Raw genomic sequence first — 144,179 nt, 5'->3', positions numbered from 1 at the left:
TCACATACTTAAAAAAAAAAACATACGTATTATATCATATAATGGCAGTTATTTATTACAAGAATTTGCATTTAAAAAATTGCAGAAAATAATATTTATAAAACAATATTATTATTGTTTTTATAAAATGTTGCATCGGGAAGGGCTATATTCCAATACTAAAAGGGTAGAGTACAAAAGAGAAATGGGATTGGGCCTTACAGATTTGTGTTCATAAAAAACATCTCCTTGTGGAAATCTAGTATTATTTCTAGTTTTCATCATACCAATTTACATTTATTTTAGTAAAATAATGCTTAATCATTTAAAATAATGTATATGTAATGTGTATGCTAATCTGCATCCGTTCTAATGTGATGTGGAGTTTTACATTAAAAATGAAATCTTCACACTGTATTCATATGAAATGCATATCATATGCATGCAATGTCCGTATGATTTGTTAGATGTTTGTAAATTTGTTGTACAAAAAGCTGAAGAAAAAAAAAAATTATATATATATTTATATATGTGTGTTGTTGGAGCTAAACTATGGAATGACGCTAGCATGGATTTACAAATTTACACATTTGATTTTCTAAAAATGGTATGTCGGGCCCTTTTTTTTTTAAAAGGTTGCACGTGTTAATTTTTTTCTTTTTATACTGTAAGGATGCTAAAAGGTAGGACAGATAGGATTATTAGCATTATGTTTCTGCCTGCGACATTAATATGCCACTGGAAACTGAAATCCCAAAAATATCAAACACCTTCACGTGCAGCTTTTGTAACCAGTCAGAAAACAGTTTACAGTATAAACTACGTTAAGCTACTCTAGCTCGCTAACTTTGAGGAATTTTACTATAATAAAACTGTTATGTGACAGTGATTTATATATAAAGGTGCACTGTGGCAGTGTGTATGTGGTGTGTGCACGTATGTGAGAGCTGACCCTCTGTTCGCTGTTTCCTGCCAGCTCGTCCTGCAGGTCTTTGGCTTTGAGCTCCAGTTTAGTCCTCTGTTTGATCTGCTCCTGCCGCTCCGCACTCAGCTGCTCCTTCTCCTCCTTCATCGCGGAGATACGAGCTTTCAGCTCCCGCACCACGCGCTCCGTCTCCTGCAGAGAACCAGAGGGAGAGATTACATAACCCGTCCATACTCTCACACGTAAACTACTACAGACCGATCTCTCATAATGTTCTTCAGAGCTCCTGATTTTCCTTACCTCCACTTTGTCTCTCGCGTCTTGCTGAGCGTCTCGTAGCTGCCTGGATTTGTCTCCGCACGTCTCTCTCTTAGAGGACAGCTAGAAGAGACAATTCAGCAATTAAAGACAGTAAAATTACACTGCTGTGGATTTATTATAATGATCCTTAAGATGCATTTCACCTGCAAAAACTACACACAGTATGCAGATATATTAGCATAGTCAGAAAAAGTAAACTTTTTTGGGGGGGATATTACTGTAATTGTAAGCTGCAATAAACAGGGCAATTCTAATTAATTGTCCGTCCAGCATTGGTACCCTTCTGTCTCCATATTGAAGAATTTAGATTCAGATCGAAAAAATATATTATCTGGTGGTGTTGACTGCAAACAATAATGAGAAATACATTTTTGTCCCATTTTTAAAGGCACAGAAGAGAAACAAATGAATATCAGAAATTTAAATCAACTTCTAACACTCATGGCAATAATCTAAATAGATAGATAGATAGATAGATAGATAGATAGATAGATAGATAGATAGATAGATAGATAAATAAATAAATAAATAATGCACACAAAATAAGACACTACTATCCTAACATAAAATGTATATAAAAATAAATACATATTTCTTTTTTCTAAACTTGATTAAAAGTGTTCTAAATTAGAGAATTAATACTTTGCCTCATTTATTCTGTGGTGCTGACCTGCCCTAATGTCTGGGTTGCTGATTTGCTTTCTCCAGTGGGGCGGAGCTACGCTACTGTTTCACTGACTGGTTTATAATATTTTCAAATATTACAAACATTTGAAAACAGAAACTACTACATGATGTCTATTGTAAATGAGGCAGGGTCTGATAGGGTTAAATTAAAGCATTAAAATGATTAAGCATGTTAACGTGTGTGTGTGTGTGTGTGTGTTTACCTCGTCGAGTTTGGCGCGGGTCTCGTTGAGCTCCTGATTGTAGATGGTATACTCCAGGGCTCTCCTCATCTTATCCCATTTCTGATACTGAGCCAGCTCCTCCTTCTCATCCTCCAGCGTGTGCAGACGCTCCTCTATGTACTTCAGCAGCTCATTAATCTTCTCTCTCTTCCCCTCTGCAAACAAAGTCAATAAATATAGAAAATATAATTAAAATTAATACTACATATCATTTCCTCATATCCATATTGCAAGCAAATAACACAAAAAGGTATAAAGATATACTGCTGTGAATTTGACATATGAGTCAGGGGTTTAACCAGCTGAGAACATGTGAGAGAAGAGCTCAAATCTACATCAAGACATGAAACTATACTCTGTAAATTGCTTAAATTATTTTTCTGATGTAGGGTTAGTGATTTACTAGTGATTACGGTACCTAAATATTACCCCAGTGTTTAAATAATTCCTACTTACAACAATTCTCTGTTCAGGTTTTAATAAATATGAATCTCCTGAGAGTCTGATTCACTGATTTTTGAATATTAAATGTCTTTTCATGAATAAATAAATAAAAACATGTTAAATAACAACAATTCTGTGTGAGAGAGATTATCACAAGAATGATAATATTAATAATCATAATAATAGTAATAGTAATAAAATAAAAAAATAAAATTAGTTGGTAGAATGGAGGAAGCACACTCACAATGCTTTATTTTAAAGTGTATTAATATCAGTCTTTGTCGCTGGGATTTGAATCATAGTAGTAATAGTAATACCACCACCCACCAATAATTATTTAGATTTGTTATGTAGTATAAAAACACAGTGTCTATGTTCTGAGTGTAGTTCTGACCTGTTTCCTTCATTAGGGAGATGCTCTCCTCCTTACGCTCATCATACACTCTGGTGCCCGCCACCTCCCTCAGGAGCTTCAGGCGCTGTGAGTCAGGAGCCGTGGCCATCTGGTTAATCTGCACACAAAAACAAAACACACAAATACATCTAAATCAAAACAGGACTACAGTGTTACTAGTAACTTATTAGAAACAGGGGAGAGTCCAGGATCAGCGGTTTAGCACCAAACGAATGAATGAATGAATGAACTGGGTCACATCAGAAGAAATAGAATCATTTAGACTCAATTATATACAAGAGGCAGGTGTGTTACTTTCATTTTAAACATCTATTTTCAGCAGATAAGGAAAATAGCTAACAATACCACTCATCAAAAGTACTGATCTGGAGGTTCCTAAAATAAGAAAGCTGGTTGGCAAAAAAGCTGCAGTGTAATTTTAACCAGGAAAAACAAAAAACACAAACAGTCATAAAATATTCACTTACCTTTCCCTGCTTTACGATGTAGTACGGGTTACTGCGGGAGAAACCTGCGCTCTCCAGCAAGTTCATCACATCGTTTTTACTGTAAGACACAAACACACGCAGTTCAAGCACCAACATTTCCCATTACTTACTAACCAGATAGCTGCATTAAACTGTCATATATCTGTCACTGTTAACACTGTATATTCCCATGACGGACATCTGTCACTTTTTACAACACATTATAATATATTATAAATTAATACATGCAATTAATGTAGTTAAAACCACATTAATGTGGTTAAAAGTATAGTAATTGGAACATGTTTGGTAAGGCATATTTGTTGAGGTTTATGGTATTGAAATTATCCCAATTTATAAAGAATAATAAACGTAGTTATAATGCGATGTGTTATATACTTTAATACACATTTTTAGCAATGTTTGTAATGCCCTACTGTTATGACTATGATTTAACTATGTAATTAATAAAAATTAATTAAATAATACTTACGTCACCATTTTCTTGTCCAGGAAGTACTGATCCTTTTTCGCTCCAATCACACGCCGCAGCGACACCTCCTCTTTGTCAATCTGATGAGGGGCAACACAAATACACTATTATTTACCTTCATTTCTTCTATTTACAAATTTGCAAATATGCATTTCATGAGGCAGTAAATGCATACTGAGAACACATCACTGGCTTTTACACGTCATACAATCAACATTACTGTTCAGGGTTTTTTACCGGCAGCCTGTTGTCAGAGTTGTCGAATATGATTTCCACAAAAGCGGAAATGACTCGAGGTCCAGTGCCTTCCTGTAGATACAAAAGAGACCCATTACATCAAACTACACTCATTAAATACAGACCAAATATATTCATTTTCTTATTCATTTTAAAACAGTTCTATAAACACTACAAACAAACCTAAAATACACAGAAAGTGTTCAAAGTATTCCTCAAATGTTTTATTGCAGTAAGACACAAGTTTAATGTCAATTTACAATAAAGTTTTGCTTGAAGCCAATTAAACCCATTTTATGTAAATGCCACATCTTCTTCTCTAAATGATCTAAATGATTGTACTCACGTGCAGCAAGGCAAGGCGCTGCTCGGGGCGTAAATGGCTGAACTCATCACTGAGCACAAACTGAATAGCTGCAAAAAACAAAACACAGTAAATCATAACAATTCATTCATAATAATTCATAAGCTCTATTATTGCAAGTGACATGATTTGGCACACACATAGTAAAGACACTGAGTCATACCGGTTGCAGTACATACCGTAAAAGAAGTTACTCTTTCCAGATCCATTTCGACCAACTAGGGAAAATGAAACAAAGCATGAAAAGCTGTGGCCACTATTCCAAAATATCCAAATCACATACACTCATCACAATAAGGCAGAATGGGTTTTAAAATAATGAATTATTTGTCATCACATTCAAGTCAATCATCTCCCTCTGCAAATGACAGGAAGAATCAACGAACTGTAAACTACAGAAATACTCTCTCAACATAACTAATATAACTACAATGTAAAAAAAGTAAAGTGTCTGCTACATGCTGCAGAGAAATACAGCCCAACAAAATGAGAATAACTTACCGATGACATTGTGTTTGGAGCTGAAGGGGTCAACCACAGTCTGGTCTCTGTAACTGCGGAAGCCCTGGATAATAACCTGGGGATACATATGATAATAAATATACTTACTTCTGTTCACTTAATAACTAAAGTTAAACTGAATTTTATCATGCATCTTTTTATCATGCACTAGTGTTGGGCAAGACAATAAGATTACACCACTGTCCACTTTTCCAATTACATCATAGATCAGTAGTAAAACACATTTGCACGTCAACTAAAATTATAAGGTATTGCGACAATTTCTTATCCCACTGTGATTTTGTTATTGTGACACACAACCTATTTTTCTAAATCTATCATGGATATCACCAGTGCTTAAAGAGCACTGAAACAACTGAACATTTCATTACAAAGATGTAACTACCCCTGTTTAATTGGAGGAATGCAGAAATTCGTATATGTAAAATTACTGTATTATGTATGGGAGAATATCCGAATAGGGGTTTATCTGCTAATTTAACAAGAGATTATACAAAAGGCAGAATATTCATACTGTTCATTACAATATGTAAAGGAGCATTGCTATTTGAACATTAAATTGGTTTAGTAGATTATGCAACAAGTGGATATAGTTATCATTATTATTCACTGAAAGTTTGTTATTTTTGAGCAATCTTTCTGAACATACTGTGAATACTGTTGGGGCAAACAAATTGTGATCACTTACATTAGCTATTACCAGTGTAATTAAACATGTCCTTATTAGCTGGGAGTACAGATTATTTTAAAAATTAATACATATGAGCTCTACGTTTTCTGAGTACACTTTAAATTGCTGTTTTAAAGCTTAGTGAATTTGGCTGTGTCAAAACATAATCTTGTATTTTATCCTAATTTCCCCCCCATATCTCACATCAGTAGTGTATGTAGTTTAAGGATTCAAGAAGACTGTGTTGTCATTCACATCACACGTGGTACATGAGGTGGAGCAAAATTGTAATCTCACTGTCCAGTTTACACCCATAAAGCATTTGTTAAAATAAAATAAACAAGTTCTGCTATAGCAGCATAGTTTGAAGAAAGAGCAGTAACGTGATAAAGTGTCTCAGTGAGGGTAAAGTGACAGTGTTGTTTAAAAAACGTATAATTTAGTAACGTTAGTTATCACCCTTCACGACTTTATATATGACAGAGTTAAGATCTGAAACAGTTTGTAGCAACACTCTACAGTTCTGCATACGATGCAACTGTGCATACTAGGGGTGGACAATATGGCCCTAAAATAATTTTTTTTCATGATAATATTCAAACGACATTTTTGCGATATTATTGCTTACTAGTGGCATGCTATACATGTATTTTTTTTGTAACAGATGTAACCTATATACAACGTATACAAATGAGCACAGCGTGAAGGAAAAGCAGCTACTCTTGTTCAACCTCCAGAAAATCCTTTAAGACGCTGAGAAAATCTAAAGCATTTTGTTTACTAAATGATTCTACATGTGTACTTGTATAGCTTAAACATAGTCTTCGATATTAAAATTACAATATAAAAAAATAACACAAAAGGAAAGAAAAAACACATTAAACGAGAAGAGGTGTACAAACTTTTAACTGGTACTAATATGAAAACCATAAGATAAAATAATAGAGAGGTAACGTTCGCTAGTTAACATAATCTAGGTTATATGTGGACATTTTGAAAATGTTTGAGGAAAAACGTTACACAAATAAATGTTACACAAATTATTGCTTAATATCAGCACACAGTTAGATAACTTTATCTTTCTGTAATAAGACTGAAAAGTTAGTGTTAGCCAGGTTAGCGTTAGCTGTGTCAGAGCAGCGCAAGTTTGTCAGATAGTTGGCTAAGCTAGGTTAGCTTCAAAAGCTAAAGTTACGGGTCTAGTTACCCAAATAAAACCAAATGCACGGTATTATAGATTTTAATTAGGTAAATTAAACATCTTTTTGTTTATTGGTACAGTAAGTTGACATTAGTTAAGTACAACAGTAGCTAATTTAACGTTATAGTCTGACCCCCCAGATCCCGATAACTAGGTTATATTTTGGTGAGAAGATTAGCTCGAGCTTGCTAAGCTAGTTGGCTAACGTTACCTCAGCCTCAAACATATAGCTAGCTAACGTAGCTGGCTAGTTAGTTAACCTAACTATTTTAGCTAACGTTAACGTTACTTGTATGAAAAATTGAGCAAACAAATAAAAATGTCCCATAAATATGTATTAACTGAAGTTTGCTTGTATATGGCTACATAAACTACAGTAGCTATGCTAACTAGCTAACCTGCAGCGCTACTCTAAACTGTAGCCTAGCCTAGCCTAACTATGCGGTTCAGCTCAGTTTAGCTTAGCATAGTTTAGCTTCTCTTAGCCTTAGCCTTGGTAAAGCTGCCTCCCATTCACTCACCTGTTTAATGTACATGTCTGCGCTCTGCAGGAATAAACCCCGCTGCAAAGACGCTTCCCGCGCCCTCCTCCTCCTCCTCTGCAGATAGAAGAAGGTCCGGATAAGAATTAAAACCCCGCAGCTCGAGATTTAATCCGGTTTCTGAGCTTAAAAACACAAAATCTTCCTCACAGAAATGAAATAACATGGAAAATGGCGCCGCGAGCGGAGCGGACGAGCTTACCTCGCTGAATTAGGGGGAGTCTGGTTTCTAGCACTGTCTTTATCGCTTTATTAAACCCACAACTACTATTATAATCACCTATTATGATTATAATATCCCTTCAAATAAATTATTCCTCATATTTGTGTGAAATACTGTATAGGACTCATTACATTATGGCATAGGTAGTCTAATAAACCCCCATTTTGAGATCTTGGTGTAGCCCTCACTGAGACAGCTTTGGGCGCCAATGTGAGAAGCGGCTGTTTGGAGACAGTTTTACTGTAAAATCCCACATTTCTCTATTTCTCCCCCTCTGTTCTGCGTTATTTCTGTTTTATAAATTATGTTAATGCGACACGCGAATCTCTATATATATAGGTCTGTAAAAAAAAAAAAAAGAGACCACTTAAAATGATGAACTGCTTGAATTTTTGCACCAAGAGTGGCATTAACTTTTCCAAAAGCAGTGTGTAAGACTGATGAGTGAAAACTGTGATTAAAAACCAGGGTTATTCCACCAAATATTGATTTTTGAACTCTTAAAACTGTATGAATATGAACTTGTTTTCCTTGCATTATTTGAGGTCTGAAAGCTCTGCATCTTTTTTGTTATTTCAGTCATTTCTCATTTTTTGCAAATAAATGCTCTAAATGATAATATTTTTATTTGAAATTCAGGAGAAATGTTGTCTGTAGTTTATAGGACAAAATAATAATGTTCATTTTACACAAATATAAACCTATAAATAGCAATATTGTTGTTTTATTCTACAAACTATGGACAATATTTCTCCCAAATTCCAAATAAAAATATAGTCATTAAGAGCATTTATTTGTGCATATACATATAGATTGAACTGACTTGTTTGTTTGTGAAAAAAGCCAAAATCATAGTTTGAGCAAATATATAGTTTTTTCTTCTCCTACTGCAGAATTCCACACTGTGTGTATGGAGTCACAGTTATTGATTAGCACAATTTAGACCTTTTGCTATCTGGGTAGTGACAGTTTGCTTTTGTTTGTCTTAAAATGTGTTTTTTACTTTCACATCTATAATATTTTGTATTGCTGTATTTCTGTTTAACTTAATTTTGATATTTTATATTAAATTCACAACCTTTCATAATTAACACTTTTTACACAAATATATTACATTAGTTTGGAAAGTTTTAATTGGAGAAATATTATTTTTTAATCAGGAACACTTGAATAGTAAAACAATGATTTATATGTAAGTACTTTATAAGCATGTTCACCTAATTTCAGGGTCACAACAGGGGTCACTGTTGCATCTCTCTTGGCTGTTTCTTGGCTGGTTGTTCACTGGTTGTCTGCTGTATACGGTTGGTGCCTGTCCTTTTTCTGTATATTATTAAAATCTAATCCGAATTAATCCACTGAGACCAAATGTACAAATATGTCTTAAGAAAGAAATGCTTCTCAGATGTTTTTTATTATTTAAGAAAAAAATTATGATACAATTCTACAAAAAGCTTTGTTGATTGTAACAAGATTTTCTTAAATTTTCTCTTTGGAGAAACTACTGTTTTTTATTAAATGATCAGTTTTAACAGTTGGAATAAAGAATGAATGTCTAGTTTACCAAAATTAGATAGTTCTAAGATAAGCTTGTGCTATCTCTTGTTTACTTCATATCTTTTTTTGTTTGCCTTTTTTGTGCACTTGAAAGTTTAATGTGATTATGTATCTCACATTTTAAACAGTGTTAATCCTGATTTAAACAGCTCCTGGTGTTTTTTTTAAGAGTTCTTTGGAGATCTTCAGTCTTTCTCTGATGTTTTCTCCTTCCACACGTCCCATGAAGATCAGACCAGTTTGTTTCTTACTGCTGGTAGATTATGTAAATTATGATTAATTGTAAAGACAAAAACTACCTGTAGATTCTGTGATGATATTCTAGAATAGTTAAGAAATTTATCTTATTTACTCCAGTGGTTTTCTCTTCAGCATTGTTAGCACTGTAAGTCTGACCTGGTAATGTTTGCAGTTGTTCCATATTTACATGATTTATTTCTAAGATCTTTTTGAGGTTCTTTCCAGACTCTTCTGCATCTACAGCTACGTCTGGAGGCCTCAGAGAGCTCTTTAAATCTGATCATGGTGATCTACTCAAACTAATATAATGTCTGAGGCCTTTTCACATCAGCACTATTCAATACAGTTAAAACAGACTCTGGTTGGTATGTACTCTTAGTGCGGTTTTTGTTTGAGCAGGTGTGTAAACAGTAATCACACGCGGGTTCAGATCAAAACAACTGGACCGAGACCTGCTAGAGGAGGTGATCTCTGTCCCAAACGATCTCTGGAGCGTTTTGTTCTCTTGTGGTGTGATCGTGATCAGGTCTCAATCCAACCCAGATATTAAAAATACTTTTTTTATTTGAGCTAAAATGCTGATAAGGCGCAGTTTAATTTGATATATTTGCCAGATAACACTAATTACCACAGCTATGATCAAACACTGTCTTTGCTGCTCCATGCTGTTTACACACTAAGCACGGTCTGTGCTGCGTTCACTGCTTGCAGCCGTGCAACTCTGTTTGCTACGTGTACACCTGCACTGCAGTATTCTGTATTAAAGCAGCTTCACACTCCACAGATATACAGATATATGCCCTGGAACACAGAATCTTCTCACTATATTTACTTTCTTGTTCACACACCAGACAGCTCTAACCAGTCAGAGGAGACGATGTGCTTGTGTGGTTTATTGGTGTGTATTTTGTTGCGTTTAGGTTTATGCCTGTGTGAAAACAAACCGAATAGAGGGAGAAACGGTCCAAATAAACAAACTCATCACCTGATCTAGACCATAGAAAGCAATTACAGGTGTGAAAATGCCCAAAAACTGTTCAAATGATTTTACACAGTATAATCAATAATTGGTTTGTTAAAGAACACATGAGAACAGCTTACTTTTCTGTAAATACATTTATTAACAGATCTTTATACTTCATAAAAAAGAAAACATAAAAAAAAATCAATAATTTAATGTGAAACGCCGCTCTGGGCAGCATCAGTAGGCAGAGATCACATGATTAAACTAAGGCTTGTATTGCAGACTCTTTCAAAGGCAAACAACAGAGAAGAAATCAACACTTGCTCCCGGATCCGGACTCAAACACTGTCTTTATAAATAACACAGAGTCTCTTTCTCCTCCATTCTGTTGCTTGTTATTCTGTCATCTTTCAAGTAGTCAGAGGGGGCGGGGCTTGGGGAGGTCCCGCTAAGGCAGGGCAGTGATTGGGCTGAGTTTGAACGGTGAAGGAAGGAAGGAGGTAGGAAAGGTGAACATGGAGGACTCGAAGGTTCCCTCGAAGGAGAACTTGCTGTCGGTTTTAGCGTCGCCGGCGGCGCTGCTGTTGAAGAAGGAGGCGGCTTCCTGCTGGCAGGGCGCGGTGGCGGGAGGAGCGGACGGCGGAGTGGAGGACAACACCTCCGCCTCAAACTGCAGGAGCTGACCCATGAAGCTGAAGTTGGGAGAGATGATGGTACGGCGCTGCCGGACCACCTCGAAAGCCTCCTCCAGCCGCAGACGCTGCTTCTTCATCAGGTAGGCCATGCAGATGGTGGGCGAGCGGGAGATCCCGGCCTCACAGTGAACCAGCACTTTACCCCCCTCCTGCTTCACCTCGTCTAAACAGACAGAGAGAGAGGAGGATCAGAAACCGTTCATAAAGTAACTCTAATTTATTATTACTGACATTCTGCTGAATTTAAGCTTCACTGTAAAATTTATAACTCGATAATTCATCACATGGTCTTACTATGACATATATATATATAATATAATACATTATCATTTAATAAATTAATTATAATCTCATACAAATGTCATTTAAATGTAATTACACAATTACAATCAGTAGTGAAACAAGATTTACATTACATCTATATTCTATAGTTTTTGCAAATCAAATATGCCAAAGACAATTTGTACTATATTATATTACAAACACTGGTGAAAGTTAAGAATCTGCACTTTCTGACTCAGTTTATCAGATTGTTTTATAGAGCTCTGACTGAGAATATAATTTAATATAATGCCACCCTTTACAGTGTGGTTGTTAGGCGCTACAAGTTTATTACAACCAAATAAACAAGAAATAATCTTAGACAAAAACAGCAACCTAAACGACGTGAAAACATAAAAAGGTGCTGGGACAAAGGGACTATTTATACACATATAAGGCAGAAAAGGGAACAGGGAACACCTGGAGGCGGTAACGAGGGGGGAGGAGCTACAAATGAACACAGGTGGAAGCACTGAAGACAAGGGCAGAGACATGAAGGTACAAACAGGACCACGTGGGGAATGACACAGTAAAGGCTTTTATGGTTTTGATTATTAGTCACTTCTGTTCCTTGTTATTAACCGAAGGTTTTATATCTGGTGTATTTTTTAGTGTGGCATATTTTACTGCACAACAGTAAAATACGACAACACGTCGATACCTAGAAAGCATATCAAAGTGCACTGGAAAAACTACGGCTTTAGTTGACAAACAACTTGTCTAATCTTTTACTCTAAAAAACACGAGATCCATCAGTCCTTCACTAAACGTCCAGCATCAGATTCCTCCGCTCTGTTCTCCATCCACTCCTCCTGCTGTGGTTCAGACGCTTAAATGTCAGATATTTTTACTTTACCTCTCCTCTGGAGGAGCTTACGCCTGCTCTGACTCATTAGATCATGGCCAGTGTGTCAGCCCCACTCAGGTAACAACACACTCACACACTCACACACACACACTCTTACACTAACACACACACACTAACACGCACATATATACAATCACACATCCGTCATTTACAGGTCATAGACTCAGCAGGCTGTAGACTCAAATACACCATCTCTCTCTCTCCTTCTCTCTTTCTCTCTCTCTCCTTCTATCTTTCTCTCTCTCTTTCTCACACACACACACACACAAATCCAGAGGCTCAGTAGGCTGTAGACTCTAATATATCATCCTCTCTCTCTCTCTCTCTCTCTCTCTCTCTCTCTCTCTATCTATCTCTCTCTCTCTCAGTCCATCTCATCCAAACAAAACCTGTTGGAGTGATTCATCCTAAAGCCCATCAGGCCATCTGCAGTGGAGGAGGCTGTATGAGTGTGTGTGTAAGTGTGTGTGTGTGTCACGATGACCATCACTGATAACACACACTATTGCTCCTAAATATTATCACACTCTTCCCACCCTGTTCTGCCAGAAGGCCCTTTTGTTTGGGATCTGCTTCTATTTCCGGACTTTTTGTACTGAAGAACCTTTATAAGCGAGGCAGAGGCGGAGGGGGCGGGGCTTAACTCTAATCGCCTAAAATCTGAGCAAACACTTCACCTGAAACTCTGGGCCGGCAGGTCAGCGGAGGATTCTGGTATTTGTAATGCCTCAAGGAGAGAAATAGTGGGGGAAATTTATTTAGAGCTTATTTAAACAGTGCTGCGAAATGACTCATTCAGCTAACACCTGTATTTAATCAACAACATCCAATTAGTCTCCATAACACACCTTCTGCCACACTCAACACAAACGCATACACAGGTATGTATTTATACATATATAATACATTACATATTATTTTACAAGCTTTCCCCCAAAAAAATGATCCTGTAAAATTTCTTGCTCTGGAAAATCGTATTAAAATGACAAATATATACCGTTTATACTTAAATATACTGAAATGTGTGAATTGTATGAAATATCTGTTTTTAACAGCTGTTCACTGTCAATTTCAACTAAACTACATATTGATACATATTGATATTTTACATATATCACATATACAAGAAACTGAATGTAGAAATATACTGCCTTAGAAGTACTGTTTTGTTGACAGACATTTTCTGTTATGCTATATTTGGGGGTTTTAGTTACTTTTATACATGAACAAATGTAATTATCTTTTATTTATATATGATAGAAATATAATATATGGTCATAGGCCTAGACATCCCAATGTCCTATCATTATTATCATCCCCAATTAATCAAAAAAGAAATAGATTTGGTCTTAGATACGACCCTGTTTTATAATCTGACAATGCCAGGTTCATACAATAAACAAAACCACACACACACACACACACACACACACACCTACCCCAACTGCCTGTCCCTGCCATTCAAGCGCTACTCATCCTCTGACGCACTGGCCACGCCCGCTGTAATCAGGTTACTGTGTGCACAGGCTGTGTGACTCAAGACTACGTGTATTTTTTCCTTCCTTTATTTAATCACTGGAGCTTTAAACAGAAGGAGCTGCTGGATTCTTTAGAGTAGCTCACTGTGAGAGGGGGGCAGGAGGTGAGGAGAGAGAGACGGGGGAAATAGAAGCTGATTTATACAGTGAGGATTGATCCAGGAAAGAGAGTTAGGCTTATTTTAGTGCTGGCGTGAGTGAGCGAAGGTCAGAGCAGGATGTCTTAATGTGAAAAGCTTTTAAACAGCCACAGATCCATCTATAGATTTCCCTGCTTTCCACGAAAAGCTTCTGTAAATCACAAGGGTTTATGTAAGTGAATGGGTGCTAATTTGTGCAGCGTTGGATTTCTCACCCAGATCTCACTGAAACAAACAGAGAAAGTGCAGATTCCAGTCTTTCCATTCAGTGCTTATAATAAGCAGAAGAGGAGATACTGTATTTTAACATTTTGAGTTGCTTTGAAATTAAACTGAATCTAATTAAACTTAGCATACGTATGTAAACTAAAAATACAACATAAAATAAGGTGCTGTAAAAGGTTTAAATAAAGATCATTACAGCAGAATGAGAACAGGAGGAGTTTCTCTGAGCGGAAGGTAAGCACTAACGTTGTGTCGTTACTCACCGATGAAATCTATGGCCTCCTGAAAGTGTGAGCTGATGTCGGCCGTGTGACTGTCCTCCACCGGGATCCACTTGTAGCGGTGCTGGCCTTTCGCGGGGCGCGAGTCTCTGCGCGAGACATTCAGCAGCGCTGTGATCCGCAGGTCACTCAGGTAGTCATTTCTGCAGGCATGATGAGCGCTACCCAGGTACAGAAACGGCAGCAGCTCCACCGGCTTTCCCTACAAATAAACACACAATAATATCAATCAGCGATACTCTACATATAATACACATTTATGCTATTTTCTATTAATTAATTGGCTGTTCTGACTCGTGCAGTTGGTAATTTTTTTATAGTAGGTGTTAGTGTTAGAGTGTAAACAGTACAGTGAGAAGAGGTCTAGTCATTCACAAGCAGATATGTAGAAATCAACATTTTCACACAGAAAAACCTCCTCCTGTAAAGTTTCCATTTTTTTTTAATATGCCAGGCCATGATTAATAGAAGCTGAAGAATATGGCCAAATTTTGTATCACAACATATTTAACTAATTTTGGTGCATACTATATAATTCTAATATCTGAAAGCAATATAAACAGAAAAAAGCCAGAGAAAACACTATGAATGTATATTTATACATATTTATGAATGAAATATTGAAAGATCACATATATGGTAAAGTCCTGTCTTTGAAATAACACTATTACACCAGACTGATCAACACACACAAAAGGATGCTTTACATCAATTACACCTTTTTTGGTGTATATTTACTCTATATCTGTTCATTTTCCAACAAAACAAGATCTCAGTTTCTACACACTCTTTTTTTATCCATTTTATTCCTCTTCAGATCTTTAGATAAAGATCATTCTATTAGAATTACAGGTGTTTCAGGAACAATAGGAAACCACGAGCAGACGAAGTGTCTGTTGCACTGTGTGAGATTATTATTATTATTAACACCTGCTTTAGTCTCTCTCTCTCTTTTCACATGGTGAAATTCCTGTTAATCACAGAGAAAAACCACAGAGATTCCGCAGACAGAAGGGGGAGAGGTGCAGGGGGAAGCAGGCAGAATGAGGAAGTGGGGCAGTGTGTTTGTTAGGTGGAAGTGAGCAGCAGGGCTTTATCTCTTCCTGTACCTGATGGTAATCGTGTTTCTGTTGTCCGCTCAGCCTCTCGCAGTGACCGGCGCCGCGCTCCGTCTCGCACGACTCTGTCGCTTTCGCTTCTGTGCAAAGTTCTGGGTAGTGCGAGTGGAAGCTCTCGAAACCTCCTGAGAAAGATAAGAAGATAAAACATGTTGTTTTAAATAGAACTTGTGTTTGCTGAGTCTGGAACAGCAGAGCTGTTGTGCTCTGAATCAGGGACACTGGAGTCGTGTTTTGGAGAAGTGGTGAAAGTTTACACCACTGAACCACTTTACTGCGTGAGAAAATCCATCCCTAGGCCTGTCACAATTATTACATTATCGATAAATCGTACAATACATGGACATGACCTCAATACTTTAACTTATCAGGGAGAGTCCATTAATGTGAATCTGTATGTCAGCTAAGTTTTAAAATGCATTATTTATCCTATTTGATTTTAGTTTTATAAGATTTAGGCTGCATGTCATAATAATTACATAAAGGACATATCATACAATATATGGAGAAATGTTTGCTGAATATGCAAGTACAGCAAAATAAAATTATAAATAATAAAAGAACGAGAAATACTTTATCTACAATACAACAGGCTCACAGATATAGACATACATGAGATAAAAGACAATAGTGTAATAGTGATGGAGGGAGTGAATAAAGATGGAAAAACAGTATAAACAGAACCCGTAAAAACATTAGTGCAAATATAGTGGTATAAAAGCTTAATGCTGGTAAAGTGAACGAGTGTGTAAAGTTCTTTAAATCTCACAGTTATAGAGGGAATTAAAGGGAAATTAAAGCTCCTGTCTTAACAAAGTACGATTCTATAATTTAGCACATCTCAGACATTACAGACGGGCTCAGACTGGGTTTCTATCTGTTTAACAGATCAGAAAGTTCAGAAATCAGACAAATCCCTAGATCTTTTAATAGCAGTTATTAAGTGTTATGACAACTTAATGATTTAGATATCTAAAACCCTCACAGATATAAAACACAGACTACCTCATCCAGGTAATCTAAACCTAGACCATTTAAAGGCTGGAGGAGGGATTAACAGACAGCTATAATAATAATAATAATAAATACAGGTTCAGATCACCTGAAACAGGCCAATTATGACCACAGCTTCACCTGTCATGTTGAAGGAGTCCATATATAGTCATCTACACCCATAATCCTCCACTCTTACAGCAGTTCAGTCTGAATAAACTGCTGTCTAACAGGAAGACTAATAATCTGCGCTCATCCTGAAGCCTCTGACTCATCTGGGCTTTGACGCACACTCAATCTTTTTTCCAAGAGCTGAAAAAATTAGCTTCTTCTGAGGATCTGGCTGCACTGTACCAATAACACGATCTGGAGAACCACAGTCTGACTGAACAACATTAATATCTTCAAGCTTTAAAACTATAGCTCACAAAATAGTATAACAGTACCCAGCTAATGATAATCCTGATGTGTAATAGAGGTTAGACAGAGCTAGTAGCTAACTGATGTAGCGCGTTAATATACTGGCCTTACATACAACCAAGTACATTAACAAGGCCAGAATATTAAACAACCTAGTCCAGCTCTAATAAAAAGAACATTAGGTTAGTTTCTATATTAACTACTACTAAGATGATTTAAACTGTTCTCTTAAATAGATTAACCAGCTGTGTTCCACTCAAACCAAGATCATGAGAGTCAAAAAACTAACAAGAACAGTATTTAAACGGTAAATGTTAGATAATATTAAAAACTCTTTAGGGTGAACAGTCTTGTTGATAAGTCATTTACATTTACATTAACAAGTTTAGTAAATAAACACCGCTGAACCACTTTACTGGTCAAGTACAGTACTAATACTGTAATTAGATAGTGTATTATTAATAGTGTAGATATATTAGATAGCCTAGCTAGGTTAAATTATAATGTTTTACTATTTATTTTCTAAACTATTACCAAATAGCTTATTAATTAGGTTATATTTCACTCAAAGACCATATACACCCTAAATTCTGAAGAAGACAACAGTGTCAAAACATGCACAAGAACAGGATTTAAACGTGTCTATTAAATCTATCTAATATAAAGTCTACAGTAATGTAATGTACTGTATTGTACTTTGGTGTAGCGTTACTGTAATCTCACCCTTGGGGAAGCAAATGTTTGGAGCTGTAATGTAATGTACTGTATTGTAATGTAATGTACTGTACTGTACTGTAATGTACTGTACTGGTTTGTAATGTAGTGCAATGTAGTGTAGTGTAGTGTAATGTAATGTAGTGTATTGCAATTTAATTTAATGTGAAGTTACAGTAATCTCACCCTTGAGGTAGCAGATGTTGGTGCAGGAGGGGAGCTGTAATGTAATGTACTGTGGTGTAGTATAATGTAATGTAGTGTAGTGTAGAGTAATGTAATTTAATGTATTGTAGTGTAATGTAATGGTAGTATAATCTCACCCTTGAGGAAGCAGATGTTGGTGCAGGAAGGGAGCTGGGCCAGGCTGTGAATTACTATCTGCGCGGTGCTGTCCTTCTTCAGCTTCTGGAAATGAGGAGTCCGGTCATCCAGAGCCACCACCGCGGACACGCTGCCCTGCCGCAGCCGAAACAGGGCTTTCTCATCCGGTATAACGAAGCGCAGCGGCACGGGGCCGCCCCGGCTCCGCCGCACCACCACCGAGTTGAGGTTGGCGTTGACGGAGCCGCGGATGCTGGAGCCGGAGAAGGAGAAGTACGGGCGGCAGTCCACCACCAGCACCTCCCCGCGGCCCCGCCGCAGGATCCTCCGCAGCCGCCGGCAGTCTATACTCGAGACCTTCATTCTCACAGCGGGAGAAACCGGGTTTACTATTATTAAAAACAATAAAAACAGAGAATAAAACGGTGTTTTCGGATCAGTCTGTCATCTCCTCTGAGGAGATCCCGCTCCATTCGGTTTTATACTCCGCACTGTTTTCTTCCCGCCCGTTTTCCCACCTAAAGCCCGCCTCCTAATGCGCGACCATTGGCTACACCCTCCGCCCTCTCGTGCTCCTATTGGATACAGCCTCGCGAGTGCGAAGCGCAAGCCAATCACAGCACAGCGAATAACTGCCAGCCTGAAAGCGGGTGGAAAGTAGCGGAACCTCCGGAGAGCGACGTCAAGGACCATATTTGGACAGCGCCGCCGAGGCCACGCCCACCCGAAACCCCGCTTAACACTGAGTGGGCTGAGAAATTACTCACTTCTTCTGAAAACCTGGATATTTTACATTTTTCTCTTCCATTTCGAAGAAGTTCTGCTCTGCGGGGATTTTTACTTCATCCAGATGTTATTTTTTGCACTTAAACATAAACAAAATATATTATCTATATAATCTATCTATCTATCTATCTATCTATCTATCTATCTATCTATCTATCTATCTATCTATCTATCTGTTTAATTAATTTAATTTTTTATGTATTTATTTATTTATATAAATATTTTTAAGATGCTTTGTAGGCTGACTCATGCTGCTCCTCTGGGACAGGTCTCACCACCTCCACCTGTTCCATATCTGTCTGTCACAATCCCTTAATAAGATCTAATGTGATTAAACGTCACTCAGGGCCTTCACTGGGCCATTCATTACCTGTAGACAAAAGCATCAATCAGCCCCTGAATAAAGCCGGGAGCACTTTACTCTACTGTGCTCTACTGTACTCTACTGTACTCTACTGTACTCTACTGTACTCTGCTGTACTCTACTGTACTCTGCTGTACTCTACTGTACTCTACTCTGCTGTACTCTACTCTACTCTACTCTGCTGTACTCTGCTGTACTCTACTCTACTCTACCCTACTCTACTCAGGTACTGCAGGAGAGACTTTAGACCTGCTGACCTCTGAAGAAGAACCAGAAACTGAATGCAGTGGTACGACACACAGTGACTGACCTACTTACATTCATACTTAATGAATTCATACAAAAGATTATGTGTGTGTGTGTGTGTGTGTGTGTGTGTGCAGAGAAGTGTGACATGCATACGCAGTTTTAGTGTGAATGTGTGTGCTTTGTGTGCGTTTTTGCATATGCGGTGTGAATGAGTGTGAATGCACCATGCATGTTTGTGAGCGTTAATGTGTGTGTGTGTGTTTGTGTGTGACAGGAAGAGCAGGTTGTTATTGGATTAGAGCAGCAGGCAGTCAGCCATATGGCATCAGAGTAATCTCTCTGCTGATGACATCACAGGGGCAGTGGGGTAACACTGGCTCACTCTCGCGCAAACCGAACACACACCAAACCATCTCAACCTGCTGAAAGCTGCTTCAGCTGTGTGTGTTTATATATTCAGTGTGTTCATATATGCAGTGTGTGTTTATATATGTGAAGAAGTGAGGAAAACATCAGTAGGCCAAACCTGCATGGGCCATTCTGACCACTGTAGTACATTTAATTTTATTAAAGAGGCTTATTTTACTCTCATTCCTCTCAGTACGAGTACTTAGTGCAATGAAATTACATTCCTCAACACATTGCAACTGCGCAACAAACTGTGCAACATAGAGATATAACACTAAAATAAATACAATAAATATAGCAGACATACAACAGTTTAACAGACAGGACAGTGCAATACAGACACAAACAGTTTAAATATGCATGGTGAGAATATGTTGCAAAGATAAAGCTCTGCAAAAAAATAAGAGCGCATTTAAAAATAATGAGTTTCTTTGATTTTACCAAATTGAAAACCTCTGGAATATAATCAAGAGGAAGATGGATGATCACAAGCCATCAAACCAAGCTGAACTGCTTGAATTTTTGCACCAAGAGTAAAGGCATAAAGCTATGCTAAAGCAGTGTGTAAGACTGGTGAAGGAGAACATGATGCCAAGATGCATGAAAACTGTGATTAAAAAACAGAGTTATTGCACTAAATATTGATTTCTGAACTCTTAAAACTTTATGAATATGAACTTGTTTGTTTTCTTTGCATTATTTGAGGTCTGAAAGCCCTACATCTTTTTTGTTATTTCAGCCATTTCTCATTTTCTGTAAATAAATGCTCTAAATGACAATATTTATATTTGGAATTTGGGAGAAATTTTGTCTGTAGTTTATAGAATAAAACAACAATGTTCATTTTACTCAAACATGAACCTATAAATAGCAAAATCAGAGAAACTAATTCAGAAACTGAAGTGCTCTCTTCATTTTTTCCAGAGCTGTATGAAATATACTGTAACATATAGAACATGATCACACATAGATACATTTTTCACAGATGGTGATGCAGACGATAAGTTGAATCGGATGGGTAAGAGGCCGGAACAGTGTGTGTGTGTGCGAGTGTGTGTGTGGGTGGGTGACTGAGAGGTATCAATTAACAGGCTCCATTCATATGTTAAGAGGTTCAGGAAGTGTGCATTTACTGTGGGCACATTACAAGTGTCTAATGCAGTTCTGTCACCTGACTCTCACTGCAATTCACTCTCACATCAATACTGCACTGTTCACTGTTCACTCTGTTCACACCGTTCACAAGCCATTAACACACACTAGACATTTCCAGTTGCTTTGAGAAATTGGTGTGATCGGGTCTGATCACCAAAAAACAACCTGTTCAACAGTATAAATAATTAAATAAAATTCCCTCAAATAAATAATTTGTTTCTTTAATGAAAAAAGACTTCCCCTTCATTTTTTACACCGAGAGAATTTACACTGTAAAAATGAACATATTAAAAAGCACAAACAGATTTAAAGCTATTATTATTTTAAGCCGTGTATCTCCAGTAATAAAAAAGAAACAGATTTTAGACTCCATATGTTTGTCTTTACTGACTGATATAAAATCATGTAAACAAAACTTGAAACATTATGGTTTGTTTTTTGTTTTTTAAATAAAGTTTTTGTGAAAAGAAATGAAGAGCCGAGATGGTTGCTGACACTGTTCTCAGTCATTAAACACAGCATGGTTTCAATTATATTTTGAAATATTTTTTTCAAGATGTGTTAAACTAGTTAAACATTTTTACAGTTAAACAGTTTTAACACAGAACAGCCACTAGGACAGTACGCTGCATAAATCACCAGTTTGAATCCTGGTCATGAGCGCAGCACTGTTGGCTGTTGTATCAGAGCTGAAGATCTGATGCTTTCCTCTGAATGTGTTGGCGATCTTGCACTACATTGGTGAACGTGCAAAAAAAGCACTGGCTGATTTCAAATGTATACGTATTGTGGATTAACTGGCTCTGTTAAATTAAACAATAAATAAATAATAATATGAAAAGCACATCTACATTAACTAGACTATAGAAAATCTGATTCTCGCCTGGATTTTCCCGTCCTATCATCACCCTGCGTGTTTTCTGAGGTGTTTTGTCCTGGTGTGTGTGTGTGTGTGTATATGTGTGTGAGTGTGTATGTGAGAGACTTCCTGAGGTGAATGTAAAAGCGTTAAATAAAGAAATTCACACAATGGGAGCAGATGAGCTGCGAGCTGGAGACGCACTCACAGGTGTTTCCTGGAATCTCAACAAATTCCACACACTGACAAAACACACACACACACACACACACACATATATAACAGGGTGATGAACAGGATTGCTAAATTACATCTGAGCATTTATTTTACATACATATTATTAATGCATCAAAAAACAACACACATAAAGTGGCTAAAGCACCTGTGGGTTGCCATGTTGAGGACATGAAAGCTATATAAATGACTGTAAGAAAGACAACTATAAAAAACATTTTAACCCATAACAAAAATTCCAGTAACATACAGAATAAAGCACTGCTGTTCAAGATGCTAGAGATTAAACTTGTTTTAATATTATCTGATTATTATCTGATAATAATAATAATAACTCATCCTGATCATTTTATGAGATACTACACTAATATAATGCATACCGTCTGCAGACAAATAACAGTTTCAAAGTCACAAGAATTAAAAATTGTAGATTTAACGCTGATTCAGGGTTCAGAGTTCACACCTGCACTTATGATTCCTGTGAAACCTCCTGTGGTTCATTTTCAATTCTTACTTCATGTTTTTAAAACTGTACAGAAATATACTGTATACATGCACAAGCCCAGAACAGAGGATCTTTTCCTTTATCTACTTTCTAACTCCTTCTCCAGAGAGGCCTGACCAATCGGCACAGAGAACACTCAAATGCACTTGAGGATACTTTCAAATTTCTTCAGATTCTTATTTTCAGATTGACTGATCTTAAAAGTCGCTTTTTTCTTTATTTAGTTGAGTAGTTTTTGCTTCTCATAATCTGGATTAGAACATTACTCAAATATTCACTATTCACTGTATACCTGTAACTCTACCTCTTCACTACTTTACTTTAACTGATGCTCTCTAACACTTTATTAAGAGACAAGAAATTCAAGTAATTAACTCTTGATGAGTTCAGCACAGCTGTTAACTGAAAGCCTGAATTCCAGGTGACTCTGCCTCATAAAGCTGACTGAGAAAATCCAGCACAGATGATCAAAACTGAAATAATTCCATCAGTTTTCCATCAGTTTAGTATTAATCTACAATACAGAACATTTTAAAATGATGAAAAAACACTGAATTTAAAGTATGTGCAAACTTTTTACTGGTACTGTATTTAAACCATATTTAATCACACATTAACACTACATGTGAACTCTCCAGTAACAATGATGTGCTTGTCTCACTAAATAAAACCACTATGTCTCCAGGTTAAAGAATGCACGCATTTAAATTTACATTTAAAACATATATCAAAACACATTTTCGATAAACATACACTGTACACCCCCCCCCCCCCCCCCCCAACCATTTATATTACATACAGTATGTTTGGCCAAGGGCTAATAAACATTGCTTCATTTGTAAATTTGAAACTAAACAAATTTTCTACTCATATCTTGCGTTTAATTCATTTTCTTTTACATTTTATTAAAAAACTAATAAAAAAAGAGTAGCACTTTTTGAAAGAAATGTAACATAAGAAAGGTAAAGGGCAAATATTAACCATGTAAGCTGTTTATATTGCTTGCAATTTAGGTGAAGCGAGCATATGTAAAGCATTTTAATGTAGAATTGCTTAATTTTGCTGAATTAAATACAAGTAACAAAGTAAACGAGTAACAAAAATATAAACACCACACAAGGGTTAAAAGGTTCACATTGACAGTAGTAATTTATTTATATTATCTCTTTCAAACATCCTTCAAAATTGTCCGAATGAAGATTAAATCTCCAAATGTTCAAATTTGTTTAAAAATAACACATTTGTTCTGTATGAGTTCTCCTTATTTGTTCACATAACTGAACACACTCACCACGGCTGTAACAGCCTAATTCAGTTTCCTGCTCTGTAACAGAGATCGTCATCAGGTGACGCTGAACACGGTTAGTGTGAATAACCGTATTAAACATCTCTGAGCTGTAAAACACGCAAACACTGAGATGATGATGATGATGATGAAGAGCAGCTGAGTGCTGGGAATGCAGAGGATGACAGCATTACAGAGCTGCTAAATGACACCATTAGATCCAGTTAATTAATAACACACACACTCACACACACAAACACACACACACTGCACATGCTCACTGCTGCTGACAGAGAGAGGAGGCATGAGAAGACTCTGAAACATCTGTGTGACGTTACAGTTATGAGCTGCTGTTCTAATAAAGTCTGATAAATGTTTAGATATAGAAAAGCCTGATCATTTATGGGTTTATACAGACGCACACGAGATGTACGACCCTGACAGCAGGCCGAGACACACACACACACACACACACACACACACACACACACACACACACACACACACACACACACACACACACTCCTCAGAAAGCTTTGACTCACACCACCCATTCCAATGACTCTGTTTACTGATCATGCCTGTGTCACACTTCTGCTGCCACCCTCACACACACACACACATTCACACACCACACACACACACACACACACACACACCCACACACACACTACACACACACACCTCAGAAAAAAGCAAGAAATGTATGTCTTAAGCAGCCCTTCAAAACACATTATACTACATGTAATGGTCTTTTCAACACACTACCTTTTAAACGAACACACACACACACACACACACACACACTCCAACACATCCTTAAGGAGCATTTTTAAAACCCTCTGAGTCACACAGCATATCTTAAGCTTCAGAGGATTACACATTATAACATCACACAGTGAGGCATTTGCTTATAATGCTGTGTGTGTGTGTGTGTGTGTGTGTGTGTGTGTGTGTGTGTGTGTGTGTGTTAGAAGGTCACCTTCCACAACATCCAATTATATGTTGTTTTTGGAGTGTAGCGAAATTCTCAATATTAATTTATTTAGAAATTTATTCTGGATATTAAAGATATTAGAATTGAATGGCTGTGTATCAACATGGACACTGTGGTGTTTCTCCTTTTTCCTCTATTTTATTTAAATTAAGACCAAACTGTCGGCCATGTTGTTAATTTTAACCAGAGTGTTTACATTAGAGAACACAATACAATAAGTACCGAGTAACAGTAAGCGTGTAACCTGGCAACCGCAGTCCCATCTCAGAACACTGGAGAGCATTATCTGTCTCACCCTCCCATTCACAGATACAACTCTCAGTGCGGGTTGCCAGGTCATGGACAACAGACCTACATGATCAAATGCAAGAGGAGAGTCAGGGCTGTAGCTAAACCAGCTTTAGTAGTTATTAAATGCTTTGCTAATGGAGCTTTTTAGAAGGATGCTAAAGCTTTTTAGGTTTGGTATCATCTAATATCTGCTGCAGGTTCTGTTCCATTTTATTCTCTCTCCTCTTTGGCTATTGTGTTCCACACCTGGCAACCCGGGGTGTGGAAACAGGACTGGGGGGGATCCCACTGCTTAAACTCTGCATGTTTTCTTACTGATAGCACTTCCTGATGTTTATACTGAAAATATAATACATATTGATCCTATAATTGTTATTAAGCACCAGATTCATATTGATATTGTAGTTGATTAGTTGTGTTCTGCATGCAGGTCAACAACCTGATCTGAGCTGTTCAGTAACGTTGTTTACTCGCGGAGCGGGCGAGCGGTTGCGTAAGGAGTTAGGAATAGCCGCTACTTCCCTTCAGCTCCAGCCGTCTTTGGCATAATCCCTCAGTCTTGGCAGGAAGTGAATCTCGAGCCAGCGAGTCTTGGCATCGTCTGCAGCCTGGCCGAGTTTATTCAGCAAGATGGAGTAATATAATTTAACAAATAAACCACAAGGAGGACTTCCTGCTGCATGATGAGCTTAAAGATAGTTATTCAGGTACAGCAGTGAAGGTCTTATATTCCCCGAGTCTTACACTTACAGATTCCTATATATCCCATGGCCCTAGGGTATAAACTATAGCCCTATCTGAATGAGATAAGTTTCTCAGGGGGTTCTGGGGTAAGTTTTTTTCCCCCCATAAAATGTTTTGTCTCTCAGCATTTAATAAAATAGCTATTTGTCCACTGCCGCGCACCGTAGTTACACTTTGGGTGCGCCACGGTTTCCACGGAGATCCACGTTAAAAACACAACAGTGAGTGGAAATGGAGGAGCTACTGAACGCTGTGATGTCATGTGACAGAGAAAAAAGCCTCCAGTTTCCTCCAGTTTTTCAATTGCAGTCCGGATGCAGGAGTTTTATCACTGAGTAGAAGTGTGAAATATTTTACACAGACGCCCCCCTGAGAAAATCCTGTTCAGATAGAGTTTATGAGAACCCTTATACGACCGAAGGCTCAGATTATTCCCAGTCTTCTTTTCCTCTCCCAGTATTTTGAGGGGTTTGTGTTTTTGAGCACAGCTATATGCTTTCAGTACCCTACAGTCCCAGTGCCCTACCTTTCAAGGGACCTATTTATTAGAGCCTTATACTGCAGGACTCTCTAATCCTGTGGTTCTATAATAACAGGTCCCTGAATTAACATGCTGCTATGTTTCCACAGCTCTAAACTCATACGTTATTAGGGCCCTATTTTCTGAGGTATCTAATCTACCAGATCATTATGTTTCTGAGTCACTATAATCCCAGTGCCCAATAGCTGGTGTCCTCTATTCCACAGACGCTACATTCCTAGTGCCCTATATTCTCAGGATCATATGTGAACTCTGAACTATATTGTCAGAGCCTCTATGTTGACATTTTCTGGTCTATTTTCTGGTCTGAGCTGGAGGCTCTCTGTGTTTCTGTGCTAATCTCTGTGTGAATGACCTCTGGACGCATTAGTGCTGTTGGTGTTATCTGTTTCTCAGTTCCTGGTGTTGGTGAGAAAGCGAGCGGTTGATTGGTTGGTTGGTTGGAGGTGGGTTCCAGGTTCTGGTTCTGGTTGTGTGGAGGTGTGAGAGAGTTCTGTTCTGACTGGTGAACTCGGGCGTTCCTGTATCTCCTCTCTGCTGTTTAGAGAAACGCTTTCTTTTTTACAGGCACGAGTTTGTGTTTAGAGAAGTGAGCGGCTCTTAAATGCAAAATGTAATTGATCTTTCTTATTCCAGCATATTTTCTATATGTAAAACCAACAGCAACCTAAAAAGAAGAAATAGAATTCCCTTTTATTATTATTGTTAAACCCCTCTCATCAGGAGCAGCTGTGAGCAGTGTAATCCTGTACAGGTGATTTCAGGTCAGTTTCAGGAGTGTTTTGTTCGTGTCTGAATGTAAAGAATTACATCAGGACAATGTGTTAAAGACATTTAGCTGGAATTTCAAGGTTTCGGGGATTCCCCCCATCCCGCACCCCTCCCCCCATCCCGCAGTCCTCCCCCCATCCCGGTTCCTGAAGTCTCTCTGTTTACAAACAGCCCGTATTGTTCTTTCAGCTCTGCTGATATAAGCAGCTATAATTACTGCAGACATCAGCATCTTCATCCTCCTCTTCCTCAGACGTGCTGCTGCTGCTGTGTTAAATAATTTTTGTTTTTTGTTTTACTGTTTTTACAGTTTTTGTTATGATTAAGGTGTGAAATTTGCATGTTAACAACTGACGTCACAAAGCAACTTTACAGGAATCAGACAAAATAGTAAAACATAAAAAATCCCTCAGAACTGGAAGAAGAACCTTGTGAGGTCATCATAACATCTAATCAGACTTCTGCTATGATCAGGTGGTATAGTGATATATATTTAGAGCAGTGATGGTAAAATATATGGGCTGTTGATGGTAAATGATGATAATAATCACTGGAAAGTGTATTTCCTGATTACACGGCCGAAGTGGTTGCTGTGGTATCCCAGATGTTTACTATGGTTTTTGTAAGTGGTTGCTGTATGGGTACAATGGTTCGTGCTGGTAGTAGGAGATTGCTATTATGTTGCTATATGGTTACTAGCTGGTTGCTATGGAGTTGCTTGGTATTTGCTATGGTATCCAGGGTGGTTGCTAAGGTATTTTCTAGGTGGTTGCTATGGTATCCAAGGTGGTTCCAAAGGTGTTGCTAGGTGGATTCTAAGATGTTGCTATAGTATAGCTATTGACTACTACTATACTGTTACAATGATAATGTTTTGGTTGCTATGGTGTTGCGACTACACATCATTTTATTGTAATGGTTTAGATATATATTTTTTGTTTAATTCTTAATGTTTTGCCTATATCATATGTCATATTATCTTAGCATAGTGTCTGTGTATTATTGTCAGTGGGTCACAGGATTGATGCCGTTTTTGTGGAAAACAAAGAATTTGCAGCTAAATATGAAACCTTATTCACTTTAATCTTATTATTTTTTTCTGTTCCAATAATAATAACATTAATATTTAGAATGAAGGTCTACTAATACAATTATTACATTTATATCATGATAAATTCTGGGCTCATTCAGGGCTTGTTGTTCACATCACACTGTAGTGTTGAGATGAGCTGAACTGGTGGAAAGAGAGAGAGAGAGAGAGTGAGAGAGATAGTGTATATAGTGATGCTCACTCTGCCGTTTTCCAGTAATCTTTCAGCTCAGATATTTTCAGGAAACCCAGCCTGTGTTTCCCCTCCTGCTTCTGACGTCATGCACACACCTTTCCAGCATCTGATCCACCTGAGACCTGGAGGGGAGGGGGGGGGGTCTACATCTTATCCTCAGGTTTTATAAAGGTGGGAGGAGGAAGTGACTTCCCTCCATATGTGTGATTCCCCTGTGGAGGAGAGAGTGAGACAGAAAGAAGGAGAGAGAGAGAAAGAGAGAGGGACAAAGAGAGAGAGAGAGAGAGAGAGAGAGACAGATGACCTATGCTCAGGTGTGATTGTGCACCCCCCAACACCACCACCCACCTCCAGTTCAGAGAAAAGCTATATTTAGCCCACTAACCCACTGCCTTCATTACAGGACCTGCCACACACACACACACACACACAACCCTCTGGATCTCTGGCCAACACATGTGTTTGGTATGACTCATAGTGGGATATGAGCATGGGGGTGGAATCAATTCTGTGTGTGTGTGTGTGTGTGTGTGTGTGTGTGTATGAAAAAGTAGGGTGAGATTGGTATAAAGCTCTATAAGCACAGTGCATATAAAAACTCTTTACCCCTTGCAAGTTTTCCCCTTAATATATAAATATAAAAGTTTTTTTTTACAAGAATTTAAATAATAAAAGGTCCTAAATTTGACAAAAAATTATCTTCAGCAAATTATAAAGCCCCTCCCCCTCTGTGTGTGTTGTTCTGTGCTGTCTGTTTTCATATCTGGTCCTGTAAACATTTTTTGTTAGTAGGTCAGCTCTACAGTCTAGCTTATGCGTATGTCATGTCCTGCCGTAGACCACCTCAGAAAGGTAACCGTGTCACGGCAACGCAGAACACAGCAACTGCAATTGGTCTGCTAAACCTCGCTTTCCCACGTTCACATTTTGCAACATCTTAGGATCTTAGGTGCTGTGAAGCCTGGTGGTGGCTGCATCATGTGCCGATGCTTCTCGGCAGCAGTCCCTGGAATGACTGCTGTATGAACTCCAGACGTCCCAAGTCTCCCGGAAGTTGCGGGAGTCTGCATATCAAAACCGGCTCCCTGATGCCCACAAGTCCCAAGAGTGAACACAAACGTGAACACAAACGTGCACTCAGGTGGTGGAGATTTTTTCCCCCCAATCGCGTTTGTGTGAAAGATGCTCCCCTTGTGTGCATATTCATGAAGCACATGCAAAACAGCGTTGGCAGGGTGACCGACGCCGCAGTGCTAACAGTTTCAGCAGGGCTGGGATGGTTTAGCTGCACTGCTAATAGCTGGGCTTGGCAGGGTTTAGAGCTATGATGCTAAAGGGCACATCAGCTGGTTTTAGCAGGTTTAAAGCGGTTTATTTTCTCTGCACGCTTTGGGTCATGGACTTGCTTTAAAATAAATCTTCTCCCAAGTCATCGTTCTTCTGCAGATTAAATCTGATTGTCCTCCAGGATTTCCTGATGTTTCACTGCAAGCGTTTCAGAGCCTGCTGCCTAGATACATGCCCACAACATGATGCCTCCACCACCATGCTTCACAGTGGATATGATGTGTTTGTGGTGAAGTTACATGTTAAGTGCTCGCCAAACATTGTGCTTAGTCTAATGTCCAATAAGATGCATTTCAGTTTCTTTAGACCAAAGAACCTTTTTCAATGTATTATTTAAATTGGAGTTTACCCCATGCTTTTGCATGAACTATAGTAAAGATCTAATTTTCTGACTTTTTTATTTGTTTTTTTGACACACTGTTGTCTATAAACTCAAGTACAGATTGATTGAAGGCTTAAAACATGAGGATTGGTGATAACGCACATTAGCCTCAGTGCACAAACTTCCCAAAAGTGGCCTAAAAAGTAATATATGACTTACCCAGCCTTTATCTATACTCTAAATATACACAGGTCTCTCCACAGTGTGGCCTCCGGATTCATATAATCAGAGTTTAGCTTTAGTGATTCCCAAACAGCCCACAGATTCTGTTTCTGGACGCCGTGGCTCCGTGGAGGCCGAGGCCGAGAGATCTGGATCTAAAACCCTGTGGATTATTAAATATATGAAAAATGATGAGAATAAGGTGACTCAAGCTCCCATAAGTAAATACCAAACCTGACTCATAGCGGCTATATGACTAACAGTTCAACTCAACCAACACCACCGGAAATCCAGCGGCCGCGTCCCGCTCACGAAGCACCAATAAAACCCGGCCACGGATACGGATATCACACCTTTAGCTTTTATAAGAGAATAGAAAATAAGATCTTTATATTTTATTGTTTAATAATTAGTGTTAATTGTCCACCTGAATGACTAATTTATAATCTACCTGATGGGTCAAACATTTCTTCTCCAACTCCTCTACTGTTAAACATCTTTGGTCAGTTCTTTATTAGAGATATTTACTCAATTAACTCTGATCTCAGATTAGCTGATTTCACTCTCTTAGTACGAAAATGTGCAAAACGATTAAAAACGTATTGAAACCTGTTTTAGGACAGTTACAGACAAACCAAGTCTCCCTGAAGCTGCAGGAGTCTCCCGCATTTCGGTAGCGGCTCCCTGATGCCCGCGAGTCACATATAATCTCCCGGAATTCATAACAAGTACCCCAAACGCGCACACAGGCGACAGACTTTTTTTTCTCTAATCGAGAGAAAAAACAGAGAGGGTTCTGATTGGCCTGTTCTCTGCAAAGAGTCTGTGAGACAGCCAATCCGTTTTTAGTGTGGGCGGGCAGTGTTTTTCCCCCCTCCCGGACGGGATTTGTTCAGTGAGTGAGAGAAAGCAGATCATGGCGGAGGCAATATTAATAATTATTGTAATATGATATGAAATGTTTTTGATGTTGTGCAATTTTTTGTGATATTGTAACTGTCAATTTTTGTCAAATAAAGGCTTTTTTCCGAAAAAAAAAAAAAAAAAGGAAAGCAGAGGCAGGGCCTACCAAAAAGAAAAAAAGATAAAACTCATTTCACCTCTGAATACACTAAATTTAATAAAAAAAAAAATTAAAATGAATTGATATAAAAGTAAAGTTTTGTTATCCTTTGGTGTGTGTGCAAGCTTTTTTTTTTTTTTTTTTTGGCAGGAAGGGGGGGGGGGGGGTGGTAACCTCCCTGAAATCATCTTTTACAACTTGGGATGTCTGCAGTTACAGAACTTCTTCTGTTTTGAAACAAACTTCAAAACAATGTATTGAAACACTGTGATTCACTATTGATTCAATTCAAATCCAAGATTCGAATTTAACATCACTATAAAACACAGTCTGCCGAGTATTTGATTGGTTCCGTCCAGCTCACACACATACTGCAAAAAGCTAAATATATTATAAAGCATTGTGTAAGTGTAGGATTATTTTGCTTATTTTAGGAATAATTATATTAATCAGTCTCACTTAGAACTCCTTATTTTAGGTAATCCGAACTCAGAATTAGTACAGAAAGTCACCAGTCAAGTTATTCTGATTCTTGTGTCCAAATTTAAAACAAAAATCTGTCTCTTAAGTTTAATTTAATTCATTTTGAGACTATGCAATTGCTTATTTTAATAAATCTTACTAAAATAATTGGTTTACCACAACGGCAGATAGTTTTTCTTATTATACACATTTATATCTCAATTTACATAGGTTTTGTATAGTTTTTTTATCAATGGATTTTTAGCAGTGCAGGTTTATAGATTCTCAACTCTCAATCCCCTGAGGTAACACTTTATGATCAATACACACAGTGTTGTCCCATGACTTTTGGCATGTAATGGACGACCTCCCTCTACACACACACTCACACACACACACTCACTTACTATCAGCAGTTGTCAGGAAGTCAGTAGTGCTGACCCTGGATGTGTCGTCCGCTGTAGTTTATTATTTCTTCTTTTTTTTTTTTTTTTCTTCTGAAACCTAAAACTCAGCTGAGCTTTCAGAATTCTCAGCTGAAATCCCCCACCACCCCCACCCACCCGCACCACCCCCTCCCACCCGCACCACACACACACACACACACACACACACCTATCGTTCTGTTTCTACACACTTACAGTAAATCAGTGAGGGGACAGAACCACTCCTGAAAGTAAAACATATCATATTCATCCTGGCAGTGATGCAGTGACCCGTATACCTGTAAACCGACCAATCCAGTACCAGCATGTTAAGCCCTGAACGTGGGACTGTGGTTGTGATACTCTTCCCAAAAACAACCAAAAAATGGAAGCTTCAAATAAATTTTATTTATTTTTATGAATGACCATTTACCAACATTTCTAACGTGGAACTTGCAGGAGTTTGAGAGGGGTTATATCGTATATTACCAAATTACCACAGCATACTGTTGACATCTGGCATTTTGCACAGATACACCCAGGTGTGTTTCACTTTAATTCTGTATGTGTGGTGAAATTAAATTTTATTTATATTTGTCCCTGACAGTCTTCATCTTTCTCCTGAAAAGCATTGCACTTTGTAAGAAGATCTCATTTGAGAAACATGGTGGTGGTATTATCATGGTTTTCAAATGGTCCAATGAATTCCTTATTAAAACAGCTAATTCTGTGCACAAGTCATAATCTCACAAGACTTTTACAGTTTTACAGTGTGATAAAGAAATTTCTGAGGGTTAAATGATCAGAAGTCCTTCATTAAGACCCTTTACAACTGTGTGTGTTTACAATGTACTTTTCCATGCGTGTTTGAATTTATGGTGGTGTGTGTGTGGGTGTGTGTGCCTGCAGGGGAATAACTGTTGCTGTGTGTGATCAGTGTGACGGAGGCTGCAGGTGTTTTACTTCCCTTTCAGGAGAAACGACACGCTATGGTTTCAGTAACTCCACCTCTAGTTCCACTTTAAAATCTGCTCTAAATAATGTTGTTGAATATTTAAACCACCTGTATTATATGTTAATATTATACAGATTCCTGCTGTTCCATTTAAACATTAAAACTGCTGGATTCCAGAAGAGCTCTGAGGGTGCTCTGGGTAAGTGGCATCAGGACTAAAGTGGGCAGCTGGTCTTTAAAGTCCTGGTGTGAGGTGAGATTATATGAGCATTAATGAGGTTTGGGTGTCTATAATATCCCTCTCACTGATTCACTGGCTGTCCTTCTATAAAGCACTGAATATATATATTTGGAGATGTCTGATCCAATTGTCTAGTCTTTCTATCAAAAGCTATTTGGATCTTGCAAACATGATGCACAAAAAAAACACATATCACTCCAAAAGGCACAAGCCATGTAATTCAGTTTTGCTTGGTTGCTGCGGTGTTGGTAGGTGGTTGCTGTGGTGCTGGTAAATGGTTGTTGTGGTGTTTGCTTTGGTGTTGGTAGACGGTTGCTGGGGTATTGTTAGGTGGTTGCTGTGGGGAGGGGGATTTACCACTCTCCAGGGGAAAATAACCCCTCCACCCAAAAAAGTGGCCCTAAAACCTACTAAAAATGTCAGCTTTACGAAAACCGCACCACGTATTACTCCAAAAAAAACAAGCAGCGTAATTCAGTTCGTAAGATTCTGAAGAATTCTGTTTTTAAGCACCTTAGTGTCGCTGCAGGGCTGAGATCGGTGTAGAAATAAGGAGACAGGATTGATTTTAACTACATCATCAGTGATATTGATCAGTAAGTGATTTTATAATCAGGGTGATCAGAAGTAGTCAGCATGTCTCCGGTCTCTGAATGCGTACTCGTGTGGAGTGCAGTGTGAGAGAGTTGTACAGGAGGAGGAACGCTTTGTACAGTATTTTAGAGAGGACGTAACCTCTGCACTGGAGTTGTTTCCTCCGGCCTGCTTCCCTTTCCTGCTTTCTCCTACTGACAAAGCCCCGCGGGGCCTGGCACTTCCTGTCCAGCAGGAAATGGGAGCAGCTCTCAGCCGAGCTGAGCGACAGCGTCCGCCGAATCAGCCCACATCCCACATCCTCACACAGAAACCCCCGTCTGAAGACCCCCAGACGCCAAACAGTCTCTGCTGTGTGTTTACCTTTCCTCAAAACTCAGGAATCCACTCCTACAACACCATTCCTCAACATCACCAGCCAAATAATAATAATAATAATAATAATAATAATAATAATAATAATAAATAATGAACAGGTGAAAATAAGGAGGAGAATAATAAAGTATCCAGAGAAACACAAACACAACTCCAGTCTGTTATTATTATACTGATACAGAGTGAAATATATGATCAGTGGAGCAGATACGATGGACAGGGAGTATTAAATATATATTAGTAATACATTTAATAAGGTGTGTAATAAAGTGAGTGTGTGAAATGGCTACAGGGGTCTAATTTTCCATACACTAGAGAGAGAGAGCTTTCTGCCCCAGACGTGAATCTCATGCAGGTTGCTTTAGATTTACACAAAGTGTAATCTAATCTAAAAAAATTAACTTCTCACCTATGGTCAGCAACCTCACTAAAGCTCAGTGATTACCTGTTCAGCAGAAAAATAGCCAGCTCACACATTTCCATGGCTGCAGCACACAGCACACTGTTGTGTGCTGCTGTGTTCTATACTTGGCAAACCTGGGTGTGGAAATGGGACTGTGGGAATAAATGGCGGTGGGCAGATCCAGAGGCTAAAACTCACACTCAGATTACTGTGACGTCCTGCAAATAAGAACATACTGAAGCTAAAGCTCTGCTAACCAAATGTTATGAGTTACTATAGAAAATATGATCATTGATGCTCCTTTAATAGTGGTATTTGACCTGGGCTGTGTGTTACTGAGCTTTTATCTCCCATTCAGCTGGATAATAAAGTCTGGTTGTCTGATGCTTCAGTCTGTGGTGATGTTGGTGGAGATCAGGTCTATTTCTGTCTCTTATCAGAGTTTTTGCTAGGCTGTAGGTTCTCTGTTCTGCGTTGGAGAGTGAGAGAGAATTGCGGTGAGGCTGAGAGTGAAACCTCCTCTCAGCTCAGTGACGGGTGACGGGTACGGGAGTGGCAGGGGTGTGTTAGTGAGTGTTTTAATAAGAAACACGTCAGTTCAGCTGAATGTGCCGCCAGCGTGCTGGTACTTGTTTTATAAGGAATGAAACAGATGAAGGTTTTACAGTCGAATCCTGAACTTCAGTCCAGCTGCTGATGAACATCAACATCCTCCTGATCTCCATACACTGACCTTTAACCCTGTTTAGATTATCCACCATAGATCTACAACTACAACCTCCAAATAACACATCACTGATCAAGAGAGGTGGATAACCCATGTTCAGAAAGTAAAACCCATCCCAGGGTTTTGTACCAACTGCTTGGGTGGCTGAGCCTGGGTCATTCGCCTCTACTGATCACTGAACAGTACATTATACACAAATATGTCCAACACAATCATACATATCATCTTTTTCACCACTGATTCTTCAGCATTGCAATTTTTTGCATTTTTGCATGGCCTCAATCTATTTTACATGAAATGTGGGTCTATGAGATTTGCAAGTAATTGCATTCTGTGTTTTTTTTTTTATAATTTATTTATAATTTTTATCCCATTTTCTCACCAATTTACACGGCCAATTATCCAACCCAACCCAACCCAACCCTATCACTAGTGATCTCCCAACACCAGGACGGTGAAGAAGACTAGCACACGCCTCCTCTGAAACATGTGGTCAGACTCCGCCTCTTTTTAAACTTTTTGCCGAGTAGCATCACAGCGCTAAAGCTCGGAGGAAAGCGCAGCGACTCGGTTCTGATACATCAGCTCACAGACGCAGTCTTGTGCTGATCCACATCACCCTAGGAGTGATGAGGGGAAAGAGAGAGAGCCATCTACTGTACTGTACCCACACAGAGAGAGCAAGACCAACTGTGCTCTCTCAGGTCTCCAGCAGCTGATGGCAAGCTGCATGACTGGGATTCGAACCAGCAATCTCCTGATCATAGTGGCTGTGGATGATGAGGTGGGGTGGTCAGTAACACTCTGCTGAATACAGTTAAACCATCAGTAAAGAGAAAAAGAGGGGCGTCTGATTCTCCAGCAGCAGCAGCAGCATCCATACACACATACCATCAAAACCAGTACCACTGCTTCATAACTCTAACACACAGACACACACACCTACACACACACACACACACAAACACACATATAGCGGTTGGTGAGTCACTATAACACTTGTGTATTGAACAAAGCTGTAGTACTGCGTGTGTGTGAGTGTGTTGACTCAAGCACAGATATCTAGGCTTTGTTATCTGTATGTGAGGAAAAAAGGAAAGAGGCAGAGAGGATGGAGAGAGAGAGAGGGAGGGATGAGGATGAATAGAGAAATGAGATGATGGTAAGAAGAATCACATGATTAGTTTATATCATCAAAAAACTGATGACGCATTCACTATCACACCTCCTGAAGAGAAGTGTGTGTGTAAGAGCATATGTGTTTGTGTGTTTGCGTGTGTGTGTGTGTGTGTGTGTGTGTGTTGTCAGTGAGTGAAACAGTGTTGTGACACGGCGTCATTCTGACTGAATAAACAGATCAGAAACACAGAGGAAAGTCTTAATTCCCAAGTTTGATTGTTGGCAAGTCTGAGTCTTGTAGTCAGGAGTCAGGTCTCGAGTCTCTGTGCTGCAAGTGCACCTTGATTCTTTAGTCTCTGTGGTACGAGTCTTAAGCTGTCTTTAGTGTATTTGAGTCTCTGCAGTACGAGTACGAGATTAGAGTGTCTGGGATGTGAGTGCTAGTCGAGTCTTGGGTTCCTGGTTTGCATGTCTGGACGAATCGTCTTCATCGGAACTTCATAGGAACTTCATAGGAACTTGGTAGAGTCTCTGGGGTGAGGGTTCTAGTCCAGTCTTTGGGATTTGAGTCGAGTCTTGAGTCTCTGGGGTACAGACTGAGTCTCACAACACGATATTACACACACACACACACACACATGGACATAAACAGATAGCATGTTCTGTGCATCAGTTCCCGGTGCTCTTCTATTAATTGTATTCTAATTAAATGTATCTGCTTTTCATTTACGTTCAAAAACACTATAGAGCAGGAAGTGGAACATCAGCGTCAGGAGCACAAACACCAGCTGAGTCACTCTGCATTTCCTGTTGGTCAGAGAAAGAGAGAGAGAGGTGTAAGAAAACATTCATACACACAGTGAAAGAGAAGTGTGTGTAAACATTTTATATACATATATACATATATACATACATCTCAATAACATATAACATTCGGAATATAGTGCATCACCAGTGTATTTCAAGTATACACTGTATTTCAAGCCCCCGCCCCCCTCTCTCTCACGCTCTCTCTCTCTCTTTCTTTCTCTCTCTCTCTCTCTCTCTCTCTCTCTCTCACATACACACACACAGTATCCTACAGCTAGCAGAACTAATGAGAAATTAGTTTACGTCAGTCAGAGTCAGGCAGCATCATCAGTGTGTAACGCTGCTCCTGACTCTGCTGATTTTCTTTGTGTTTCTCTCACTTGTGTGTGTGTGCTTGTTTGTGTGTGTGTGTTGTGTGAGAAAGACAGCGTGTGACAGTGTGTGTTCACACATTAGGCATTAACGATGCTGACGTCTTCATATTGCTCGCTTTTACAGAATTGAAGGGTAATGTGTGTGTGTGTGTGTTGTGTGAGTGTGTGATTTGTCATAGTCATCTGTCCATCTGTCAGACCAGTGAATACCAGAAGACCATTTTCATCAGGAAACCAGAGATCAGTGCATTGGATCTCTTCGGTTTGGAAAACAGATTTTACACTTTACCAAACACACCAAACCCGTTAAAACCACTGCTCACTCCAAACACGGTAGAACCAGTTACAGTCAGGAGAAGATCTCAACCACTCTGTTATATGAGTCTGTTCTAAAGTGAAGAGCGTGTTGGAAAAAGCTGATAAAAGCAGCTGAGAGTTTGAGGGATGTGGAGAATGAAGCTGTCGCTGTTGTTGGTGATTCATTGTCGTGTCGTTTACATGAACTCGAGATTTAGGGATCAGGCTTTTGATCTGAGATAAACGTACTTTACTGCAGTAAGAAATGGAATAAAATCACAGCTACTCTCTGCTGTTCTTCATTAACATATATTTAAATAAAAGCGCTGTATCTGAAGCTCCGCTCCTGCATTGTGTTTCTGAAAGTGTTTCTCAGTGGAGATGGAGACCCGGGTCGCCTGTACGGATCTGATATAAATCTCAGATCTCACCTGATGACTCATAAACACTTAGAGGCTCCAGGGGCCAAACGCCACCCTGAGAGCCGTCAATCATCCCACAGCTATCGGTTCTGACTCACATAGAAACACAGAGCCACAAAACTATCAGAAACTCAAACACTGAACTACTGATCTATTTTCAGATTTAACATCATCTCACCTACAATCATCCACTTTAACATGAGACTAAACGCGTGGATCTGAGGAGAATTATGACGTATAAAAGCTCCAGTCGTCTTTTACAGAAACGCGTTCAGGAAAACCTTTGTCTAATTTAACATATTTAATCACACAGACATATGAGTCGCATTTAAACATTTGAATTGAGAGATGAAGATTATATAATGCAACAATAAAAACTGAGGAAATTATTTTTAAAAAATAAGTTGCGTAAAGGTAATGGAAAAAAATGTAAATGTCTTGTGAGGGAAAAGTTACAAAACACTCGTTCCTTAATTCCTGGCATTTCCCTCTTCCCTCTATGGCAAAATAACCTTATTAGACAAGTAGATAGTTTCCTAAAACCTTTTTATTAGTTTCTGACCTTGACTTTTTCCCACTCCTCCATGCAACATTCTTTCAGCTGTGTGATGCTTCATCTTCAGTGTTTGTAAAAATGGTCTCAAAAAGTCCTCAAGCCTCCTCTGCTACAACATTTAATTAAGATCAAACCAACCTGATTTTTGAGGTTTAAAGGTACAATATGTGATATTTTTCTACATGCCAGTTTTTTAGGCAACCTTTTATTGACATGCAGCAGATCTTACAGCGTACAAACTGTTACCGTGCCACAATATAAGATTCCGTGACTCCCAATTCATTTTGGTAAACATTCTTCATACGGGTGTTTCTAAAAAAAATACTTATTGCACCTTTAAATAAGACAGGCTCCTCCAAACGTCTTGTAGCTTCAGATCAGATCAACAACAGTAGCTTGTAGAGAGACTCATGGAATGGAAGGAATTTATATGACCGAGCAGCTCAAATACATCCGAACCTCACATCTCCAAACACAACAATACAGACCAGCACAGGATACTTTTGGTAGTATAATTAACATGTCAGATTTTTTCACATGTTGATGGGAAAACACTGATAAATATGAGCTGCAGCTGCTGTGAAATCAGTGTTTTTATTGACACGCCCCCCCCCCCCCCCTCAAGTTCTGACTAAAGTTTAAAAAGTCAAGAGTAGGGAATAGATCAACATAACTGATCTTTTGCATCTCCAAAAAATAATTAATCATCTCAATAATCATTACTATCTCAGAACAATGACTACCTATCTCAGGATGTTTCCCTTCTACCTTAAATATGATGCCTTACTATAAGGAAACAATGAGTTATTTTCAAGGAATCTTGACTCATAAAGACAAAGACTTGTTAAAACTGAGTCTCAGGTAACGTCTGAGTTCTGAGTAAAAAAATAAAAAAATCTACTCCCCATTAGAACCAATTTGAAGGAATGTTTCCACAGATCATTCATAGTCTAAAGTGGTGAGAGTGCGCATTTTTACCGCAGAAAACGGGCCGAAGAGTCTAAAAGCAGTGAGACTGCGCATTTTAACGCAGACAACAGGCCAAAGAGTCTAAATGCAGCGAGAGTGCGCATTTTTAGCACGGAAAACGGGCCAAAGAGTCTAAAAGCGGCGAGACTGCGCATTTTTAGTGCAGAAAACGGGCCAAAGAGTCTTAAAGCTGCGAAACTGCGCATTTTTAGCACAGAAAACGGGCCAAAGAGTCTAAAGCGGTGAGAGTGCGCATTTTAGCGCGGAAAACGGGCCAAAGAGTCTAAAGCGGCGAGAGTGCACATTTTTAGTGCAGAAAACGGGCCAAAGAGTCTAAAAGCTGCGAAACTGTGCATTTTTAGCGCAGAAAACGGGCCAAAGAGTCTAAAAGCAGCGAGAGTGCGCATTTTAAGTGCAGAAAACGGGCCAAAGTGTCTGAAAACTGTGAGAGTTTTTTTGCGCAGAAAACGATTCAAAGAGCTAAACACAGAACCAGCACTAGTCCAGAAGACAGGATCCTCTGTCTGAAGCATCACTACCCATTCTAAAAAAATCCATTCTATTCTTAAAAATTAAGCCGATAGTGCCACCTAGTGGTGAGTTTGTTTTAGTTCTCAGTAACTCCTGGATCTGGGTCAGTTCAGTTGAACATTATTAAAGAAGTTTTTTACTACCAAGAACATGAAGAATAGATGTATTGTATATGCTAATCAGCCTATTCGACTGGCTATACACTATCAGTCAAAAGTTTTGGAATACTCATATTTTTCTCTTTACTCTTTTGCTATTTAAGCTCTTACAAAATCCAGTGTTCACAATTAGGCTGTAAACTATCAGGGATGTTACAGAAAACTAACTTTTTTATTGGAGGAAAAAACAGCTTACAAGTTTTAGAAATGGATTTTTTGTAAAAATTGAATTTCTAAACTCTTAGTCTGTAGTAAATCACACAGCACTGCAGCTACTGAACTACTAAACAATAGGGGTGTTAAATCTTATACAGTTAGAGCGTCTGTTCATTTCTCTTTCAAATCGATTTTTGAGGATCATGTATTTGTGAGATGAGCTGCAGAGCTCAGTACGTGGATTAAACCCATGAAAAAAATCACAGCCTCTCTCTGCATCCAGCTTTCCCTCATCAAACCGGCTCTATCCCGATCAGCCAATCGGGGCATGATGCCGATTCTTGAAGCAGAAAACCCTGATCGCGGTTCTGCAGCACCTGGAGGAACCATAACCTCAGAACAAGAGTCCATTTTTAATGGGTTTAATCTCAGCAAATACTCAGCTCTGCTGCTCCTCCCACAAATTCATATCCCTCACAAATGTTTCTCCATTTAAAAGAGAAATAATCTACTGGACACACATTTCATTCCTTTTTCTAATGATGTTCATATTAGATAATAATAATTTTAAAGTTTATTATGAATAAAATCTAAAGTCTGATCATATCACAGTATTAAAAATCACTGTTTCAAATAAATTAAACTCAGAAATTCCTGATATTGTAGTTTTAGTAAATCACCAATAGATGTCGCTGATGTTGCGCCGCGTGCAGAGACCCGGATAAAGCCTGTTTAATACAGAGAGACTGACCACGCCCCCCGAGAATTACCGCCCACCGCCAGAGGGCGCCCGCGAGAGAGTTCCACTTTAAATTCCACCTTAACCCTCCTGTTTTGTTCTGGGTCAAATTGACCCGTTTTAAAGTTTAAAGTTCAGGAAAATAGTTGAAATTAAGTCTTCTGTTTGCCTGAATTATTTTAATCAATATATAATATGACAATGGTTCATCTCACATATTTGCAAAAACTAAAACTAAACTGCAAATGCAAATGTTCCATTCGTTAATCTTTTAAAAGTAGTGAAACATTTTTTTAAAGTATTTTTAATGAAAAACAAGGGAATTATCCTAATTAAACCATTATCTGTTAGAGGTAAGGAACACCACAGGACTAAATATTGATAGAATAATTAGTAATTAAGTTAGTAATTAAATATTCACACTGTTTGTTAGGATCTGTTTTGTTTTCATTGCTGGTTCTGATAATTAAAAACAGAACAGGATGGATAAATATGAGCTCGACCAGCAGATCCAGAAAAAACTGTTAGTTTTACTCAAACTAACATTAAAAACAAGTTTTATTTTCTATTTCTCTCACTCTGTGTTACTGAAGCTGCTACAGAAGTTAAAGAAGACGGGTCTCATTTCTAGTTAATTTATTTCTCGCTCACATTTAGCGAGTTTTCTGTTCCACCTTAAATGCAGCTGCAGTTACAATAATTACACTCAGAGTAAAAAAAAACAACAATCCAAACTGTTATTAATAAAACATTTAATATAAATTAAATATATATAAACATTAGTGTGTGTCGCTTATCTTTTGCTGGTTTATATTTCTTTTTATGTTTTTTTGTTATGTTCAGAACAGCGCTGGTGTAGTTTTACAAAATGAAACAACAAAATAAAATGTATTAAGTACTTAATTAATGTTATACAATATAAATTATATGATACAATATGGCACAGGTCTAGTACAGATACTGTAAAATTTATTACAGCACTTTATTATATGAGTTACTGTAGATTTTACAGTGGATTGTAAGATATGAGCAGGGCTCCTACACTGTAAAATACATTTCATCTTTAAAATTCTTCTTAAAAACTAATCACCTCAACTAACTTTAGTTTCTTGTTTAAAGCTGGTCAATTTACAAGCAAACTACTCTGCTCTACTGCACATGCTCAGTGTGAATCAGCATCAGTTAAACAGGGTCTACTGAGCAATTCTGCAGGGGTTTCACCTGCTGTTGTGATGTTGGTCACACTATTTGCATATTGGGCGTGTCCTCCCACCTCTCACTCACCATCAGTGTGTAGTCACTCCCCACAGGCAGTTTATAATCTGTATGTGTTCTGTAACAGTAGTTAATTACTATATTCTGGTCTCAGTGTTGTAGGCTGTAAGAGTGAGTTACTGTGTTGCTGAGTGTTTATAGACTAAACGCTGCCTGAGTTCAGCTGATAACATCTGTGTAACTGAGAGTTTATACGACTGATAATAAGGCAGATATGTAATCAAACATTTTTATATATTTAAAAGCAGTAGATCTGAATGGAAATGAAGAACGGAGACGGTATATTTTGGTCTTCAGATTTGAGAATCTTGGTGTTTATTGTAAGTATTGCAGTTTGACTGACAGCTATAATCAGAGCGCATGTTTATAAAGAACAGAGTTCAGCAGGACCTCCAGTCTTTAGACCTGATCTCCCTCAACCAGAGCTTCCCGACACCGAGCTCCTCACAGATCAGCCTTCTCCTCTCTGTTCTGCACACCTGAGGCAGGTAGACCCCGTTAACATGGCCAGCGCTCACAGTCTCAGAGTCTCGGGGTATCGGAGCTGATCCCAGATCAGATTCCTTCAGTTTTAAGTTTATTTAATGCTTTATCTGAGAGAGCGCTGAGATCAGCCCGGGGTCAGTCTTTACATTTAGATCCATCAGACAGAGAGAGACGCTGATCCTGCCCTGAGAAGCTCCACCCAACTGACCAGCCGTCCAATCAGAGCACAGAGCTGTACACAGGTGCTTAGATCTGGACGACCTGATCCCAGATCAGCTCGACTATCAGTCCGTACCGTCAGTAACGGCGGATCAGGACAGGAAGTGGGCAGGACGTCGAGTCAGAAAGCAATGGTTCATTTTAACATGAGCTCCAGATTTAAGTGCAGAAAAAAGAACAAAATAAAGAAAAAGAACAAATGAACAAATCAATCATTAAAAGACATGAAAGAAAAAAGGTAGTTTTCAGAAAGAGAGAGAGAGAGAGAGAGAGAGAGAGAGACAGTGTTTGTCTGTAGTTTGGCCTGGTGTTAAAACAGCACCATATTCAGTCCGGCTCCATCCAGCCACTCAAGAAATGCTAACAGCGACAGATTAGCCGAGCACCCGCCTACTCCTGAAGCGCAGGTTATACAGATACATTAGCATGTTAATCACACTCGAGCAACATGGCGGCTCCACATAAAGGAGCACACAACCTGTCGCAGTAAATAGACGTCCTACAGGAGTGCTGTTTACGATTCGAACGCTAATCGAGCGCTAATCAAGAGTGTTCTTGAGCGGCAGTGATGGAAAGAGGACGAGTTCACGTTCCAAGAGAAAATATATATTATATTGAATCAAATTTCTGCCTTAAAAGCAGCCCAGCGAGGACAGAGAAGGAATGCATACAAAGCGACAGCGAGAAAAAGGCAGAACTGAATAAAATAAACAAAAAAACAAAAAACAAATAAATTAAGCTTCTCTTCCTGAAATGCTGTGAATCAGGGAGGAGAAATAAATATGAGAAAAAAAAAGAAAAAAAACAACAAACAAAAAATTTTAATCCAGCCGCTCTGTTCTTTCCACTCTAACAAAGGCAGGAAATGAACAGGCGGGAAAGTGAGGGGGCGTGGCCGACAACGGCCCCACCCCCACCGCGGATCCACAGTGTCGCCGTACTGATAGTGGAATGCCTCTCAGCTTCGACACGAAACAAAATCACACAAAAATAAACAAATTAAAATTAGAATAATAAACAATATCTATCTAATAAATAATAAGAGCACTGTAGCACTGTGAGAGTTCTGATCTCACTTTATTTTACTGTCTCTAATAACTGCGTACTGACACGATAAAAATCCTGTTATATAAATAATAACAATATACCACAGTAAATACACTTATATCTACTCATCTACTGTTCTGGGTTTGACTGATTTTTAAACTAAAATACCTGCAGCAGTATATTCACTCCTGTGTGGTTATAAATGTGTAATAAATAATGGTAATTGTGTTTAAATTAACTGTTATAGTCATTATTCCTGTTTTTAATTCATGGATATGTAGTGTGTAGTTACACAGTTATTAAAGCCACCAGACTTAAAATCGAGTCTATTAAGTCTTTATAATAACTATGTAATTACAGAGTTATTACAGATACAGTCCTGTTGGGGGTTTATTTGCTGTTTACAGCAGTTCATCATACGTCACCGAACAGTTATTAGAGAGAATTAGAATACGTTAGTTTTTGAAATAACTGTAAAAATGCACATTAATAATCCACGCAGTAACACTGCGGTAGTACTGCTGATGTATTTTCTGATGAAGATTAATCACAGTAGTGCAGCTTGTGTAGGTTTAACTGTAATTCAGGTCTTATTACACATTTATAACCACATTAGTAAGAATATGCTGTTACAGATACTTTTGTGATACACTTGTTTTACATTACAAGTGACAATTAGAGTTAATACTCAGATTACATTACAGCAACTACTGTAATCTAAAATACTCCACCAGCAGATACTTATAGATGTTATTGCGCAGGTTATAAACATGTATCTACAGTGATTAGAGACAGGTATATAATATAAAGTGAGATGCAGCATCGGGGGTCCGTGCTCAGGGGTCCCGCGTTTATCTCAGCGTTTTAAATCAGGCAGATACAGAATTTAATGAGTTGGTTATTTTTAACTGGGAGCAATAAACAATGCAGGAAATGGTAATACTGTCCATGCCACTCTGCCAGCACATCTGAGGATAGTCATTTCTTCAAAAATATAATTTAAAATGCACAAAAACACAAGACAAACAGCAACAGAGGCAATAGATCTACCCACGGGCATCTACCTTTTTTTGTGTTTAAACTCCGTTTTGTTTTATTTTTGTTTTGTTTTTTTTCATTTTCTCTTAATTTATTAAACTATTTATGTATTATATACAAAAAAACAAGAAACAAAACAAGAAAGTTGGATTTTGCTTTTTTGGACGGACACTGAAAGTGCCTTGGGAAGAAAAAAAGAAAAGAGGTGATGAGGGGCCGGGGATTGAGGAGATGTAGCGGTGAGGGGGCGGGGCTAGAGGAGTTATTATTGCTCATTACTGCTAGTCGGGACGTCTACTCTAGTCAGGATACTGTATGAGTTAGGGGGGCGGGGTTTTGTGCCGTGGGGGTGTGTCTGTACGGTGGGCGGGGCCAGTGCAGAGTTGCTTGTTGTAGCTGCTGCTGCGTGGAGACGCTGGACGCCTCGGCAGCTTTAAATGCACCAAACATCCCAAAATCCCTGGGAATGAGCTTCGTGTTTCTGCTCCGTTCACCCAGTTTAGCACGATGCTGTCGGTTCAGTTGTTTTTTTCGTAGCACCAGTGTGTGTTTAGTTCACTCCTCGGTATCATAAACCGATCTGAAGACTCAGGGCTGATCTGATATGCTGGGAGAAACAGTTCCAGTAGATTCACACAGGTATAGTTAACTGTAGAACTTCACAGATATCCAAATTGTTGCCTCGTGGTTTTGTGGAAATTCCCGACGGGTAACCAGTTCACAAGCCTTCCTCGTGCAAAGAAAAAAAAAAAAAAACAGCCCAATAGCTGCACTATTGCAATTACAATAATTTACAAATTCCATTCTGAGCCAAAAACAAAAAGGAAAGCTAAAATTCTGTCTAACGACACGTTTAACGCTTAAAATCTGCACTGAATCCATATAAACTCTCTATAAAAACAATCAGCATTTCAGCACTTCAGCATTTCTCAGCCTACTGCTGCTGACCTCCAACACATTCAGGAACAATCATTTAATCAACCAATTAATCCATCAAACAATCAATTAATCAATCAATCTATTAAGAAGGCTTGTGTACTGGTCACGTGGATGACGTGGCAGGTTGTGATTGGTGGATGTGGGCGTGGCGTTGAGGCTGGGGTGGAGGAGTGTCGGGGTTGTGTTTTGGGACAGTGAGTGTGTTTATATTTAGTATATATGTGGGTCTAGGAGCTGAAGGCCAGTTTGAGGCTGCAGGAGGAGTAGCCCTCGTCGCTGGCCAGGCTCTGCAGGCTGCTGTGGTCGTCCAGGTCGCTGGTGCTGGCGGTGCTCACACTGTCCAGCTCTCCATGGGAGAACTCAGTGCTCTCTACGTCCACCTCGATCTCCTCTGCACAGAGAAACACAGAGAAACACAGAGAAGATTAGAGTCTGTTTAGCTGTGGATTTACTTCAGGAGAGCTGAGCTGTTTAACTCGGTTTACCCTGGTCGGAGTCGGAGCGGTCGGAGCGCTCGGAGCAGAGGGTGGAGCCCACGCTGTCGGTGCGTATCCTCTCCCCCTCCCCGTGTCCACAGCCCCCCCGCAGGAAGTCCAGCTGCCGGCGAAGGTGCCTCTGCTTCCGCTCCAAATTCTCCAACTGATACAGAGACTTCCTATCAGCCTCCTCCAACTTCTACAGAGAGAGAGAGAAAGATTACAGATCTGGAACTCTTATTATTTAAGATGTTTGCAAAATGATGAGGAGATGCTGTAGACGTTTATAATCAATTAACCTTTATTTTCACTCGGGAATACATCGAGGGTGACTCTAATTTTCAATGTTGCCAAGCTTAATATTTCAGCAAAAACATAACTGACTAATTATAACATTTAATAATAACATTTTGGGGCAGTGGGAGCTCAGCAGGTCACAGCACCCGAGCTCAGTTCGGAGAAATCTGGTGTGAAATGGACTTTTAGTGAAACATGATTATGTGTACAAACCTTTATCAAATATTTCACCTCCATTCTCCCCCAGCTTTCAGCTGATGCTCCCAAAAGCCTTACAATTCTAGTGATAGGGGGCATAGTGTTACCCATAGTAAATCACTATTTTTACAAACTAGCTGCAAAAGTAGCTGCACCCTTCACTGGTTGAATTCTGAAGACCTTGATATTCAGACCAAAGTGCTGTATTTGGGAACGCTGAGGGTGAATGAAGGTGGACTATTGAACAAAAGTTGGTACTTGTTATCATGTTTCACTACAACCCAAGTCTATTTCACACCAGATTTATACTTTAATCGCGGCTCTGAACCCTCACTGCACAGCGATGCACAGCGATGGCTGTACACCACTCCGGGCACGTGTCCTCACTGTGGGTGTGTCTTCGCGTGTGTGGGTGTGTAAATGGGTGTGCGAGTGTTTGCTCACTAGTGTGTATGAATGTGTTCACTATCTGAACAGAGGCCACATTCCATCATGTATAATCACAAAACAGTCAATCCAGTAAACTAGTGAAACTAGTAAAACCTGTAATAACAGTATTTAAACCTGAACTGAATCACTATTAGTTACTCTGTGTTACTGTTTTTAATAAAAGGGAAATAAATATATTAAATACAAATTTATTACGTTATTATAATTATTATTCTGATGGGTGAGTTTAAACAGTATTGTTTGTGTGTGATTTCCTGTGTGTTTATTACAGATCTTCACACAACTAGGCTCTGATCAATCTGCACACACTGCAGTAACAATGTGCACAAAGTAACACAAACACACACAGTGGTAGTGTAATAGATCATGACCTCTACTTGTTGATCAATAAAACATGCTATAAATACACTGTGTATGAGAACACAATCACCCCACAGTGTGATTCACTTTCAGTAACTCTGAATTTTAATGCATGATTTAATAAACAGGCCCGATTTAATCCGCTGTATGTAATAGCAAGTCATGTCAGATTTTACTATTTATAGGTTTATATTTGAGTAAAATGAACATTATTGTTTAATTCTATAAAACTACAGACAACATTTCTCCCAAATTCCAAATAAAAATATTCTAATTTAGAGCATTTATTTACAGAAAATGAAAATTTCTGAAATAACAAAAAAGATGCAGAGCTTTCAGACTTCAAATAATGCAAAGAAAACAAGTTCATATTCATAAAGTTTTAAGAGTTCAGAAATCAATATTTGGTGGAATAACCCTGGTTTTTAATCATCACAGTTTTTCAATCATGTTGGCATCATGTTCTCCTCCACCAGTCTTACACACTGCTTTTGGATAAGTTTATGCTGCTTTACTCCTGGTGCTCTGTTAAGTAAATTCAGGGTATAAAGTGCATGTCTGTGTGTATATCTATGGAGGTGTGTGTGTGTTACCTTTATATGTGCTTTGGCTTTGTTGAGCAGGCCCAGTGTAGTGTGGCGGTTGCAGTCTGGTCCGAGTGGGATGAGCGCCTTCAATCTCTCCAAGCACAGACGGAGGTGAGCTCGCCTGAAAAACACAACAACTCAGAATTAAAACACGGGAATACTGAGTTTATCACACAAACCTTTTATTAATATGGATCATTATTAAACCCTGCAGTGTCCAGGGTAATCCACACTCTGCTCTCAGAGTCTGATCCCACCATCGCTCTGAGCATTATCTCCCTCACACACTCGCGGCATTCTCAATAGAGCTGTATGATATTCAGTATCTATAGACAGACAGAACTACAGACAGAAATCAGCCTTCCAGTTGTTTCTGCAGCTGTTTCTAGCCGTGTGACACGTTTTTCTGCTTAGAACTGGATCAGAAACTATTTAATACCAGTCTATCAGACAATACTGAAACCCTTAACTTAGTGTAAATAACTTCTATAGAACAATTTACCCTATTAGGTTGAAAAACTGTGCATAATTCATAATTCAAGTCATTTCTCTCTGTGTTCTAAACATGATATGATAAATAAAGGCCAGTCTATAAGCACAATAAAAATTATTTGTGTGGCACACAGCCCTTACACACATATGAATACCACTCTCTTATTCACACACATACATACACACGCACACACACACACACACACACACACACAAACAAACACACACACACAGTGGGCACAGACTGGTATGCAGGCACTGTTATGCTCAAATGAACAATGAACACTGGAAGAAGGCCCAGCATGACTGTGTGTGTGTGTGTGTGTGTGTGTGTGTGTGTGTGTGTGTGTGTGTGTGTGTGTGTGTGTGTAAGCACGTGAGCGGTGAGACAGATGACTGTGTGTAGACCTCTTATCAGGTCATTTCTGTCTGTTTTCTTCTCTCTTATCAGCAAGTGTCTCTACTGTCTCCCATTCTACACACACACACACACACACACACACCTACTCTGTCTCGCCAGAAGCAGCAGATGTGTGTTATCAGAGAGCAAGTGTAACAAACGTGGCACAGATACCAGGACAGCCCTACGCAGACAGTGGCATTACACATTTAACCCTGAACACACACACACACACAGTACTGCAGTTCTGAAATCAACTGAACTGAAAGCTAAGGTTGCTAACATTAGCATGACATAATCCAAAGGAACTGACTGCAGATGTTTGGTTATAACTGAACTGAATTGAAAGCTAAAGTTAATATTAGCAGGATATGATCCAGAAAACCCCCTGAAGTTCTTAAACAGAATCAGAAGCTACTGATGCTAAAATTAGCATACTGTAATCCAGCAGAATACCTTCAGTTTTGGTTTGAGCTGAACTGAAAGCTGAAGGATGATGATGATGATAGAACGGTATTTTCCAGAAGAACCAGTCTTGAACTAAAGTGACTTAAACTGATTTGACCTATGAGCTAACGTTAGCATTAGCATGATGACGAGTACAGCACGAGAACACACCAGCGCTTCTTTACAGCACAACTGAAAGTATTGAACACCACAATCTCATGGTCAGGGCTCTGTATTTTGTGTGGTACAACTTTGGGTTTTACTTCCTGTGCAGACAAGCTGAGCTGAGAACAGAAAACAACCCAAAAATGATGTATCTGAACTGAGAGGTCGTCTGATCCGATCTACAGATCTGCTTCAGTGGGACTTACAGACGTGAATAAATATGATGCACAAACAGATTTCACACAGAAAGGTTAACAAGTTAGAGGTCAGCCATGTAGGCCTAGCTCAGGCTGATGGGCGTCTGACTATGGCGAGTGCAAATGACAGTAACTACATCTAAAGCAGTTAAATCAAAAACTTAAGTATCGGAAACTTTTTGAACAATCTAAAATTTCAGTATCTGTTGTAAAAGATTAGGTTTCCATTTGAGCTGTGCTAGTTGATGTAGACAAATTATCTTGCACGGCTGAACAAGTAAAAACACTTTAGTGTTATTGTAATAAATAATCAACAAAATATCACAGTATTGTGTAATAACTGTTTAAAATAAAAAAAGCATTGTATTGGTTAGTGTTCTCCTGCAAGCGTCTTGAGGCTTTAAAAAAAGATGCAGGGGATCTTCACCCTCCCAGCCTGCTGGGGGCATCACTTTCTGACGGTGGGTGTTTTAGACAGAGGGAAATGGCTGCAATAAATCTGGGCAGAAGTCCAGTTAGGAGACCTACAAGTTTTAACAGTCTGGTTTTATTTTTAAAGCTCAGTGTGAACTCTACACACACTCCAGCTTCAGCTGGCTGTCTATTGTTCTCTATTGAAAACGAGTTTCGAGACGACTGGACTTTTCCTTTCACAAATCCCTGCTGTTGTTCTGCGAGCGAGTGTGTGTGTGGAGTATCTGCGTGACGGGTGTGTGTGTGTGGAGTGTGTGGGTGGAACAGTACGAGTGTGTGTCTGAGAATAGCTCCTCCACTCCTCTACTGGAACTGCGTGAATGACGCTCCATCTGCAGCTCGATTACACAACACGCGGCCGCCGTTCCTGTAAATCCACACACTCACGCACTGTGCAGCACGTTCTGTCAAACGTTCTGTGCAGCAGAGAGGCGTGTTACGGGCTGCGATGTTCTCTCTGTTCTTTTCAGAAAAGCCCTTTTTCTCCTCTCTGTTGAGCTGAATTCCATTTAAAACTGCTTTATTCTCTTCTGCTCACTAATTAACAGCATTAGCAGCTCTGCTCTTACATCAGAGCCAGTTCCCAGAATCCAGATCTCTGTAGAAACGCTCCGTTTATCAGCCTGATTCACCTGAACATCTAAAACACAAACACCAACACCAACACTGCAGCAGCACCTCCAGCAGACTGACGCTGTTTTACTGAAATCTGGTTAAATTTAGCAGGTCTTTTTTTTTTACCTAAGCGGAGTTCAGAGCTCTTTGCATAAGATAAACATGAATCTGTCGGGAGAGTTCCTGATGCCTGAAGTGGGCTGGAGAGGTATAAACCCCCCCTGGCTCTGAGCTGTGGAGCAACAGAACGGTGTTCTCTGGAATGATGGAGCTCCAGCGTCCTGTTATCACTAATGTTCTCGTGGCTACATACAATTAAATAATCATAACACTTCAGAATCTAGTAGAAGGCCCTGCCTCCAGCAAAAGCAAGATAAACTCATTTTTTAATACAGGAGGAGGTTGTGGTTGATAAGGAGGATGAGGTGGTTGGGGAGGAGGATGAGGTGGTTGGGGAGGAGGATGAGGTGGTTGGGGAGGAGGATGAGGTGGTTGGGGAGGGGATGAGGTGGTTGGGGAGGAGGATGAGGTGGTTGGGGAGGAGGATGAGGTGGTTGAAGTGGTCCTGATTAGTGTTAGTGAGGCGCTGTGTGAAGGTTGAGCCCTGTTCTCCAGAGAGGACACTGAGTACAGGACCGGGTCAGACCTGAACATGTCAGAACAGAACATACTGACACACACACACACACCCCAGACAAGTTCAGACCTGTCCCACACACACACTCAACCCCCCCCCCCCCACACACACACACACACAAAAGCCCTTCCTATAAAAGTACAGTAGTGCACCTTCACACATCCTTGAAATGACTCAACATACTCATACTCTGGGGAAAACAACGTAAATGCGGTCACATGACTCCACACACACACACACACACACACATATATGGACATACATGTCTGGACACAGTTCTGAGAGATACATGTCTTAACATATCCCTCCTTACACACACTCACACACACTCACGCAGTTCCGCAGGCCTGTATTCTTTTGTTCTTTTGAAGGTTCCCACAGGCTAAACCAGACTATTTTTACTGTTCAAAGAAAAAAGGGGGAGGGGTTATGCTAATTGAGCAGACAGGTGGATGCGACAGCCTGACGGCTTCAGGTAAATCTAAATGACGATATGGTCCTATTTATTATGCAAGGATAAAAATGAAAGAACATAAAATGAAAAACTTTACATTAGAAAATGTAATAAACAAGCTACAGGACATGATCCACACTTCCTGAGATATTTCTGAAGAACAGCTGAAGCAGACTTTGATTCCTTATCGACTCAGGAAGCTCAGCCTCGACCTGAAGAGATCAGTCAGCTGCAGCGGAGAGACTCGGTCAGTCAGGAGGAGAGAATCAGCAGCTTCAGAACATCTCTGAGATCATCCTGCACATCTGCAGTGTGTTTCTGCACTGTGTGAACAGAGGGATGTGTGTGTTGTTCTATATGTGTTGGAAGTTTAACAGATTATCAGAAAATCCAGTCGATTAACTGAAGTCTTCCTCCCTCGCCCCACATCCTGTTCTGCCAGCAGGTGAATAATGAATGAAGGAGAGGAGATTGAGAGCAAGGGGTGAGATGGTGGTGTGGAGAGGTGAAGAAGAGTCTGAGAGAAAGATAAAAACCTATAGAGCTAAAAACACTGGTTTAAATGATCCACTCGTTTCCACTTATTCTCAGTTTGGGGGATTTAAGTTCAGAAATCAATATTTGGTGGAATAACCCTGGTTTTTAATCACAGTTTTTTTATGCATCTTGGCATCATGTTCTCCTCCACCAGTCTTACACACTGCTTTTGGATAACTTTACGCTGCTTTACTCCTGGTGCAAAAATTCAAGCAGTTCAGTTTGGTTTGATGGCTTGTGACCATTCATCTTCCTCTTGATTTTATTCCAGAGGTTTTCAATTTGGTAAAATCAAAGAAATTCATCATTTTTAAGCGCTCTCTTATTTCTTTTCCAGAGCTGTATATATATATATATTGTTTGTTTTCTTTTCAGTTCACAGCTCAAATGGTACTTTCTGGTTCATTCACGTTGGTAAAACCCTTGCACCATGTAATCTGCAGCTGTTGTGTTTAAACAGCAATAAAAGCAGAAAGAGGGTTATGAGGTTTTGAAGTAACGGTATGAAATATATGCACTTCATACACGTCCTCCTCCCCTGACCTACTTATACAGCAGCACATAGGGAAGCCCATGGAGGAAACTCACTGTTGCTATGCGTCCTCACGAGAGGGGAAGCAGCGGATCTACAGTAAAGCTCGCACACACGCAACACACACACACGCAACACACACAAACACACGCATGCAACACACGCAACACACAAATAAACGTGCAGAGAGCCACGACTCTGAGAACAGAGGAAGAAAGCCGCTCGTGATGTAAAGCCATCATTTCCTACCAGCTGTTTCTGCGGCTGCTCGTATGAAACGGCTGCTCTGAGGGCAGAACAGAAACATTAAAGCGATACGTCAGCGACGAGCTAAAACATACACATAATCATCCCTCTGTACCCAAATATAATACAGAAAACGACACGCATCTCTCATCTGTTATCCAGTGTTCTTCAGTGCTGCACTCTGCACATTACAAGCTCATGTACATCAATTAGCATCATGCTAAATACATTTATTAATCATTACACGTCCCACAAACTGTGCTGTTTAGTACAAAGAAACAAAACAACATCATAAAAAAGTGCATTTTGAGCACAGAGTGCAGCACAGTGCTAATCAGTAGGCAGGCTTTAGTTCTGGAGCTGATTCTGAGGTGATCAATAATGCCCTGGATAAACACATAAAAACTGAGATAGTAGAAAAATCACATGACCAGTTTCCTCCCTTTCAACAAAAACAGTTGCCACATTACCTTCTGTTCAATACAAAAATGAAACAAAAACAGCCGCCATGTTCTCAAATTTACAACCAGAGGCGGAGCCAGATCTGCATTTCAGTAACTATTCTGTTCTATTAAATAATGTGCGAGAGAGTCAGCACACACTGTTAATGTAAATAAAAATGTTTTAAACAGTATTTGTATTTAACTCAGTTACTCCATGTAATACAGACGTTCTGTTCCAATCAAGGCTGTCAAACTTAATTCCTAAACCTCCATCATTAATTAGCATCATTAGCCTAGCTCTCACTAATCAACTATGAGGTTTAGAGGCTGTAGGACACGGACACCTTTCAATACCATTCATTTCATTCAGGGTATTAAAAAAAAAAAAAAAAGAGTGTATACTGTTTTTGTCTGAGTAACTTCCTCTACTGTCCAGGGAAGACTTTTTGCTGGATTTTAGATTTGATAGCATTCAACACAAGAGCATTAGCATGAGTGAGATCAGGATGCGCGATGATATCAAACGAATCTCATAATAAAGTACTGGATGAAGAACCATCATCATTCCAGAGAACACAGTTCTACTGCTCCACAGCTCCATTCTGAGCTTTATACGCTTATAATCAAAACCTGGCATTAGACATGAGCACTGTGCCAAAAGATTCCAAATGCTCCAGAACAGAGTCCTATTCTAATGGCAATGCATACGAGAAATCCAGTTCTGTGATACGGCCCTTTAATCAGCATCCCTTAATTAGAAATTATTCTTCTGCAACATTTATGAAGCCTGGAACAAAAAAAAGCAAGCGCTCTAACCAATCAGAACGCATGTGAGCATCCTGACCAATCACAGCTACAGAAGACCAAAGGAGGATCTGTGGGTGTTCTGATGAATCAAAAGGGTTTATATAAATAAAGAAAATCAATTATTGATAAAGTGTAATCTGTAATCATGTCTTATTACTGCTACTGGCTAATGAGCTTTCAGTATATTACATGATATTTCATCACAGCGGTACAGAGTCGTCCCCCTCTTCTGTCTGTCTGTCTCTCTCTCTGTCTCTATACTCTTCATCATCAGTGTGTAAGCGTGTCACTCGTGCAGGCGAGGCAGTCGTGGTAAAGATCACGTATTCAGGAGTGTGTAAATGTAATATGCACAGGGCTGCCCCTCGTCCTGCAGCGAACCCCCCCAGCCCCCCCCCCCCCCCCCGTATCTGTGTTCATTTCCCTCAGCTTCCTCACGCGAGAGCTCTGATCACATGATCATGTTAATGCATAGATTACAGAGTGTGCACGCAAGAGAGAGAGAGAGACAGAGAGAGAGAGAGATCAGGCTTTGGTTTCTGGAGCTGATTCTGAGGTGATCAATAATGCCCTGAATAAACACATAAAAACAGAGATAGTAGAAAAATCACATGACCAATTTCCTCCCTTTCAACAAAAACAGTTCAATTTTCTTTTGTTTCCGTCAAGTTCTCAAATTTACAAGCAAAGCCAGATCTGCCTCTCCTGAGTTCACAGCGCATCCTGAAGGACCAGAATTCACCCCGGATACCCAGTTTCTCCAGTAAGAGTAACGTCTCTACAGTAATAATTTCTAATAAATAATGTGTAAGAGAGTTAGCACACACTGATAATTAATAAAAGAAGAAAATGTTTTTTTAAAAACAGTATTATATATATTAAGATCTCTCACTCTCTGTTCTATTCTCTCTCTTTTTTATCTGGTAAATCTGGTTCATAACGAGGCACCAGTCTCTGCATGCATCACATCATCACATTATCATGACATTGCCATAACATAGTCATAAATCTGCTCATGTTTATCAGTTAGAGATCTTTTTTATATTAAAGTTAAAGATCATCCTGAAACGGCCTGATTTTAACATCAATCCAGGCTGAAAACACTCCTTATAGCATTTAACATGAGTGGGCGGGGCTACACCACAGGCGTTTTTCATTCACCAACGTTAACGATCCTGACTCACACCAAACACATGTTCTTCACACTCACTCAAGCAACAAGTCTGCTGGACCAAGTCCAAGTCAATTCAGAAGTGAACCCAGTTTAAAATCTACTGGTGTTTAATGTAAGTTTGACTCAATCTCCAGTTAAGTGCTCTCTTTGACATTTAATAGAATTGGTGTGCGATATTTGTGTTTTATTTGCACCAATGATGACTGGCTCCACTCACCACTATTACTAAATTTCTCTAGACTGAAGTATTTCACATATAAACCACTGTAACTGTGTGATCACCACTCAGAATTATACAGAAATACTGAAACACTGGTGAATTTTCCCTTAAACAGCCGACTGCTGGATCACTGTTCACTAATGACGGATACAGAGCCTGATGCACACGACCACATCCCATAATACTCCCCAAATTATCTGCCTATTAAAGCTCAAATATTAAAACTCCTGTTGCAAAATCAGACATAATACACACACTCATACACACACTCGTACACACACTCGTACACACACTCGTACACACACTCGTACACACACTCGTACACACACTCGTATACACAGTAACAGCTGTGGTGGAGTGCAGCCCATAGAGGCCCATCAGTAACACATGGATTAATTCACATGCTGAGCTCTAATCTGCCCAGACCAGCACACCCCACTCACATGCCCTCAGAGTGTGTGTGTGTGTGTGTGATCACGTAAAGCCTCTGTAGATGGGGGGAGAGTTTGGAAAGGCCCCGGCCTCTCAGGGGTCAGGTTTGGGAGATGTTCTGACCCCTGGGACGCGTGATCTTCTGGATTAGAGTGGACTAAACAGCAGGGGGATTGTACAGCAGATACACAAACACACACACACAAATATACACAAATATGTAATAACACAGTAATGCAGATTACAGTAGAACAGAGGACTCGCATACAGAACAGCCTCTAGACCTGCAACTGATGCGTATTTATATACAGTAGATGATTAAAGTATTAATCAATCAACTAACAGCAGTGGCTATACTGCCCTCTGTGCTCCAGTGTGGAACTGCAATCTGTCAGAAAGACAGACTATGAGGCTCCACCCAGGTGGTGCAACAGTCTAATGCTGCAGTTACTCTAGTCTTTTGCAGTTGCAAAACAGATTTAACTGAGGCTGAACCAGAAGACTGATCACCAAAAAGTCCTCAGTTTGAAGCTTATAGTATTCTATGGTAAGGTAGAGTGAGGTATAGGTCCACAGTAAACACACAAACACTCCTAACTACTTCCTACCTAAACGTTTCACTATTTGAAAATCCAAGTGTTATCGCACATTGCAATTCTTCTCCATATCACACATCCCTAGTGAAACTTTGCGTCAGTAAACGCTGAGAAGATACCTGGTGAAACCTGATACCTGATCCACAGCAGCAAAGAAGAAAGACACGCCCTGTCCAGATGTTAGCATCCTGCCTTCTATTCTCTCTTTCAAGACAAGCCTTTGCTGATGGACACCATAATCCCATCACACACACACACACACTCCCATAATGAGATCAAAGGCCATGGCGTGCGGCACAATGCAGGATGGGTGTGGATCAATAGGCGAGGCCTTCAGCTCTGGAGTACTGTAGATTGGATTGCTGCAGGACGCCATTCAGTTCCAGCAACTCTTCACCTGCTCTAGACCTTTTCAAGACTTCTGCATCTTTACTGGTTCAGATAGTAGAGTTACGATAAAGATAACTCAGCGTAAAGTACCGCTGACCTCCAACTTGCCAGTGTTCTCAGTGCTATTAAAGGACTGGAGGGACGCCTTCTTTGGCCCTCGTTTTGGACCATTCGCTCTCGCCAGTGGGTAAAGAAACGCTTTTGTAGCTAGCATGCATGAGCACGTGCAAATATGTGTGTGTGTGTGTGTGTGTGTGTGCACTAGCTGGATCAAAGATCAAGTTCTAAGCTGCTTTTCCTGGCCAAGAAAAGCTTAAGAGGCATCACACACACACACACAGAAGAAAGAACAAACGGACCCAGTTCGGCCGCAGGCACATTAAACCCATTTCACGAAAGGAACGCTCCTGCTGATGCTGTTTCTTCTGCCTGGCTGCCCAAACACAACAACAAACAAACAAACAAACAAGCAAACAAATATTCATGCATAACTGCACAAACCTATAATAATCCCCAGTCAAAAACAACCAATCCATTTTCCACTTTTCAGGAGAGATTTCTCCCCATTCAGATAAACAGCAATGAAAGCTTTCGTCTTTGGAAGAAACAGAAGAGAGAAAACCCAAGCTCCATTCTCACTTCAGCTCTGAAAACATCCACATGTATGTGAGATGTTCCATCCTCTCACTGACAGAAGACTTCTCTGATCAAGAAGATCCTACTGAGAAAAGAGAACAGACAAATCAAATCTCAGAACACCGGCCTCAACAGCAGTCCAGACCTCAACATCACTGATCTTTAAGAAAAGGAGAGGAAATCTGAGCTCCACTCTTTACCTGATTATGCCCTGAAAACATCCACAGGTGTTTGAGATGGTCAATCTTACTAATGTGAAAAATCAGGGATGTGGGTCTGAAATGTCTAGAGTCCAGACCTCAACATCAGTGAATGTTTTTGGGTAAAAGAGTTGAAGTAGGTGATGACTCGATGCTGTTGGTCAGAACTGGTGTGGAGCTGATTAAACAACACAAATAAATCAAACTGCTGAAGAACAGACCTCCAGAACTCCAGACTTCAACATGACTCAATAAACAGCACTAAACAGAAAGGAGGAGACCATCTTGTCTCAATCCTTCCACTGGTGAAAGACAACAGTCATCAGAAATGACCAGGTACTGCTCCTACTGAGGAGCTGTTAATGCTTTCAGAACAGTGTACCAGACCTGTATTTTGGAGAACCTGAACGTATATAAAGAGGAAAAGCTTCTGAGGATGAACTACAGATATTTACAAAGACAGAAACGGAGTCTCCAAAAAACAAAAGCTCTACTAAAGGTGAAGAAAGCTGAAGGTTAGGTTTTCCTCTAATGAACTGAAGAACTTACACTCAATGACCATTTTGTCAAGAATGTACATAAATGAAGGTTCCTCTCAGTGCATAACTGTATACACACTACAGGAGAGGACATACTGTCACTTCAACACCTGTTCATGTTTATGTACTGTAATTACACATCTATAAATGTCTGCAGTCATTGAAAGCCAGTTCCTGGAGTGTGTACACTACCTGTGAAGGTTATACAGGAAGCACTGGAAGCAATGAGGGCTGATCCTTCTGAGAATGACTCCATTCTAAAACCATTTGAACAAGTGTTTTCTTAAAGAAATTCTCCTTCCGATCTTCAGAGAACACTGTCTCTGTACAGTACAGTCAATAACCCAAGACTGTTTACCCAAAACACTTCTAAGGGAAGTCAATGGTCAGAAGCTTCAGCAGATATAGATAGATTTAAAATATTTTTATGTACAATAAGAAACCATTTTTATGATCATGTTGATGGATTTTAAGTGCGATCACTGTTTAACATGCTACAGTCATGGAGATCAAAACATGGGCAACGACTGATGAATAAACAAGATAAAACCTGTCCGTCGCCACGTCAGACCACAGCAAGACAGATGACACATCCCTGTACCATCACACACACGGGGTTTTCCAACCATGAGAGCAAAAACGGAGCTAAGAGGAATGAAGGCAAAGTAAGAAAATGAGAGTGGCTCTGAACGTTTGGTGGATATTCCTCAGAGGTTTACTGAAGAGTACTGTACCCAACTAAACTGGAGATTCTGATGTAAGATTTTTACAGTCTGTTGTCCACTAATTTTGACAATATTTACAATTTACTGTCCCAATTCCTGACAAAAAAGGGGATTCTGAATTATTAGTCCTCTTAGTTTGACTCCTGTTGTCCCAAACTGAACTGAAATAAACATTTTGATTAGTTCTCTTTTTGAGTTCGACTCAGTTTTCCCTAGCTTTACCACCAGGTAGGACAGTCTGTTGGCCTGTCGGATGAAATGGGGATTCTGATTGGTTCTTTTTCTGCCTCTGAATTTCTCCTAATAAATAGCTATACTAAATAAAAGGGTTTAGACAATATGCAGCACCATAATCTAAGCTTGGACACTGATGTGGTGTGATTTTGATCACAGCCTGATATACTGACTTTTTTTTTTTATTTATCTGAGGAAGACCTTCACTAAAGAAAGCGTAGTTATTTTATACTCTCCTGCTCATTTATCATGTTTACAGAACAGGTCTCACACATTATCCACACAGATCTGAGCAGAGACGTGGGTTTCGCTTCTCGTTACCTACAATCATATAAACTCTCAGTTCTGAAAGCTCGAGTTCATCACATCACAGCGGTGATCAGACAGAAGAGACAGAGTGTGTGTGAGGTGAAGATGATCAAACGGCTGGCTGAGTGCACGTGTGTGTTTTATCTGTGTGCGTGTGTGTGAGTCGTGGCGTGTGAGAGACCGGAATGTGGTTTTAGGCCTTTCATCTTCTTCCTGGCGCCTTCAGATGAGTTCCTTTGTCAGGGCTGCACCCCCCTCCAAAACATACACAAACATATACATACACACACGCACAAGCGCACACACACACACAAACATTTATGCAAACACATGTATGCACACATACGCACAAACACACATACAAGAGACATGCCCTGGTAGACACTACACACCTGGCAGGAGCCGGTATGGTACGGTATGGTAAGTCTTCTACAGAATAGACGATACAGTGATTGTTAATCAGTCAGTGTTTTACTGAACTTCTGGACCAATCCCAGCTCAGTCCCACCTGAGTTTCTCTGGGTGTTCTAATGAATCAAGGATCAAATAAACATGAATCTACATTACTGACACCAGGACCATCTACCAGGTATGGGCTAGAGTGGTATGAAGCCTCCCAGAACTGAACTGTGGTTGATGGTGCTTCATTCAATACATTGGGATCATTCAACACCCTGACCCCTGTATTTAAAGCCTATAGACAACAGAACCCCAACACAAAGGTTCTTCATCAAAAATGAAAACAAACCAAATTTGTAATAACTGACAACTGTGTATGTATTATGGAAGATTTGTGATACTGTGTTTACATATAGGAATGTGTTGTTATTGTGTGTGAGTGGTGGTATTTTGTAATTTCCATTGAGCTGTTGATACTGGTTTTCTATAAACAACCTGCCTAGGCACTACAGATCAAAATTAAGAATTAAAGATTACTGCTGATTTTATAAAAATTTATAATAAAAAGGCAGTACTTGAGGGTTGGTGTATCAGTAAATTGCGTTTGAGCTCCTCTCTCAGTGCCACTGCTGACACAACCTCTCCTCACATCACGTTTCCTCACTCAGACTGCTGCTTCCTGGGCATTGGGTGCGTCAGCTGACTGATTGGACGCCCAGAAGCCGCAGGTTTGCGAGTTTTGCGTCGGCTGATTGTGTTGTGGAAGCGCCGTGTGGTTGCCGCTTCCTCTTCAAGTGGTTTCTTGTGCTGTGTCGTCTTTCCACTTCAAACGCTGTTATGACACAGCAAATTACCAGAAACTGACAATACAAAACCTGGCTTTAAATTTAGGCCTCATATTTGTTGAACTTGGTAATGAACAGACTGGATTTCTGTAAAGATTTGCGATAAAATTAAATAATATATATTTTTTAATACATTTAAGGGCTTTAGTAATAACTATGTTACTATGCTGGCACATCGTTGTCTAAATTATCTGAGTAGCAGGTTTGATTCCTGGATCATGCTGCTTTGCCATCAGCAGCTGGAGCCCTGAGAGAGCACAACTGTCCTTGTTGGTTCTGGGTATCCGGTTTGGATGGGAAATACCGTGTCTAAATTCGTACTGTAGACATCTTCATCTTCACCCTTATGGAAAGCTTTTTGGTAGACGGTTCTAAAGCAGCACAGAACCTTCATTTCAGAAGTTCATTTGCTTTCATTAAAAACTGAAGATATATATTGGGATATGAATCTAGTGGAAAGTTACAGGGATGTAAACAGGTTTTCTTTGAGGAAGCAATGAAATCGGTATGTTAAAAAAATAAATAGAACGCATCAAGACCTCAAAGGTCTCTTTTCCGCGGTTCTTCAGCTCTTCGCCTGACTGTGGGTTCTGGATATCGCTGTCTGTGTTTTTAAGCAGCAGTGGAGATATTTTACTACGATTTGAATCTGGAGGAAAGTGATAATGAAGCTCCTCGGCTTCGTTTGAGGCAGAAATTAATAACCTGTACATTTCTACCACACTATCAACATCACAGGTGACGCCTCAAACCCAACTCTAACCTGTTTAATGCAAATCTATTTCACGCTGTACTGTAACGCTACAGCAGGTCACTTCATGTGATCAGTATCTGTATCCTGATAAATTTTTAACCACATTTACATTCAGTAGTCAAATACACCTCTGCTCAGTCCTAACGAAAAAGCCCTTCACTGTGTGGAACAGGAAATGTAAATTACACCTGGAGTTTAAGTTCTACTGGGAATGACCAGGTGCAAATTAAGGTCTAGAATTGATTTAGCAAAAATAACAACTACACAACAACTCAAGACCACAAGGATTTCTTCAAGGGTTTTAGCTCTTTGACTGGTTGAGTGTTCTTCACATTGGTCGAACAATTTTTTAGTAGCTTCTTTCTTGGTCTATAACCATAAAAAGAACTTGTTTGTGTTTGTAAGTACAAGTAGTGATATTTTACTATGATCTTAATCTGGCAAAAATAAAACACTTTCTGTGTTTAGTTGAAGTAGTGTAACAAGAGACAAATGACACTGACATTTATGCCTGGAACAGCACTGCTAAAGTAGCCAAATTCATGATTAGAATAGATTTTGGTGCATCTTTAGTTCTTTACTCCTTTTTTCATGGTAAAAACTGGTGGAAGAATAGTTACCTTTTGTTAGTAGATAAAGAGCCCATTTTAATTAGGGATATTTTATTATTATGACCAGGCGGAAAGTTTCAGGGGCGTACGCAGGAAACAAAGGACGGCCTGTACATTTGTACCTTCGCTCCACCAACGTTTAAGGCGGTGCCTCAAAGCTCTCAAATGCAAACTGAATGTAAATGCATTCCATGATGTAACTAGAGGTGTAGTTCATTTGTTATGCAATTACATAATTACATTAAAAAAATGAAGGTGCAGCAGAAACCATGACAATTACATTAATAACTGCAATCCTCAGACTGGACTCGGACTGACTCGTGTTTATATAAAAACTTTTGGTCAACTTTTCGTGTGGTCCGATTCGAGACTTAAAGGAAAAGGTGAGAGTAGTATGGGGATGCGTGGGAGGAAGTGTTCAACAGGTTGTTTAACTTCCTGTCTGAGCGGCGCTGGTGAGAGAGATCAGTGCGTCTAAACGAACAGCGCCAGCCTGTCTTACTGACACACAACAACGTCTCACTGCTATCTCACTAAACCAGTCGCCCGAGCACACACACACACACACACACACACACCCAGTGACACATGAAAGGCTTACTATTTAAGTGACTTTCGATTTGGGTGGAAGAAAACAGAGAGCAAGACAGACAGAGAGAGAGAGAGACTGACAGTACACAGAGACAGGAGTCTATGTTTACTAGAATGTTCCTCTAACACACCCCTATAGCACACAGGTAAACGCTCACGCAGGAACCTGGAGATGTTAAACATTATGCTCTACACTGACGACCTGGAGCACCGTAACCCTGCTCCTCCTTCACTTGAAGCACTTATTGCATATCCTGCAGGACCTGCCTGATGTTTTGGAGAAGTTCTGACTCGGTCCGATTATCTACACATCACATTTCGGTTCCTATCATCTCTACACGCTATTTAATACTTCTGCATTAAACCTGCGTGTGCCCTGCGCGTAGACGTGGAGCCAAAGCTGTAATAGATCAGCACTCTGGGGTTTGGATTCTCAATCAGGGATTAAGTCTAGTCATAGGCTGCATTCTGTTTTTAGGTAAAATCTCCATACATGCTGTGTAGTCCCAGACTAGCATTAATTTCTACCTCTAAATGATTCTTAGACTTTATCTGTTGGTCTTTAGGTAATAAAGACCCACCTGGATGCTTCTACCTGATCTAGAAAGCCTTTCATGGTCTCCTAGGAAAATGGGGAGTGTACGGCATCTAGGCTACAGTAATACATGCACGGGTACTAGTATATGAGTGTGTGTGTGTATGTGTGTGTGTGTGAGCGCACAGAAGACCCCCTCCACCCAGCCGGTGGCCTGTCCCAAATCAGATAAGGGTTTGTGGACGAGACAAGAGTCTGTACAGAGAACTGCACCCCACCCCCTCCACCAGAACCACACTGTTCAGACTCGAACCCATCAGAACACACTGCTCCTGCTCTATTACAGCCTTCCAGACCTAAGGAACTCTACAGCACATTTACATACCCTTCTACACACACACACACGCACACACTGGAGTGTGTACTGGAGCTATGAGACTCACTAATCTTTAATAATGTTAATTATCTGTTGTCTGATTTAGAAACACGAAGAAAGGTTCAGACAGAATTTACAGATTCTACTCTATACATGTAATTCATTTTTTTGTTTTTACACCTATAATTCAGTACATTTCAGCCAATCATTTACTAAATTGTAAAAATAAATAAGCAGTCATTTTAGTTCATATCAACTTAGTCTTATTAGTTTAAGCATAGTCACCTATTAACTGTTAATTATTCAGTATCTAATAATTATTCAGTATGTACCAATTACTCAGTATTCAGTAATTATTCCAAGTGTTAATTCATCTACAATTCTTTTCATTAAGCTAAATAATGTAGAGTAAAGAATGTAAATAACTAGTATTATAGTATTAGTATAGTAAAGTATATTCATTACCTACATATTTCATATCTATTAATTATTCAACACATACTACATTTTCAGTATCTACCGTTTTTATACAATTCCTTCTAGTAATTCAGTGTCTATTTTTTAATAAGCATAATCATTACTCTGTATCTGCTAATCCTTCAGGATCTTTTGATTATTTAGTAGTAATAACTATTAATTATTATTCAGTATTAGTTTTGCTCTGTACCCCCAAATGATTTAGTATGCTTTAAATATTTTGTACCTACAATTAAATAAATAAAATCTAATTACTCAGAATCTGTAATAAACCAATATTGAACTTATTGATTGCTTACATACAGGCCTCCAGTGTTAAAAGGCATAATTAAAATAAACTAATTATATTCAATTCACAATTAAACACATATTTTATGAATAATAAGTCATTAAACTTCACATGTTGTTTTTTTTATCAGGAACACAGAACAGGGAGGATGAGATAATGCAGTTTGGAAACTGAAGCGATTTGTTTAGTGTAAACGCTCTCAGTGTAAACAGGTTTAATAGAGGCTGGATTACGTAGTGCTCTCTCTCTGTACAGGTGAGTCTGAGCGTAGCGTCTGATTTCAGGCCGCAGGTGAGCAGGTGAGTGTTCTCCGGGTCGTAAAAGAACCCGAGTGGAGTTACGTAAGACTCGGCCGGAGTTGCTGAGAGAGCAGGAGGTCAGATCACCAGCAGAACTGGGTCACTTCTTAGTTTCACTTTCAGAGACCTGCTGCTGCTGCTGCTGCGGAGGCTGGAGCTCCTGCAGGTGGAGTCCTGATTTTGGGGGGGGGGGGGGGGGGGGGGGGGGGCGGGGGTTTGGGGGTGTATGTGGACACTGTGTTTAAATATGTGGATGAAGAAGAGCCTTCTGAAATGTTTCTGCTAAATCTGTGGTCCTGGCAGAAACACTGACCCTGAAACCCCCCATTAGATTCAGGTGAATCCAGCAGGTTATCTGCAGGTAGCTGGTTTTAATTCAGCGTTAACCGCTGTTTGCTGCGTGTGATCGATTAACATAAGCATTTAAAGTCTGGACTCACCGATTCTTCTCCAGCTCGTTGTGTGTGGACCTGCAGAAAACAGAGAGACAGAACATTAAAACACCACCACCAATATAATACAATATACTATATTTTTTGCATTATAAGGTGCACTTAAAAATCCTTTAATTTTACCAAAAAATCATCAGAGCTCCTAATAATTCAGTGCTCCTTATGTATGAATTCTATCAGTCAGGTATTAAGGAGCAATAAAGTCACTCCACTGAAGTACAGAGTTATACAGGAGTTTCAGTTCAGTTCTCTAGCAACGAGACTGGAGCAGTATTAGCACTAGCTGCTAAGTGCTAAGCGCTAACTCTTTCAGCTCGTTCAGAGGTGAGTAAAATCATCCTCTAGCCTGCTGCTACCCGCAGCTAGCACTGCTGGAGTGGTTAGCCGCTAATGCTAATGCTAATGCTCCAGCCTTAGTGCTGGAGAAATTCCTGCATCAGGTGTTTCAGAGCTGAGAAATCACCAGTACGTTTAATACACGGACGAGAAAACACTAGATTGTGTACACTGGGCTCATTCAGAGGCCACACTCAGGCTCTATAGCGGATAAAACACGGCACAGATTTATTAATTCATCTCTACATCTCCACAACCCCCACCCTCATCTCCATCTCCTCCCTCATCTCCATCTCCATCCACTACAGCAGTTATCAGCAGGCTTTGTCTGACCATCACAGAGAGACGGGGAGCGCTGTGAGGACGGCATGGAGAGCACGAACGACAGGAAAACTAAACAATGGACAAAATCTGGACCCTATAAATGTGCTGTGAGACATCGAGATGGAGAGTGAACATGCAAACCTCAGTATATATAGAGCTCTCTCTCTCCCTCTCCCTCTCCCTCTCCCTCTCTCCATCTCTCCCTCTCTCTTGGAGCAGGAACCAGTGTGTTGTTAATAATGTAAAGTGAATCAGCCTCTTTGTGTGGAAACACAGTGAAGAGGAGCAGTCTCTCGTTCTCTCTCTCTCTCACTCTCTGTCTCTTTCTTTCTCTCTCCCTCTTTCTCTCTCTCTCCCTCTTTCTCTCTCTCTCTCCCTCTTTCTCTCTCTCTCTCCCTCTTTCTCTCTCTCTCCCTCTTTCTCTCTCTCTCTGCAGGTCATGTGATCACTTTGCTTTATATGCCTTGTGTTGTGTCTCCCTGCAGCTGAATCGGTTTGATATGACAAAAAACTAAATAACAGTGTGAAATTCTCACGGGGGATTTACTAAATTTCACTATAATTCAGTGGTGAAAATGTGAACACTTGTTTAGAGTGGTTCTGATGTGAAACTGATCCTACACTGTGTTGTAGGATGTTCTGGTTACCCTAGTGTAAAACTAGTGGTGTGCAGAATTCTTTTTTTTACCAAAAATGCCCCGGTCCCATTTCTCCCCATGGTTCTACCACTGATCACTACCCCTCTGTTTAGTATGTGCAGGTCTAGGGGAAGGAGGTGTTCTGGTTATTGTTAGGAGGGAGGGAGGGGTTAAGGGGAAGTGTTGGAGCTACATGATCCTTCAAACTCAGATTTTTCAGAGGAAAACTTCAAACGGAGAACTATGAGAATCACCAACAAAAACCGTTAGCACAAGCCGCTAAATAAACCCACAAATGTTTTTTTTATTCGTTAAAATCTTAATTGCATGTAGATTTAATGCATTTTAACCTGAGGCTGCTGCTTAATTTAAGGTGGACCAAGAAAATTTAAATTTGAAGAAGCTAGTGAATAGTTAACCACCCCTCGTAATTAATATTAAATATATATTACATACATATTAAACAGGCTTTAAACTGCAGCAGCATTTGAATGCTCAACTATCAAGAAAACAGGTTGTAGAAAAATAAAGCAATCTACATCCAATAAGCTCCTTTTTAACAAATAGTTTATAGAGTGATTGTTGGTGTTAACAGGCATGAAACCTGCTATATTGTTCAACCCACAGAAAGATGTTTAATGTTGTAGAAACACTCATAATATACTCAGAAAAGCACACTGTGATGCAGATATCAGGGGACTGAATGTACGATATCAAGGACTGGATGTACAGTATCAAGGAAAAGCATGTAGGACCCAGGAGTGACTCTACTAAATCACTAAATTATTAATTATTTACAGAGCAATAATTACGTCATGTTAAACCGGAGTGTTTTGATACACAGGCATATAGTAAGGGAGGTTTGCACGTACAACTGCAAAAGGCCGAGTTAAAAAAAAGGAAGATGAGAACGCCACACGCAGGCAGGAATAATAGGCCTAAATGTCTGATTGTTCCAGAGGGACGGCTGTAAATGTTATCACTGTTATGATCGCTGTGTTTACCTGGGCAGGTTATAGCTCTTTTGTGGAAGGAAGGGCTGAATGGAAGATCCAGCTAAAGCCTCCACTAACCCCCCCCTTCCCCCTCCATCTACACCCCCACCCCCCTCGCTCATACAGAACACTCAGACAGGTATTCTCTCAGATCAGATATCACTCTGATCACTCTGCATCCCTGCATTCCTTCCCTTCTGCTCTCTTTTACACCCAGAGAGAGAGAGAGAGAGAGAGAGAGAGAGAGAGAGAGAAATAGCAAACGTCTGGGTGCTCGGCCTGCACAGACCTAAAATCACTCATCAAGATGTCTGACACTCAGGAAACCCTGTCTGCACACACACACTCATTAAATCCAATACTGTAGACGCATATAAAGGATCTGTACTCTCTGTACTAATGCATCTTTTCAGCTGCATGCACACAATGTTCACAATTTCCCACTTTCACAATGCACACATTCTGCATCACCACAAATAACACAAGACAAATGTGCATTTAGAGAAAACCCCCTTTAAACCTTTTCTAAACAGGAAGAGTCATATTTCAGCACGACACGTTCATCTATTCACCTTGGCAGCTGGAAAACAAGGCTCGCTGTAAATAAAACGCAGTTGGGGACGGTGGAAAAACTCGTACATGTACAACAAACAAGCGTTTCTACTTTAAATAAATTAAAACATATGTTTAGGGTCATTTAAAATCTTCCATGCAGTAGGTAGTTAACTATGGTTTACAATGATTAAAGGCGATTTAAACAAAATAAAATCCACTCAATAGTGATTTTTCGTTAAACGTAAGTTTGGGAGTTTTGACCCGGTCCCTAAGCGCCATGCTGCAGCAGAGCCGTTTGACAATCAGCTGATGAGAGCTGAACACCCCCCTCTTCCTCCACCACCACCATTAAAACACACACACACACACACACAGCAGCTGAACTGACCAACATTTACACGTTTAAAGCTTCGAATAAGCCTCGATATTCCCCAATCATGATCTATAAGTCTATAAACTGCAGGTTATGCAGGGAGCTGATGGGTTCGCTCAGTTACAGACTGCTGCTGTACTGAAATACAGAAACTAGGAAACGTAACGCGACACCGAGCTCGATATTAAGCCACGTAGTTGTGCTGTCATAGTGATATGAGGTGTTGTGTAAGGTCTGCTTACCTGTTGTGAGTGCTGCTGTACTTTTTATTTCGGAATTTCCTTTGTCTCTGGTAGGTCGAGCTCTGAATAGACGGAAACGTCGAGGCATATCCGTGCTCACACTCTGCCACCAAACACACAGGAGAATGGGAGTCACCATCAGAACAGAGCTAAGCTAAAACCACGTATCACTCCACTAACACGACATTTCACCACCAGTTCAGGCTATTGTTTTACAGCACTAAATACAGCATACCTCTTTCTCTCCTCTCTAAATACTCAGCAGCTTCCAGTAACCTCTGGATATTCAGCACCGCGGTCATAGCTACTGGATTTCCGATATCTAAACCACAGCTATTGCTTTTATACCGTCTGATTGATTAAAGCGAAAGGATATTATTAATATCCACCAGTTTATTTATTTATTTGTATTTTTATATTATAGTTTTTTGCTGGTTCTGACAAACGAACGTCGACCTGAAAATGCTGTTTTTCCTCCTTCCCTTTAAACGTTTAAAACTCTGTAGCTAGGTTAGCTTTAAAACACAGCTTTAAAAACAGCGAATGCCGTTTAAATAGTAAAATATCAAAGGTACTTTAGGACTAAAAAGTTGTATAAAATGAATATAAAGAGTATAAAAATGCCCCGAAAGCGCAGCAGCAGCCTGGAAAGGGTCTGAGTCTGCTCTCCTCCCCCAGTTTGTTTACCCAGCTGAGAGGAGAAGGAGGTGGAAGTGCGCATGCGCAGCAAGCAGCAACGTCGCAATGCCTCACGGGAGATGGAGTTTGTATTTACTCACGGATCCCGAGAACTGACAAAGTACTTTTTTAGAAATGTGTTTTTTTGTTTTGTTTTGTTTTGTTTTTTAGCATTTTTGATGAAAATGCTAAATAAACAATGTTAATAGCAGCCTTATGTTTTGCATTTGTTTGACTTTAATTCATAAATTCATTACTCATTAAAATATTTTAAAACAATCGTTGTAAGCACAAGGAAGTGATTAGTGCATGTTTAACTGTATGATTTATATTTTTACATTTCTACTTAATTATATTATCATCTAATAATTATAACATTAAATTGTTACATTATTATTATTAGCGTATAATAATACACATGATAATAATATTTATTTGTATAGTATCTTTGATAAGCAAAAAAACCCTACCAACATAAACATGACTAAAAGAATAAAAGTACAGTAAAATTCTTTGTCAAATAACAAAAGAAATATAAAGTATTTACGAGTATAAAGCATGTAAAAGTAGTATAATAAGCGCTAATACCTGCAAAATCGATGTAAAATTAGAGAAATAATGAAACCAGTTCATAATGTCTAATAAAAAATAAGTAAATATGGAGTTTCTACTTCAATAAAAGCCCTTTATTCCGCAGGCTGTTGTGGGCGGGGAGGATTTAACGGCCACGCTTAAAGCCAGGCCCAGCAACACGTGACGTCAGGGCAATCCTAGCGTGTGATTGGAGGAGAGCCCGGCAAGCGGTGCCAACACCAACAGGGGAGACCAATCAGAAGCGCGGACGGTGTCCATGTGGAAACCATGTGAGTGCGCCCTCCCCAACACAGGGAAACAAATACGGAAAAGTTGGAGGATCCTGAAGCGTTTTAAAACTTTTGCTGTTTGATCGATTTAAGATTTTACAACCGAGATTAAACAATGAGTTTTAAAGTAACTTTATTTATTAATCTTATTGTGATGGGAAATTGTGAAAATGTGAGGTTATTGTTTTACCGAAGCGCGTTAAACGAGATTTAGCTTTCAGGGAAGGAAGTGAACATTATTACAATCAGAGATAACTCATACCTTACTCAACACTTTAAACTACCTTTTATTTATTTTTAATAAACATAATAATAAATATATTTATATATACACTGATATAGCACGTAGAGTGTAGGTTATTATTGTTATTATGAAGTACTATGAAACTTTACCCCTGTTTGTTAAATAGTTTTAGTGTAAATATAAACATTTAGAGCATTCTGAGAAATTCTCAGTAGAACTTCATATCCAGGTTATGTCTTAACTATCTGTACTGGTCCTGTGCTGTGAGTGTGATACTGCACCAGTCCTCCCAGTCACTGAACACCTGCCCGTCTCCCTCCCAGTGGGGCTGAGGGGTGTCAGTGGTGTTAGTGGTGAAATGAGCACAAAGGACCAGACTTGTAAAGGAGCTTTCCTCCGGCAGCGCGGCGGGGCAGATTTATAAACTGGGGCAGCGGAGAGGGAGGAGGGCGGCCTGGAGGAGCGGGACAGCGCGCGGGGGGGGCCGGTAGATAGCCTCGGTTAAAGCTGCTCTATAGGAAGATTAACCCCCACTATCAGATACATCATCACTATTATTATCACCATCATCACCATGCTGCTGGTGCACTTGTGTTTAAGCTGAGCTAATAGATAAGCTGGTTATATATTTATTTATATATAGTTATATATGTTATCTGTGCTGGACTGAGGTGATGAGCTGTGAGGGAAAGTTGTGGAGCTGAGCTCCGGCTGGATGAACTCGGGGCTCCTTTGTTGTCTGAGGCGGGTGAGACTGAGCCGGGGCTCCCCGGCTCCGCTCCCCCCACCCCCGGTCTCCTCCTCCCCCCGCAGCCACGGAGCTCCGCACTTACTTCCGTCCCGCCGCTCCGCGCTCTCGATGTAGCTCGCCGCCTCCAGCAGGACCTGCACGTTCTTCAGGAAAGTGTCTATCTGCTCCATCTCCGAGTCCCCGGAGCCGAACACCGAATCAAACCGGCAGCCGGACCCGGACAGCCCGCGCTGCTCCTCCGCCGCGTCCGAGTCCAGGACCGCCGGGTCCTCAGCTTTCCCCTCCCGCCGCTGCCGCTCACTTCTCACCATGTCTGCTGGAGCTGCGGGTCTGTGCGGGGCGGTGCGGGATGCGCGGAGCTGTAGAGTCTCAGTGGTTCTGATCCCGCACTGATCCCGCAGCTCCTCTGGATGAGAGAGGAGGGGGGTGTTGTTGTTCTGAGGGCTGGAGATCCGCAGGGTCCTACTGCCCGCCCCGTTCAGCGCTTCCATTCAAAACACTGACTGATTCTTTTTAGTGAATCATTTAAAATTGAATCTGATTCACGCGTGTAAACCCGATATTTATAGAATAATTCAGTTAGGATAGTTAGTTAAAGAGAGATACACATTGCATTAATATACATTTTATTTTTTTCAATCCACTATTTGTAGCATGTATTATAATGTTCAAGACCAAGTTTAACAGTTATAGCGAAATAACAATATAATAATATAATATTTATCAACAATAAAAGTAGCAATTTAACAGTTTAAACATATGGATTTGTGTAATGTATGTGTAATGATTTTTACTGTTTAATATTTATCATCATAGACATTTTTCATAGTATAGATATATGATTATTAGAAGCAGATATGCTGATGTTTAACATTTAATGCTGACTTAAACACCATGAAACGAGTATGCTAATCTTTAACATCCAATAAAGCTAAAAACTGCTAATTAAATTTATTTTAGAAACATATATAATACATTATACATTATAATACATTAATAATACAATAATAATTCATTACTAATACATTAAATGTTTATATCCACGCAAATGTTTTGTTTAAAACCTAGTTTATGCTAAAACCACTAAAATATAATATTTGTTATTACATCCTTATATACATAGATATTATCACAGTTTAAGCTGGAAATAAAAAATAAAGCTGAGAATATGTATGCTTATGTTTATGCTCATTTAACCTATAATTTGTTTCTATTTTTTCAAATTTTCAAAGTTTATGAGGAAAATGAGGAGTGAGTCGTTGAATCAGCATTTGATTCTTTGGTTCAGAACAGTTTAAAAGAATCAATTCAGTAAACTGAATCATTTTTTTCTATAAAGTTTTATGTTATACTCTCAGTATTTACTGCAGGTTAGTTGTCCCCTGCGTTATACACAACAGATTAGAGTTTAAATTAGAATTTAGGGAAAAATATTAATGTTAATTCTAACCCTGGAATTAAAGAGCACTAGCTAGTGTCAGTTTAAAGTGCTCCTATTTGAGTAAAGTTAACCACAAAAATATAAAACTGAGAGCAAAAAACTAATTACTTTAACTTCAATATAAAAAAGATATATAAATATTTTTATATCTCGAATATGGGCAAATTACCACTATCTAAACTGTTTGGCCATTCCATTAGATTTAAAGTAATCACGCTTTAAATATATTTACTGATCATAAAATCTAATCTTTGAAGTTTTGGTGTTTAGGTTAAGCTCAGTGGTGGATGTGGTGGCCACCCGTAGTATATAAGTGATTGCTACACACCTCAAAAATGTTGTAACAACTATTATTGCATCTATAGAACGGTTACATATGATCACACCACTCTCACTTACGTAGCTTTAGGCTCTGAACATCACAACTACTGAACATCTACACACAGTTTGAAGTGAGTGTGTGCTAAAGTCATGCAGTTAGCACCATTTTAATTTTTAGCGTTAGCTTCTATAAGAGTCTCCCAGCTCAAACTGAAAATAGAGACAAAGTTTAATTTAATGTTCCTATCAGATTGTGCATAAAGAACCTTTATGTGCATCATGAACATGTTTTGTTTTGAACATAGACCTGTTCTATTCTAACTTGTGTAAAAACAGGTATAATTTGTCTCCTGGAGCTGCATAAGCGTATCAGTGTGAGTCGTTTCGGGGATGGATTTGTTTTTATTCATAGAGAAACACAAATCCAATGCGAGTAAAGATATGAATTAATAACTGAGTCTTTATAAAGAACGCGGCTCAGGCTGGAGTGTCTGTATATTTCTGTATGAAGGCGATCCTGACGCTGATCTGAGCTTTAATACCTGTTCCTCAGGGTCTCTCCTTTAGCATTTTAGCCTGGTTAGCAGTGTGGATTGGACTGGTGTGGAATGGTGTTGACCGGACAGTGAAGTGCTCTTCTCCAAAACTTCAAAGTGGCCAATCAGCTCACAGCTGTTTGAAGTGCAGTTCAGAGAGAGCATGAAAGAGGACGCTGAGAGAGCAGGACATCAGCTCTGTGGCCTTCAGCACTGTGCCTAGGTGTGTGTGTGTTTATAGTGTGTGTGTGTGTGTGTGTGAGAGTGTGTGTGATCCTCTGCTTTATGTGCAGGTGTGTCAGACCCGTAATGACACTTTACAGTGACGTCCTCCTGTTCCCGCTGCGTCATCTCCTCTTTAAATGGACTTAAGGTCTTTAATTAAGGTGGTATTGCTCGTGTTCTCGAGAGCCGGCATCACAGTAAAAGCTAAATGCCTCTCCGCCCTGCAGAGTCCTGCCGCCTGACTGATGAACACCCATTCCTGCAGCTTCTCCATGGAGACGCCTCCTGACCTGCTCAAATATTTAACACAGTGATTCATTCTGAGCGAGAACCTCAGCAGCATCTGATCAGACTCGTCTCAGAGTCCCCACAACGGAGTTTAACCAAGTGCAGAGAAGATTTGTGATCGTTTGTGATCACAACCTATTCTACAGCTGCAAACCTACCAAGACATTACATCACAGACTGAGTAAGGAGAGCACTGGTCATTGTAGCAGCCAAGAGGCCCATGATCACTCTGGAGGAGCTGCAGAGATCCACAGCTCAGGTGGATCAGGAGAATCTGTCCACAGGACAACTATAAGTCCTGCTCTTCACAAATCTTCTCTTTATGGAAGAGTGGAAGAAAAAAAGCATTGTTGAAAGAAAGATGTGAGAAGTGCTGTTTTCAGTTTGTAGCTACAAGTCATGTAAGAACACAACACAGTAAACATGTGGGAGAAGATTCTGTTCTCAGATCAGAACAAAGCTGAACTTTTTGGCCTAAATGCAAAGCGCTGAACACACCATTCCCACTGTGAAACATGGTGGGGGCAGCATCATGCTGTGCACCCGTAAATGGTTGTGTTGGAGGTAACTTGGTGGGGTGGGTATAGGGATTGTGGTGAGGTGCTATCTGGTTGATGTTTTTGGAGTTTTCACAGGGTGGGATTTGGTCTGGTTTCTCTACAGTAAATTCCACACTGTTTACCACTGAATTCTACAGAGATTCTGAAACTCTGGTGGAGTTTTCCTTTAATAGAAGTGTTTTACAGTATATCAGTGAGGTGTGTGTGGTGTGTGGGAGTGTTAGGAGTGTGGGGTGTGTGTGGTTTGTGTGTGTGGAGAGATATTGAGATGACTGTGGTTCAGGATTTTACATTTTTACTCTCTGACGTCATAAACTGCAGCGTGTGGCTCACAAACAGCCGCTGTGCTCCACTTATAATGTGAATCGTAAACCAGGGACCTCCCAGCCTGAGACCTGAGTGTGTGTGTGTGTGTGTGTGTGAGGTAATGGGTGTATAATGGTGTTAGGTAGGTCCTGTTTGTGAGTGTTTCCTGTAGCCCTGATTATAGCAGGACTGTGAGACACTGTGTTTGACCCCGGCACAGGACGTCTCGTTACAGGATCAGGCTGTGATTGTGTGTGTGTGTGTGTGTGTGTGTGTGTGCGTGTGGGCGGGGCAGAGTGTAGATTCTGGACGGGATTGGTCCACATGTTCTATTATAGCTTCTGTTAAACTGCTGAATAAACTCTGAATAACACTCTCAGTAATTCTGTTACAGGGATTAGAAAACTATCAACTGCAGTGTTTATATTTCTGAGTAAAATTGTAGTATTTAAATATAAATAATTAAATTCCTAACAGTTGTAATTACTAGTAAATTATTAGTGGTATCCAAGAGGCACAGCAGAGTAAAATACACAGATTAAAGCTGCTTTATCATCACTGAATAAAATATTTAGATTTATCCAGAGAATCACTTATTTTAAACGAGCTTCAGCCCTGAGGAGACGGTGCTGGATGGTTTCTGGATGGTATTTAGCTTTTCTTTTGCATTTTACAGCTTTAACGTATTTCTGTGGATTAAAGCACCGTGAGCTGTGGTTACTGATGATTAAATTCTGTGAGTGTAGCTGAATGCAGAGCTCCTTGTTGATGTTTTGGTTCTCCGGGTTCTGTTTATACAGGTTCTGTTTATACAGGTTCTGTCATTCCCTCTTTATCCCTCCTCATCACTATTGCACTATTGTCTCTTGTCTCACGTATGTCTATACTGGATCTGTGAGCTTGTTATATTGTACATTTAGTGTCTCTCATTCTTTTAATATTTATATTTTATCTTGTTGTAATTCCAGTTCTTTGTAAACATGGAGTACTGTCAATAAAACTACCTGACTTCTTCTTGTTAACTTTCTCTAGCAGTTTATCTCAGGATCGTTAGATCATTAGACTGTAATTCAGTGAACACACTCTCTCTATCTCTGTAAGTTACGTACATTTCTTGGGAATGAAAACGCGTGAGATTTTCTGTGCTGATGAAATAAAACAGCGTGAGTCACTCAGAGTAACTTCTCTGTATTTATTAAGAGAAACAGATAAACTCCAGGATGAATCTCGCTAAAGTTTCAGCTACACTCTGTTCTTCTGCTCAGGGTAGATAACAGTGTGGAATGCAGTAATTTACTCAGTAAAACCTCATAAATCCACACGGTTTGAGGTAAATGTGTGATGATTTATGGATGATTAGCATGATGTTTCATTTGATCAGTCTGAAGCTACAGAACAAAACTAGCCTAAAGAAACTATAGACACTAAACACATCCTCACATGCCTGACTGACTACAGATACAGAAATTGTCTGAAAAAAACTGGCCTGACCAGCTCAAACTGGTAAAGCTGGTAAAGCTGGTTGACCAGGTTAACTGTTAGGGCTGTGCTTTAATTTGAGTTGTTGGTTTTTAGTCCGTCCACAAATACGACAGACCTGACCAGATAAGTCAAACAGCAGGACCTGAACACACCACTCAACCAGCATGACCAGCATGACCAAACTGCTGACCACCATGACCAGCATGACCAGGCTATTCATGTAGCATCACCAAACTGGTTATCCACCATGAGCATGCTAATCAACTAGCATGATCAGCATCACTGTTCCAGTAAACTAGCATTATCAAACTGCCTGATCATGATGGCCACCATCACCAAGCTGGTTGATCTATATGAGCACTCTGTTCAGTTAGCATGACTGAGCTGCTTAACCACCATGACTTACTAGCATAATGTATCGGAGGAGGCGTGTGCTGGTCTTCTTAACCCTCCTGGTCTTGGAGCATCACTAGTGATAGGGAGAGTCCTAGTGAGTGGGTTGGGTAATTTGCCGTGAAAAATATGACAAAAATAAGAAAAAGAAATGTTTTACTCCAGAACACAGAACCTCCTTAATAACTGATTCAGAATGTCTCACTCTTCTCACTCTACTCACTCGTCTCACTCATCTCTCTCGTCTCACTTGTCTCGTCCACATGCTCACACTCTCCAGCATGAAGTCAGAGAACCTGTTGGACGCGTGTGAGACGTTCTCCTCCCAGTGGCTGACCTTTGGTTCCACCATCTATTGTTGTCCAAAGTTCCCAGGGATGGACATCTGGCGTGTGTGTGTGTATAGTGTGCGTGTTCATAGTGTGTGAGTGTGTGTGTGTGTGTGTAGATTGTAGAGGGGGTGGGGAAGGGCTGGTAGAGACAGTCTGTCACCTCCTTATTGTTTGGCTTTGAAGACGGCCCTCCATCCAGCATCGTTAACTGTGGTGAAGAGCTAACCTGTGATTACACACACACACACACACACACACACAAACAGTGTCTGAGTTAAGTGGGCTCTGGCGGCTCTTTGATAGGCGGGACTCTGGCCTGAGGGCTGCTGGCCTGAAGCTCTTGGAGACGATTAAAGAGAAGGAAGAGATGATTACAGGGGTTCATGTTATTTTGTCCTGGTTTAAAGCTGTAGTGCAAACAATCAGATGTGCTGAATTTCCTCCAAACTCCACTGTAATCAGACGTCCGAGTGTCTGCTGATTTTACACTGACATGCTTTGTCTATAAATATGTGATTTTGCTTTAAGTGCTTTAAATGTGATCACACGGATGAATTGATATAATTTGACGGATTGGATGTGCTGGGGGTCTGATGATGTTTATTTGTTGATGTTTCAGGTTCAGCCTGAAGAGTGAGACTCACTCAGTCAGTTAGAAAAAGACACAGAGAGAGAGAGAGAGAGAGAGACAGATAGAGAGAGACAGACAGACAGAGACAGAGAGAGAGAGACAGACAGACAGACAGAGAGAGAGACAGAGTGAGAGACAGACAGACAGAGAGAAAGAGACAGAAAGAGAGAGACAGACAGACAGAGAGAAAGAGACAGAAAGAGAGAGACAGACAGACAGAGAGAGAGACAGACAGACAGACAGACAGAGAGAGAGACAGACAGAGAGAGAGAGAGATAGAGAGAGACACAGAGAGAGAGAGACAGAGAGAGGGACGGATAGAGAGAGAGAGAGAGAAAGACAGAGAGAGAGAGAGAATAGTATTAGTTGAGCATCATAAAGGTCTAATAGGAAAAGGACTGGTTAAGGTGGAGACCCAAGTTTCCTCACACTTCCTTCCCCTCCTGCTACACTACACACACACACACACACACTACACAAAGTACTTCCACGCTATCTGTGGTTGGTGCCACAGTGGCAGAATTACAGAATTATATAATTAGACGGTTTGACTTTTAAGTTGTTTTTGGTGGTTTTTGTGGTGTTTAACTGCTCTGTAGGTTAATTTAGCACTTCTGTCTCTCTCTCTCTCTCTCTCATTTTCTGTTTAACTAATATATGGATTATCAGGGCTAAAGGCTACAAACCCTGGTGTTGCTCAAAGCGGATGATGAAGATATGTGTAATAAACCGTGTGTGTGTGTGTGTGTGTGTGTGTGTGTGTGTGTGTGTGTAGTGTGTGTTACACTGTGTGGTATAACACCATCTGTGTGCTGTAACAGTGTGTGTTTACTTTATTGGTATTATATACAGTATCAGTCAATTTCATTAAAGTCATTTAATGTTTTTATTTTTTTATCTATTCTAAACAACATTTCATCAGAGTATTTAACCTTATTTACAGTTATTTACACTCACACACCTTACCAGCACTAACACACAACACCTGATCACCTGTAGTCAGAACACCTGTGTCGTCACGTAGAGTTTAGGGAAGTAGGTGTTGATTTGTGACACAGCCGGAGATTCACACTTAATGTTAAAACTTCCGTAATTTAAACTAATTTTTAACTTCTTTACCCTTTTTTCATTCGTTCACTGTACTTTTTGTGTTTCTTCTTTCTTTCTTTATATGAATTTATGATAAAGTCAGTGTTATAATCCGACTTTCATCTGTTTTTCTGTTCTCCATTCTTTCTCTCCTCTATTTATTTTCTCTCTTTTTGTGCTTCTTTCCTGCGTTCTTTCTTCTCTCGGTTCTTCCTCTAGACCTCCTCCTCTCCTCCTTTGTTCTGGTATTGTATCTAATTCTGGGTGGAGGGTGAGGTCATGCTGTATGTCTGTATTGTTTTCTGGTTGTGGGGGGGTTTGGGGGGGGGGGTGTAGTGGGACGCGTTTGGCTGCAGCTGCAGCAGATCCACCTTCAGATCTGTAGAGGGAAGAGAGGGGAGGGGAGGGATGTTGGGGGGGGGGGGGGGGTGTAGAGGAGGGGACTTGGGGGGGGGGGTTTGGGGAAGTTTAAACACATCTGGTTGGAGCACAGTGTAACAGAGAGACGACAGTGTCTGTTCTGCTCGTCTGCTGCTGTTATTCACGTTACCACTGTTTACACTGTTTACAGGAGTGCAATAGTGATTCAGTTTAATTAAACATGACATCTTGCTGAATGCTGACTGTCTTTATTGAAGGGAAATTCCACCAATGTTTCAATGTTCCAATGTAAAATTTATGACATTTATGACGTCTTGTCTTTGTAGTGAATCTTGTCTTTGTTTGCAAATCACTGTATTCTCTTTTTATTAGTTTTTTACACAACGTCCATCTTTTAAAGTTGTGGTGTGTTGGTGGAATTCTTTTGTTGTTTACGGCGCATTCTGCTGTTGATTTCTGAGAACCCTCTGAGTGAAGTGCGTCTCTAAATAACCTGCAGTTACAGGAACTTCCCCCGAGTCCCAACCAGCATCAGAACACCCAACTCCTGCACACTGAACTCAGGGTTAGGGTATGAGGACGGAGGAAAGGGGTAATATGAGATGAAGACTCTGATGTTGTCTGTTTAACCCATTTACGCGTGTTTTTACACAGGATTTAAAATCAAAGTTTAACCCAAAGAGCAGAACCAGCAGAAACATGTGCTGAACAGAAGAGAGACCCGCTGACCCGGTGTGACGCTTCAGCCTGGAGCTTCTGTACAAAACACCTATTAATCACCCTCACCCTCAGTGTGTGTGTCAGGGCTAACAACATGGCTGACATCATTTTTACTGGCCTTTAGTCCAGCCCAGATCATGTGTGTGAGGTTTTAACCTCCCCACTTAGCACACACACACACACACACATTTATATATGACTGTCCACCATCAGCTTCAAACCCCTGTAATCCTTTCTATAAGCAGCTCCTTGTCCTTGGGTGACTTTACTCCAGATAAGGTCAGCAGATCATAAACTCTCTCAGACCGACTGTAGGATCTGCATTCCTCTACAGCACAACACCATGCATTTCTCTACTGACATCATCTGTCTCACTCTCTCTGTCACACACACACACACACACTCAGAAAGTAAAATACCATCAGTTTCTAATCCCAAATCAAGAGCTTCCCGCAGCTGCTCCAAGGCCATCAGAGACAAAAGCATCTACAATCCCCCCCCCAAAGACCGAGTCTGCTAACCCCCCCGTCCACCCACATTAACCCCATTCAGCCCCACCGGGTCGGGGCGTGTGGATCACACAGTGGGGGGCGGGTTTAGAAAGTCTCGATAGAATAGTCGTGTAGTGAAGTGGATAACTGGGTCTCTGCTCCTCTGTGAGATCTGAGTATCTGGAGTCCAAGTCTTTACCGAGTCTCGAATGTGATCGAGTCTCGTCTTAAGTCTCTGAGGTTAGAGAGTCTCTGTCTGGTAAAACTCTGCATTGGATGTTAAGTCTTAAGTCTCATTGGTGTGGCTGAGTCTAAGTTGAGTCTGAAGCATTTGGAGTTCAAGTGTTGAATTTCTTAATGTAGAATCCAAGTTAAACCATAGTTTTCTGAGTGGAACGGCTAGTATTTGGGAAGGAAGTCTACACTAAGTTTGGAGTCTCTGTGGTTAGAGTCTGAGTCGTGTCTTGAATGTGCTGTAAGAGTTAAATCTCATTAGTGGAGTTTGATGTTGTTGGTGTTTGAGTCTGAACCGTGAATATTTGTCTTGGGTGATTGAGGTCTCCGGGGGGGAAATCTTAGTTAAGTCTTGCAAGTCTTGAGTCTTTGAGTCTGATCTTGTGAGTCTAGGCTGGTGGACAGGTTCCCAGTCTGGTGATTGAGTTGAGTCTGAGGTGAGTTGTAGTTTTGAGTTGTGTATTGTAGTGTGAGTCTTCAGTATTTGTGGTATCTGAGTGTGAGTCTCTGGTGATTGAGGTGCACTGAGTAGCATCACTCTGCTAAATTATGGGATTTCTGGTTACGGTTGTCTGTGGATCACCATCAGCTGAACCTGTGATCTCCCAATGACCAGCTTGTGTTTACACAGCTGCACCAATGGAGTGCTGTTTGAACAAGCCAATCAGAAAAGAGGTAATTTACATCAAAAAGCCACATAGACACAAAGAGCAGCCAGTTTTACTGTAGGGTCAAAGAGTCAGAGAGTTTAAATAGGAAATGAGCTGTAACTCCATCTACAGCAGATCATCATCCATAATTCACACACCAGCTCCCAGAACACACACACACACACACTCACTGCTCCAGGGGGTGGGGAGAGTGTGTGTGTGTGTGTAGAGGATGGTCCTCAGGGACAGTGGTCTTTCCTTCAGGATGACTGTTTATTTTCTCTAATTTCATTTCCTTTTTTCACCCAAAGATCTCCAAACTCGAGTTATTATTTATCGCTGTGTGTGTGTGTGCTTGTGTGTGTGTGTGTCTGTGTGTGTGTGTGTGTGTGGAGGGGACCCCTCTGCTAAACAAAGGGCACAGATGGCTCTCAGTAGCCAACCGTGGGGTGTGGAGAGAAAAAGAGAAAGAGAGAGGGATGGGATGGAAAACAGCAGTGAGAGAGAGGAAGAAAAGGAGAAAGAGAAAAGGAGAAAGCTACATACAGGTGTGGAAAAAGAACCAGAGAGAGAGTGTGGGTAGGACAGATGGAGAAACAGAGAGAGAGAGAGACAGAAAGAGAGAGAGAAGGAGGAGTGAGGGGGTGGAGTCAGGTGGATGAGTCTCTGTGAGTGATCACTGAATCGGTGATGGTTATCTTATATCATCCAGTGCTGAGCTCCAAGGAAGAACATTGTGTGACAGACAGACAGACAGACAGACGTGTATATCAGGGTTAGAGGATAAGCTGCTGCTCTACAAAAAGAACATTCCTGTCTGTCTGCAGGTCCTAAAGCTCACACTGATAAACCAGAAGACTACTGGTATATTATATTAGATATTTTGGTTTAACTAAGAAGAATTTTGTTCAGAGAAAATAAAATTTTGCATTCCAGCATTAGCAATCATTTCCTCTCTGTAAAACATGGTGATGGTAGTATCACAGTTTGGGCCAGCCTTCCATTCTGAATTATATCAGAAAATTCTAAAGAAAAATAACTTTATATCAGCTGAATCTCAAAAGGTTATGGGTCATGCAGCAAGACTACGACCCAAAGCACACAAACTGTTTTACAGAAAGCACAGAGAGAAGGAGAAAAACAGAAAGAACAGAAAGAGAAAAGAGAGAGAACGGGTATGATGATGTTAAAGGGGAGGGGGGGGGGCAGCAGGTGGAGAGCTCCTCTCTGTTTCTGACCCTCATTAAAGTTCCTGTATAAAGCCTCCTAAAGATCCAGGAGCTCAGGAGACCCGCAGTAAAGGATCCTGCACCCAGTTCTGCTCAGATCCCTCAGTCTGTGTTTCATTCAGGTTCTAACTGGTTCTGACTGGAGCTTCTGAGCTGTAGGAGGTCTGGAAATGGTTCAGACTGGTATAACCAGTGAGGATCAGGGCTGTCAGATCTGTCCAGCTGAGCTCACTGTGAAGATCCAAGTTCCAGAGGCGAGTGGAACCACGAATGAGACTGTGGTTCTTATCAGATCAGTTCTGGGTTTGAGGAGTGATGGATGAAGGTCTGGATCTGTTTATCTGGGGGGGGGGGGGTTCTTTCTCCTCTGAGACTCTAGAACTCTTCCTGTTCTCCTCCTGTAGAAGCGTGATCACACTGATGGTGAATAAAAGGCTTTTTAACGTCTCCTTCCTGTAACATTACACTGTGAGACGGCCCTGTAGCACACACTCTCAGGATATATGTGACCCAACACACACACACACACACTGCTCAGACTGATGTGTGTGTGTGTGTATGTAGGTCATGAGGTCACTGTGAGCTTCACTGAGTTACACTGAGTAAAAACACTGCATTGATCAGAAACCTGACTCTGCCCTAAATAACATTATTCTCACACACACACAGCAAACAGGGAAGCTTCTAGCCTTTACCCCAGTAATACAAAACTGACATTTCCCCAAAAACATTCTTTAAACAAGGGTAGTTTTTGGTCTAGAACTCATGGCATTTACCCCAGAGACACTTTTCCCCAAACTAGGGCCTTTAGGGCCACTTTGCTCAAGCTACAATATCATTTATTTAACTTCTGACTTGTTACTTTGAGGAGATTTCCTCAAGATATGGAATCTGTAGCTTTTGGCCTGATTTATTTAACCTTAAGGTGTATTTAACAAGCTGGGGCATCTTTTAGCCTTTTTAAACATTTTACACATTTCAGGCCTTTATTCAAACTACACTAGCTTTATCATAGTACCTGCTCTCTTAATCTAGGGGCTCTTTTCTAAACCAGAGCACTGGTTTTATTTTATTTTATCACTTACAGCACTTTCACAAACTACAGCAGCTTTTAGTCTGACATTTAAAGACCAGTTTACTTGAATTTAAACATCGACTAACTCCAGAAACTGAAAGCTAACTGTGAGCAGGTTGCCATGACCACGATCTGCACTTATTAAGCGTATATTATATATACATTCTTTGTGACTGCCTGTGTGTGTGTGTGAATCAGAGCGTGTGTGTTTGTGTGTATCTGCAGTTCTGACTCCATTAAAGGTTTTGTTCACGTCTTCGTTCCTCCTCCAGCCTCTTCCTCACTGTGACCTGCTGACCTCTTTTCAGAGCCAAGACACCCCCCCCCCCCACCAAAATCCACCCTATATACCCCATTAAACCCCTTACTAACCACATCCACCCTATCCTCTGCTCCTCTCTACGCCGCTGGGCTCGCTGGGGGGGGTCACTATTGTGTGGTGCTGTATTGTTGTCTGTAGGGTCACGCTCACGTACGAGCCGTCAGTCACTCAACTAAAGACTGATCCCAGTCCACCATCTGCTGTAGCAGCAGGAGCTGCAGGACCTTCAGAGTCTTACATCAGATGTTTAAGAATGCTCAGCCTGAAGCCTGAACTATATGGACAAAAGTATTGGGACACCTGCCCATCCATTGTTTCCTCTGAAATCAGGTCTGTTACAGGTCTGCCTCTATTCTTTTGGCAGTACTTCTTTATCAAAAATATACAAGCTGTTTGTGCATTTGCACAGCTGTGTCAGCAATAGGTTTAACTTAAAGTAACTGAATTCAGCATTCATTAGAGAGGGGGTCCACAAACATTTGGACATACAGTATCTGGTATTTTATTGGACTAAAAATAATTAATGGTAGAGAGATAAACGCAGAACCAGATCTGCTGCTGCTGCTGGAGGTCGATCCCCTACCTCCAGAAACTGTTGCATAACTGTTTATCAGAGTAATATTATTAATTTAATTACCCACAATTCTCTGTTCACATCATTTGTGAGGAGGGGAATCCAGAATCAGAAAAATTGGGTAAAAACAGCAGAAAAGAATCTTCAAGACTGAAGTTAATCTTAAAGGGTAAAGGTGCTGATCCCACGTATAATAACTGTGCTGTTCTTCCTCTCCTCTGGTTTATAAAGCTCTCTGTGTTTCTGAGGAGCTTCATCAGAATCAGAAATGTAAAAAAGAGGCACGACAGCAGACAGAAGCCCTGTTTCACGCCGGCGGAACAACAATGCAGCGCTTGTGCAAAAGATCACAAACTGCAGTCAAATACATTCAAATAATCAGAAGAAGAAAAAAGAGTCTACTGTGATTCTCCTACAGAGACTTTATATATTCATATAAATGAATTCAAATATTTAAAAAATACAGAGAAAAGAGCAGAAAGCAGCTAAACGGACCCAAACCGGTTTAATATATACAACTCTTATTAATGAATAATTTATTAAATAGACACTGATAATCCCACAGTGAGGGATGATGAAGAAAACGAGGCGCTGAACTAAATTTGTAAAATTGTTTGGGGCCTAACAGCACTGAAATAGATTCTTATAAAATTAATATAACTAATAATAATAAAGTAATTTGGTAACTAGGTTGTACAAAACACTGAGACGTTTCTACAGTTGTTTTAGTAAATCTTGGAGCAGCAATTTTATATTTTTTCCTCATCTTTTACCAGGTAATTCATATTGTAAATAGGAATTTGTTATTAAAAGGAGAACTCTGGTGTGAAATGGACTTGTGTTTTAATGAAACAGAACAAGTACCAACGTTTATTAAATAGCCTTCTCTGTTTTCCTTCAGTTTCCCAAATACAGCATTTTTACCTGATGCTCCAAACAGACTCTCAGTGTTCGTGATGCAGCACAGAGTGTCTGCTGTTGATAGTTTCTTCTTTAACCCAAAAACCCACCTAAAAAAACATCGAAATAAAGGTTTTATGAATCATATCTACAGATGTTTATGCACAAAATTAAAGAATGTTCTGGATTTTTACTGCTGAAAAGAAAAACAAACAGACGTTATGATCACGACACTTCTTTTCTCCCTGCATTTACGACCAGCAGTGTTTGTTTCTTAAAATAGTTTTTTATTTGTGAATTTACATGGATTAGCAATACAATCTAAAGCAAGTCCATTAGATTACAATTTATACGTGTTTTCACAGATCGAGGCTTGGCTCACACTCGCATGCCAAAAAAAAAAAAAAAAAAAAAAACAATAATAATTCCCTCTGATATTGAGGACTACACAGAGAAAAGGAGCGTTAGTTAACAAAAATTAAACAAAAGAAAAAGTGCAAACGGTCAGAAAATTAAACAAAAAAAATTATATAATAATAATAATGCACGTTTGTTTAGTTGTGAGCCATTATTGCTCAGAAAATTATTAATAAACGTCTGTAAACTAAGAGAGAGAGAATACTGAGATACAATATGAAGGGAGGAAAGAAAGAACTGAAAAGAAGAAGTGATGAAAACATGAACATGAAACAAAGGAAGCAATAAAACATCAGGCTTTTTAATCCCTCCCTGCATTTTTATACATCCCTCTATTTCTATGTGGTCGTACTAAAAAGGTCCAGTTTGAGAGGAAAAAAAATAATAAAAAGAAATTATTTTATGCTAATTCTTTAAGATTTAATAAACAAACTATTCCTTCAAATCTGAGCCTTGTTTAAAACTACAGGCTCTTCAGAAACTCCGCCCACCGGCACTGAATAACCAGCAGTACTTTATAATAATAGAATTAATCTCAAATATCTCAAAAAAAGAGTTTTATTACATAAAACTGATCAGAAATTTGAATTTCTAGTGTAGGGGGCGGGGCTTGTCTCAAACAAAACATTCAAGTATACACTATACTGCCAAAAGTATTCAATCAGATTCAGATCCATTTCACTAATCACTACTAAATATTTCACAGACAACCGTCAGTGATATTACAACACAGTGGAAGAGAAACGCACACAGATCAAACTTCCTAACCTCCAAACTTCACGCGTTCTTCAGGTTAACTCAGGAAATTGAGATCTTTATGTGATTTAGGTTTCTGTAGCCGAGGAGATCCATCCGAACCTCACGTCACCAAACGCAGCGCCGGCGAGCGCACGTCACTTCTGGCAGTTTCTACAGGACGAACCACCAGCTAAACAGAGAAAAACACGGGGCTTGTGCTGAACGAGGTGTTTTTAGATCCTAGCACAGGGGGCGGGGCTTGTCTGAACTTGGGCAGCTAAGTTAAAATAAAAAAAATAAAAAATAAAAAAGCATCCCTCTCCATGTCTCTGCTTCACATTGCTCGCTGGGATTGATCGTCTCGAACTCTGAGACTTATCCTGTGGAAACCTGGTTCACGATTCTCTCTGAACGTCACAAAACTCTTTCTTTTGATTGGAAAAGTCGCCTTTCTGAAAAACACGCGACTCTGAGCTGGACTAGCTCCTTTAGCGTTTAGCTTAAAACAACATTAAAGTACAAATCCGCCCGTCTGCACGCGCTCAGTCCTCACCGCCAGACTGAATAAACAAATCCTACAGACATCAAACCCTAACCAGAGTTCCTCACCGACACCGAGTCCTGGAGGACGACCGGGTTACGGGACCAATGGCTGACTGTCCCATCAGAACCTTGAGGACACGGGTCACCATACAGACTGCTACTGAAACCACGAGATTTCAAACCAATCCAACATCGAACCCCACGACTGTCCCTGAATGTCCCCAAATGTCCCCAGTGACCTGGAGAAGCTGTGGGACGAGAGGCGGCAGAACCAGCAGCTCATGAACAGCAGTCCAGTGATCAGAACACCCTCGGGCCTGAACACACACATCCTGTTTTTGTTAAAACTTTCGTTTTTCACTCATTTTGGACGCGTGAGATTTCTGAATGAGCCCAACAATTAAACTCCTCCAGTTCAAAAACCTTGTATCTTGTATTGTCTTCAGACTTCTATGGCTTTCAAACCCTCTTTAAAAAATAACTAAACTGCCAAAAAAGAAGCCGAAACCTGAAACCAGTCCCCTGCTGACTCCCGTCTCTCACCTGCTGCATTTTCTCACTCTGGGATTCATTTTAACCGTAATAAAAACTACAAATATATAACGCATATACTTTAGCATAGCTGTATAACCCTCACATCCACCCCCACCTCCACCTGCTCCGAACATCCACCTGCCTCCAACGTTCTGCAGTCTCAGAGACGCCAACCAATGCTGAAATCATCTATATGCATTTATATTTATATTTATATATATGTACATATACATACACTACAATAAAAGTGCAGCACAAAAATAAAATATATATCATTACATCACTCATCCTGTTCTTTAACAGTTTCTTTAACTCATCCAGTTTCAAAAACAAGTAAAAACAAGTAATATATATGTTTGTGTGTTTAGTAATCTGAGTTATAATAATAATAATAATAATATAGCTGAGAAATATCAAGCATCATTACATAATCAGCTTTAGAAACGTAGACTGTAGCGGAAAAACAAAAACGACAAAAACAAGTAAAAGCAAAAGCAAGTTTAAAACAGAAAATCTGCTGTAAAACTGCAGAAACGAGTAGAAAACAGAGCAGAATTTTACCAAACTGAGAGGAAAATGAAACTCGCTGACGAGTCGAACTCTAAAACAACTAAAAGAGACTGAAATGAGAAACTTCACTAAAACGTGATTGCTTTTGAGTGTTTGGCAGCTCGAGATTCTACACAGGATTTTCAATCAGATCGATCAGAAAGAGAACGAGAGGGAAAAGGTGGATTAAAAAATAAAACCCTGTAGAAAAATTCCAAAATAAGAGTCCAGTGTGTGATCTGTCTCTGCCGTGTGGTTAAACCAGTAAAACTCGACTTGAGGCAAAAATCAAACATCGTGTTTTTAGAGGGGTATAAAATAAGATAGAGGAGGAGTCAGAATAAACAGAAGAATAAAAAAGAAGAACACAGTGGTTTCAGTTTAACAGGAGCGCTGCAGTACCTGTGCAGAGATGCTTTACTGAAGAAAGAGCCAGTTTCCCAGGACTAATTCTCCCTCTTCTCACTTTACTTCCATCCAAACACACTAATAATCTCACCAGCCAAAGCTGCCGCCCACTTTCACACCTGAACACCTCCACACCTGAACACTTCCACACCTGAACACCTCCACACCACGCTAATCTTCTCAAAAACTAACTGAAAATGTGCCAAAATATTTTTTTCAAATAACCATTTGTTTAAAATGTCAAATAAAATAAAGAAAACTAAATGTAAAAACATAACAGTAGACAGAGAGACAGACAGACAGACGAACAGGCAGGTAGACGGATGGACAGACAGACGAACAGGCAGGTAGACGGACAAACAGACAGACAGTCAGACAGACATACAGACAGACAGGTCGTGGCTCCCTCAGGCTTCCACCTTCTCTTTCTTTTTGTTCTTCTTCAGAAAGGAGGGGGTTCTGAACTTCTTCTTCTTCTTGTTGGGGGATTTGGAGGGCGAGCTCTCGGGGGACAGCGCCTCCTCGATCTTCTCGCCCGAGCGCACCGTGATCTCCACGCTCTCCACGCTGGTGGTCAGCTGACTCATGCGCTTGCTGAGCTCCTCCTCGTCTCCGTGGTCGTCTTTACCGTTGAGCAGAAGGTTCATGTGGTTCTCTGTGTGGAGAAACAGAAACGCTCAGAGATCTCCAATCTAAACACGACTGAAGCACCAAAACATAAAGATCCTTTACAGAAACGGAACCATAAAGATCTGAGTCTGCAGAACCTTTAAAACAGTAAAGAACCTTCACAACTTTAAAATGTTCTTCACACTACTTTCCTCACATCACTACTTTAACAGAAGGTTCAATTTAAACTGTTTTATTCCAAAACTCATCTGGAATTCTTTTGTTTAATTATCTGATCCTGAAGTTTGATTGGTGAACCTGTAGACCTGAATCAAACACCAGACAGGACTTATTTTAGATTCTGGATATTAAATGTTATTAGAATCTCATTTTGGATTTTAATATAATAAGAAATTCATGCTGGATATTAACCCAATAGAACCCGTGGTGATGTGAAGTGGATAACAGACCCTTTAAATCTGCAGTTTAAACAGATCTGCAGAAGATAAAATGCTGAATCACTCTGTGGTTTAATGCAGGGATTTTAAGTGGAGGAACAGCCGGACCAGAGCATTCTGGGTAAATGAGTCATTTAAACAGTGAGTGAAGTTTCAGAACTACAGCTGCAAGCATTTCATCAATTGCTGCCTACGACTGCTTACCTGTACCTGTCTAACCTACATCTATAACTCCTCCCCTCTACTCCTCCATCCAGCTCCTCCCCTCTACTCCTCCATCTAGCTCCTCCCCTCTACTCCTCCATCCAGCTCCTCCTAAATGACATTAATATAACATTACCTTACACACACACACACACACGCACGCACACACACACACACGCGCGCACAAACACACGCACTTCCAGTGGAACAGTGGTGTACCTTCTTTAGCAGGTGTGTGTTGTGGTGACTGGGTTTGAGACACAGACTGGGAGAGCGTAGAAGCATCATCAGAGGTTAACTGATCCTCTTCTGCAGGACCAGGAGGGGGATTAGTGAACACAGACAGGCAGACAGACAGACAGAGAGACAGACAGGCAGAACAGGTTAGAGGAAGACATGCGGGGGGTGTTAGCTGGACTTTATGTAAATTCTGCGTGCAGGAATTAAGCTGGTAGTTTTCATCAAACTCACTGAACATCATATAAACTAAAACTCATTTAAACTCTCAGGAATCCTTAAATATATCAAACTCTGCTCTCTCGGACTCCGGCTGCTGATGGTGTAACCGGTCCCCTCAGAGCGCCGATATATATTCACAGTACTAAACGAGGCTCTCCTGTAACTACACTGACCACTGCCCTCAGACACACAGCCAGGAATCAGCCAATTAAAAACACAAAGCATTCTGAGTTCTGAGGTAAAATAACAGGGTGATAACAGGGTGTTAAATGTGAAATCCATTAGTTAAACTAAACCATTTATTTTATGTTTTTATGTGATAAAAGCATGGAAAGCACCATTAAAGTTCCCAAACAAAACCACTGCCTTTTCTGAAGATCCTTTTTCTTTAAAAGAGCAGATTTATGTCATAATAAAATCATCTGGGACTAAAGGAATTAGCTAAATCCAACTTTCAGCAAAATTAAAACATTGATTTCTCTGTATTATAGTGATTACTCTGGTCTCACCAGGAAACAAACACTAAAGAACCCACAGTGGCGAGACAGAACAGTTTCTACAGCTTAATTTCTGCTATAATAAAAAAAGACCCGAAAAATTATTCCTTTAATTTTGTTCACGAAGGTGTGTTTTGAATTTACCATCAACTCCCAGGTGGTGGTGCTCCACTCGTTTCTTGTAGTCGTCCAGCTCTCCTGCGTTCAGCTCGCTGAACGGGTTCGGGGGGAGCGGCTCGGCCTGATCCTCATCTCCTCCTGAGTACGGCTGGAGGAGGAAACACAAACAATAACAATACATACTGGATCTACTGCACTGTACAGTCCAAACATCCGATCAAAACACCCAAACATCCAATCAAAATTCATGCTGTTTTAAGAGTCAAAACAAACTAAAAAGTGACTCAATCAGACGTGTAACAGTGCAGATCAGTCAGGGTGGAGAAAACGCACTTAAACATGATGATGGAGAAACAAAACTAAAAACACGACTCTGCAAAAACTTTACACTGAGCAGCATGCAGAGACCCAGCGTTCTCACCATTCACTCAAACTGTGGTTCTACCTGCAGGAAAAATGCACTGACTGTCGAGAGGCATAAAAAATCCATTTCATTCATGATGAGATATTCTCATATATTTCATTGCAGAATAAAAAATAGTGATTTATAAAACTGTGATATTGCGTGGCTGTGTGATTTTCACTGCCGAAATAAAAAAAGGTCTCACTCTAATATTTGGTTAGACCTTTAGCTTTGATTGCAGCTTTACATATTCACTGTATCATTGTTTCAATAATCTTCTGCAACGTCACAAGGTTTATTTATTCCAGTGCTGCTGCATTAATTTTTCACCAAGATCTTCAGCAGCACTGATGATGGTAGAGTCTGACCAACCGCTGCACAAAGCAGCTCTTCTCCATCCAGAACATCCCAAAGATTCTCAATGAGGTTAAGGTCTGGACTCTGTGGTGAACTCTCTCAATCCATGTGTGAAAATGATAAAATGATGATCTCATGCTCCCTAAACACGGAACTCTTTCACAATTCCAGCACCATGAATCCTGACACTGTTATCTGGGAATATGGCCGTAAACAGGTGAGGAGGATGATCATCACATCACAAAATCACAGCAAGCAGCATTCAACCAACCGTAACACATTACCTTTACACAGATCCGCTCCTTTAAAGCAAAACACACAGCCTCGTTACATTCCATAATACACCACACAGCCACTTCATTATGACCACCTCCCTGTGCTCTACACTTATTATTCACTAGATTCACTCAGATCTACTGATCAGAGCTTCTGTAGTTCTATAATTACAGTCTGTAGTTGTGTTTCTCTGTATATTTTATTTTCTCCTCTTTATTTTCACCTGTTCTTTATCACTCAGAACTCACACTGCGAGCTGGACGTTTCTGTCTATTCTCAGTGCTCTCAGTGGTGTTTAAAAACTCCAGCAGTACTGCTGAGAATAACCCCCCACCACCCAACTAATAATAATAATAAAAATAATAATAATAGCTGTATCTGCTCCACTCTGAACTACAGAGTGAAATATATAATCAATAATTTAAGGAGACTTCATTTTTCATTCGTATCACTTGTGGTACATGAGGTGGAATTAAATTGTAGTCTTATGGTTCAGTTCCACCTAAAGATAAAATAAGAATTAAATAGATACAGATAATATAATTAGCAGAGTGGCTCAGATGAGAAGATGCAGAATTAAGGAGTTTTATTATAAAATCTTCAGTCAGTGAATAAAACAGATTAAACAGTTCTTCACTGATAGAAACTGAGAGTGCGGCGCCCCTAGCAGACCCGCCGAGACAAGCAGCTACAAGTTTATACAGGTTTAGACAGGTTTATACGGTAGTTAAAAGCTCACCGGCGGTCTCTCCACCACGATTCCCGCCAGCTTCTGAGACTGTGGGCCGGCCGTCATCATGTCGAATCGGTTCTGCTCTCTGATCTGAAACAGAAATAAAGGAGTGAATATTTCAGCCGAGAAAACTAGCGTTTAAAACACAAAGGAGATAATTTTAATATAAAACTGTGCAGTTCGTCCTAATGACTGGGATCATCTGCTGATAAATAAAGATAACGGCTTCACAGAGCCAGGAGTTGTGCAGAAGCTTCGCTGTTTTTATTCTTTAAATAAATATTAATCATACAGTAAATAAGCACTAGAACTGTATTTATCTGAATCTATATTCAGGAGTAAATATTAAGTAAGCAAAGAAGAGATTTTAGCTGCTTAATTGTAAAAATGAAGGTTTAAGAATGTAAAATACCCATACTGTCATATCCTGTAGTAGTAATAATATTAATACTAATAATTACATTATACATTTTTTGTAAATTTTGAGGAAACAAACTTAATAATTGTACTTATTGAGAAAAGCCAATTAATGTGAAAGAGCTGTTTAGTAAACCTTGTTTAGATATGCTGATTTTATATTTTATTTATGCAGGCTACAGGCCTGTTACATCATCTTATCATACATCATTACATATGTTTATTTTTTAAATGAAATATTTATTCAGGATTTTTTTACAATTTAAAAAATTCTGAGTATTCTTAAGGACCAGGGATTAATTTAAGAGCACAGTACTGGAAAAATAAAATACAAAAAAATTAGAGATAGAGACAGACAGACAGAGGGAAGGTGGTGCTTTCACTCACTTTATTTCTCTTTGCTAGAACCTCGTTGGGGTTTGTGTTCAGAGGAACAAACTGGTTTGGGTCTTCAATACGAATCGGGGTCCCACTGCTGCTGCTGCCGTCCTCAGACTTCATCCACTGAGAGAGAGAGAGAAAGAGAGTTATAAAATTAGAAATATTGAGTTTGGCTAATTGAACATGTCTGTTTTCTGTAAGATTAGTGAAAAATTTAATTATGGTGTTGCTCTATGATTCAAACACAAACCCAACACCACCAAACACACTATTAAATCTATTAAATCTCTATATCATTAATACTTAAATTAGCCACTAGAGAGCAGCACTAAACCAGCTTTATCCAGGCATGTCTTCCTCTTTCTGCAGAAGATTCCAGCAAGCACTCTGTTTAATGCTGGGTTTTATTAGCATATTTTAACAGCTGCAAAGTTTAATATGTTTAATATGTTTAATATGGGTATTTCAGTACCAGGGTGCGGATGCGCGCGCTCTCCTCCACGCCTCCGTCGGTGACATTGACCTTGGTGTAGCAGTTGGGGGAGTTGAGCCAGCGGGTTTTCTCCCTCTGGTGCCGCTGCTGCAGGAGTCTGAACGGGAGGCGAGGAGTTTCGTCATCATCAAAGGAGAACGCCGTGACTGTGGCCGGGATCTCCACCTCGCTCTTGTGCCGCGGTTTGTCTCGCACGATCGGGTGGCGATAAGCATAGCCTGTCCGATAACCCTGCAGAAACACCGCACACTCTCAGATCACAAAGCACTGATCACCACAGCACTAATCACCACAGCACTAATCACCACAGCACTAATCACCACAGCTATTTACAAAACAATAAAGAACTAAATCTGTATCTGAAAAACACGAATAATTAAACTCTAACGCTGCTCTCTTTACAGCAGGACCTCCTGAGGAGCACCAGACCACAGGGGGCAGTAATATTAAACTCACTGTACAGTACTGTGATCTTAATTTAGAATGTTATAATCACAGCACACGCAGCTCCTCCCAGAACCTCTAGAACCCCTTTAAAACAGATGGAGAACCATTCCAGGTTCTACCTCATGAATCCACTGAGAGAATAAAGTAGAGAACGGGCAAATCTGGTTTCAACGCATCAAAGTATCTAAATTATAAAACATATTCTGGTTTAACTTAAAAAAAAAAAAAAATTCATTCAACTACATGTGCATTTTATTCTAGTTTTGATGTCTTCAGTATTAATCTACAATGTAAAAAAATAATAACAATAAAGCATAAAAAATAAATAAGAAGGGGTGCGTCCAAACTTTTGACTGGTGCGTTAATTAAGCAGAAAAAGCAGAAAATATTAATTTTCCTTTAAATGAGTAAATAGATGCTCAGCGATGTGATTTCTGCACCAGCCCACACTGTGATGGTGATGCCCCAGTGATATGTGGTGTAGCTGTGGTGCAGCCCCTGGTGCAGCCCCTGGTGCACAGTCTGGATGGAAGGCTTTTTTGACTGGACAGAACCTGCTTTCGGTCCCTGATGATGAAGATTTAGACTGAGGGTGAAATTTACCAGGTTATCCAGCATCCTCATCAGAGACTCGAACTCCAGTTCTCCGATCTTCCACTTGTTCTGAGAGGCCATGTTAACGCCGGTTTGGGCCACGCCCTGCGTCCGAGACCTATACTTCTCCAAATCCAGAACGATCAGGTTCTCCACTCCTCCAGCGCAGGAGAACGCGTTTACCTGCAGAGACAACAAACCACACGCTTCAGACCAACCAAAGCCAAAATAGGGAGACTTCAGACCCTAAAAGCCAAAATAACCAACTAAAAATAAATCAAATGAAGACCAATAATAAAATGAGCTGAACACTGTGAGCCGGTGAGCAGATCACCACAGCAACCACAAGATTCTGAGTTACTCCAACTTCAGCATTAAAGCACTTTGGTGAAAAGGAGTGATTGTTTTAACTGTAGAAAAACCTACAGAACCAAGTGAGAGCAGGTCAGTCTGAATTATGGAGATTTCGAGGCTTTTATTAGTAAAACAATCAGCTGATCCAGCTGGAACAGATCCAGCCTTTTGCTTCACACAATCAATTCTCCCTCAGTTCAGTGACCAGGATCACTATTACAGAACTAGAGCACCAATAAGAGAGCGAGGCTGCAGAGCTGACGGAAAATAATGAGCATAAAATAACCACACAAAAAAAAAAAAAGAAAGTAGGCATGGCCCAAGAAAATGTTTTTTTTTTTTTTTTTTTTTTACACTGGATGCACAGTGCAGAATCCTCTTATCAGCCACTGGACCTCTTGTGATGCTGGAGAAAATAAAACTTCAAATTTAAGCTTTTTCAACATTTAAAATTTTGGAGCTTCTATAAAAAGTCTTTTTTTATTAAAGGTTTTCAGGGACCTGAATCTGGTTCTTCTATGGTAGAATTTCCTTTTTCTGGATAAAGTTTCACACACTTCTACCCAGATAAGAAGCTCACGTGGGTTGCCAGGTTGACACACAGTGGTAAGCAACGACGAGTCTTATTCTGTAGCTGTGTATCAGTTAGTACATCCATTTCTATGTCTAAAATGTCTGTCTTTCCTACTACTGTACAGAACCCTCCTGTTCAGCAGAACAACAACCAGCTTGCCTGTCTCCAGGACGGCAGCACACTGTACTGTGTGCTGTTGTTTTCTATACCTGGCAACCCAGGGTGTGGAAATGGGACTGGGGGAATGACGGTGGGCAGATTAGGAGGATAAACTGTACTGCGCAGTTCAAATAAGAAAATACTGGCTGTAGCTCTGCTGATAGGAGCTGCCGAGTGTAAACTAAGGTTTCTCTAATATCTGCTGATATATTGTGATCATGAGTTAAAGAAAATAAAACCTTAACACTGCTTTAATGTCTTGTTTTTCTCCAGAGTTTCAGTCCCAAACTGATTATTAGAAATTCCTCTAAAACTCCCTGTAACAGAACACATGCTGCTGCAGCGCATTCTTCTGCAGTGAACGCAGCATTTTAACAAGAGAGATAAGAGGCTGAGGGGGGTGAGGGAGGGGGGGTGCAGGGTGAGGGAGGGATTGAGAAGGAAAGAAGAAAAAGAAGAAGAAGAAGAAGAAGAAGTATAAATTCCTGCACATTACGCAATTTTTTCCATACAGCGACACAACGAGAGACGTAGGGCAACTCGAGCATGAGCCAAAACATTATGATCTATTTACTGCTGCTCCTCCATGTTCCACCCATACAACTCCCCCCAAGACCTGAGAATATCTGGCAACAAGACATTTCAACAAATTCCAGATCCTTAATTCCTGCAGATCCAGGTGAGCTCATTGGTGGATGGGAGTCAGAATGGGGCTGCTGGAAAGTTTTTACAAACCCAGCAGGGGGCGCTGCGCTGTGTTATGATACAATAATCAATAATCAATTCTGAGAACAAAGCAGACTTTCAGACAGGTGGAAAAAACCTACCAAATAAAAAGTGGGCAGGTGATTGATTTGTGGGTGTTAGTAATCAGGCTGAGCTTTTCCAGGCACAGAATTGAACTCTAGTCTGCCACAGGAAGTGCAGTGCTGTTATCCACTATGCTACACAATGTAAGTGAGTCTTCATGATGTGGGTTGTTGGTCATACAGATATTTACCTGGATCTCACAGGCCAGCTGAGCCGTGTAGATGTAGTGAAAAGCTTCCTCTATAGTCTCCCCCAGAGCCACCACTCCATGATTCCTCAGAACAAGAACCTGAAACACACAGAGTTACAGGAGATCATTAATACTCTATACACTCAGTTTAGATAAGGTATACTGAAACAGTATGGCTGTGTTTATAAATGCTAATTTTAATTCTTAATCTAATCCAACCCTGTGTGAGAAAGTGTTTCCCTGTGAATCTAATCGAAATCACCGATTTACTGATAACCGATAACCGAGTCTCTCATCTCTTTGGAAGAATTTAGTTCCACTCTTCTTTACAGAATTACAGTTTTAATTCAGTAACATTGGAGGATTTTCCAGCATAAAAGTCCTGTTTAAGATCATTCACAGCCTCCCTCCAAAGCCTTCATTTAATTTTATTAACCCATCCAGAGGTAAAGCTGCTGGTGAGCTTCAGATCATTGTCCTGCTGCAGAACCCAAGTACACCTGAGCCTAAGGAGACAAATCGATGGGGGATTTTTCCCTTATTTAAAGAAATCCTTTAAAAACTGGGTTTTGTGTTTTTCAGGTTATCTTTGTGTGGCATTAAATTTTGTTTGATAATTCTAATGTCAGTAAGATAAAATTGTGTGTGTGTGTGTGTGGGGGGGGGGGGGGGGGGGTGTTACCTTAGCTGAAGGTCCGAGAGCTTTCTGGAGCTCCACTCTCTCCTCCTGCTCGTCCAGGCTGCCCTGATAGTTAAAGTAGGCGATATCCCCCAGAATCAGAGCCTCCTGAGAGATCGGCAGCAGACCACACTTCATAGACGAGACCTGCAGAACACCAGAGCACTAATCACCAACACACTAATCCTACTGTAACACTGTACATCAGAGCACTAATCACCAGCACACTAATCCTACTGTAACACTGTACACCAGAGCACTAATCACCAGCAGACTAACCCTACTGTAACACTGTACACCAGAGCACTAATCACCAGCAGACTAACCCTACTGTAACACTGTACACCAGAGCACTAATCACCAACACACTAATCCTACTGTAACACTGTACACCAGATCACTTATCACCAACACACTAATCCTACTGTAACACTGTACACCAGAGCACTTATCACCAGCACACTAATCCTACTGTAACACTGTACACCAGAGCACTTATCACCAACACACTAATCCTACTGTAACACTGTACACCAGAGCACTTATCACCAACACACTAATCCTACTGTAACACTGTACACCAGAGCACTTTTCACCAACACACTAATCCTACTGTAACACTGTGCACCAGAGCGCTAATCACCAACACACTAATCCTACTGTAACACTGTACACCAGAGCACTAATCCTGCACTAGTACTGTAACACTGTTGAGTGCTGGTTTGATTGATTCCTCTGCCATATGTAAGTGCCCCCCCACACCACAGGTACTCTGTCTAAGTCTGGGTTTGTTTCACTAGTGAAGCTGATGGTGATACTCACGGCTGCCGTGACGGGGGTGTGTATGTGGACGATGCAGCGTACGTCCGGACGCATGGAGTAGATAGCAGCGTGAGGACTGAACCCGGCCGGATCCATCCTCAGAGTAGTGGAGCCCTGATCCACAACATCCCCCAGAATATTCACCTTTACCTGCAGAGAGAGACACACACACACACACACAAACACACACACACACACACACACACACACACGAAAACACACACAGAGTTATGGTTTGTGATGGTGAGGGCTGGTGTTAAGGGTGATGTAATGATCATGTGCTTTAGGGAGGATCAGAAACACCAGCAGATCAGTCCTCCTGTTCACTCCTCCTCTTTATTACTACAAACTAACAATAAAAGAGTAATACAGGGAGTACGGGGAGACTCACTCCGCCGGCCGCATTCCTGCATGATCCTAAATTCTCCTCCTCTACTGACCACACACACACACTACACACACACACACTACACACACAGAGTCCTGAAGTCGAGACATAAAAAGATACAGATCAGATCAGAGTCTGAGTCACACGTGTTCACTCCAGTCCAGACACTGAACCACAGTACACTATTATGATTTAGTTCACTGAGTTCTATAGTGTGTAAATTAACACTATACCAAAACCCTTCCAAAAATAGATTCACTAAAATAATAAAAACACGCCCCTTTATTTCACACAAACACATCTACACAACAACCCGCAACGTCTACACACAACAACCCGCAACGTCTACACACAACAACCCACAACGTCTACACACAACAACCCACAACGTCTACACACAACAACCCACAACGTCTACACACAACAACCCACAACAACCCACAATGTCTACACACAACAACCCACAACGTCTACACACAACAACCCACAACGTCTACACACAACCCACAACGTCTACACACAACAACCCACAACGTCTACACACAACAACCCACAACGTCTACACACAACAACCCACAACGTCTACACACAACCCACAACGTCTACACACAACAACCCACAACGTCTACACACAACAACCCACAACGTCTACACACAACAACCCACAACGTCTACACACAACAACCCACAACGTCTACACACAACAACCCACAACGTCTACACACAACCCACAACGTCTACACACAACAACCCACAACGTCTACACACAACAACCCACAACGTCTACACACAACAACCCACAACGTCTACACACAACAACCCACAACGTCTACACACAACCCACAACGTCTACACACAACAACCCACAACGTCTACACAACAACCCACAACGTCTACACACAACAACCCACAATGTCAACACACAACAACCCACAACGTCTACACACAACCCACAACGTCTACACACAACAACCCACAACGTCTACACACAACAACCCACAACGTCTACACACAACAACCCACAACGTCTACACACAACAACCCACAACGTCTACACACAACAAACCATAACATCTACACGCAACAACCCACAACGTCTACACACAACAACCCACAATGTCTACACACAACAACCCACAATGTCTACACACAACAACCCACATCTACACACAACCAACCCACAACATCTACACACAACAACCCACAACGTCTACACACAACAACCCACAATGTCTACACACAACAACCCACAACATTGTGGAAAACATGGTCACCATAGCCACATAAAAAAACACATTAAAACTCTGTTAAGAACAGTACTGATCACTGAACAGCGGAACACGAGGACCTCGGTCACGGGTACAGACCATCCTGCCTGAGGCACACACACTACACACACGCACACTATACACTGCAGACAAAAACACACACACACACACACACACACACACTACAGACAAACACACGCCACACACTACAGACAAAAACACATACACACACTACAGACAAACACACACACATACACACACACACACACACACGCACGCATGCATGCATGCATGCACACACACACACACAATATACACTACAAACAAACACACGCACACACACACACACACACACACACACAATACACTACAGATAAATACACACGCACACAATACACTACAGACAAAAACACACACAATACACTACAGACAAAAACACACACAATACACTACAGACAAAAACACACACAATACACTACAGACAAAAACACACACACACACTACAGACAAACACACACACACACACACTACAGACAAACACACACACACACACACACTACAGACAAACACACACACACACACACACACACACACAATACACTACAGACAAACACACACAATACACACTCACATACACAAATTTGCCAAAACAGCAACAGCTGTCAAAAGGTCACAAGGTCAAGTTTAACAAGCTACTATTAACAGTCACATTACACTCACGCACTCACGCACTCACAACTCTACCCAACACTATTTCTACCCAGGTTTTCTGGTTAACTGTTAATAATGTAAACATCAGAGAAAAACAACTTTAATGTTCAGAATTGTCTTTTCATGTTTCAGCAACATCATCTCAGTTCAGACTGAGGGAACAGTGAGGAGGAGGAGGAGGAGGAGCTCCTGAGGGATTATGGGTAAAAGCCTGGAGCAGAAATGAAGAATAAATGTGTGTTTTTACCAGACTGGAAGCAGAAGCCTCGCCGAAGGACAGTCCTCTGGGGATGATGAGAATGTGGTCCTGTTCCTTGCTGACACGAACCTACACACAGACACAAACACACACACACACACACACACTTAGTTCTTCTGTCTAAAAACATCCATAAACAGCTGTGTTGTTCCAGAGTTAAATAAAGCAGATTAATAGAATTTCCTGCTGAGAGTCTATAAAAAAAATAGCACTTTTATTACGAGAGAAGATTCACACGAATCCCAGTCCAACTTCTGGAGAGAGAGAACTGAAACTGCTCCATCATCTAACCTCAGGGTATATACCCCTTTATACTCCTCTATACCTCTCTATGGTCCTCTATGCCCCTCTATACCCCCCTCTATACCCCCCTCTATACCCCCCTCTATACTCCCCTCTATACTCCCCTCTATACTCCCCTCTATACTCCCCTCTATACTCCCCTCTATACTCCCCTCTATACTCCCCTCTATACCCCCCTCTATACCCCCCTCTATACCCCCCTCTATACCCCCCTCTATACCCCTCTATACCCCTCTATACTCCTGATAGGAGCTGAGTGAGAGTACTGAATAGTAAATGTGGTGAATACTGAAAGTGGAGAATAAGTGGAGAATAGTGAAAGTGCTGAAGAGTGAATGAAAGTGGTGAATAGTGAAAGTGGTGAGCAGTGAAAGTGTTGAACAGTGAAAGTGTTGAACAGTGAAAGTGTTGAACAGTGAAAGTGTTGAACAGTGAAAGTGTTGAACAGTGAAAGTGTTGAACAGTGAAAGTGTTGAGCAGTGAAAGTGTTGAACAGTGAAAGTGTTGAACAGTGAAAGTGTTGAACAGTGAAAGTGTTGAGCAGTGAAAGTGTTGAGCAGTGAAAGTGTTGAGCAGTGAAAGTGTTGAGCAGTGAAAGTGTTGAGCAGTGAAAGTGTTGAGCAGTGAAAGTGTTGAGCAGTGAAAGTGTTGAACAGTGAAAGTGTTGAACAGTGAAAGTGTTGAGCAGTGAAAGTGTTGAGCAGTGAAAGTGTTGAGCAGTGAAAGTGTTGAACAGTGAAAGTGTTGAGCAGTGAAAGTGTTGAACAGTGAAAGTGTTGAACAGTGAAAGTGTTGAACAGTGAAAGTGTTGAACAGTGAAAGTGTTGAACAGTGAAAGTGTTGAACAGTGAAAGTGTTCCTCACAGTGATGTAGGAGCTGGAGAAGTGTGCCCAGCTGAACAGGTCCACCAGTCGGTACAGTGCCGCCAGTTTACAGCGCGTCTGCTTCTCCCCCTTCACCAGGTTACTGAACTCACCTCCAAACAGGTCGTTTATCGGGGTCACCATCCCCAAACCTGCAGACAGAGTTTCAGATTAATCAGATTAATCAAAAACAGACCTTTAATTAACTACAGAAACACAGGAGCAGATCCTTCAGCACAATTACATCCTTCAGCGGCTGTAATTTAGAGGAAAGTGTTGAAGAACCAACATCAGAATCCTAATTCAAATCATTTCTCTTTTTACCAGCAAAACAGCACTGATTTTATAAATATATGGTGGTGATTCTTCTTCATTTTTAAGTTTCAACTGCGGGACATAAGCTTCTGCCTGTATCTCACAAACATAAATTACATCCATCAGATTACTGTAAAAATTGTATTACACCTTTTCATGGGAAACACTGAAGATACTTTAATACCTGGGGCGGTCCTGATGAGAGCCAGTTTCATCATAAAGTTTTTGATGGTCTGTAGAATTTATTTTTGTATAAAGCAGCAAAGGTTTGAACATCTGATTAATTTATGAAACTGTTGAGATTATTTTGCGTGTCCACACTGTAAATATATTACTGAAACAATATATTTAAATATATTCAAAAACAAGTTATGTGTTTATAAAAGTGTCAGAAACCACATAATCCAATTTTATTAGATTTATAACTCAGCACTCAGGGTAAAGTTATTTATTTAATTATTTTTCAGTACTTTTTAAACCACATTTCACTGGTATTGTCAGTGTAAAGGAGTAAACATGTTCTGGATCTGATTATTTATAGAACATGAAGCTCAATATGGAATCAATAGTGTCCTGCAGAGCGAGTCTCGCTGACCTTGAAGAGAAACATGTGTGTCACAGGGCTGCAGGACCAACATGTCAATACTAATCTAATACAGAATAGAATCAGCCAGACTGAACATCATGCTAATAATGATCGGCTAAATGAAGAGCCACAGGCTGAAGCACATGATAAAATCTAAATGCTGATCTGTTTAACCTTCTCTTCATCACTGTTCACTTATTACAGCTGATCTAATGCACTTTATTTATTGGTGGATCTTTAATGGTCTCAAATGATCCACTGTTGATTCTGATGCTCTTGCTTTAAACGGTTCTTTGGGAGATGCTGCAGAAATCCGCTTTAGTTCTGTAGAGAATCATGCGCATAATTTCTTACATAACTGCAGTTTTTTTTTATTTGGAAACAAACAGCACTATTTAAAGTGATGCAAAGGCAGCGTTTATATATAAACATTGTGTAAACATAAGCTCCTATATTTCAGTTCATGAAAAGTGTAACATAGTGAACACTTGTGTGTATAGAGCTGTATTGTACTGCATGTGCTTCACAGGCGATGTCACACCATTACTGATTAAATATATTCCTATACTAAATACTGAGCTAAACGGCTGTTCAGGTGCAGTTTAATCTGATTAATTTCCCGGATAATTACTGTAGGGTTGATCAAACCCTGTTTCTGCTGTTTCTCCATACTGAGCTGTTTAACTAAACTCGGTACCGGCAGCGCCTGCCGCTCACACTTGCACATCTTCACCGACACCACTGTGTATAACACAGAGATACACACACTTACTGCTTCCTGTGTTAAATCAGCTTTAAACTGTGCAGATATGTGCTCTGGTCTGGAATGCAGAACCTGCTTGCTTCTGCATCAGACAGCTCCGACCAATTCTCTATACTTGACTTTTACTGAGCAAATAAGTCATTTTGTGCGTAAGTTTACAGTGGACCTGTGCCTCGCTCTGCCTCCAGCCGAGTTACGTCTCCGTTATGAGCTCCCTCTAGTGCTACAAACTCAAAGTATAAATATGAGTTTGCTTTTAAATCAGAATGTAAATGCAGATATTTCAGTGTGAACACTCGTATTGTGAAAGTGATATGCGGACAGGAGGTAGGTACTCTGCTGGAACGCTGGGGTGAATTGTGAAACTGACGGGAGGAAACACTGAGATACTCACTGAGGGGGGAGGTGGAGAATCCGGCGATGGAGCTGGACATGAAGAAATCAGCGATCTGACGCAGAGCGAGGAGACCGGCCGGGTTATTACCCTTATTCATCTGTTCCTGGATCAGTCCCTCCAACTCATCCTTAAACGCCTGAGAGAGAGAGAGAGAGAGAGAGAGACAGAGAGAGAGAGAGAGAGAGAGAGAGAGAGAATATGTTATAGATCACAGCAATGTTATGATGCAGTGCTGAGAGTTGTGTTTATTAAACTCTACAGTTAAATTTATCCTGTGGCTTCAACTCAGACCCATCGAACACTGCTGTGCAGATCCACCTTCAGTTCAGTCAGTCCTTCCTACCTCACCTACATCATCAGCACCTGACCCCAGATCAGCCGGTTCACTGATAACAGGCTGCACACAGTGATGACAGGTATCAGGTGTGTTACTGTAAACCTGCTCACACAACCTGTAATTATGATGTGTTAACAGTTCAGTATCACACAGATTCCTGAACTCAAAACACAAATTACAGCACACACACATGTGCACACACACACACACACACACACACACAATCTCCTGTAGGCCCACAGTACTCCTGTAGGGAGAGCTGATAAATATCAGGTTCAAATGTTGAGCGTAAGTTATGATGCTTGGTGAAAGTTTACTCAGTTTAAACACTGTCTGTTTAGCAGCTGAGAGATACGAGCTGTACAGGGCTAGAACAGTCGAGCAGATTTATATCCACTTCTGTTCACAGCGCACTGAGCCTTCATTCAACCAACAGGCCTGAGGTCAGTCTGATTTGATTACGGCTGGCCGTTATTTACGTCACCCTGCATTAGGAAATCAAGCTGCACCAGCAGAGCGAGGCAGATAAACCCTCACAGCACAGCGATCAGCTATTTAACTAAACACATTAAACACCAAGTTACCCAATTTAACACACTTTATTATATACAAATTTCTACAATTAAATAAATAGACAGCACAAACATTTCTACTACCTGCTGTAACATTCTCCTATTTCTCCAGAAACACGGTAAGACTTAAACAAATGTCAAGAAATTATCTGAAAATTCTAACAAATTACTTCAACAAATTTCATAAAATTATAAACATTAACAACTTGCTTTAACGGGTTTCAAAAAAAGGCAACAAAACTCCTTTAACATCCAGCAAACAGTGTAAACAAACAGCCAATTAAATTCAACAAGATTAAATACAAACAAACAAAAAAATTAAAACACAAAATTCAAAAGAATATTAGAATAATAAGAAAAGTATTTAAACAAACGACCAAACAGGTACAATGTTCTACAGACTGAAAAATTTGCAATATAGTAAATACAGTTAAAGTGAGCTCAGCATCACGTTTACAGGAACAGTGGCGGCGCGACGAGACTCTGAACGCTGGAGCTCTGCAGGTCTGATGGGAGGAGAGGGAGGGACTGAGGAGGAGTGTGAATATTTAAGGAGGAAGGAGAGATGATGGTGCTCTGGACTGGAAGTCACAGATTAAACTCTCGCTAAAGTGGTTAAACATCATCAATACTGCAGAACTGCAGGAACCGAACGGCGGTTCTAGATCTTTCCACCGCCCGGAGAGAGCCGACCTACTTACAGCTTCTTAAAACAAAAACCAGCCAGCAGTCACGAATCTCAGAGAACAGGACAATAAAAAAGCAAATATGCCCTAAAATCTGAGATCAGTCTATATTTCTCTAATTCATCACATCCTGAGAGATGAGTTAAGAATTACAGCATCTCTGTACAAAGCTTAACGTAGGAGCTTCTCACTCACAGGAAGCTGCTGTTCCTTGTTTAAATGCTATATGGAACTGCAGAGCTGGTGCATTAGAGCGTACACTCAGTAGCAGCCCGTGTTTAACTCCTCAGCTAGAATATATTTGTAGAATTTGTAGGATTTACATCTACATTTACATACACTAACCAGATTCCCCTCTTGAGAGTGCATCTTTCAGGCCATGCAGTGAGGAGCTGTTAGTGCAGCAACACAGGACAGCAAACAACCAACAGCATTAGAAAGATAAAGGAATCACATTTAAAACAACAGAGTACGTTTTCAGGACCGGATAAGCATTTAGTTGTGTTTCCACACACACACACAGAGAGAGAGAGAGAGAGAGAGAGAGAGAGAGAGACTGTAACAAAGGTCAGAGAGGAGAAGCTCTGTGTGGAATAGAGGGAATTCTCCAGCGCGAGAGTTCTGAAGGACGTCTGACCACAGAATAAATTTAGATTTACTCAGTTTAGCCTGCGGTTCCCAACTTACAGCTGTTTAACTCAATTCACTCCCGTTCTGTTCACATTCATTAAGTGGTTTTGCCTCATAGACAGAACCAACCACTGTCCCATTCAACACAACCAACCAATCACTAGAGATCCCCCAGCCCCAACAGAGACCCCCGGCCCCCGCAGAGGAAATCTCCACACGGTCTGAGTTCTGATTGGGCATTGGCTCAGGTTCTCTCTCTCCTTCAAACCAGACGAGCCTCCAGCTCAATAAACCACCAACTACACCTTACACACACAACCACCATTCAGCCTGTAATTACACTAACACACACACACACACACACACACTATCTACTGCTCCCACCACTACACACTAACACACACACACACAGTCTCGCACACAGTCTCGCACACAGTCTCGCACACAGTCTCGCACACAGTCTCGCACACAGTCTCGCACACAGTCTCGCACACAGTCTCGCACACACAGACAGCTGGGGTTCATTGTGAAAGGGAGGAAGAGTAAAGGGAGGAAGAGTAAAGAGATGAAGAGCTGCTGTAGTGACGCTCAGCAGTGAGACTGCAGTAAATCTCCCTGCACCACAGCACTTCAGCCCCGCGGCAAGAAACCACGGCTGTTCTGTGTGTGTGTGTGTGTGTGTGCCACACCCCTCAGAGTTACTCTGGTCAAACAGCGCAGCAGAAATACCACAGCAGCTGCCCAGTAAACACCAGCGATACCACAGCATCACCCGTCAACACACACAACACACACCAAGGACCACCAGCACCATCATGGAAACCAAAGAGTACAGTCTCAGGACTCCATCACAGCTACCTCAAATACCATAATCGCCTTATACCCACCTAGCAACTCCATAGCAACCACCTTGAATCTACACAACGTTTACCTAGCAACCTATGGTACACCATAGCTACCACTCAGCGCACAATAAGACCCTGAAGCTTACACTGCATGTTCTCTATGAGTGTTTTCACACCTGCAGCTCTTTACTCTGCTCCAGATCAGCTGAGAACTTTGTTTACTTGGAATGTTTTCCTTCACGTTTTTCTTCTTACTGTGTGTGTGTGTGTGTGTGTGTGTGTGTGCGTTCTTACAGGGCTGTCCAGGATCTGTGTCACTCTCTTCTTCTGCTCCATCATGTGGAAGTCCTGCCGCAGGTCCGGGGACATGTTGCGGTTGCGCTGGTACTCCGGGTCGTTCTCGTTGATCCGGTCAAAATATCTCTCCTTCTGAAGCAGGCTGGGAGGAGGCGTGGTCACCACCCCGGCACTGACCTCTCCACTCATCTCCAAACCTCTGCTGATCTCTGAATCACCTACAGAGAGAAACAGAGCAGGTCGTTATTGGGTTTAAAGTTATTCACTACATTGTAGAGCTGCAGAAAACCAGGGAAGAACACTGAATTTTCCATTTTTAGATGCATCTCGATTCAGCCGAGACGATTCTGAATTGATTCACAAATGACCAAAAGTGACTTTCTAGATGTTTGCTCTAATTCAGAACGTAATGATGAAAAAACACTGAAACACTGGAAGTTTATTAACTACTGATCATTACTTTACTTTAAAAGTATCAAATATTGATTCTGTAGTAATTCAGTACAGAATAAAAAGATGCACCAAGACGCAACGATAATCGTTTTACATTATTTACATAAATATATTAGACAGATAAGATGATAATTTGACTCCTACAAATAAGTCATGAAGTGAGATGTGTTTTCTATCAGTAAATTAAATGAAATTTATTGTACATGCTCACATTGCAATGACCAAGCAGGACAATAAGCTGCCCAGCCCTTATACACTGTTATTAACAGTATTATAATTACTGCAGTGTAATGATTATTATAGTTAGTGCAGTGTAACGATTATTATAGTTACTGCAGTGTAATTATTATAGTTACTGCAGTGTAATTATTATAGTTACTGCAGTGTCATGATTATTATAGTTACTGCAGTGTAATTATTATAGTTACTGCAGTGTCATGATTATTATAGTTACTGCAGTGTAATTATTATAGCTACTGCAGTGTAATTATTATAGTTACTGCAGTGTAATTATTATAGTGTCATGATTATTGAAGTGTAACTGCGCTGGTGTAACTGCGCTGGTGTAACTGCGTGGCACAGCAGGTTTTATTTAATATTCTGAGGTTATAAATTTAGTCGCTGCTCTGGGGACCCTCTGTGAGAAGGTTTCTCAAAGAGTGTTTGAATCTAAAAGAATAAGAATCTGGTGGTGATCCTGAGGAGTAAGGAAGAAGAATTATCTAAATAACTAGTAGGTCTTCTTACAGTTTCTAGTGAAGAGGAAAAATATTTGATCGGCTAATATTTAAGTCATAATTTAGTAATTCCTGAGACCTGATCTGATCATATTCAGCAGTTAAAGGATTACAGCTTCTTTGAGTGTGAGGCTCATAGTGGGAGCTTCTCAATCACAAGATGATATTGTTCCTCGTTCATCGTTACATGAAGGAAAAAGAAAAAGGTTTAACGCCACTAACAGGATTGCCAACTTCCAAGTGCATCTTTCAACCAGTACAGTGAGTAGCTATTAGCACAGCAAAACAGATGACCTAACAAACACTGGTAACCATATTTAATCACCACCAAAAGTACAGCAGAGACAGAGGAATAGGTAAAGAGATCACATTCAAAATGTGTTTAGCACAATACAAGCAGGTCTTAAATAAAGAATTTCACATTATAAGACGATAAAATAAATGCAGAGCTCATTACAGCAGCTCAGTACAGTTATGTACTACCAGGTCTAACAGGAAAAGGTAATGTGAAAACAGAACCTGGTGATGATGATCAGTTCCTACAGCCCAACCAGACTGAAGCTCAACCAGACCAGAGACTGACAGATAACCTCATCTCTCACACACAGATTTGAAATGCAAAACAGAGTCACACACACAGACACGCACACAGACACACACAAACACACACGAACACAGACACACACAGACACGTTGTGTTGCAGCGTGTTGGGGTGGAGGACTGGGAGGAGAGTGATGGAACTGTAATACAATTTGTGGGGTAAAGAGCAGAATTTCTGTTTATTATTATTATTTGTATTCACTTTAAAGGTGTGTGTGTGTGTGTGTGTGTGTGTGTGCGTGCGTGTGCGAGTTTGTGTGCGCGCAAGTGTGTGTGAAGGGTTAATCCAGAGGGTATTACTGGCAGATAGAGAACTCCGTGCTTCAGCAGATGGTGTGAGGAGAGAGAGAGAGAGAGAGAGCTGGTGGAAGTGAAAGGAGGAAAAGTTTTCTCTCTCTCTCTCTCTCTCTCTGATTGGTTCCTGGGCGGCTCTCGCTCGGTTAAGCTGCTCATTCAGAGCTTCAGATGAGCCTCAGCTTTGAACAGAAGTGAGAGTGAGGAACTGTTCTAATGTAATCTAGATCCTGTAGACCAGACCTGTATGGTCCTGTGGATCAGTGAACTGACCGTCTGACCTCGTCTCCTCAGAGGCGGCGCTTAGCACTATGCTGCCAAACAAGTTTATCTCATCGCCATAGTAACAGCTGAAAACACACACACACACACACACACACACACACACACAGTCTTACACACAGCTCTTGAATGTATTAAACTGTTTTTGGAACAGGTCCAGACCACAATAACAGTGTGACGAGATGCTGATGGAGACATAACACAAACAAATGACTAGGGTCCAGTCCCATTCCTCACCTGCACTCTACACATAGCCCCAACACTCATGCTCAGTGCCATTCTTTACCTGCTTCCTACACATAGCCCCAACACTCATGCTCAGTCCCATTCTTTACCTGCACCCTACACATAGCCCCAACACTCAGCTCAGTCCCATTCTTTACCTGCACCCTACACATAGCCCCAACACTCATGCTCAGTCCCATTCTTTACCTGCACCCTACACATAGCCCCAACACTCATGCTCAGTCCCATTCTTTACCTGCACCCTACACATAGCCCCAACACTCATGCTCAGTCCCATTCTTTACCTGCACCCTACACATAGCCCCAACACTCAGCTCAGTCCCATTCTTTACCTGCACCCTACACATAGCCCCTACACTCAGGCTCAGGGTTAGGGGGAAGTGATAGAGCTCCATGAATCTTCAAAATGAGAAACTCCCACAATGTTTGGAAAAGAAGAGTTTGAACTTCAGCTCAGCAGAACTTCATTGCTGCTCTGTAGTCGCCCAGGAGCACAACAAGCTAAATCCCTGCGTTCTTTTATAGTCATATATTTAGACAACATATCAGGTTATTAAAGGATTGTCCCATTTCTTAGGGGAAGATTTCAGACTCTTCCCCTTATAACTCAGTTTTACACGGAAAAACAAGATGTGAGGGTAGAAATTCGTAATGTGATTGGGCGTTTTGTGTTCACGTCGGGACAGAGAGGATTGGGCCTTATGGATCTCAAGAGGGCTGGAGTTCGCACTGAAGAAAATTTATAGTTAAATGCACTAAAACAATTTCGAACACTATTAATATACAGGTTATACTCTGCAGCACTAAATCCATCAAAATAATTAAACCTTAAATTAGCTAAATATGTGATCTAAACACGTCAAACCACCAACACACCAGTTTATACTTTACTGAGCTTATAGAGCTACATCCACATACACCATCCCTCTATCCCTCCATCCGCACTGAGAGAAAAATCCCAGTGTGTGAATTTGAGCAGATGGATAAAGACAGGCGTTACACAACACCACCCTAAACTCAGCTATCAAACATTTATCACACACACAGTCAATTCAAGCAGGAGGGGGGAGAGAGGGAGGGAGAGAGAGAGAGAGAGAGAGAGAGAGAGAGAGAGAGCATAGCTTCTCAGACTGACACAACAGCTGTACAGTCTCCAGATACAATCCATTATCTTCACTTACACACACACAAACACACACACACACCTTTAATTTGGATGACAGTCATTTTCTGTATGGGCTTGTGGGAGACCAGCAGACACACACACACACACACACACACACACACACACACACACGGGGACACCCGCAGTACGATGGCACAGTCATGAGACCCACACACACGTCCGACTCCATCAATTGCCCCATTGTGTCTTCGTGTTCACCCGGACAATCCAGGGACAGGATTCACCCAGGACACACACACACACACAATATTTCACACATCCTCTTACACACACACACACACACACACACACACACACAGCACTGGAGTGTGACCAGCCCGAGTACCGCAGCGTGACAGTGCAGTTCAGTGTGAACCGTTCAGCCAGTGACGAGTCTATCACTAAAGTAGATGCAGATTATTACAGACCTCAGTGACCAATCAGAACGGACCTTCACCCACTCGAATAACAAAAACTAGAGAAGTGTATTCCTACCTGGAGTGGTTCCTAGTGGTACTGTTGCTAAGCAGTAACTACACTGAAAGATTTTTAAAAATATGGCTGAGACAGTATGGTCGGTGGTTGATGGGGTGTTGCTGAGTGGTAGCTAAAGTTTAGCAGGTGGTTGCATTAAGATTGTTTGGTAGTTTGTAGGTGTTAACTGCGGCTAGTTGGATGTGATGCAGCTGCTACAGTATCTCAGGTAGTTGTGGTGGTGTTTGTTTTAGAGTTTTCATGTTGCTAGATACACTATGAATTTGTGTAGTGGTTGGTTCAGTGTTTTTGCTAGCGTACCACACACAAACATTTATCAATAACCAATATTTTACTGTATTGTGATGAATTGTCTTTTAGTATTGACTATAAGCTTTAAAAAGCATATCGAGGATTTTAAAGAACACTGACCCATGTGTAAATTTCATTACAGAGAGTGTAAAAAAATCATGTTTAACTGGATAATGTGCAGCAGAAAAAGAATAAGAATCACTGTATTGTGCAAGAAAGAGCATTTTAATAGCAGAATCTGCCACTGTGTGTGATTACGTACATCACGAGCAATGTCTTTTACACAGATATAACGTACAGCGTTACAGCGTTCCTCAACCGCGCTCCATGTTAATGTGTGGCTACTCACGACTGGCACACCCACACAGACAGTGTCCAAGAAAACAGACCACAAAATCACAATTACCTTTAGACACGTATACAGCGGATCAATTAGCTCATGACTGAGGCTAAAAATGCTTTATAACATGTTTTGCGGCTGAATGATTGAGGCCACACACTCAGCCACTGTGGGCGGGACTGATGCTGGACATCCGCAGGTCATAGAGCCAGGAAACCGAGCGGGTTACAGGACTGGAAACATGGGCCATCCTGCTGTTTACTGACTTCAGTCAAATAAAGAAACTTATTCAATACGAATTCATTAATTAAAAAAAACAATGGCCTCCAGGTGAAGGTCAAACATTGTCTGCGATCAACAGGTTTCAGGAGGTGAAGATTCTGAAAAGGCTGTATATTGACAAGAACTTGGCGATACGGTAAGCATCATGATACATGGTTTTCGACTCTAATCTAAACAAAATCTAAACAAGGTGATATAATGCTACGTTTTAAATAATCCACTGCTACGTAGTGGGTGGAGTTTAACCACTGACACCAATCCTTAAGTGTAAACTTATTATTATTTGATTGCGTTTTTTTTAATCAATTTAGTACTGCAAAACAAAATATCAAGATACATCAATATATCGATATTTTCTCACACCCCTAGTATCCATTTGATATGGGTGAGCTGTAATCATAGCAAGAGAAAAAAATCAGCTGAGTTTAACCCAATAAGGACACGTGTGCTCATCTGCTTAGACTGCTAAAACATCAGCAAGCTACCATGTGCAAAGTTAGATATTTTGTCCCAATTCTGTAGGACCACTGTGCTGTAAACATCTCGCTTTAAGTTCATTAAGCTCTTCTCACATTAACTAATGAGCTTTAACAGAATATAAAGCTACTGTGGAGGGAATCTCAGGAGACATATGTCTGCAAAACTGCAAAAAACGAACACAGACCATATTTACTGAGTTTACTGAGAGCAGTGTGTTACACATTATCTAAAACTATATTACCCAGTCTGTTTAAGATTAACGAACACTGTAGTTTGTAAAAAAGTTAGTTGTTCTCACAGACGTCTCTACAGACTTTAAACTGTTCCTCACAGTAAAGTTATGTACATTTAATTTCTGGCCACATTATCACTTTAACGACCATCTAAAAACCAACTACAGAACCTTTTCACATGCTAATCTCACACACTCTTAACAACAATAAAGCTGTGAAGCTGCAGGAGACCACCACCTACCGTCTCCCATCACAACAGGAGAGCACACCTTCCAACAATCAGGCTGCCTGCGGCTCGCACCTCTGCTCCGACCCATCGGGCCCTCCACAAATGTTTCCCTCGCGTGCCTCCAAATCAGCCCTGCTTCTCCCGCGCGCTCTTAATACCATCACCACTATTAATAGTGAAGTAGTTTGAAGATCCAGTTTCAACCCCCAACAGCTACAACACCCCGCAACAACACTGGGAAAGAATCTGAGCTAATCTCAGCATTCAGGCTCAGCGTCTAAATTTAGAACTCTGGAAAATGCCAGAGAGCTTTTTTAAATTTGTGTACAATGATAAAATGATTTATTATATTTTAAGTAAAGAACTGAAACTTGCTAATAAACTTCCACACTTATTTCCAGTCAGGGAACAATTAAAGCTATAAAGGTTTAAAAAGTAGGTCTGGGACCTAAAATCTGAAGCTTTGCGCGACAAAAGTTCCGAAACTTGGGAAGCACCAAATATTTAGCAACACAAAAGAGTGAAAAGATGTAAATGAAAGAATATTTCACACCCAACAACATTCATCTGAAACATGAAATCACAATCAGCATGGAGTGATGAGCTCATTATAAACGGAGCAAACATCTCTGCTGGAAACATTTTAAAGTATCAGAGAATGACCCAAGAATGGCCACTTGTAGATATTCTTTCCAAGAGCTGTAAAGAGGGAGAGAACATCTGACACAGTTATAGCACTCCAGGCTACATATTTATTAAAATTAACAGCCCCATAATATATTTAGGCTATTTCATGTATACCAGCACGAAAAAAGTGAAAAATTTGGTCAAATGTTACATACAATATTACATTACAATATAGCTGATCTATGGGTCTAATCAGTACTGGTTCACTAGATAATAATCCTGTATTTAGGCTAAACTTACCTTGTCTATTCATTTTCTCCTGCATCACATATTGCGCTGAAAAGGCTCATAATTCAGTTCCAAAACCGAATAATCAAAACTTTACTTTAGCGTAGCTTATCCCACCTTTGGTGCTACTTCAGCGAAACTTCAGCGCTATTAATGTTATATAGCTCTACTTTGGTGTTAATTTAGCATTAGTGTTACTTCAGCGCTGCTTCTGCACTACTTTAGCATTAATTTAGCGACCCTTTAGCGCTAAATAACCTTTAGTGCTACTTTAGCGCTACTTCAGGGCTGCCTTAGTGCCATTTAGTGTTAATTTAGCGCTACTTTACTGTTAATTTTAGCTTTAGTGTTACCTCAGCACTCCTTTAGTGTTAATATAGCTTTAATGTTACTTTAGCACTGCTTTGGCATTAATTTAGTGCTACTTTAGTATTAATTAAGCTTTAATGTTACGTTTACCCTCCCTTAGCCCTGCTTCAGTGTTAATTTAGCTTCAATGCTACTCTAGCACTATCTCAGTGCTGCTTTAGCGTTAATTTAGTAACGTAACTACTTCAGCATTAATTTAGCTTCAGTGCTGCTTTAGAGTTACTTTTGCGCTACTTCATTGCTGCTTTAGCGTTAATTTAGCTCTACTTTAACTTAGCTCTACTTCAGCTTTAATTCAGCCCTACTTTAGCATGAATTTATCTTCAGTGGTGCTTTAACGATAATTTAGCTGTAACGTTACTTTAGTGGTAATTTAGCTCTACGTCAGCGTTAATTTAGCTTTAGCACTACTTCTGCGTTAATTTAGCTCTACTTCAGCGTTGTTTTAGCTTTAGCACTACTTTACCGCTACTTTAGCACTACTTCAACGTTAATTTAGCTTTAGCACTACTTTAGCATTCATTTATCTTCATCAATTTATCTGTGCTGCTTTAGTGTTAATTTAGCTCTACTTTAGCGTTAATTAAGCACTACATCAGCATTAATTTAGCTTTAGCGCTACTTTAGCGTTAATTTAGCTTTAGCGCTACTTTAGCGTTAATTTAGCTTTAGCACTACTTTAGCGTTAATTTAGCTCTACTTCAGTGTTGCTTTAGCGTTAGCACTGTGAGGTAAACATAAGCCCGGCTGCGGAGCCGCTGTTGTGGGTTTATTTATTGAGGAGCCCAGAGACGCGCTGAGGTTTTACTATAAGCTCTTAATGCGGGACTGAACACAAACTCACCGAAGATCCAGTTCCACCTTAAACACTGCAGCACTGATGTCCTCCACAGCGCTGGGCGCCAGAACGTAAAGGCTGCACTACTTAAGGTGGAACGGGGTATTATAACGAGAATATCTCGATGAGATGATATGTTTAAATGCTTGATAAACAAAGTCTAAAGATAATTAGAACTATTATTAGATAATTAGAACTATAATTAATACAACAGCCCAAGATATTATACATTTATTAATTTATTAATTTTACACTAGTTCGAAGTTAAACCCACCTAACGTTAACTATGATCTGCTGAAGACCACCAGATACAGCTAAATTAACCCCAGCGTTGACCAGTTAACCTTTACAGCTGCTTTACATCAATTCATTTTAATACAAACATAATGTAAGCTAAATTTAACTTAACTCCTCCCTACCCACCCAAATAATAAAAAAAAACGTTGTTGAATGCAATCAGATCCTCACAGCAGTGCTGCTGATCCAGTAGAAAGCTTTACAGTTGAGACTTCAGTTAGATCAGCTCTACAGCTGGGCTTGGCTTTGGCTTTAGTGGGTTAGGTTATATCTGGTGAATCTAAAAAGGCTGATTTGTGATATATCCTAATATATATTAGGTTATATATTATTAGATATAGCTAACTCTGCCCATATTATTAAATTAACCAGATAACTGTAGTTAAGTGTTGAGGATTGTCTATTAGAGTCTGACCATGGATTATTTTATCTGGGTAATCTAGGTAAGATTATCTCCCACCAGATTCACTATAGCCAGTTAATCGTTAAAACGTTAAAATTTCAGCTTTAAGGAAATCAACCACTGCCTACAAAACTCCCAAACCCAGATAAGTGTAAACTGAAGCCCCGAGTTCACGAGGGGTTATTAGGAGTAAAGATCAGTCAAGCTCTCAGATCTATAAACGTATATAAACTTTTATAAACATATATAACATTACTCCAGATAGTTATAAAGCATAAACAAAAACATAAAGCACACAAACCCACCTGAGACAGAGAGAGAGTCCGCGCGTGTGTGAGTGTGTGTCCTAAATCCAGTATCAGTAGGCTCAGTAGAGTGAAGGCATGCTCTCCGCGAGCCCCAGTCAACACAGCGCCCTCTCCGCGGGCCTGGGCTCACTGTGTCCGGCTACACATGCTCCACACGACCGTTGGGTCCCGCCGCGCACAAAAACAGCAAAAGAGACGGAGCGAAAAGCGGAGTTAAAGACTAAAAGCTGGATTTTACGGTAAAATGAGCACTGCAGGAGTCTGCGCGCGGAGCTGCGGAGGAGCTGGGGCGAACACGTGACCCGATAATCCAGCCCACAGGCTGTGAGCGGGCAACGGCGCTGACCAATCAGGACACGAGGGTGGCGGGAGCCCCGCCCTGTTTGTATTTCTGTGCGTGCGTGCGCGTGTGTGTGTGTGTGCTTGTGTGTGTGTGTGGCCATGACATCTGTACTGTAAATTCATGTTTACTACAATCCCCTTATGAGAGACTAGTAGAAATAACACGCACAGTTTATACTTTATTTGTTTCTATATACAATAGGAAACAAAATACAGTTTATTATTTAATATATTGTAACATAAGAAAACAGCGCCTTTTCTATATATGCAGATTCCCAATGATCACTGAGATCAATGTTTACAATATTTCACCTCCTGTTCAGCCTCTGTTCTAATCAATCCCCCAAGACCACGTCCACATGCTGCACTATCAACTGCAACTAAACCCTAGATATTCAGTAATACCCATTAGTGCTTCGTACTTCACTATTATATAAATATCTGACTCAAATGCACATTATATTCCATACAGAACAGGCTGACTCTGACCCAGGAAACACAAACAATATCTGGAGTTCTGGCAATTCCTGAAAACAGTGGAACTGAGTTTAATAACTATTTATTTCCTGAGTGTGGAAGATGAGCAGCAACCAGGTCCACAGGTCAGCCATTTTACAAGCCTTTCAAATAACTTCAGCTGTTCATTATGAGCTACAGACTCTGAGCTAAGAGTCATGCAGCAGAAAAGTGAGTGAATGGATTAATAACAAAATAAACTATTATATTTATTTAGGAGAACCAAAGCAGGATGAACTCTTTTAATTTTAAAGGAATCATTGAATGAGTAGGTGTCCCAATACTTTTGTCCACTGTTGGAATGTTCCTCTGCTTCTGCCACACTAGACAGGCTTGACTTTGGATTAACTTTATATGGTTAACCTAATAATTCCTGCATTATATTATCTGGTTAATCCTGGTTAGTCTGGCTAATCGAAGAAAACATTTATCTATATTTCTCAGTAAAATATACAGTAATTCTGCTTCATGTTAATTAATGCTGTTCCTTAGCTAATTGAACCGGTTTAATTATAGTTTTTTATTATCTTGGGGGAATAACTCAAATGCTTCTGAATTCAGTTTATAGACAGACCCAAATCCAATAGGTAAACCTCACTGTTGGATTGTTGACTAAATGGTTCATTGTGAATGGCCTATTTACTCTCTACTCACACTCACAACTGTGTCAGAATCTCCATCCCCACCCACAAAAGTCGAGTTTATAGGTTAACAGATAAAGGACCTGCAGCAAAGTGTCCTGTCCCTGTGGACCGACTGCAGGAGGGTCAGTGTGCTAATTGTTGTTCAGTGGTAACTGGTGTTGCACTGATAAACCCTTTTTTTTGACGAGCCAGAAGATTCTCTGTAGTGATTCTGATCACTGAAATATGAAATGGGATCAGGCTTCACAAGCAGCAGCTGGATTTCCTGTACTTTCCTTTGTGCACCTGTTTAATATCATCGTTTCATCTCTGCGTCTCAGTAAAATCAGAGATGATCGGAATTCTTTCTAAGGCTAGGATGTTCTACAAGACCTTCGATTCATGTTTTTTGCCCCAGAGCACTTCAGAAGCATCCAGAGAATGGAGTCTGTGGCCTTGAAGTCACAAACTTTCACTTTTTAAGACTGAATATACTTGTTTTGTAGGTCTGGATAATATTTTATTATCTGAAGAGGTTTCTGAAAAGGAAGAAAAAAAAAAAACGATGTACCAGCCCTGCGATGGGATTTGAGTAGTATGTCTTGTGCTCTGTCCAGGGGTTGTCTGTCCAGGAGGCAAAATGGAAAGTTTTTATTTTAAATGAGCTTTTCTCCAGAGAAGACGGTAGCGTTGTGTTGACATATGTCTTCTTTTTTTATGATTGCACAGACAATGAATTCTGGAAGTGTTTCTGAGTTATTAATGCAGGGCCTGAAGATCACCAGCATCCAATACATGATCATTAGCTTCGTCCTTGCGCTCAGGGATGTCTCCAGATGAGATATCAAAAGTCTTCACAGCTGTACGTTGTGGAACACTTTTCCGAAATTGTTCCACAGTGCAAATTACTCCTTCAGTCTTTTCTTGCATAATGTTGCTAAATACCTAAACCCCATCCCCCCACACCCCCATCCACAAAGAACTGTAAACTGGACTCAATAACACATGTTTCCAATGAGGCGGAATAATTAAATGAATCTAAATGGAAAATTATACCAAGAGGATCAGAGGGATAAGCTACTTTCAGGTAATGAAATGGAGGACGAGATGGCAGTAATGGTGTCGGCGCAACACACACACACCTTTCTGCACTGCAGAGACGAGACCGGCTCTTAACCCTGCTGACCCGTCCAGCTCTGCTGATCTGTGATCTGTAGATCTGAGCCGTGAGGAGAAGCTCTAACAGCATCTCTGTGTTTCAGTATTTAATCCCACCACATAATCTTTCTCATGTTCACAGAAACTTAATCCCAATCCCACCCTCAACATGTCTTTTCCCATGTTCACACACACAAACACACACACACACACACATACACCGTATACAGTTACACAGCCTTTCACACCCACACACAGAGGCTTTATTGTCAGCGATAAAGATTTGTGGATCTGATAAACATGTTTGGCATGTCCATCAAACACTTTTGCACTGATCTGATAATAATCCATGTTTCCGGATCCAACTTCCTCTTTCAGCTGATTCCCAATCAGTTTTTTCATCTCTCTCTCTCTCTCTCACACAAACACACACACACACACACACACACACATGGTTTGCTTGTCCATGTTGCTGTTATGTTGTTATGCTGCAATAATAACATTGTAATGTTAGTGTGGGAATATTGTGACCTGAATTATATGAGCTCATTTATAGCCGTGCTGATCTCACAGTGTTATTCTGCCCAGTCACATGATCAAACACATAATCCCTATATCTATACAATTACAAGAATTATTTCCATTCAACTGGAATGGTCATTATCGATCACTGACCCCAGATACACTTAATAATCCAAGACTTATCTTGTCTTGGTGACGTAGTCTGAGTTAGGACTTGAGTCTCTCGGGTGCGAGTCCAAGATGAGTCTAAATCTCTTTGGTGTTTAATACAAATGAATAAATCAGTAAATTAAAGTTTAGTCTCTTTATCAGCTTATAGTAAACACTAGTTACCTACAGCTAATAAAGTCTTTATGAAGGTTTTATTAAACCCAGAGCAGCGCTGCTGAGATCCCTCTGCCATCTTCAGCTGACACCAACAGAGAAGTGCCTAAGCACACACACACACACACACACAGTCCAGATTGAACTTCCAGTTGGGTTTTGAGTCTCTTGTTGTTCGGAATCTGATCTGATTCTGAGTCTTGTTGGGTTTCGACTCTCTGGCTGCAGGTGTAAATCATTCGTCTCTGAGATGAGATGCAAGTCTGAGTTGAGAGTATGGAGTCTCTGGGTTTTGGTGTTTGGGTTTAAGGTAAGCCTCTGAGATGCGAGTCTTGGTGGAGTCCGGGGTCTCTGGTGTTCGAGGTAAACCTCTAGTCTTTATGTTTAAAAAAGTCTTTGAGCTTCAAGTTTAAATAGAGTCTTTAGCACAAGTTTATAGTTGTATCTCTTCATTAACTGCAAACACTAGTTCCTACAGTCAGTGAAGCCTTTGTAAAGGAACTGGCAGAGTTACTGCAGAGCTGATGACTAAAGAACAGACTCTCATTCAGACCTGCTGAATTCAGACTGAGCTTCTCCTGCAGTGACTCAGCTAAAAAACTAGAGCAGCGGAGAATCACTCGCTCTACTGACGCTCTGATTACACAGCCCTGTGTTTACCGTCTCAGAGAACTGTCTCTCTCTGTCTCTCTGTCTCTCTCTCTTTCTCTCTCAGACTCCCCTATGACCCAGTATCACTGTGTGTGTTCGTGTATTTCCTCATATCATTATTTGTTTTTCTGTAAACACCCCGTCCTCCTCTCTCTCTGCTTCTTTCTCGTTTTTTTTTCTCCTCTACTCCCTCGTTCTTCTCCCTCTCCGTTAAGTTCAATTCTGAATCTCTGGAGTTGATGTTATTGAGTCAGTCCTGAACTCTACAGTCTAAATCAGGTATTTGAGTCTGTGGGACGAGAATCTGCATCAAATCCTGAATCTCTGGAGAGAAAGTCTGAATCCTGAGTTATTGAGGTAAGAATTTCTGGAGTGAGAGTGTGAAGTGGTGTTAAATCACTAGATTCTCCATTCATCTTTCTCTACTATTCTGTATCTCTCACTCCTTCCTCTCTGATTTCTCTTTTATACTCTGTTCAGTGTTTACTTTACTCACACATTTTCACACAGGTTTGGAAGCTGATCTTCTGTTTGAGCTCAGAGCTCTTATTGTTCAGTTCCAGCAGCAGCAGATTTACTTTAATTAAGGGCTGATTAGATAAAACCAGGAGATGGATGAGATCAGGAGTCCTGGCCTTCCTCCAGAAGAGCTTCAGAAAGCTAACACTTGTGGACACACACACACACACACACACACACATAATAGACAGTACATTTGTATATTAGTCTATAGCACTGTTATATATACAGTGTAAGTTTATATATAAGCACTTCTACAGTGTTGCTCTGGTTGTAAAGTGTTGTGGCGAGTAATCCATCAGAATCACTGTGAGGAAAAGCTAATGTTTAACCTGGCTTAAGTCTGCAGTTCCTCAAACTCAACAATACACACACTGTCTGCTGAGCCACACACACACACACACACACACACACACACTGTAAAGAACACTAACCTGGAACTGAGGTGAGCTCATAAAGCGAGTGTGTATCCGTGCATGAAGTGTTGACTCAGGGATTTGGGCGTGGGCATCCTGACATGAAGAAACCTGTCTACTATATTATTATCTTCATTATTAACTTCAATCATCCGCATTAATCTGACCCATTATAATCAATTTCTTGCTATGTTATAATTTATTATTGAGCCTCCAAAAAAACAGTATAAATCAGTGTAAATTCACAAAAACCTGATATGCAATAACACTGTTGGATATTTCAAAATTCATGTGAAACAATAAATACATAATTAAACTAAATTAGTTTCAAATCCTCTAAGGTTTTTCAGCACTTGAAATTGCTTTTTTTTTCCCTGTATAAAAAGTAGTTTGATGTGTGTTCACTGTGGACCTTTACCTCACTCTACCTCTCTCTACCTCTCTCTTCCTCACTCTACATCTCTCTACCTCTCTCTACCTCACTCTACCTCTCTCTACCTCTCTCTTCCTCACTCTACATCTCTCTACATCTCTCTACCTCTCTCTACCTCTCTGTACCTCACTCTACCTCACTCTGTTTCTCTCTACCTCACTCTATTTCTCTCTACCTCACTCTACCTCTCTCTACCTCACTCTTCCTCACTCTACCTCACTCTATTTCTCTCTACCTCACTCTGCCTCTCTCTACCTCACTCTACCTCACTCTACCTCTCTCTACCCCTCTCTACCTCACTCTACCTCTCTCAAACTCACTCTACCTCTCTCTACCTCACTCAACCTCTCTCTACCTCTCTCTATTTCTCTCTACCTCTCTCTACCTCACTCTACCTCTCTTAACCTCACTCTACCTCTCTCTACGTCACTCTACCTCACTCTGTTTCTCTCTACCTCACTCTATTTCTCTCTACCTCACTCTACCTCTATCTACCTCACTCAACCTCTCACTACCTCACTCTACCTCACTCTTGTAGAATGTCATCAGTTGGTTAATTTCTGTTTAAAATTACATTTTAATCTACAGTTACAGTGGATTCAGAAATCATTATTTTTTCCCTGTATAAAAAGTAGTTTGATGTGTGTTCACTGTGGACCTCTTCCTCACTCTAACTCTCTCAACCTCACTCTACCTTTCTCTACCTCACTCTACCTCTCTCAACCTCACTCTACCTCTCTCTACCTCACTCTTCCTCACTCGGTTTCTCTCTACCTCCTCACTCTATTTCTCTCTACCTCACTCAACCTCTCTCTACCTCTCTCAACCTCACTCTACCTCTCTCTACCTCACTCTGTTTCTCTCTACCTCACTCTGTTTCTCTCTACCTCACTCTACCTCTCTCTACCTCACTCTACCTATCTCTACCTCTCTCTACCTCACTCTACCTCTCTCTTCCTCACTCTACCTCTCTCTACCTCTCTATTCCTCACTCTACCTCTCTCTATTTCTCTCTACCTCACTCAACCTCTCTCTACCTCTACCTACCTCACTCTACCTCTCTCTACCTCACTCTACCTCACTCTACCTCTCTCAACCTCACTCTACCTCTCTCTGCCTCACTCTACCTCACTCTGTTTCTCTCTACCTCACTCTACCTCTCTCTACCTCACTCTGTTTCTCTCTACCTCACTCTATTTCCTCTACCTCACTCAACCTCTCTCTACCTCTCTCAACCTCACTCTACCTCTCTCTACCTCACTCTACCTCACTCTGTTTCTCTCTACCTCACTCTACCTCACTCTATTTCTCTCTACCTCACTCTGTTTCTCTCTACCTCACTCTACCTCACTCTATTTCTCTCTTCCTCACTCAACTTCTCTCTACCTCACTCTGTTTCTCTCTACCTCACTCTACCTCTCTCTATCTCACTCTACCTCTCTCTACCTCACTCTACCTCTCTCAACCTCACTCTACCTCTCTCTACCTCACTCTACCTCACTCTGTTTCTCTCTACCTCACTCTACCTCTCTCTACCTCACTCTGTTTCTCTCTACCTCACTCTATTTCTCTCTACCTCACTCAACCTCTCTCTACCTCTACCTACCTCACTCTACCTCTCTCTACCTCACTCTACCTCTCTCAACCTCACTCTACCTCACTCTGTTTCTCTCTACCTCACTCTACCTCACTCTATTTCTCTCTACCTCACTCTGTTTCTCTCTACCTCACTCTATTTCTCTCTTCCTCACTCAACTTCTCTCTACCTCACTCTGTTTCTCTCTACCTCACTCTACCTCTCTCTATCTCACTCTACCTCACTCTTCCTCTCTCTACCTCTCTCTATTTCTCTCTACCTCTCTTACCTCACTCTACCTCTCTCTACCTCACTCTATTTATCTCTACCTCACTCTACCTCACTCTTTGTAGAATGTCATCAGTTGGTTAATTTCTGTTTAAAATTACATTTTAATCTACAGTTACAGTGGAACAGTGGTTCTCTGGAACGATGAAGCTCCAGCCGATACTTTTTAAGATAAGTTAGGGAGTTAGGGATGAGGTAGATGGACGTGGTGATGATGACACTTCCTGACCTGCTGACATCATTCTGTAGAACAGAGACCTGTCTAACAGTCTGAGCCGGGTAAGGGTTAAACATGATGGCTTCTTGGCGTCTGAACTACGGCACCCCTGGATAGCCATCAGTGCATTCCAAGAGTGTAAAGAGCGTATCATCCTGCCCAACAACACACACACACACACACACACTCATGGGTCAAATCGTTCTACCACCCACTCACTAAGACTTACTTACAGGAAAGCGCCAGATCTCCAGTAGTGATACATTAGCCAACAGATGCCTGTGCCTCTCAGCATCCCAATGGGAGTGATGAAGTAAGGGAGCGCCATCTACCATTCAGAGAGATCATGGCCAATTGTGCTCTCTCAGGCTCTGGCTGCTGATGGCAAGCAGCATGATCCAGCCAGGATTGTTAATAAAGAAAATACTACGTTTGTGTTTTTTTTTTAATTCAGTACTGTCTGTATTGTTAACTGGTGCATCTTCAGGGATGGGCTTGTGTAGGGTGGAGTGATTTCCTGCCAGTAGAGAAGAGCAGACCTTCTTTTATAGATCTGCTGTTCATGTTCTCAGCAGAGGCTTGACCTGGTCAGGGAGGGAAAAGGTGAAATGTCCTGTTAATGTGTTCATCCTTCCTCTCTCTGAGGCACAAGTCAGATGTGAAGGAGAAGACGGACCCTGGCGCAGAAAAGCTCCCTCCCACCACACCCACTCTGACCTCTAACCTCTGACCCCTGGATCTCTGGATCTCTGACATTGAGCTGGAAAACATCCATGACTAGAACGTGAACATCTGAACTGTTCTGCTTTTTTTGAAACACTTAATAAATATAGTGGTCGAATCTCTGGATCCCTGGAAGATCTCTGTTCCGTTCCTGCAGCCGTGAGCACAGCTCACTATTTACACAGGAAGTGTGTGAATAGAGGAGAACTGTAGCACTGACCACGCTGGCTCACACACACACACACACATACACACACTGTGTGACCTCTTCTCTCACACACACGCTGTGATGCTGCATTATCGCTAGTTGTCAGGGAGACGGACACAAACAGCAGTGGGGCTCCACCCCTTTCTCTTCACTCCACACACAGCATGTTTCCCTTTACTGCGTCCCACAGACACACACACACACACACACAGTGCTGCACACACACACACACACACACTTATATTTAAACACTCCATCAGAATACTGTATAGAGAACAGCCACACACAAACCAACCAGAGATTTAATATGAGACAATTGAAATGTTTCAGAGTTTCTCATATTAAATCTCTGGTGCACCTTAATGCACTGCATAACAAAGAATTTCTGAACAAAGGTGATATTAGTGCAGGTATAGCTGCACAGTAGAACAGTGCTCCTCCAATCAGAAGCCTGATACACTTTCCTGAAGGTCTTTTGCTGTTACAGATGTTAGTGTATGTTGAGCTGGTGGTACAGTGAGAGGATCAGATACAGCAGTGATCAGCATGGTGGTGGTGTATGAGGTGTTAGTGAGTGTTGAGCTGGTACAGTGAGTGGATCAGATACAGCAGTGCTGCTGGAGTTTTTAAACACCTTAGAGTAGGGGTGTCCAAACTACGGCCCGTGGGCCATTTGCGGCCCGTTTCCTTTTTTGGAGCGGCCCGCGAGGTATTTTAGAAATAGAATGAAAGTTGGCCCGCTGTTAAGCAGGTTTTTATAATGTGAGATTCAAAGTTTGAACGCTAGGTATCAGAAATGGGCCAAAGAGTCGGAGAGAGTGCGCATTTCTAGTGCAGAAAAACAGAGCAAATAGTCTAGAAGCGGGGAGAGTGCGCATTTCTAGTGCACAAAAAGGGACATAAAAAGCCATATATTTATACGATACACTACAATGAAAACGATCCAATATATTAGGAAATTCCACCTCAAGGACCACTGATGAAGAACTAAACTGTGCAGCAGCTGATTCATATCTTCTCTTTTTCTACAGGTGTTTGAGCTGTAGATTAAACACAGTGATTAGACACCTCAACACCAGAGGTCAGAGGTCAATCATCTTCCTTCTACACCAAACACAAACAGGTCTCGACCTTGACCCCTGACCCCTCCACGCAACAACTTCACTACTCTTTCACATTTTCTTTCTAGAATTTCCCCTCAGGGATCAATAAAGTATCTATCTATCTATCTATCTATCTATCTATCTATCTATCTATCTATCTATCTATCTATCTATCTATCTATCTATCTATCTATCTATCTATCTATCTATCTATATATCACACTTACACACACACACACGCTCACACACACACACTCCCCCACACACACACAAATCAACTCAAAAAATACTGCAGCACCACAGTGGTTTGCAAAAGTATTCACACCCCTTAAACATTTGTATTTTTTGGTCATCTTACAACCACAAATAAATATATATATATATATATATATATATATATATATATATATATATATATATATATATATATATATATATATATATATATATATACATATATATATTTATTTTTTTAGATTTAGATTTTAGATTTTAAGTAAAATTCACAAAAAATGTAATAGGTAGAAATACTTTTGCAAGCCACTGTAGCTGGGCTGAATTAAGGAGTGTTTATCCGGCTTTATGGGAAACTGTCGCTTTAAATGACGGGTGACTGTAAAGAAAATGAGCTTTCTTCTGCTGGAGTTGAACTTCAGGAAGTGACCTCTGATTCTCACACACTTCCATCTCCTCTCTCTCTCTCTCTCTCTCCCTCTTTCACTCTGGACCCAACCGGACCTCTCTCAGCCGTCCAGAACCATCCGGAACCCTGCAGAACCGAACCCGGGGTCAGACGCTCCACTACAGGACGTCCCCCGAGCCTCACAGAGCTCCATTCAGCTCACTGATCCCACAACAATAAGAGAGAGAGAGAGAGGGAGAGAGAAAGAGAGAGAGAGTGTGGACAAAAACACACAATAAAAATTATTATAACTAATTTCTAATATTAATAATTTATTTCTTATTATTACACATTTATAAAGTCTCAACACTCTTATTTCCTTCTGTTTGAATTATCATTAATAATAATTATAAGTGTTAATCCTGTAAATAATAATGAGTTCTGATCTCGTAATTGTACGTATGTAATCTTTCTTTTTATTAATTATTATTATTAATTATTATTATTATTGTTTGTTTTCTGTTTTATGCTTTGGCAATAGTGTTGATTGTTACATTCATGCCAATAAAGCACTGTTAAACTGAACTGAGAGAGAGAGAGCGAGAGAGACAAAGAGAGAGAGAGAGAGAGAGAGAGAGAGAGACAGGGAGAGAGAGAGAGAGAGAGAGACAGAGAGAAAAAGAGAGACAGAGAGAGAAAGAGAGACACAGAGAGAGAAAGAGAGAGACAGAGAGAGAAAGAGAGAGACAGAGAGAGAAAGAGTGAGACAGAGAGAGAGAGACAGGAAGAGAGAGAGATGAATCTGGACAAAGCAGCAGCAGAACTTCCTGAGCGGATATGGAGTCTCTGCAGGGGCAGGTGGGATGGGAGCCAGGGACAGCAGGACAGTCTCAGTAGATCCACACAGTGAAGAAAAGGCTGTGCCTAAACTGTCTCCCTGGTTCTGATTAGTTAATTCTGTTTGGGCAACTGTTGGAAGGCACTCCTCTGGCCATAACTGTTAAAGTGAATAAGGTCCACCCAATTCATCTACTGATTTCATCTACTGATTTCATCTCCCTGTCGTCTGTCCTTAACTTGGCAGGGACACTTTAACCCAGCTGTCCTCGTCATTCAGCCTCAACTGATCAAAACGGCTCAGGTCTTAATTCTGCCCATTTTAAAGATGCTTCAAACTATTTTCCATGTGATCTAGCTAAACCTTATAAAGTGGATCAGGTCTTCATTACTGCCTATTTTTAATTCAGTGTATTGAGAAGTGAGTGTTTAGTTTCTATTAAAACAGATCTCTTATCATTTCCAAAGCATCACTGTTAGGAAACTCTGTCCTGGATTGGGGCGTCACTGATGTTAAGCTCTCCAGAACTGTAACTGGGTGACCTTTTACCAGCAAGTCTTATTCACTGATTATAATAAACGCAGGAATCTATAGAACATAAGGTAGGAAACACATGTTCATGATGAAGAATAAATAAAGGCTGTTTCCTGAAACAAATGACTGGAGGACCTTCAGGAAAACATCAACCGGGCAACTCCTATTGTTTCTATTCTTAAAGCACACAGATGATGTAACGCTCTTTGTAGCGCCGCCTTTGTAGTACAGAAAATCCTGTTTCACGGAACAAAGGAAAGATGTCACAGCAGAAACAGATAAAAGCAGTTTAAAGAGATCCAGCTTAGGTGGGCGTGGCTGCCTGTAATATCTTGAGCTGAATTGTGGGAGGGGCATTACAGGACTAATCACTGACCTCCACAGTGAAAACACGTGAACATCTTAATAATAATAATAATAATAATAATAATAATAATAATAATAATAAATAGTGCCTCATATTAAATTCGCTCACCAGCCACTTTATCGGAAACCCATCCCCTGCAGCTCTACGTTGCTGGTTGCAGCTGGAAACTGTAGATATTTATCATTATAAACATCAGCGGTCAGTTACTGACTATAGAAATGCTGGACAAAATACCCACTGACCAATGATGAGAGAGAGAGAGAGAGAGAGAGAGAGAGAGAGAGAGAGAGAGAGAGAGAGAGAGAGAGAGAGAGAGAGAGAGAGGAATAAGAGAGTAAGGAAAAGCGTGAATATGAAATGATGTGTTTCTCATCTGTGTAACAGATATTCCACCACAGGCTAGGCACATTGTATCACACACACACACACACACACACACACACATATGCACACACACACAATCAAATCCCTAATTTTCTATTTTTTAATAAATTTTATCCCTCTGCTTCAGCAAAAGTGAAATGAGGAGTGACAGCCAGACAGGATAGCACAGATTCCAGCGTCCTCTCTTCACTCTTTTTCTCTCTGTCCCTCCTCCCTTCCTTCTTTCCATCCATTCAGCCGCCTCACATTCCAAAAGAGTTTGCAGCATCATGACAGCAGTGATTGTTCTCCTTCCCCCTGTTCCTCTGTTTAAAGCATCAGCAGCATCTCTTTCTCTCTCAGCACTGATGCAAAGAAACCGTCATCAAAAGACGTGCCTCCTGTTGCCCCGAAACACCTTGATGAACCACTTAATCTCCATACTTTTGGAATAAAGTTGGACATAAAATGTTATGTAAGTCTTATTCACTGATTATAATAAACGCAGGAATCTATAGAACATAAGGTAGGAAACACATGTTCATGATGAAGAATAAATAAAGGCTGTTTCCTGAAACAAACGACTGGAGGACCTTCAGGAAAACATCAACCGAATACTTGCCTCCTGTTGCCCAGAAACACCTTGATGAACCACTTCAGACATCCCAAGTTACCCCCCCCCCCACCCCAAAGGATAACGAAAACTTTAATTTTATATTAATTAATTTTACTTTTTTTTTTCATTACATTTAGAGTATTCATAGGTGAAATGAGTTTTATCTCTTTTCTTTTTGGAAGGCCCTGCCTCTGCTTTCCTTTTTTTTTTTTGGAAAAAAGCCTTTATTTGACAAAAAATGACAGTCACAATATCACAAAAATTGCACAACATCAAAAACATTTCATATCATATTACAATAATTATTAATATTGCCATCGCCATGATCTGCTTTCTCTCACTCACTGAACAAATCCCGTCCGGTAGGAGGGAAAAACACTGCCCGCCCACACTAAAAACTAATTGGCTGTCTCACAGACACTTTGCAGAGAACAGGCTAATCAGAACCCTCTCTGTTTTCTCTTTCTCCTTCCCACACGTGATTAGAGAAAAAAAAGTCTGTGGCCTGTGTGCGCGTTTGTGGGGCACTCGTTCTGAATTCCGGGAGATTATATGTGACTAGCGGGCATCAGGGAGCCACTACCGAAATGCGGGAGACTCCCGCAGCTTCAGGGAGACTTGGTTTGTCTGCCACTTAGTCTCTATACTTTTGGAATAAAGTTGGACATAAAATGTTATGTTGGGATCAGAAGTGGAACTTTTATAATACAGGCATCCTGTTATATCTGCCTTAAATACAACACAGCATCTCATTATTCAAAAACATCATACTAAGAAGAAAACATGGTGGTGGTAGTGCCTTGTGCGTGCATGCTTTGCTGTTTGGGGGCTGTAATTGACATAACCATGAATTCTACAAGAAAACGCTGCAACATCTGAACATCTACCCATCCGTTCATGATCTAAAGCTCAGACACAGTCAGATCATACAGCAGAACAATGATCTGAAACTGTGGATAAATTTTAGATCACTATTCTTTGCAGAACTGCTTTAATTCAGCTACACTGGTGGAGGCTGCCTCAGCATTTTCCTGCAAATCCTAAACATTTATGATCTCAGATCCTTAAACAGCAGCAGCAGGTCTGAAGAGGAAAACTAACTTCTTACCTTATTTTCTAAAATCTCCTGTCTCACATTAACATCTCAATGAAGCACCTCATCACTGCTTTCTCTCTCTCTCTCTCTCTCTCTCTGTCTCTCTCTGTCTCTCTCTCTCTCTCTCTCTCTCTCTCTCTCTCTCTCTCTCTCTGTGTTTATGATTGTCCCTTTGTTTCCTCTATGCTGTTAAAGAAAGGAAGAGATATCTCTGAGCCTGGACGTCTCTTCTCATCAACATTCTCTTTTGTTCCTATTACCTCCCTCCATCTCTTTCTCACTTTCTCTCTCTCTCTCTCTCTCTTTCTCTCTTACTCATTCGGCTGTCATCTATCTCGATCCATCCATCCAGGCCTAATTCTTCTCTCCTTTCGCCCAGCTGGCTCTATGCTCTCGTTTGCCCAATCTTTTGTTCCAAAGAATGGAGTCGGCCGTGACTCAGACCTATTCTCTCTCTTTCTCTCTCTCTCTCTCTTAGCGCATGTCGCTCTCTCTTTCCCTTATTTTCACTACGTCTTTTCATTTTAGAGTTTTTACTTCAGAGGGTCCAGATCAGAGGCCACACCAAGCTTCATGTGTTTGTTATATTGAGAAGATTCTGTCTAGTTAGTTTTGGTTTTACACTGAAGTTTAGTGACAGTTGTGTCTCTCTCTACACTGATTGGTTTCCAGAATGTCGACAGTTTTTTTTCTAGATGTTGGGCTGAATTCTGCCTCTGCAGGATCAGCATTATCCTCAGGTTCCCTTTATTTATGTTTTCTTTATAAATAAGGGTTATTCTACAGTTACAGTAGATACAGGCATAAGCATTTGCATCCATACTGCTGCGAGATGCACATGCATGAGAAAGAACATCAGTTCTTTTTCTATTTTTTAAAGAATGATGATAGCCTGCCTCTGCTTTCTTTAACTAATCTAGAAAAGTGCTTTCAAACTGCAGGGAACCGAACCGGTTCAGATGATCCAGACTGAACCCACTTTCTTCGGTTCGTGGTTCAGACTCTGATTAGCAGCTACTCCACACCAACTACAAGAACACTGCAGAGAATACAAATCTACTGAACCGAGGATCATGTGTGAAAAAAAAAAAAACATTTTTTTTTGCACAAGAATCTCTTTCTCTCCCTCCTTCTCTTCTCTCACTCTTTCACTCTTTCTACCACACCCTTTCTCTGTGTCTCACTCTGGCCCTCAGACTTCCTCTCTCTCTGTCTCTCTCTCTTTACAGTGAAGGACGTTCCAGCGTTATGCTAGTGCTGCACATGTGTAGAATAATAAACACAAGAGCACATGTTGCACTGGAATGTTAATAACTTCCATAACTCTGGCCTTAACCTTCCAGGAAAACAACAAAAAGTGTTCTCTCAGCGTAGCACACGACCGTCCAGAACCACAGACAGCTAAGATTAAACTTTCACTTGTACGTCATTCAACAGATGCATTTAAACAGAGGAACTTAATGAGGACAGTGACTGGTATAATATGTGTGCTTACTGAGTAGGGGTGTAAGAAAATATCGATACACTTGAATATCTCGATATTACGTTTCGCGATACTGTATTGATTCTCAAAAACGCTGTATTGATTTTTTATTAAGTGTGTTTTTATTAAACTGCCGGCAGCTAGATGGCAGACAGTAGTTAGTTTTGTGTTGTTTATTGACCCGGTCGCGAGGTGACAGTGCTGTGATCTATCTTGATCCATTCGTTGCCTCCAGTACACTGCAAATAAGTACAGCGCTGCATTAGCATTAGCACCCCGCTGGCGATGGCAGAATCTAAACGCGTTAGGCTGGCTCCTGGGGTGTACAGAGCTGAAGTGTGGGCTCATTTTGGCTTCCACAATGAAGAAGGCAGAGTGTTTAAAACTGTTGAAAAAAGTGGCATGATATTGGATGCTACAGGACCTGTTATTAAGTCTAATGGAGCTCCCACCGTTCTGATTGTTTACAAATTAACCTTTTTCCACTTAGATTAAATTAGGTTGGATGAGGATTTTTTAAAGTATCGTGATATATTGCATCGTGAGCCCTGAATCGTGATCCATATCGTATCGCCAGGTTGGTGCCAATGCACAGCCCTATTACTGAGATGAGTTATGGAACCCATCGCTCTGTATTAAATCCTACACCACTGCCCAGAGTACACAACTAGCTTTTTTTTTACCTACAGTGCTCTGAAAAAATATATTTGTCCCCTTACAAAGTTCTCCTCCTTTCCCTATATGAACAATAAAAGTTTATAAAGTCATTTCTAGCTTTTGGACTCCAGTAAAACACAGAGAGAGCTATTACATTTAGGAGTGACTGGTCCACCGAAATTACTCCAAAAGGGCACGAAGAACTCATCCAGGAGGTCCCAAAAGAACTCAGAACAACATTTAAAGAACTGCAGGATCTCACTCCCCTCAGTTAAGGTCAGTGTTAATGATTCAATAATAAGAAAGAGACTGGGGGAAAATGGTCTCCATGGGAGAATTCCAAGATAAAAGCAGTGCTGGTTTAAAGAGCATTTCCCAGCACTGTATCTGTTACAAGAGTTCATCCTAAGGACAAGAAGAAATCCTTATGTTTGGTTTTGGTGTCTTTGAAAGTGATAAAAGTGTCTTTGCTATGAGTTTAAAAGTCTGTTTGAAGAGGACATGAAAGAATCAAATGAAGATTAGGACCGAACACAATACTTCTCTCTTCAGCTGCTTTTGTCTTCCTGGTGACGATTTACATGTTTACTTTTCCGTCCTCCACTGCCAGTGTTTTCATCTCCCAGCTGTGCAGGAAATGACACCATTAGAAACAACAGAAACAGAACTCTAACTCAATCACGCTCTCTATTCCTGTTCTTCTTTCTTCTGGTTGATCAATCTTTTGCTCAGATCCTTCCGTTTACTCACTCTCTCTTTATTTATTATCTGTTTATCTCCTCAATTTCTTTATGTTATAGCCTCTTGTAGTAAACAGCTGTGATTTGTGATACAGTATTGTAAAAATGTAATGTTTAATTAGAAAAGCTGGTTATGCCATGTTTACACTACATTACTTTACATCTTATTTTATTATTATAATAATTATTAGAAGATTTATTAATTTCATTATAAACTAAATAAATTTTGCATACAGAAGAATAACTACTTTTATTGTAATTGTGAATATTTTAGTCATTGTGAAACAGAGTCAGGAATTACACAGTTTTCACCAGGAGGAACGCTGTCTGCTCTCCTAAATCACAGTTTGTCATGAAAACATACATAAGAAATGATGCGTGACTAGCGATCGAAAGAAAAATAAGAGTGTAGACAAGAAAATAAAAATAGACATGAGTGTTTAACTCCAGTCACTTTATGCTCTGTTCTCATTGGCTACATTTTCAACACCTTTCATACTTCAGAGTCAGCAACAGGTCCAGATATTAAACCTGCTAGATATGTGTTGGGAGTTTACAAGACATCAGCAATAGTATAATTTCACAAATAGCAAATAAGCAACATCGAGAAATTTGCCTCTGATCTAAAAGCTTTTTTTAGAAATAAAAAAAAAACACTAGTTCATCCTTCAGTTTTAACAAGCTCTCCATTCCCAGAGGAGATACCTCACAACATGATGCTGCCTCCACCATGCTTCACTGTTTTAAAGGTGTTTGTTGAAAAATGGACAGTATTAGGTAGAATTTTACATTTTAAACCAAAACACTTTTTTCTTCCTTGACTATAAAGGCTTCTGGTAATCAGATGCGGTTCGATTCCTTTTCTTCATTAGTAAGAGTTTCCTTCTGCTCTCTTTTTAACGAAGCTCCCGATTATCGCAACTCTGAACTCTAACGCTCCTTCTGTTTAACTGTTGAACTCTTTGTTGTCTCCCCAATAATCCTTATTGTTATAAGAGGAGCCTTAGATTTACATACACAGTCTGGGAATTTCCTCATATTCAAGCATAACATTATGACCACCTTTATTTTTCTACATCCATTATATAATTATTTCAGCTCTATTTGCTATATAGAATCTATAATTCCAGTCTGTAGTTGTGTTTGTGTTTCTCTGTATACTTTATTATTCTTCTTTTTATTTTCACCCTGTTCTTCAATACTCAGAACCTACAGGAGAGAAAATCAACACAGAGCAGCTATTATTATTATTATTATTATTATTATTATGATTATTATTTGGTGGTTCTTCTCAGCACTGCAGTGATTAGCATGGTGGTGGTGTATGAGGTGTTAGTGAGTGTTGAGCTGGGGGTACAGTGAGTGGATCAGATACAGCAATGCTGCTGGAGGTTTTAAACACTTCAGTGTCCCTGCAGGACTGAGAATTGTCCATCAACAGCTTCCTGTGGGCGGAGTCCTGTACCCACTGATCCATAACTATAGGTTGACCAACAAAAACTCCACTCCAGGCTAAAACACGTCAACATCAGCATTTAGAGTTTAGTATCAGGCTGAAGGTGAAGCTGAAGTTCTCTGGGCTCTCCTGCGGCTGTGCTGCTGAGCTCGGGGTGTTCCTGTGTTTCTGTGTTCCTGGACTGTGACGGGAGTCTGGTAGTGAAAGCCGAGGCTCTGTAGTGAAGTGAAATGTGCAGTAAGAGGTTTTGGCCCGGGTCAGTTTACTGATGTAACGCTGCAGGAATCCTGCAGTCCCTCGTCCGCCGTGGCCCAAACGAGCCGCACCGCGCCCCCAAAATGAGAACCAGACCCAGACTCAGGACCAGCAGCAGAACTGGAGGGGAGGACTCTACCAAAATCTACACAAGCAGAGAAGCTGTTGGTTTTCTGGTTTGTTTAGATGGTCGACGCAAACTCAAGTTTCTGAAGAATTTTCCAAGGAAGCTGTATTTAAATGGTTGTTGAAAAGCGGCAGAGCATTGTCCTGTCATCATCTCCTACATGGGCTGTGTCTCCTAATACTTGTTTTGTATATAATGCTGTAAATTTGATAAATTGACGAGAGGCAGAATCCGACCCCGGAGTGCAGGATTGTCCTGTAACCCTCGGATCTCCTTTTATTAGTGTTTATAAATAATGGTTAATCTACAGTTACAGTAGATACAGAATCATCAGCACTGTAATCTCTTTTACCCGTACTGCTCTGTAATTAATCTACAGTTACAGTAGATACAGAATCACCAGCACTGTAATCTGTTGTACCCGTACTGCTCTGTAATTAATCTACAGTTACAGTAGATACAGAATCACCAGTACTGTAATCTGTTGTACCCATACTGCTCTGTAATTAATCTACAGTTACAGTAGACACAGAATCACCAGCACTGTAATCTGTTGTACCCGTACTGCTCTGTAATTAATCTACAGTTACAGTAGATACAGAATCACCAGCACTGTAATCTGTTGTACCCGTACTGCTCTGTAATTAATCTACAGTTACAGTGCAGAAAATGTAAGGTTATAAAGCCACACATGTGGCATGTGAACCAACTTTACAAGGTCAATATTAGGGGAGGGAAAAACAGAGACAGAGAGAGAGAAAGACAGAGAAAGAGACAGAGAGAGATGGATGGATGGCAAGAGAGGAAAACCAAACGTGTGAGATGAAGTCATGGAGTTCCTGAGGTGCTGTGGATCAGGGGGAAATGGAATATCCATTGTTATCCAGGATCTCTCAAAAACAGCCACAGTAAAATCCTCCTACTGAGGGACTACAGTATCGGAGATATGAGTTTATTATACTCACTAACCGTCTGTTCTCCCGCTGAAAGAGATGAGTTGTACAGGACCAGGATAGAAACGTTAACTGTTCTTAACATTTGATTATTTAAACGATGTTGTTTTTGTGGTTTAGAAACTACTGAGGTAAATGACTAATTAGAATAGCACTGCTAATGTAAATGCATTGTTCTCTATTGACGTGTCTGCTGAGATATTAAAAAGGTTGCGTGTTCCAAAAAGTACTGTTTAATTATATTGTTTGATTGCTTGTTTTTTTAACTATATAGAGCTGAACTATAGAGAGCTGAACTATAGAGAACTGAACTATAGAGAACTGAACTATAGGGAGCTGATCTATATAGAGCTGAACTATATAGAGCTGAACTATAGAGAGCTGAACTATAGGGAGCTGATCTATATAGAGCTGAACTATAGAGAGCTGAACTATAGAGAGCTGTGCTGTTTAACAGAGGGGTTTATGGGAGGAGAACGTCTGGAGAGGCGTGGCTGATTAAAACTCAGCATTTGGACAAAGGGCAGGGTCCCCCAAAGGAGCTTAAACCAAAACCAGATGTGCTAGCTTTCTCTCTCTTCCTCTCACACACACACACACACCCTTTCTCAAGGATTAAATCACCATGTAGTCAGATCAGACTCCAGTACACAATCATACTGCTGCCAAAAACACACTAATGGTTTCAGTATGTTAATATTCATCAGGGAATATGACTTGTTTTAAACTCAAAAATAAATATTTAAATAAACTCTGAGTTAAAAACACACTCCCTCTCTCTCTCTCACACACACACACACACACACACATACAATACTTTCATCTGCTCATCTCCATCATCAGATAGATGGACACACCGATACATAGATTAAGCATAACATTACCTGTTATTCATTTTATCAGCTTCACTGATTTGTGTTTCTCTGTGTACTTTATTATTCTCTTTCTTATTTTTACTCTGTTCGTAAATACTCAGCACTTACAGGATAGAAAAACACCACAGAGCAGCTATTATTATTATTATTATTATTATTATTATTATTGATCCACTCATGTCTTAAGAAGCTGAGTTACTCTGTAATCATCATCAATGATAGAAATTATCAGACCTATAAGAACCTGAAGATTTTCCACTTGTTTCATGAAACCTTGTAAGAACGGGTACAAGGTAATTTTCAAATCACTTTAAGACCTTTAGATAAAGTTGTGCCAGGAACCACCAAAACTCTTTAGTCTTTATTAAAAAGGAGGGGGACAGGTGGTGAGGTTTCCTGAAGTGCATCATCTTTCACCTTCTTTTGAGAGACAGAGAAGAATTTCAGAAATGCAGACGGGAGTGCGGCCGCTACTTTATACAGTAAATGTCTGCGTGGCCCTGGGGGTTGTGGGATATGGGGATGTGAGGGTGGGATTTGGGAAGGCGTCTTTGGAACTGGAAGAGGATATGAGAGGAGATTTACTCGATCCTGAAGAGAGAAACCGCAAAACCAAACCGAGCTCAGAGAAAACAAGCAAGAACACGACCGTCAGTCACAGGCTCGACCAGCCAGAGTCGGTTCTGTTATGCAGGAACTCAGGAAGGAGTTTACCAACCAAAACTGATACTGAAACTTTCAATTCTAGAGCTTCAGTCACATCATGTTTCTGACAGTATAGAAATTATACATAAAACTTCCAAATATCATGCAGCTTTCGATTAAAATAGCTTGTTGTACAAGGAGTTCCATTACTTAGCTACCCAGTTAAAAATTTACCTGCTAAAAATACAGCCTAAGACCAGCTGCTCTTCCAGAAAATACATGCCACATTCTGGTGAAGAGCTAGGTAAGGATCTAGACTACCAGCTTGTTTTTTCTTGGGCTGGATTTTTCACTCCCAAACAGCATTGGTAATTTCAATTTAAATGGCTCTAGCTACCTCCTCAGCTAACAGGTTAGCAATAGCATATAAGAATTGTATTAAAGCAGCTTGTTTAATGAGTGTTTCCTTTCACATACCTACCCAGCTAACAAGTTACCACATATTCCACGGGTAGATAACTCACAAATAGCATATTATATGTTTATTATAACAGCTTGTTCTATTGGTATTTCATTAGCTTAGCTACCCAACTAACATATTAGCGCACAGTCCACCAGCAGAGAACCCACAAATAGCATATCAGCTTTTTATTAAAATGACTTGTTTTATGGATGTTTCCTTAGCTTAGCTTCCAAGCTAACAAGTTATCACACATTCCACTTACACAGAGCATATTAAAACGGTTATTATTTATTTACGGTTTTATTATTTAAAAGTCCAGCAGAACATTAAGAAGAAAACATATTAAGAAGCTGCCATATTAAGACATATGTAAAGAGACTCATACACAGCAAGTGAGCTGTTCCCTGAGGCTGGGATTCTCTGTTTTCAGTTCAGTTTTCATTCATTATTTATGCACTTATTATTAAAAACACAGCCGAAAGCAATAAACAACAACAGCAGGACACAAACAAAAACACAACCATCCAGAGCCTGACACACACACACACACACACAGTATCTGCTGACTGATAACCGATAAACAACAGCCTATCATCAGTGACATGTAGGTAGCAGTGCAGGAGAAGCTGCATTTCCACATAACGCACCAAAACACGATTTTCTGAACCAATGTTTAAAAAGTTAAACAAATACAAATATTTGCATTGAGTTTCTCAAGCTTCCACTCAATAACTGTTTATTTTAGTACCTGTGCCAGATTTCTTATTTACTTTACCAGCCTTAAGCTATTATACCATAATTGCACTACTGTTTTATACGGGTTATTTTTATACTTGTACTATCATCCCATCTTAATCACCCCCATCACTATTGCACTATTGTCTTTTGTCTCACGTATGTCTATTTGTGTACTTGTTGTATTGTACACATAGTGTCTCCCATTCTTTTATATTACATATACAGACATCCCAAGTTGCAAAAGTTGATTTCAGGGAGGTTACCCAATCCCCCCCCCACCAAAAAAAACAGAACAAAAATTACTTTTTATTCAGAGGTGAAATGAGTTTTATATTTTTTCTTTTTGGAAGGCCCTGCCTCTGCTTTCCCTGCATCCGCCATAATCTGCTTTCTCTCACTCACTGAACAATTCCCGTCCGGGAGGGGGGAAAAACACAGCCTGCCCACACTAAAAACTGATTGGCTGTCTCACAGACACTTTGCAGAGAACAGGCCAATCAGAACCCTCTCTGTTTTCTCTTTCTCCTTCCCACACACGATCTATTAGATGCATATCTATTATCTGTACTTGCTGTAATTTGGGAAGGAGAGTAACGTAATTTCAATTCTCTGTATGTTCTGTACACATGCAGTATTAATAATAAAACTACTTGACTTGACTTTATATAAATTAATGCTTCACATAGTGGTTTTTTTTTCTGTTTATTTTTTTTTTTACCACAGAGCACGTGTGTACTGGACTGTGAGGAGTGATACATCCGTTACACCCCTCGAACGTCACACTTAACAGAAACACCCGACCTTCACTACCGCTGTAAAGCACCGTGATATCGTTCACTTCAAACATGCAAAACTCAGAGCTGATGAATCTTATCAGGCTGGAAATGTTACAAATCCACCTATAAAGAGTTCAGACTCCACCAATCAACAGGATCCATCCACCAACATTAATATCACTACTGTTGTGAATCGTGGTGATATCCCACAGAACCCGAGGAAAGTGGTGAGAGAGAATCTTAACTCTACTGGTGATCACTGGTGTGAGGATGTTGAGATTGGGTAAAGAAGACGAGCGCTTAGACAGCTGCACCACTCAGGAGCCTCTCGCAAACTGTAACTTAACACTGTAACAACAGTAACTGAGACGCGAAAGCACCATCAGGATAAGGCCATCTTGAATGTGTGAGAGTGAGCACTGAAGTCCTCCCAGCTCTCTTTCTCTCTCTCTCTCTCTCTCTCTCTCTCTCTCTCACACACACACACACATACCCTTGTGCACACACACACATGCACACACACAAATGGCTGCAGCTGCAGTCCTGTTTAACATAACAGCCTTATCTGCCCCTGCAAAGCACCCCCCCACACACACTCACTCACTCACACACTCTCACACACTCACTCTAACACACTGACACACACACACACACACACACACTCACGCATAGCAGATAACACTACTTATCTAAATAGAGCAAGGATTTCTCTCAGAGAGAGAGAGAGAGAGAGAGAGTTAAGAACAAAAGTTGAGAGAGATAAAGAGAAAGAAAGAGTAGAAAGTAAGCGAGAGAGAAAGCTTACTGAACTAAACTGAGAAAGAAAAAGACAGAGAGATATAAAGAGAGAGAGTGTGATTAGAATTCTTCATACATGCTGAAATTCACTCTTAGCCATCTCTCTCTCCCTCTCTCTCTTTTTCTCTTTCTCTCCCTCTCTCTTTTTCTCTGTCCCTCTGATCAACTTCTCATATAACTTAAAAAGCCTCACCTCACACTATATCTCTGCTCTTTTCCCTCCTTGCCTTTCATTTCCCCCCTCTTTTGTACTTTCTTATTCCTCTCTCTCTCTCTCTCTCTCTCTCTCTCTCTCTCTCTGTCTCTCTGGACATGGTATTCATTGGCCTCCAAAAAGGCCGGATTTGAACAATGAGCCTCAGCAGAGCAGAATAAAGCTCCAGCTGCAGCTCCGGTGCTGAACCCCAGTAAACAGGCTGATCCTGGATCAGCTGAAGCTGAACGCTCTGTTTAAATACACTGGAGTCTTTAATCAGGAAGAAACTGCAGAACCAAGCGTCCAAATACTTCTGCCTCTGCTGTGTAGCAGTGAACCCCCTCCCTGTGTGTGTGTGTGTGTGGGGGGGGGGGGGTTAAGGGGTTTTGGGGGGGGTTCGAGTAGACCACTTCAGGTTAGAATCTCCTGCTTTTGTATGAGAGCAAACAAGCGGCGAGAGAGAGAGAGCGAGAGAGAGAGCTAGTGAGAGAGAGAAAGTGAGAGAGAGAGAGTGAGAGAGAGTGAGAGAGAGTGAGAGAGAGTGAGAGAGAACTAGAGAGAAACTAAAGTGGGTTCAGGCTGGGGGTAACCTTTACACACCACTGTGGGTCACACATAAATTTACTTCTTTCAAAGCACTTTCACTAACAGCAACCCCCCCCCCCCCCCCCCCCACAACCCCCAACCACTGCTCACCCACTGAGCTTCTTACAGCCCCAGCCCGTCTCCTGCTCAGATAAACCCTCAGAATCAAGAGAACTAATAAAACTGTTTATTTACAGACAACATGCAAATATTATAAGTAATATAAGGAACGATTCAGCACCAGGTTGATATTCTATTTTAAAAGTTTTGTACTGATAGAGATGAAAAGATAAATTGTCTATGAATCGGTATTGGCTAAAATTTCTCTAATAAACAATCCTGAGAACCAATCATAAGGATTTAATAATTACATCAGCTCTGTGTGAGGCTCTCTGTAGAGGGTGCAATTTCTGGTTCAACCTCTAAATAGAACTACCGAGATAGCTGACTCTTTTTGACAGGTAACTGAGCTGGATTGGACTGGGTCTGGTCTGGACTGGGTCTGGGCTGTCATTTTAGACTCCTTTTTTAACCAATATATTTGTTATATAAAGAATTTTAATACCACTAACTGGATACCCCTCTCCAGAGTTGCTTCTAAGTATCAGATGTATGTTTGGGTTCAAATCTGCAGACTCTTGGTATTTTAATCTCGGTGTCTTCATGAGGGAGAGTCACCTGGAACAGTTTTCTCAGCATCTTAAAGGAAGGAGTTTCTGGAGGTGCTGAACAATAGCTG

At 40.4% G+C, this 144,179-nt stretch overlaps 4 protein-coding genes across 9 annotated transcripts in view; all 4 read right to left on the bottom strand.

Moving 5' to 3' along the window:
- smc3 (structural maintenance of chromosomes 3) overlaps nucleotides 1-7,671 on the bottom strand; it is a 28,250-nt gene extending 20,579 nt beyond the window's left edge. Inside the window, exons 1-11 of the mRNA XM_049471099.1 lie at nucleotides 7,471-7,671; nucleotides 5,058-5,133; nucleotides 4,736-4,774; nucleotides 4,539-4,606; nucleotides 4,193-4,264; nucleotides 3,956-4,035; nucleotides 3,463-3,541; nucleotides 2,975-3,092; nucleotides 2,116-2,291; nucleotides 1,205-1,285; nucleotides 932-1,096 (exon numbers count right to left, since the gene is read on the bottom strand). Of these exons, the coding sequence (XP_049327056.1) occupies nucleotides 932-1,096; nucleotides 1,205-1,285; nucleotides 2,116-2,291; nucleotides 2,975-3,092; nucleotides 3,463-3,541; nucleotides 3,956-4,035; nucleotides 4,193-4,264; nucleotides 4,539-4,606; nucleotides 4,736-4,774; nucleotides 5,058-5,133; nucleotides 7,471-7,485 (969 nt within the window). The 5' untranslated portion in view covers nucleotides 7,486-7,671. The remainder of the gene's footprint in view (nucleotides 1-931; nucleotides 1,097-1,204; nucleotides 1,286-2,115; nucleotides 2,292-2,974; nucleotides 3,093-3,462; nucleotides 3,542-3,955; nucleotides 4,036-4,192; nucleotides 4,265-4,538; nucleotides 4,607-4,735; nucleotides 4,775-5,057; nucleotides 5,134-7,470) is intronic.
- Nucleotides 7,672-10,608: 2,937 nt separating this feature from the next.
- On the bottom strand, nucleotides 10,609-18,579 carry dusp5 (dual specificity phosphatase 5). Its single transcript, XM_007257604.4, has 4 exons — nucleotides 18,112-18,579; nucleotides 15,653-15,786; nucleotides 14,526-14,745; nucleotides 10,609-11,333 (listed from the first exon to the last, which is right to left on the bottom strand). Exons 1-4 carry the CDS (start codon nucleotides 18,473-18,475, stop codon nucleotides 10,924-10,926), a joined length of 1,128 nt encoding a protein of 375 aa, XP_007257666.2. The 5' UTR covers nucleotides 18,476-18,579; the 3' UTR covers nucleotides 10,609-10,923.
- A 24,834-nt stretch (nucleotides 18,580-43,413) lies between these two features.
- On the bottom strand, nucleotides 43,414-73,173 carry mxi1 (max interactor 1, dimerization protein). Of its 2 annotated transcripts, none has more exons than XM_022665450.2 (6): nucleotides 72,837-73,173; nucleotides 70,219-70,321; nucleotides 66,744-66,773; nucleotides 49,233-49,347; nucleotides 47,344-47,533; nucleotides 43,414-47,249 (listed from the first exon to the last, which is right to left on the bottom strand). In XM_022665450.2, the coding sequence occupies exons 1-6, from the start codon at nucleotides 73,063-73,065 to the stop codon at nucleotides 47,086-47,088; spliced, it is 831 nt and encodes a 276-aa protein (XP_022521171.1). In that variant the 5' UTR covers nucleotides 73,066-73,173; the 3' UTR covers nucleotides 43,414-47,085. The 2 variants fall into 2 exon arrangements, with proteins under 2 accessions (XP_022521171.1, XP_022521172.1); XM_022665451.2 differs by lacking the exon at nucleotides 72,837-73,173 and adding an exon at nucleotides 70,454-70,982.
- A 14,027-nt stretch (nucleotides 73,174-87,200) lies between these two features.
- On the bottom strand, nucleotides 87,201-118,943 carry add3a (adducin 3 (gamma) a). 5 transcript variants are annotated; one of them, XM_049471105.1, is made up of 16 exons: nucleotides 118,636-118,943; nucleotides 109,378-109,598; nucleotides 106,011-106,149; nucleotides 103,953-104,104; nucleotides 102,774-102,854; nucleotides 100,160-100,309; nucleotides 99,341-99,484; nucleotides 98,659-98,757; nucleotides 96,581-96,754; nucleotides 95,510-95,761; nucleotides 95,044-95,160; nucleotides 94,246-94,329; nucleotides 93,515-93,532; nucleotides 92,495-92,618; nucleotides 91,614-91,703; nucleotides 87,201-90,778 (listed from the first exon to the last, which is right to left on the bottom strand). In XM_049471105.1, the coding sequence occupies exons 2-16, from the start codon at nucleotides 109,567-109,569 to the stop codon at nucleotides 90,531-90,533; spliced, it is 2,064 nt and encodes a 687-aa protein (XP_049327062.1). In that variant the 5' UTR covers nucleotides 109,570-109,598; nucleotides 118,636-118,943; the 3' UTR covers nucleotides 87,201-90,530. The 5 variants fall into 5 exon arrangements, with proteins under 5 accessions (XP_049327062.1, XP_049327059.1, XP_049327061.1 ...); XM_049471102.1 differs by lacking the exon at nucleotides 118,636-118,943 and adding an exon at nucleotides 115,521-115,618; XM_049471104.1 differs by lacking the exons at nucleotides 91,614-91,703; nucleotides 118,636-118,943 and adding an exon at nucleotides 115,521-115,617.
- Nucleotides 118,944-144,179: the final 25,236 nt, after the last annotated feature.

This window comes from Astyanax mexicanus, chromosome 23 (genome assembly GCF_023375975.1).
Source record: "Astyanax mexicanus isolate ESR-SI-001 chromosome 23, AstMex3_surface, whole genome shotgun sequence".
In the NCBI taxonomy this organism is placed as follows: domain Eukaryota; kingdom Metazoa; phylum Chordata; class Actinopteri; order Characiformes; family Acestrorhamphidae; genus Astyanax; species Astyanax mexicanus.
This window is presented reverse-complemented; position numbering and strand designations above follow the sequence as displayed.

What these genes read in the sequence shown, in the direction of transcription:
- dusp5 (XM_007257604.4), bottom strand. Translation starts at nt 18,475, where the DNA reads ATGAAGGTCTCGAGTATAGACTGCCGGCGGCTGCGGAGGATCCTGCGG. An exon ending in CAACATCTGCTTCCTCAAGG is followed by an intron (nt 15,787 to 18,111) that starts GTGAGATTATAC and finishes TATCTTTCTCAG; the next exon opens with GAGGTTTCGAGAGCTTCCAC. An exon ending in GGAGGCCATAGATTTCATCG is followed by an intron (nt 11,334 to 14,525) that starts GTGAGTAACGAC and finishes CTGTCTGTTTAG; the next exon opens with ACGAGGTGAAGCAGGAGGGG.
- mxi1 (XM_022665450.2), bottom strand. Translation starts at nt 73,065, where the DNA reads ATGGTGAGAAGTGAGCGGCAGCGGCGGGAGGGGAAAGCTGAGGACCCG. An exon ending in CGCGGAGCGGCGGGACGGAA is followed by an intron (nt 70,322 to 72,836) that starts GTAAGTGCGGAG and finishes GTTTGGTGGCAG; the next exon opens with AGTGTGAGCACGGATATGCC. An exon ending in AAGCCAAAGCACATATAAAG is followed by an intron (nt 47,534 to 49,232) that starts GTAACACACACA and finishes CTCTCTCTGTAG; the next exon opens with AAGTTGGAGGAGGCTGATAG.
- add3a (XM_049471102.1), bottom strand. Translation starts at nt 115,596, where the DNA reads ATGGGTCGGAGCAGAGGTGCGAGCCGCAGGCAGCCTGATTGTTGGAAG. An exon ending in ACACCCCCGTCACGGCAGCC is followed by an intron (nt 99,485 to 100,159) that starts GTGAGTATCACC and finishes GGTGTTCTGCAG; the next exon opens with GTCTCGTCTATGAAGTGTGG. An exon ending in CTCTCGGACCTTCAGCTAAG is followed by an intron (nt 98,758 to 99,340) that starts GTAACACCCCCC and finishes TGTGTGTTTCAG; the next exon opens with GTTCTTGTTCTGAGGAATCA.